The 144,179-nt window shown below is 41.3% G+C and overlaps 2 protein-coding genes and 1 pseudogene across 2 annotated transcripts; 1 reads left to right on the forward strand and 2 right to left on the reverse strand.

The window, feature by feature from the left end:
* Positions 1-4,514: 4,514 nt before the first annotated feature.
* HEPHL1 (hephaestin like 1) lies at positions 4,515-85,011 on the reverse strand. Its single transcript, XM_047072505.1, has 20 exons — positions 84,842-85,011; positions 70,081-70,325; positions 62,777-62,989; positions 61,922-62,101; positions 59,110-59,364; positions 55,594-55,762; positions 52,867-53,006; positions 52,582-52,713; positions 50,528-50,739; positions 44,239-44,389; positions 40,925-41,137; positions 35,630-35,843; positions 30,476-30,615; positions 27,149-27,289; positions 23,432-23,538; positions 11,670-11,892; positions 9,987-10,126; positions 5,560-5,722; positions 4,814-4,876; positions 4,515-4,717 (listed from the first exon to the last, which is right to left on the reverse strand). Exons 1-20 carry the CDS (start codon positions 85,009-85,011, stop codon positions 4,515-4,517), a joined length of 3,474 nt encoding a protein of 1,157 aa, XP_046928461.1.
* Positions 85,012-117,667: 32,656 nt separating this feature from the next.
* LOC124504665 (cardiolipin synthase (CMP-forming)-like) lies at positions 117,668-118,252 on the forward strand (annotated as a pseudogene).
* Positions 118,253-118,365: 113 nt separating this feature from the next.
* Positions 118,366-126,929, reverse strand: LOC124505903 (Y-box-binding protein 1-like). Its single transcript, XM_047071965.1, has 3 exons — positions 126,864-126,929; positions 123,997-124,833; positions 118,366-118,395 (listed from the first exon to the last, which is right to left on the reverse strand). The coding sequence occupies exons 1-3, from the start codon at positions 126,927-126,929 to the stop codon at positions 118,366-118,368; spliced, it is 933 nt and encodes a 310-aa protein (XP_046927921.1).
* Positions 126,930-144,179: the final 17,250 nt, after the last annotated feature.

Raw genomic sequence — 144,179 nt, forward strand, 5'->3', positions numbered from 1 at the left:
GCTAGCTGTGGGCCTTGGAAAGTTAGTCCATCCTCCTGTGCCTCCGTTTTCTCATCTGTAAAGTGTTACGCCTCTTTGGATTGTGCTAAGAATCAAATGCGTTAACACATGTAAAGTGCCAAGAACAGTGCCTGGCGATTGATGGATGCTATGGGAATATTGTTATTTGTGCCCTCTGTTTTTCCTTCTTTGTTTTAAATGTTTTGCTTATTTTTGAGAGAAAGAGCACGAGCAAGGGAGGGGCAGAGAGAGAGAGGGAGACACAGAATCCAAAGCAGGCTCCAGCCTCTGAGCAGTCAGCACACAGCCCAAGGCAGAGCTCAAACTCACGAACCATGAGATCATGACCTGAGCCGAAGTCGGACGCTTAACCGACTGAGCTACCGAGGCACCCCTATTTTTCCTTTCTAATGATAATCACAATTACAATTTAACAGTATTCGTTTAACCATTTATCAATTTACTGTTTAAGGTGTCACACAAGTGTAACACTGTTTTTCAATAAAAAAATAGACTTTAATTTGTAGCATAGCGCTAGATTTACAGAAAAATTGAACAGATGGTACAGGGAGTTCCCATCTACCCCCACTCCTTCCTGCATCCATCTCCCCCTCCCGTGAACATATTAGTATGATGTGTTAATATTAGTGAAAATCTAGTTTATTCGTATCTCCTTAATGTTTACCTAGGATCCTTTTTCTGTTGTAGGATCCCATCTAGGATACCACATTATGTTTCTTTGTCTCCTTAGCTCCTCTTAGCTATGACGGTTTCTTAGACTCTCCTTAGTTTTGATGACATTGCTTTGTTTCTAAGTGTAAGGTACATTTTGGGATTGAATGACACATCTTCTTCCCCACCTGCCCTGCCCCCACCCCTGCTCCAGTGGAAAACAGTGGAGATAGGAAATAACAAGGGGAGAGATCTGCTTTAGAGAGGGCAGTCAGGGGAGCTCACAGATGAGCTAGGAAAGAGAGGGAGGGGAATGGAAGAGTATTCCAGGCATAGAAAGCAACCTGTGCAAAGGTCCTGAGGCAGGAAAGAACTAGCAGGGCACAAGACCTGATAAAAGATCAGGGAAGAGTTAGAGATGAAGTTGGAGAGGTGGGCACGGGCCGAATCAGGCTGGGCCTTAGACCAAGGTAAGGAGTTTGGATATAATTAAAAGTGAAATGGAAAGACACCAAAGGGTATTCCCCAGGGAAATGACATGGTCAGATCTGGAAGAACACCACTGCAGCTGTTGGAGCGGTTGGAAGGGACAAGAGTGACAGTGGAGAGGCTGGTTAGGAGACTGCCACAGTGATCCTGCTTGAGCAGGATTTGTGGCCTGCAGCCCAAACACATTTTTAATTTTCTAGCATAAAGATGGTTCTCAGATTCATGAAGATACATAAAATAAGGTATGGAGAAGGCTATAACAAATTGCCACAAACTTGATGGCTCACATTTAGTCTCTAAGAGTTCTGGAGCTCTTAAATCCAGAATCATGCTCACTGGAACAAAAGGTGCCAGCAGGGCCAAGATCCCTCTGGAGGCTCTGGGGGAGAATGTGTTCCCTTGCCTTTCCCCGGTTTTAGAGCAGCATTCGTTGGTTTGTGGCCCCTTCCTCTGTCTCCAATGCCAGCAGCATAATGTCCTGCTCCAGTTGTCACATTGCCTTCTTCTATAGTCAAATCTCCCTCTGCTTCCCTTTTAGAAGGACACTGTGACTTTATTTATGGCCAATCTAGGTAGTCTGTCTCAGAATCCTTAACTTATTCATACCTGCAAAGTCCTTTTTGCCATAGAAGGCAACACAGGTTCAGGGATTAGGACACAAAATCTTTGAGGACATTATTCAGCCTACCCTAGAGGGCAAAAGAGAGAAGAGGGTCCAGTGTCCAGCCCCGAGGCATGCTAACACTTAAGTTATAAGGGAGAGAAGGAACTAGCAAGAGCCTGAGAAGGAAGAACAACTGAAGAAGGAAGGCTGGTGGGAGTTCATGTTGAAGAGCCAAGGGACCGGAGGGTGTTAAGAAGGAAGGAGCCGTCGACTGATTGTTGCGGAGAGGTGGAGGGCAATAAAGATGGGGAAGAAGCCACTGGAAATGGCATCATGGTTGTTGCTTTGACAACAGCATATTGGGATGTGGGAGCAAGGCACACTGGATTGGAAGCCCCTGGAATAAGTTGAGGAAAGCGGGAGGTGAGGTGGTTACAGGTAGCAAGTTCTGCTACGGAGGGAACAGAGAAACTAGGTTATGAAATTGAGGACAACAGCCCTCTGTTTTCTACTTTCAGTGGTGGGTACCGTTGACGACTTCCTCTCAGAGAGAAAACAAAATATTGAGGGAGTGAAGTCCTTGAGCAAGTAAGAATGGTGAGGTCCAGAGCCAAGTGAGAGAGGGGCCCTGCCAGGAGCAAGGACACGTCCTGCATTGTAACAGGAGATGTATCTAAATGTAACTGATTTTCTCAAAGGACCCCGGCAGAGAAAGAAGTATGGTACATTTCAGGTAACAATGTTTGGTCGGGGGGGGGGGGGGGGGGGGGTAGTCCTATTATTCCTGGAGATATATTGTTATTTTTGTTTCATTTCCTTTAGCATGTACAACTAAGATAATTGCTAAATCTAAGAGATAGTTCTCTTTTAACCAATCTCCTATGCCAAGTCCAGGGATTGGTAGTACTTAGTGAAAAAAAATGCAAATAGCCGTCTTATAATCTGGGAAACTTTATTAAAAAGAGAAATGGTATGTATGATCAAACTACTCTGTGGTTTCATTTTCATTTAAAAAAAATAGACTAAGAGAAAAGGAAAAAATAATTTGTTGTCTAGATGAGTTATAAATAAGGCATGTATCATAATTATTATTATGAAAGTAAACAGCCTACACACGGATGAAAACTGGAGAGCACGTACTACAAAATCACATTATCAGTGGTTAGCAGGCTGGAATTCAAAATCCTTTGGGTACGCTGTTCGATATGACATTCGAGCAAACAACTACTAGCATTCGCATCCTGTTTGATATAAGACTATAGCTTCTATCAAATTACCCGTTTCCCCTCACCAAGATGAAGATGAGAAAGTATGAAATATCCCGCCACCAGAGTATTTTTTTAGGTCCTGCTCGTTCACCTGGACATCCAAATGATCTGCTAAAGCAGATATACTGATATCACTCATCTGGCATCGACATTGGCATCGCAGGGCACCTCGAGCTAAGGGCAATGTCTCAGTCTAGTCATAAGCAAAGTTGCTTTTATCAATCTTAACCTAATGTTTAGGCATGCGTACAGAGAGTATGGATTGCCTTGTAATGGGTTGACTTTAGCTGCTGATATTTTAATTGTACATTTGAGCCTTTCTGAAAACTGTAATGCACATCTTCAAAGCTGATTTACTGATTAAAAACTTCCCACTGGTATTCTCTTTTTCTAGCCTTTTCTTTTCTTTTCTTTTCTTTTCTTTTGTTTTCTCCTCCCACAAAGGGCTATGTCTTTAAGAGGCATGGAATCAAGAATGTTTTAAGATCTCTTCTCGCAACCAGTCAGCTGCACTGATGAATTCTTTCTGGTGTTTGTCACATGATGAGGCTGTTTTTATTTCCTAGAAGATGCAGACATGGGAAGATCCTGCTAGGCGAATGAAAAATCAGACTCAGAGCTCAAGTCAAGACTCGCCTTCTGCAAAGTTTCCCTCCCTCGTAGAATCTCTCACTCACCTTTTAGGGAGTCTCTGTCTCATCACAGGAGAACCTAGCCTGTGATTTTACAGCTTCCAGCCCTCCACATTCTCAACTATAAGTACAAATTCTCTAGATGATTTTTGGAAAAAAAAAAAGTTACAATGGAAACATTGTAAAAACATGTAAGTGAGGTGTAAACTTTAAAGTATCTCTATAGGTTTGCATAAAAACAGCAGCAATTATTTTCTAAAATGCTGATAACTTTGCCTTCTGTGGCAAACTGCATAGGCTGTTTATATTCAAGTGGAAAAGGCCAGGAGAGCTGGCAAAAAGCCTCCCCAAAACTTCATCTGATCAAATTCTATCAGCAGATACTGAGTTAGACATTTTCGTGAACTCCTCAGAAAGTTATTTTCCCTGGAATGACTAAGAGAAGCGTCTTACATAACAGTGTTGAAAAATCAGTGCTACTCCCGTTAGATGTCTGAGGACTTATAACTCTTTTCCCAAGGTCGTCCTTCTGGAAACTTGGGATGGTTAGCTGAGGAAGCACTGTCTAATCTAAGAATTATGAGAAATGGAAAATAAAGATGCCTTTCAGAGGGTTTCCCCACTTCAGCAAATTCATTCAGAGAACAGGCCGAGTGTGTTTTCTCGGTCACACCTATTCTCCTTTCTGTTTTTCATACCTGAGGATTATTCACAGCCCATTAAAAAATAAATAAGTAAAAGCAAATTGCTTTGTGTTCCGGACGATCAGAGCCTGATCCAGGAATAATGTAAACCTTTCTCGATGAACGATATCTTGTCCAGTTTCCCTGCTGAGGAAGGCCAGCTGGGTCACAGAGCATCCGTGGGGAGTGCGCAGGACTGGACTTCCTGGTACACAACCCGCTTCCTTGCAGAGTGCAGGCTGAGGGAGAGAACCACTGTGGAGGCCAGGAGGAGGAGGCCGATGATGAAGAGGATGACCAAGGCTGCTTTGGCTCCCCTAGGACCCAGATTCTTGCCAAAGAAATAGAGCTGCTCCTTGCCAGGCTCTTCTGTGAACAAGAAGAGGTGAGGTGTCAGTCCTCTGCCTTTCCCCAGGGAGTGAACACTGACCACTCACATGCAGGATTCGGGGAGGGTATCATTACCGTTGGGGGGCACTGTGGACGCTGCTCCAGACGGAGACTTGGTGGAGTAAGGGATCCTGTTGTCTGCACAAAGAAGACAAGGTGATTGTTTTATAAACAACGGAAGTAGATTCTTTTCATGACGTGAGTTATTTCAAGAGTTACTTCATTGTACCAATGAGGATTTTATCCCATTTGTGTCCGCAAGTCTTTCTGAAATTCTCCCTTTTCTACTTCACACCAGTGCACATGCTGTTCTTACCCCATCTACCTTTCAAGCTTCTGCCCACCCATTAAGACCCAGCTGAAGCATTATAGCCTCTAGAATGTTTGCTCATCCCCCCCCAAACTATAAACCATTACCTCCTACTGCTGCCACTGAACCTGTCCTCTGTACTCTATTTTGGCATGTATCGCATTCTATTATAGTTACTATTTATGTATTTATTTATTTATGAGAGACAGACAGAGTGCAAACGGGGGAGGGGCAGAGAGAGAGGAGACACAGAATCCGAAGCAGGCTTCAGGCTCTGAACTGTCGGTGCAGAGCCCGAGGTGGGGCTGGAACTCACCATCTGTGAGATCATGACCTGAGCTGAAGTCAGATACTTAACCGACTGAACCACCCAGGCACTCCTTATAGTTTCTATTTATATGTCTGTTTCTCTTACTTGACTCTGAGCTCTTGGGGGGTCTGGTGCCCCCTATTTTCAGGGCGTACAGGAAGCCCGGTGCTATCGCCCATCATCACTGACAGAAAACAGTACCTATGTTCCGAAGGACCGTGTAAGTTGTTTCCATGCCAGCGTGGATGTGGTCAGACACATGACAGTGTAACAGCCATGTCCCTGGGTGATCTGCAAACAGCTCAATGGTTTGGAATGTCCCAGGAAAGAGATCATACACATCTTCTCGGTAAGATTTATCTATCTGTGGAAAGAAGGTAATAAAGATAAGAGCAGAGGGCAATAAAATTGAGAATAGAAAAATAATAGAGGTAAATCAAAGAAAGCAAAAGCTGGTTCTTTGAACAGGTCAGTAAGAGTGATAAACCTTGTGGTAACCATCCTCCACAATGGCCCCCAATGATCCCTGCGTCCTGATATTCATAACCTTTGTAGTCCCCTTCTACAGTGTGTGAGAGTCGGTCTCTGAGACCAGCTGTGTGCGCCAGAAGTGATGGCATTCTACTTCCAAAAGATTTAGACCCTCTCTCTTGCTTCCTTCTCTTGGATCACTCAGCCTGGGGGAAGTCAGCTCCTGTGCCATACCCATGTGGTGAGGAACTGAAACCTTCAGTCAACAGCCCTGTGAGTGAATTTGGAAGTGGGTTCTCCAGTCCCAGTCAAACCTGATGACTGCAACTCCAGCCGACATCTTGATTGCAGCCTCATGAGAAATGCTGAATCAGAACCAACTAGTTAAACTACTTCCAGATTTCCGACCCGAAAAATTGTGAGTTAGTGTTTGTTGTTTTAGGCCACTAAGTTTTGGAGTAATTTGTTACACAGGAATAAAAAACGAATACAAACTCATAGACAAACAGACCAAGAAAAAAAAGCCCACAGATTACAAATACTAGGAATGAAAGAGGGGGACATCACTAAGGCCTTTCAGACATTAAAAAGGATAATAAAGGAATATTATGAATAACTGTGATTCTACAACTTAGGTGGTATGAACAAATTCCTTAAGATGAAAACTGCCTCACGTCACTATTCAGATTATCTGTTAAAGAAACTGAAATTACATTAAGACTTTCCAACAAGTTAAAATTCTAGGTCCATATGGCTTCATTGGCAAATTCTGCCAAACATTTAAAGCAGAAATAATACCAATTCTAAACAAACTCTTCCAGAAAATAGAAGAGGAGAGATCACTTCTAACTAATTTTATGAGGCCAGCATTACCCTGATACCCAAATCATACAAATACTTTACTAGAAGAGAAAGCTACAACCAATATTCTTCATGAAAATAAATGTAAAATCCTTTAAAAAAAACACTAGCAACTTGAATCCAACAATATATAAAAAGGATAATGCATTATGACAATCCTGAGATTGAAAACTGTTTCAAAACTTGAAAATCAATCTATGTAAATCACCAATGCACTAAAGAAAATAATTCACAGACTAAAGAAGAAAAATGTGACCATCTCAATAGATGCAGAAAAAGCATTTGATAGAATTTACCATCTGTTCATGATAAAAACCATCAGCAAACTAAGATTAGAAGGAAACTTCTTCCACTTGTTAATAGGATCTATTGGAAGAAAAAAAAACCCTACAGATAACTTTATATTTAATGATGAATGACTGAATCCTTTCCCCCCATCACTAATCATATGCAACATTATCCTAGAGGTCCTAGCCAGTACAATAAGGGAAGAAAAGAAATAAAAAGTATACAAATGGAAAATAAAGAAATAAAACCATCTTTATTCACAGAAAAGAAGATTGTTTATGCAGGAAACCATCACCCCCAAATCTACAAAAAAGCTACTAGAACTATTTAGCAAAGTTGTAGGATACAAAGTCGATTATACAAAAATCAATTATATTTCTGTATATTGGCAATGAACAATTAAAAATTGAAATAAAGACAATACCACTTATACTATCACCAAAACCTATGATATTACTCAGGCAATAATCCAACAAAATATGTGCAAGATATGTATGCTGAAACTACAAAACACTGAAGAAAGAAATCAAAGAAGATCTAAATAAACGGAGAGGTATGCCACGTTCACGAATTGGAAGACTCAATATTGTTAAGATATCAATTCTCAAGCCAATGTACAGGTTCAATGCAATTCCAATCAAAATTGCAGTGGGATTTTTTAATAGGAATCAATAGGCCGTTTCTAAAATTTATATGGGAAGGCAAAGATCTAGAATAGCTAAAATAATCACCACCTGATTTCAAGACTGGCTATCATACTAACGTAATGAAGACAGGGTGGTATTCAAGAAAGGACAGAGACGTAGATCAATGTAACAGAATAGACAGTCCCCGAACACACCCACATATATACAATCGATACGAGTTTGACACAGTGGCCTTTTCAATGAATGGTGATGGAATGACTGGATATCCATATACAAAAATTAAACCTTGACCGTATATGAACGTTAAAATGGATCAGAGGTCTAAATATAAAGCCTAAAACTATAAAACTGCTAGAAGAAAATCCTCGTAACCTTGAGTTAAGCAAAGACTTCTCAGATATGACACCAAAAGCATGATGCATAAAAGAAAAAAAATAAATTGTACTTCATCAGAATTAAGAATTTATGTTCTTTGGGGCACCTGGGTGGCTCAGTCGGTTAAGCGTCCAACTTGGGCTCAGGTCATGATCTGTTGGTTTGTGAGTTCGAGCCCCGCATCGGGCTCTGTGCTGACAACTGAGAGCCTACTTCTAATTCTGTCTCCCTTTCTCTGCCCCTCCTCTGCTTACACTCTCTTTCTCTCTCTCTCAAAAATAAATAAACATTGAAAAATAATAATTTATGTTCTTTGAAAGATAACATTAAGGAAATGAAAAGATAAGCCACAAACTGGGAGCGAATATTTGCAATTGCATAGCAGGTAAAGTATGTGTACGTATAAATTCCTCAAACTCAACGATAAGGAAACAAACAATGAAATTAAAAAATGGGCATAAAATGTGGACACTTCACCAAAGAAGGTTTACGGATGGCAGATGGTAAATAAGCCCATGAAAAGGTGCTCAATATCATTAGCCATTAGGAAAATGTAAATAAAACACAATGAGATACCACTATTTACTTAATAGGATGGTGAAGAAAAAATGAATAAAAATGGAAGACCCCAAGTACAGACATGGATATGGCACGGGTGATGCTACCATACTTTTCTGGTGGGAATGCAAAGTGGCACTGCCTCTGTGGAAGTATTTTGGCAGTTTCTTATCAAGTTAAGTGTACACGTATCACATGGTCTAGCAATCCAACTCCAAGGTATTTTCTCACGGGAAATGAAACCTTAGGTTCACAGGAAGATACGTATACAAATATTTATAATGACTTTACTTGTAATGACCCCAACGCAGAAAAGACCCAAATGTCCCTAAATAGGGAAACGAATTAGCAAACCGCAGTATATTCATCCACTGGACTCCTACTCGACAATCAACTAGAACACAGTGTTGATGCACACGAGACGGATGCAGTTCAAATGCCTATGCCAAGTGCGACAGGCCAGATTCAAAGTGCTATGGGTGGTATTTATATGACATTTCCGTGAAGGCAAAACGAGAGAGATGGAAATAAATCAGTCAGAAGTAGCTGGCTCCAGAAAATGCAACACGAACATTTAGGGGGTGATGACACTATTTTAAGATGACACTACTGTATGTGCTTTCCAAAACAGGGACTTTTACTCAATGTAAATTACACTGAATTTTACAAGTTTACAGACATAATACAAAATAATTGCAATTTTATTGAATTCTATAATTTTTACATTTTTTACAATTTTTACAATTTTATTGTAAATTTTTACAATTTTTTCGAATTTTTACAATTTTTACAATTTTATTGAATTCTATAAATTTTCATACATTTTTTAACATGTGAGTTGAAAAGGCCAAATTCTGAAAAGCAGGATAGCCATTTAAGATGTAAAACTGTAGTCACTGTAGACTAATACTGGGTATCTTAAACTATGATAAATAAATATACAGAGGGGAAAAATAGATGTTTTATTAAATATACTATTTATTCCTTCTTGTATAACTAGAAAAGGACCAATGCAGTTACTTCCACAGATTAGATGTGATGATTCTTTTCTATTCTATTTCCTTATAGATTTCACTAAGCACTTGGGATAACTTACTTACTTATTTATTTGTTTGTTTATTTTTGAGAGAGAGTGGGGGGGCACAGGTGAGCAAGGGGCAGAGACACAGAGAGACTCCCACGAGGGGCAGAGAGAGAGAAATTGAGGGGAGGGGGGCTAGAGAGAGAAAGGGAAGTGAAGCTCAAGCTTACCCAAAGCAGGACTCCTGCTTACCTTGAGCTCACCCAATGACGGGCTCACATTATTCTGTTCCAATCTCTAATATGAACCTCACAAGCCTTAGTGCCAAATAACTCTCTTTGTTCACAGTGAAAAAGTGAATCTTTTAGTTCAAAAAATCTTCCCCAAAGCATATTCCTTATACTTACTTTGAAAAGAAAGCTCTCAGCATGATAATGGATGGTATGTATGTCCACTTCATTTCCTAGTCCCAACAGATACCAGTTTGTCATTGTATCTTCATTCATGATAAGACCATGGAGATTCCCAAAAATCTTTCCATTGATAGCTAGGAAGGTGAAAAACAAAATAGCCTTCAATTAGCGATCAGTACTTAATCTGGTTTTAGAAATGGTTCAAGATCTTTAGGTTACCGATATTTTCATCTACCTGATAAACATGTCCCCACCATTCTAGACCCAAAACTCAGATTACTAAGAAATCCTTATAGAAGAGAGACAGAAAAGGGAAGTAGTAGTTAATTTTTAAAAGCTACGTCTTGGGTAGCAATGTGTGCTGTTTGGTTGCTTGTTTGTTTGGCATATTCTCTTTATGGAGAGGGTTAGAGGCTCATTTGTGAGGCAGCCATTACTTATACCAGTCTATAGATGAGTGAACTAAAGCACAGAGAATCAAGTTTATATAAATCAAAATTGAATGAATTAAGAGCCATTTCTTTAATACTTCACTTTCTGAGAACGAGTTTAGGGCAAGTTCCTAAGAATACCTGAATTTCCAAAAGAAGGAAAGCTTCACATGGGCTGAGCCCATGACCTAACAATGACCAAAGCAAATTCAAGCTGGATTGACATGATGGAAACTCTCACTCTTTCTACTAACTTTTTATTCTGTGCACCATGGCACAACCAAATGAGTTACATTTATTAAAAATAGAGAGCATACTAAGAAATTTTGGGGAAAGGGAAGCAAAACTATAGGAGAAAGAGTAGCCGAATCAGAAATCAGCCTACTATATTCTAATCAATGTTATCAATGAACTGATTTTGTGATCTCAGGCCAGCCCTCTTTTTGTATACGTTTGGTCAGAGGTAGATCTTGGACAGAGAGTGTGGATGTGTCAACATATTACTCTCTTAAAAAACAAAAAAACAAACAAACAAAAAAAACAACGAAACTACTGGGGCACCTGGGTGGCTCAGTTGGTTAAGCATCTGACTTCAGCTCAGGTCATGATTTTGCAGTTCGTGAGTTCTGTGCTGACAGCTCAGAGCCTGGAACCTGCTTCAGATTGTCTCCCTCTCTCTCTGCCCCTCCTCCACTTGCGTTCTGTCTCTCTCCCTCTCCCTCTCCCTCTCCCTCTCCCTCTCCCTCTCCCTCCCTCTCTCTAAATAAATAAATAAATAAACAAGCAAACAAACATTAAAAAAAAACACCTTAAATTACATAGAATTAAATAAATAACATAGACACTTTAAAACAGAAACTTGATCATGGTGCTTCATGTCCCAGCAACAGTTAAACCACGCCCTTAAATTTGATTAGCTAGATGTCATTGTGTATTCTTATAGAAATACACCAATAAGTGATGATTCATTTTTTAAGAATTACTTTATAGGCTTATAGTTTAGGGAGTCCAGCCTTCAGAGACAGAGCTCCCTAAACAACTGGTCCAGAGTCTCACTGGACCTTGCTGGCAATCAACCAATGGCTTAGTTCATTCCCTCTGAAGGGAAGTTTTCGAGGACTTTCCTCAGTCTAGGTGCCCCTGGGAATGGGAAAGGTTCAGAGAAGGAGGCTGGGGACTTCCTACAGTTATAGGAATTTCTATGAGTTTATCTCAGCAAGGGTTTCTTTTTAAACCTCTGGTGTACCATGCATTTTGTTGCTCTCTTCAAAATCGTCAGTGTGCTTAAAATCTCGTGGATCTTTATTGAGATACTTCTTAATATTGTCATCCAGATACCAGGATTCGTTCTCATTAAATATCAAAAACAGGAGAGCAAATTCATAATCAACATCGCTTCTTCTTCCCTTTTCATTCAATACCCCTTCTCTGCAAATAATCAGAGGACCCATCAAACCGCTATACGTATCCTGAAAGAAAAATAAACTGAATTAGAAGAGCCTTTACATAGTTTAATAATACAGATTGCATGCTCGTACGAGAGTCATTGTGAAAAGACTATTGGCCACAAAATAAGTATTAAGAAGCCTTGAGTGTTCCTAAAGATGAACTACAGAGTGACCTCTTTGAGGGCTGAGGCTGTGTCCTTCCATCATCACTGAGTCTCCAGAGCATAGTCCAGTGTCTAGTACATAGAAGATACTCAAATATTTGTTGAATAAATTAATTCTTATTTTTATTTTCTTGTTTGCTTTTCAAGTGAGACTACATGCAGATGCTTATATTCCATTTTCTATGGGTAAAAGTGAACAGGATAATTAGAAAATTATATGGGACCATGGATGACCTCCACGTCAAATTGTTCAGCCCCTAAGCTTTCTTTTGAACGAAAACTCCCACATGTCCAACTGCCTATTTAGATATTCCATCTGGATGTACTTCCTGCAACAATTCAATCTGCTGAGCATTTTTATAGTGGATTTTATTATTTCCCTCAGACCATTTCCTTCTCTGGAACTCTCTATTTCTGTTGACAGCACTATGCTATTTCCTGTCATTTAAGTCAGAAAACTTCATTTCAGTGTTTAATTCTTACTTCTTTCTCACGTTGTCCCATCTCGCTTGCTGTCAAATCTTATGTTTCTTTTCCCTTCACAATGCTTCTCCTTTCTGTGACTTTCTTTCCATTCCATCTGCCATCCATCTAGTGTAGGATCTTAATGCGTCACCCTGGATTAGAAATCAGTTCCTCTGTGGTCTCTGGCTCACCTCACCTGCTGCCTATCTTTTTGAGCACCATCAGCTTACTCTCATCACCCCCATATCTACCAGTCATCAGTGATTTTCCCATGATATTCCTTCTGCATAAAATACAAATCCTTGACAGGGCTGTAAGCCCCTCATGTGCTCCACCAATGGATTTTTCTATCTTATAATCCCCAAACTGCTTTCCTTTCCTACCTTATATGATAGCCAATAGGATGCTCAACATTTTCCAAACATACCTTTTATTTTCCTATTTTCAACTTTGCTCATAATGTTCTCTCTTCTTAGACTCCCTTTCCAATGTCTCCTATATAGCTCTGTACTCTTACTGAACTCACCAGATTCCAAGTTGTATTATAATTATGGGTGTGCACATGTATTATTTTCCCCAAAGATGATAAATTCCTTCAAGATAAGACTTTGCATCCCTCACAGAACTTGGTAGGTCCATTTGCATATTGCAAGTGCTCAATAAATATTTATCAGGATGCACAAAGGAATAAACAAATGTGGGTTTCCCATAATTCCAATATATAACTTTATTTTTTCAAATGTCTTGTGTTTCTCTCCTGAACTCTTGCAGTGTCCAGTACAACTCAAGGATGCTAATGCAGCCATCTAATATTTTAGATGAAGGTTAGATAATCCTTCACCTTTTTTAAATAATGGGCAATGCTTCATTATATGTCAGATACGCCTTTAGTTAGGATTTTGACTTGCGACCTAAAGTTCGAGACTAGTTGTTTTATATATACATAGTTGACTTGAATTCAATATTGAATCTTCAGTTTATTTATTATTCAAATAGTTTATAGTTTTGGTTATTATGTTTGGAGCGTGCTTTCCTTCCTGAGTCCAGATAATAACATGGTTAATGCCTTAAAAATGGTAGATTTCACACATCAAAATCTGTGATATAAACTCCATTAATACATATTTTTATTTTATAGTTATCTATTTACATATTCTCTTTTGCTTCCAGCTACCTTGTAAGTTCTAAATTTGGCAACTGAAATGTTGGGATTTCGTGTGTGTGTGTGTGTGTGTGTGTGTGTGTGTGTGTGTAACCTATATTTTAGATAAGGGTTGGCAAACGTTTTTTGGTAAAGCACCAGATGGTAAATACTTTTTACTTGGTTGGCCATGCTGTTTCGGTCACAGCCACTGTTAACAGAGACAATGGGCTCCAAATGGAATCACTTGTGCTAAGCCCATACAATTTCAGCCTCTCCCAGGAGTGGAATCTTAATCTGGAATGACATGGTCATCACTAGGGAGGTAATCTGCCTCATAGACTTCTGCCATCCCCCCTAAATGAAGGTGACCTTGACACAAACAATCCACTCTTTACTAGAAACCTCTTTATCCCACCCCCCTCTGCCTATGAAAGTTATTTTGTGCAGCTCTTTGGCGCTCTTTTCTATCTGCCAGATGGGATGCTGCTTGATTCGTGAGACACTGAATAAAGCTAATAGGAACTCTAAAATGTAGTCAATTGAGTTTTGTTTTTTAAGAGCATTGGTAGCCATGATGGAATCCAAAGTACATTCCTGATGGCATCAGGGACAATGAGAAACACAGGCATGGTACCTGCAAACCCTTTGAATTCTGTCTTTATTGCCGTTTCTGAGGACTGTAGGAAAGTTTTTCGTGGTTCTGAGTTCCACTCTCTTTGTGTCAAGTTCCCAATCTAATTAGCTTTCTACAGTTCCCCATATGATTGGAATCTCCAGCCCTTGGTTCAGTCCCCAAATTCCACATTTGTAATTGCTGGTGGTTATTGGCTGGAATCAGACTGGATCCAACTTAAAAACCGCACAGTGTCCAAAATACGATTTTTTTTACTTGCTTTGTGTAGGTAAAGTCTGTTGCTAATGGAAAATTGGAAGCCAAAAGCTACAAAATTGGTGGGCACGGGTTGAGCACGTAAAAGCTGTTACAACATCTGTTACCTAACTCTAAGACTCCTGTGGTAGGATAAGTTGGTCATGCAATGGGTTAGATTGACACTAGGTCACTCACCAACTTAAGAAAATGTCTGTGCACAGAGGTACTCTGTAAAACACCACATAATCCCCAACCCAGTGGCACATCCCCCATAGGTATTAGTTTGGCTCCAAGAGACCCAAAAGCTTAGCTTAAAAAAAATGGGGTCCTCAAATTCCAAAGAGTTGAGCATGCCACCTTCTGGCACACCTGCTTATTTTATGTCTTAGAACTATTTCCCAGAAACTATAAATATTAACAAAATGGCAAAATCTAACTAAAGACAACCTAGAATTATAATGGCCATTATGGGGAACATTCCAATGAGACAAAATAATTTATTTAAGAAGTTCACTTAAAAACAAGGGTTTCCAAATCAAACAGAAAGGGATACTTATTTTATTTGGTGTGTAAAAGCTTCCAAAAGGCTTTAAGATTCCAAAATAGCTTCATTAAAATTTTCCTTGCAAGGGGCACCTGGGTGGCTCAATTGCTTAAGTGTCTGACTTCAGCTCAGATCATGATCTCATGGTTTGTGAGCTCAAGTCCTACACTGGGCTCTGTGCTGACAGCTCGGAGCCTGGAACCTGCTTTGGATTCTCTGTCTCTCTCTCTCTCAAAAATAAAGAAAACATTAAAAAAATTTTCCTTGCAAAAGGCCAATGAAAAAAACAAAGATGCAAAAGGTATCTAAAACAATACCTAGGCCTTCCTCATTATACCCTCCGAGGGGTCCATCACCAAAACACTGGCCCAGAAATTGAGGTTTATTAGTAAACAAGTTTTATGCCATGTTAACAAATTTACTATGTGGAAGAATATATTGCTACAAATTATGAAATGTATTTTATTTTATTATTTTTTTAATATGAAATTTATTGTCAAATTGGTTTCTGGGTGTCGTATGAAATGTATTTTAAATTTGCCAAACCACAAAATACCAACGTAAAAGCTAACAATTATTTACTTTTTTATTTTCACTAGAAATTAAGGTGTTTAATGTTTAAAAATTCAATATACGTAAGCTACTAGAAACAATAAAGGCAACAACTCTGTTCACAAGGAAACTAGGCTGTGTGCTTTTGGTAAAAGAAGATATGAGAAATGGAGATGCATTTTTGTTGAGGGAAAGGAAACTAATTTTGTCCTAAAGCGAGGCTGGTTATTTCAAACTAAGGAAGAGAAAAAACAAAGGACAAAATTTGGATTTGAAAAAGGAAATTGTAGAAGGTTTGTAAAAGGGAATCTTGGGAAGGAAATTTTATGTGAGTCAAGCTGGCTAAGACTAATAAACTTGGTAAAAAAAATTTTAATATCAAAAGTATACTGATATATGGATAATGCTGGCCTTGTAGAATGCATTTGGAAGTTTTCCTTCCTCTTCTATTTTTGGAATAGTTTAAGAAAAATACATATTAAATCTTTAAATGTATCATTTAACTCACCTGCGAAGCCATCTGGTCCTGGACTTTTGTTAGTTGGGAGTTTTTTGATTACCAATTAAATTTCATTACTAGTAATTGGTCTGTTAAATTTTTCCATTTTTTCCTGATTCAGTTTTGAAAGATTTTATCTTTCTAGGAATTTATCCATTTCTTCTAGGTTGTCCAATTTGTTGGCATATAATTTTTTATGGTATTCTCCCTATAATCCTTTGTATTTCTGTGGTGTTAGGTGTTATTTCCCTTTTCATTTCGGATTTTATTTGAGTCCTCTCTCTTTTTTTTCTTCTGAATGTGTCTGGCTAAAGTTTTATCAATCTTGTTGATCTTTTCAAAGAACTAGCTCCAGGTTTCATTGATCTTTTCTATTGTTTTGTGTGTGTGTGTGTGTGTGTGTGTGTGTGTGTGTGTATTTCACTTACTTCTGCTTTGATCTTTATTATTTTCTTTATTCTACTAGTGTTGGGCTTTGTTTGTTCTTCTTTTTCTAGCTCGTTTAGGTGTAAGGCTAGATTATTTCAGATATTTCTTATTTCTTGAGGTATTGCTATAAACTTCCTGTTAAAAACTGGTATGGCTACATTTCAAAGATTTGTTTAACCTTATAGGGCTTCCCAGGTATGTAACTGTTTTCTTTTATCTTGCTGCTTTTAAAATTCTCTCTCTATCATTACTTTTTGCCATTTTAATTATTATATGTCTTGGTGTGGACCTCCTTGGGTTAATCTTATCAGAGGCCCTCTGTGCTTCCTGGTTCAGGATGTCTGTTTCCTTTCCCAGATTAGGGAAGTTTTCAGCTATTATTTCTTCCAGTAAGTTTTCTCCTCCCCTTTTTCTTCTTTGGGATCCCTAAAATGTGAATGGTATTATGCTTGATGTTGTCGCTGAGGTCCCTTAACCTATCCTCATTTTTTATTATTCTTTCTATTTTATTTTTTTTTATTTTTCTGCTTGATTGCTTTCCATTACCCTGTCTTCCAGATCACTAATCCATTCTTCTGCATCTTGTAATCTGCTGTTGATTCTCTGTAGTGTATTTCTTTTTATTTAAGTTATTGAATTTTTCATGCCTGACCATGCCTGGTTCATTTTTGTATTTTCTATCTCTTTGTTGAAGTGTTCATTGAGTTCATCCACTCTTAAGCCCAGTATCTTTATGACCATTGGTTTGAATTCTTTATTAAGCATGTTGTTTATCTCCATTTCGTTTAGCTCTTTTGCTATGATTGTGTCTTATTCTTTCATTTGGGACCTATTCCTCTGTCCCTTCATGTTGTCTAACTCTCTGTGTTTCTATGTAATGGAGAGGTCAACCACATCTCCTGCTCTTGAAAATGGTGGCCTTTGTAAAAGATGTACTGTAATGCCCTGTAACACATTGTCCTCCCATCACCAGAACCATGTGATACAGGGATGTTTCGTATGTGAGTTGTGTGCTTCCTATTGTTGTGGCAGAGACATGTTTGCTTTCAGTGCAGTGAGCTGCAATGACCTGCTGTGGATGTACAGGGCAGGGTCTGGTCCCTAGGCTATTGAGGGGCCTGTCTGAGACTGCCATGGGCTTGCAGGTGGGCAAGGTCAATATGTCACCCTGATACCAAAACCACACAAAGACACTACCAAACCACACCAAAACAAAACAAAGTCCCAAAGCCACAGGCCAATATCTATGATGAACAAAGATACCAAAATCCTCAACAACATATTAGCAAACAGAATTCAACAGAACACTTAAAATCATTCCCCACAATCAAGCGGGATTTATTCCAGGGATACAAGGGTAATTCGATATTTGAAATCAATGTGATACATCATATTACAAGAGAAAGGATAAAAACCATACGATCATCTCAACAGATGGAGAAAAGCATTTGATAAGATACAACTTCATTTTTGATAAAAACTCTCAACAAAGCGATTTTACGTATCTCAACATAATAAAGGTGATATATGAAAAACCCACAGCTAACATTATCCCTAATAGTGAAAAATGGAGAGTTTTCACTTAAGATCAGGAACAAAACAAAAATATCCACTCTAACCACTTCTATTCAACATAGTACCAGATCCTAGCCATAGAAATAAGGTGAGTAATCTATATATAGGAAACCTTAAAGACTCCACCAAAGAACTATTAGAACTGATAAATGAATTCAGCAAAATTGCAGAATACGAAATTAACATACAGAAATCTGTTGCATTTCTACACTAATAATGAAGTAGCAGAAAGAGAAATTGAGAAAACAATTCCATCTGCAATTGCACCAAAAAGAGTAAAATACTTAAGAATAAACCTAACTAAGGAAGTTAAGATCTGTACTCTGAAAACTATAAAACATTGACAAAAGAAACTGAATATGACACAAACAAGGGGAAAGATATTCCATGTTTGTGGGTTGGAGGAACAAATATTGTTAAAATGTCCATATTACCCAAAGCAATCTACAGATTCAGTGCAATCACTATCAAAATACCAACAGCATTTTTTACAGAACTAGAATAAATAACACTAAAATTTGTATGTAACCATGAAAGACTGCAAACTGTCAAAGCAATGTTGAAAAAGAACAAAACAGTAGGTATCAACAATACCAGATTTCATGATATGCTACAAACCTGTAGTAATAAAAATAATATGGTAATGGCACACAAATAGACACAGAGATCAATAGAACAGAATAGAGATACTTGACATAAATCCGTGATTATATGGTCAGTTAATCTATATCAAAGGAGGCAAGAATATACAATGGGGAAAAGACAGTCTCTTCAATAACTGGTGCTGGGAAAACTGGACCGCCACATGCAAAGAATGAAACTGGGCCACTTTCTTACACCATACCCAAAAATTAACTGAAATGGATTCAAGACCTAAATGTGAGACTTGAAACCATAAAACCCCTAGAAGAAAACAGGGTAGGAATCTCTCTATCTCTCTCTCTCTCTCTCTCTCTCTCTCTCTCTCTCCCTCTCAGTAGGAAACTCTTTGACATCAGTCTTAGCAAGTTTTTTCTAGATATGTCTCCTCAGGCAAGGGGAACAAAGGCAAAAAAATAAACAACTGAGATCACACCAAAATAAAAAGCTTTTACACAATGAATGAAACCAGTCACAAAATGGAAAGGCAACCCACTAAATGGGAGAAGATACTTGCAAATGATTTTTGAATAAGGGGTTATATTACAAATATATAAAGAACTTATACACTCCAACACCAAAAAAACAAGTAACCAAATTTAAAAATGGGCAGAGGATTTGAGTACACATTTTTCCAAAAATATATACAGATGGCCTACAGACACATAAAAAAAATGCTCAAAATCACTAGTCATCAGGGAAATGCAAATCAAAACCACAATGAGGGGCACCTGGGTGGCTCAGTCAATTGAGACTTCTGCTCAGGTCATGATCTCATGGTTCATGGGTTCAAGCCCCAGGTCGGGCTCTGTGCTGACAACTTGGAGCCTCCTGCCTGCTTTGGATTCTGTATCTCCCTCTCTCTGCCCCTCCCCCACTTGCACACTGTCTCTCTCTCTCTCTCTCTCTCTCTCTCTCAAAAATAAAATAAACATTAAAAAAAAGCACACAATGAGATAACACCTTACAATAGTCAGAATGGCTAGAATCAAAAAGATAAAAAAGATAGCAATGTTGGTGAGGATGTGGAGAAAAAGGAACCCTCTTGCACTGATGGTGGGAATGTAAATTTCCATAGCCTCTGTGGAAAACAGTAAGGAAGTCCCTCAAAAACTTAAATATAGACAAACCATATGATCTAGTAATTCCACATCTAGGTAATACCCAAGGAAAATACAAACAAATTTGAAAAGATATCTGCATCCTTATATTTATTGCAGTGTATTCACAATAGTTAAGATATGGAAGCAAATGAAGAGGAATACAACGGAATATGACTCAGCCTATAAAAAGAATTTGTGAGACTGTGCCATTTGTGACAACGTGGATGGCCCTAGAGGGTATTACGCTGAGTGCAATCAACAAAAGAAATTAAAATTCCATATGATTTCATTTATATGTAGAATCTAAAAAGCAAAAAAAAGTGAATAAAGAAACAAAGAACAAACAAAACCAAGTTAACTCCAAACCAAGTTAAACTAGTGGTTTCCAGAGAGGCGGTGGATGGGTGGATGGGTGACATAGGTAAAGGGAATTATGGGGGCGCCTGGGTGGCGCAGTCGGTTAAGCGTCCGACTTCAGCCAGGTCACGATCTCGCGGTCCGTGAGTTCGAGCCCCGCTTCAGGCTCTGGGCTGATGGCTCGGAGCCTGGAGCCTGTTTCCGATTCTGTGTCTCCCTCTCTCTCTGCCCCTCCCCCGTTCATGCTCTGTCTCTCTCTGTCCCAAAAATAAATAAAAAACGTTGAAAAAAAATTTTTTTTAAATAAAAAAAAGGGAATTATGAAGTACAAACTCCCAGTTCTAACATAAATAAGTCTAGGCGATGAAAAGTACAGCATAGGAAATATTGTCAATAATATTGTAGTAATATTATATGGTGACGGATAGTGACTGACATTTATTGTGGTGAGCATTGAGTAATATACAGAAGTGTTGAATCAGTATGTTGTACCCCTGAAACTAATAGTATGTTCATTATCCTTTTAAAAAACAGTACACTGGTATAAAGTTAGAATTTAGTTTCCTCTCTGTTAAAGTGATAAAATTTTCTTGGATTATTGATATACTCTTGATAAGAGATAATAAAAGGTGTGTGTATAGTTTTCTTTTTTTACCCAGATTACATAATCTGCCTAGAAAACAGAGATTCTATTTTATCAAAATAATTTTCTGTATTTCATGTTGTCTTTATCAAGTCTTCAATTCCTTGAAAGAGCTGAGTCTTCTCTACTAGAAGAGCTAAGATATTTTTAGAACTATTCAACCTTCTGTATTTGTGTATTTAACCCTCACTATTTAACCTTGTGAAATCTTTGTCACTATGGTTAAGTGGATAACTATTTATTGTTTCACAGAGACCTATGATCCTCTTTAACCAAGTGTTTTTAAATCTTTTGATATTTTTCAGAAACCTCCCAAAAATCAAATCCTAAATTAAGCCTTTTTGACCTTGAACCAACTTTGGGGATATTTTAAGAGGGTCCTGGGACATCTCAAAAGATTTGTTCTCCCCCCTTATTGAAAGAGAGATGTTAAAGTAATTAAGTGTATTTGATAGGTTAAATTACATGGGAAACATTGTGAAATAAGAAGTAATATTAAGCCTTTCTTATATTATATTCATATGGATATATATTATAAATGTTCTAGAAATTGATTAAATTCCTAGAAATTTGATATACCCTAGTATAATTTTATCAGTCATAATTCCATGTATTATTTTAAAATGTATATTACAGAAATAACCAAACTTCCTTATGAATTCCATTATAATGAACTCTCATCAGATCTTTAACCATGGAAAACTTTGAAGACTTTTATCATTCACAGAGAGTTATTATTTACTCTGATATTTTTGTAGGAGTGAGACTCATAGAAAAGGCCTTATCAAGTGCTCCTGACCATTGACACTTTTGTAAAAAGACCTCAAATACACATCTCAAAGCTGAAAAAGGCTCCAACACCTGATATCTGTTCCTGTAGAAATGCTAGAGATTTCCAAATCAAAATGACTAGGAAAAGAAATAGCCTACATTGTGATAAACTGCTTCCATCCAAGATGCCACACCAAAGCTGCATGCTTTAACTAAACATGAAACCCTTCCTTCTTCTCTTTCCTTCCTATACTCTGGCATTGGCCTGGAAAGATAACACCATCATCTCTCAGGCCCTTGCTAAATGGCGGGGGGAGGGGAGACAGAAACCTTTCAGACTGCTAGATTTGTCCTCCAAATCCATGATGCTAAAGACCCTGTGATCCTCCCTCCAACCAATTTTTCTTCTATTCTCAATTGACACCCCCCCACCACCACCAGTTAGGAGTGCACTTACAAAGTCCAACTTTTATGGCCAGAATATCCAGTATCCCATTTTTACCTTTCTCCAGTTGTAACTGTACTTTGCTCAGTTAAACACAAATACCTATGCAAATCATAGTCCATTTTCACCCCTACATTCTTATGATTATGTAAATCAGATCTGCCCCAATCACAAAAAGATCTCACTAAAAGTATGCATCTTTGCAAGGCCAAAGTTGTACTTGATCATATGATAGCCTTTTATTATCTTTTAGCTGAACAATGAGGTGCCTTTGCTGTGGCCAACACCACTTGAACCTGGATAACATTTCTGGGAAGTTGAAACTCAGATACACGAAACCACTGAACAAGCCACTTGGCTTTAGAAAGTGACTCCTTCAACCTGGTCTTTCTTTGACTTATTTGGTTTTGATTGGTTTGGGCCTTGGAGACCATGGTTCCAAAGTGCACACCAGATATGGGGGATTATTCTGCTTACAATAATCACAGTCGTCTCCCTGGTGCACTGTATTCCTTCAAAAGCTTGAAATGCATTTTCATAGCTGCTAAACAAGCAAATGATCTCACTAAGACTAGAACGCAGAAAAAGAATGAAGAAAATGACCAATTTAAGAAATGTGAACCTAAAGTTGTGTCCTATAAATACCACAGAGATTCAACAAAAAGCATTATGACCTGTGAATACCACACAGAAGATGAACAAAAATTGTGGGAGCTTCAGAGCAGTAGCTGGGAGAGGTGCTAATGCCTTAAATTTTTATCACATCTCTCAATTAAGATGAGAGTCTGATCAAAACGGGGGAATTGTTAAAGAGAGAGGGAGAGAGAGAGAGACAACAGGTCCAAAATAGAGTCACTTGTGCTAAGCCCACATCACCAAACTAAGGCTTAATTCCTAGGTTAACTAAAGTTTCAGTCTCTCCCAGGAGCAGAATCTTAAACTAGTCAATCTGGAATTACCTGATTAGCAGTAGTGAGACCCCTGCTATCCCTCAAAGGAAGGTGACCTTGCCACAGACAATCTCCTTTTTGCCGGCAACTTCCTTGTTTTAGTTCCTTCTGCCTATAAAAGTCTCTCATTTTTGTACACTTCTTCAAACATCCTTTCTATCTGCTAGATGGGACGCTGCCCATGAATTGTTGAATAAAGCTAATTAGATCTTTAAAATTTATTCAGTTGAATTTTGTTTTCTTAATACTATTCAACTCAACCATAAACAATGTTCACAAATGTGCATGGCCATAGTTTGAGATCCCTGCTGTTGGCCATTACACATATACCCACCAGAGTTGTGATAACTTGAGTAATTGGTTTAAAGTCATATTACTTTAAGCATTTTGGTTGCCCCCTTCATCTTACCTTCACAAAGTTTGCTGTTGAATAGTAAACCCACGGAATACAATTTGGGTCATTTGGTCCTGGACCAGACCTTTTAGGGACATTCCACCTGTAAGTTTTTATTTCTCCTGAAACAAATGAGAAGTAATAGAAAGAATTTACTAGTGTTACTTCTATTCCAGATGTTTTACCTAAAGAAATAACAAACAGATCTTTATGTACTTTGGTTAATATTTATTACTGGGGAGAATTACTCATTCATTTAGAAATGCTCCAATTAAACTCACATCTCGAGTTTCTCTATTCTCAAAATGGCAGATTTTTCATTTCAGACTATAGCTTTCTTTCTAATTTGCCCTATATATTATCAACTGATGTTTATTCAAGGCATAAAGACTTATTTTATTTTTCATTGTTTTTTCTCCTCAAAGTCCATATCTCCCTCACAAGAGCTATGCTTGAGCACACTTGAGTTACTCAGCCTTGATTTCTGATTGAATCACCAGGGAGCTTTGTAAACTCTTAACTGCTGAGATCTCATTGCAAACCAATGAAATTAGAGTATCTGGGGCCTAGGACAAGGGCATCAGTATTTTTTTTAAAGAGTCTCAGGTGATTCTAATGTGCAGATAAGCAGGACCTATTTAGAACCAGAGAGAATCAGAGAGACTTAGTTCCAAGTCTCAACCCTATCACTTCCTATTTATCTAACCTTTGACAAGCTACTTGACTTCATTGACCTTTAGTCTCCTTATTGGTAAAGTGGGTTAGTCATCCATTTTTCAGATTGTTGTGAAGGTTAAATAAAATTAAATACCTAGGTTAGTGTCTCACATTGAAGGCAGTTAATAAATGTTTATTTGTATGTATACTAATAACAAACGTATGCCAGGGACTACATCTATGCATCCCCTGTGGCTGACCCAGAGCCTTGCAGAGAAGTAATAAATAAACTCACATAAATTAGCAAGATAATCACATTGTAAACGTCTCAAATAAAAACGACATTTAAATCATTATCTCCTTTTGAACTATCTAGGTCCCATCCCCACCCCATCAGTACATACAACCTATAGCTGACTGTGAGCCACAAGGTTAAACAAAAATTATGCTTACATGAAACTGCTCCATATTTGCAAATACACCAGTAGGTTAGCAATATAATTTTAGGTCTGGTTTCCATTACCTTTCATAATAGCCCCCCTGCCTTGTTAATTGTAAGATAAACAGCTGATATTTAGCTTCCTAAATGCAAATGGCTAAGGGGTGGTGTTATTAAAGTTGGAATGATTCATTGTTCGCCCCAGTGGGGGGGTGCAGCTCTAAACAAAAAGAGGATGTTCTGTGCATGTTTGTTGAGTGGCATCTTTAAGAAGAAGGAGGAGAAATCTGAGAGGGGGCTGCTTACTTAAGGCACTAGTTTGCTTTCCTTATCTCAGGCATGCCTAGAATAACCATTCTTCTCCAATTTGCCTGGATTTTGTGCACCAAATTAGTTTCTTGCTCCTACCCCTAATCTCTGGACTCTCCCAAGACTTTCAGGCTTGTCAGAGACCCTTACAGAATCAGAGAGGGATCCCTTATAGAGATTCTCCCCTCAGAGTTTCAGTGAGAAAAATGCTTCTCTGCCATGTTCTAATCATTCTTCTCTCTAACCCCATAACCCCATCAAGGATGCTTAGAAGTCTAGTCAGCACAGAAGAGCTATGTCCCTTACTAGTCCTCACCATTAGGGCACAGCAGCCTGTGAGGGCTCACCCAGCAGGCCCAACAGCCCTATCAGACTGCCTACCCATGCCTGATTGGCACTTTTCTTCCTCCCTCCTGAGTTGCTTTTAACCATCAAAAATGAGTAATTTTAACTGCTTTTTTGACCCATTTAAAACCATTTCCCTCAGGGGTGCTTGGGTGGGCTCAGTTGGCATTTGACTTTAGCTCAGGTCATGATCTCACAGTTCTTGGGTTCGAGCGCCACATCGGGCTCTGTGCTGAAAGCTCAGGGACTGCTTGGGATAATCGCTGTCTCCTCTCTCTCTGCCCTTCCCCCACTCGCACTTTCTCTCTCTCTCAAACTAAATAAACTTAACATAAATAAATAAATAAATAAATAAATAAATAAATAACTAAAACAATTGCCCTCTTCATAAAAGCAAGACATCCATTACAGAAAATGAAGAAAGTACAAACACTGTGAAGAAATAGAAAAGAGTATCACCCTAACTATTACTTAAAATACTACCCAAAATGTACAACCATTATTAACATTTTGGCTTATTTCCTTTTTAACCTTTTTTCCATACTTGTAGTTTGCTTAATATGATACCACAGGTTTTTCTCATGTCATTAAAACCTTCACATCCATTTAATGGCTGTGTAATAGTTCACTGTAAGGGGATTCCAAAATTTAAGTATCTCCCTATAGATAGACATTTAGAACATTCATGAGAGACTTCCTAAAGCAGTAAAACACAGGCTCCTGAATTGGGGAGTAGGGTGGGGTGCGGAGAGGCAGGAGAGTTTGGGATTGTGTCCAGTGAAGATTTCCTCCCCCAACCCCATCCATGTAAGAGTATCTTGTTAACGTCTTCTGGTGATGCATTAAGAGTGTTTTCTTTTCTTCCTTCTATGCATCTTTAATTTTTTCCAAGGCTTATATGACTTTTATTGTAATTACTATAGTATTTCGTATTATTCATATATATACATAAGTAAAGTGGCATATAATTCCCCTGTAATTACACCTATGATTGCTCTCAATTTCATAACTGAAGGTCACAGAGGCTCTTAACATTTACTACAACCACATTCCAACTGTGTAAATGTATGGTTCTTTTAATTATGAGATCTTCTCTCCCTTCAATGCATATTTTAAAACTCAACTGGAGTTCTACCTATTTTATAAGGCTTTCTCTAATTACTCCTTTCTTTATTTTCTCTGAATCAATCGATCGATCTTCATGGATTTTCCTTCTCTGAAATTTTTATAAACACTCCCAGATACATTCTTGAAATTCTCCACCAGTTAGAATTTCATTATGTATAGTCTGCATTACTACTGAAATAATTCGTCTTGCTTGTCTTGTTTTTCTTCCAAACTCATTTTAAGCATCGCAAAAGAAATATATGGTTAAGAGCATAGGTTCTGAAATCCAACAGATTGAGGTCCTGCCATTACTAATATATGACCTGGTCAAGCTCACCCCTCTGTGTTTTAGTCATCTGTTAAGTGGACGTGACAATAGCATATTTCCTCAGTTATAGAATGAGCATTTTTCACATTTTCACATAACTGAAATCAAGATGCATCTTCAAATCAGTGGCACGTTAAAGTTTAATTGGCAGTGTGTTTTTTCTTTTTTTTAGTAACAGATAAAATAATGATGGATATTACAACCAATGGTATCAGAGTCCATGACATATGTTAGTGTCTACCTTGCTAGAACACGAGATTATTAGTTTTTTTAAAAAATATATAAGGCACAGCACCTGGCCAAAGATGAACATTCAATACGTGTTAGCTATTATTATGTCTTACCACACTTTTAGGTCCCAAATAGAGCCCTAGAAACACCATAACCACTTGGTCATTAGATGAATGATGATCTTATATTGGGAGTGACTAGGTGATGGCTGGAACATATTGACACTAACATGAAATTTCCAAGACCCTTCAAAGATCAGAAGAGAGTTGAGTCCAGTGTCCTTATCAGCATGGAGCAGATGTGTGGTGTAACTTACCTGGCTTTGTGATGGGCACTTGGAGTTGCTTCCCACTATCCATGTCTTCAATACCATGGGCTGAGATGGAGTAGGGCCGCTTAGCTTTGTTCTTAAATATGACCAGGATGGAGTCACCCACCTCGGCGTGAACCATCGGGCCTAAAGGCAAAACACAGGCCTGTGTGCATTATCGTTGTTCTTTTCAACACTGATGTAATATAAATGTAGATGGTATTTGGCAAAATAAAACAAAGGTTACCTTCTTCATTAGTGCACTTCCTTTGGAGGGCAATATACGTAACATTAAATACTCAAGTAGTATTTGGCAATTGGACCAACCTGGGTTCAAATCCTGCTTCTTTCACTTATTAGAGAGGTCTTGGGAAAGTCAAGTAACCTGCCTGACTCTCAATTTCCTCACCAACGAAATGGGTTTAATAACACCTATCATAAGGATTAAATAAGATAATGTATGTAAAGCGCTTATCTCAGTGCACTGAAACACAGTAAGTACTCAATAAATAAATGCTGCCAATTTTACTACTGCTGAGACATAATCTCCAGGAAAAGCCATATCCACATGATATGGTGGCTTTCCAGTTGTGTGTAACCTTTGGTAAGTCTGAAATCGCTCATTTTCTGGTAAATGGATATATTAATAACCATCACCACCATGAGGATCCAAAGAAATATTGTGTATAAAAGGGATTTGAAAGACAAGAGCAAAACTAAAACATCCACGTGCTGATTTATGATCAATACAGTGATTTCATTAATGCACGTCCAGTGCTGTGTCCCAGTGTTTGGATACCTTGAGGAGATGTGTGCTCCTCAGCACTCGTGCACACACATTTCTGTGAGAAGCAACCCTCCTGTGTGCCACTGGGAATCGGCCCACACCCTGCTGGACCAGCATGACCGTGGGATAGCCCTCGCCCATGCCGGGTGCCCCTCACCTCTCCGTGCCTCAACAGTGGCACAAATGCAGCTTGCTCAGTGCAGGCGCCCCCCTGACAGAGCACCAGACACACCGGGGTCATGTGACACTGCTTCGAGAAGGATGGAACAGACTCCCATTTGGGAGTCACCTTAGACCTGGTCCTATGGTCCTGAGGGATTTATTTGCATTCTTGGGTGCCCATGGCAGTCCACATCATAGAAAGACACATTCATGGTAGGGAGTCTGAATATACCCATCCAGTCTTTACTGATGGTCACAATTGCTTTTCTGACAAAGGCCACTGAAGTGTTAAATCAGCCTAAAATTTGTTGGACTGGGGTGCCTGGACGACTCAGTCAGTTAAGCCTCCAACTTCCACTCAGCTCATAATCTCGTGGTCTGTGGGTTCAAGCCGCACCTTGGGCTCTGCTGACAGCTCGGAGCCTGGAGCCTGTTTCAGATTCTGTGTCTCCCTCTCTCTCTGCCCCTCCCCCATTCATGCACTCTCCCTCGCTCTCTCTCTCTCTCTCAAAAATAAATAAACATTAAAAAAAAATTAAATCAAATTTGTTGGGCTATTATGATCTTTGGAGGGAAATACTGAGTATGAATCAGGAAGTGTATGAAAAAATGCTCTTTTGTTTTTATGATAGAGCTAGAAAAGAATGCATGTTTTTAAACAGCATACTTGGGCATAGTTACAGATAGGTGCACGTGCATGCATGTACTAAAATCCTTATTTGTGACTCATTGCCACTTCAATTGCACCTGCTTTGCTGTACTGGTAAGGGTGAATGTCTTCTGATTTGGGGCCTGATAGGTCCCAGGGAGTGGTAAGGAGCAAAGGTGTGCCTGTTGCCTGCCCTGTGCCCTTTGGAACTTCAGGAGCAGAGGCCTGTCCCTGAAAAATGCAGAAAATGAGTGGATGGGCCTTGTGCTCTCCTGAGGGGAAGTACAACTGGGCTTACCTCTGATGGAGTCCCTCCTTTGTGTCATTTTACTGAGTAGACCCAAACCGGGGCTTTTTGAGGGGCAAACCACCCCACCCTTGGCAGGACCAGCACCTTTTTTTCTGGAGTTCATATGACAAACACAGCTCAAAAGAAGGAATGTTCCCACTGGGTTGATTCTTTTAGTGTGATAAGCTTGCATGTCAATGCAGGGAGGGTGCAGGGAAGGTGGATGGGGCATCTAATAATTTATCAAGCTAGCTGTCCTGGTGCCTTTTCTAATACTAAGAAGCACTGTGTAAACTCATATTATTTATACAAGTCACCTTGTGCATTTAAATATGGGAACAGAGGGGCGCTTGGGTGGCTCAGTTGGTTAAGCATCCAACTTCAGCTCAGGTGGTGATCTCGAGGTGCCCTGTGTCGGGCCCTGTGCTGACAGCTCGGAGCCTGGAGCCTGCTTCAGATTCTGTGTCTCCCTCTCTTTCTGCCCCTCCCCCACTTGTGCTCTGTCTCTCTCTCTCTCTCTCTCTTGAAAATAAACATTAAAAAATTTTTTAAATAAAAAAATAAAAATGAGAACAGAAAAAAAAAAAAGGAACGGATTTCAGAAAGTCATCTAGATTAGCCTTCTGCCTAAAGATCTCATATTCATGATGGGGTCAGGTTTGGTGACTCCCAGGTGGAAGTGGGGAAGGAAAGCAGGAAGGAAGAGCTTATCTGATCCCCAGGTCAGGCAGCCCAGGGCATCAGACAGGCACAGTAGGTTCTGAGATGGCCACATTCAGGGCCTCCTAAGCTTAAACCAGGCCTTCTACCCTTAGCACTCCTCTTATGCAAGGAGTTTCTCATTGGCTTGAATTATTTTCTTAATGTTTATTTATTTATTTTGAGAAAGAGAGAGGGAGAGAGAGAATCCCAAGTAGGCTCCGTGCTGTCAGCACAGAGCCTGACGCAGGGTTTGATCCCACAAACCATGAGATCATGACCTGAGCTGAGATCAAGAGTCAGACATTCAAATGACTGAGCCACCCAGGCGCCCTTTGCTGGAGTTGTTTTTATGGTGTGTTCGTATGGCCCTGTGCATAGATGATCCAGGCCCTTGAAGAAGCTATGCAAATACTCTGCTTGCTCATCTGAGGCATCACATTATTCCAATTAAAATGTCCTGGCTCAGCAGAAGGATGGGAAAGGAATTTCAGGGCAACAGATGCTGGTTAGACTGTTGACGATAAGGACTCGTGTTTGTGTGTTATCTGGTTTTCTCTCCTTTGAATGAGCTGAGTACAGAGCATGCTCCCTGACAATGGGAGGGCAGGAAGATGTCACACTTGGGTGAATGCACTCAGGCCACTCTGTCCCTGCTGTCCCTTCTCAGGTCTAAGTGTGACAGTGTATGTGTACATGTTCACGTGCCTTGGGGCTGGCAGCGTATGGCTGCGATCTGTGTCATACCCAGCAGTTCCAAATGCTTCTCTCGTGGCGGCCGGGCCTTGATCTCCACAAATTCCCCATCGGTGTATTCTCTGTAAACCACTTTCTTGTACTGAGAGCCAATCCAGTTTTCAGTGTGGTTCATAAATATATCTCCATGTCTATAAATCAGAAGCAGCAGAAATTAAAGTTGTCAGAAGGTAGAAAAACCTTGGGTGCTCCTGAGTGATTCAGGGGTACTCAGGAGCACAGTTTCCCATACCTGGCTGCCATCAGAATCTCCCAGTGGAGCTCAACTTTTGCACCAGACTCTCTGGGAGTGGAGCCAGGAATCTGCATTTGAAAGCACCGCAGGGGGTTCTGACTGGGGCAGGCCAACACTGGCCCAGGTCTTACTTCTTTGGAATGATTGTTCCAAAGCTTTGCTGGGTGCTGAATGTGGCCAGCCTTAGTTGGAGACTCCTAAGGGCCCCTTGAGGTGGTACTCCTCTTCCTGGGACTAACTAAGCTCACACACATGCATGTGCATGCACACATGCACATGCTCACACTCTGCTACCCTGAATTCCTTCAGATTCCATTTATATCATTCCATACCTTGTTCTACTTTTCCACCTTAAAGATCTCAAGAAAGACTCTAGGTTGTATATTGTGCACATACTCATATACAAATATAGGCATAGTTGATTCTTGGTATTCACAGGAGTCATGTTCTAGAAAGCCACCTTGAATACTGAAATAATGAACACTAAACCATTGTCCCTAGGGGAAACATAAGATTACGTTTTACAGGTGTTCAGAACGAATTGCCCCAAGAGGTGTGACTTTGGCATGTGGATTATGTTGAGTTGAAAGCAATCAAGACCCAAAAGATGCAGGAAAAAGCTCTGACTTTCCCTCTAACTGCCCAGAAGAATTTAGGTAGAGGACCCACTCCCGGAAGGGGCTATTACAGAAGGTAACTATCTCATAATATGAACTAGGGGTGGGAGACAGAGAGGAATTTAGCAAAGTCTGTTAAAATTCTTCTCTCTGTCCCATTGTTTCTGAGTGGCCCAATCAACATTTGTTTACCTAACATGTACTCTTTTTCATCTTCCTATGAATTGCTTTCCTTCTCTTTGAAGTCCCAGACCCCTACTTCCTTCTCCTTCCTTCAGAATGACATATATATCTCCTTTGGCCTCACTGTCTTTGGAATCTCTCATGTCTATGTGGATTCTCCCTATGTAAGTAAATTTGATTTTCTCCTGTTCATCTGTCTCATGTCAATTTAATTTTTAGGCCAGCCAGAAGAATTTGAACGGTAGAGGAAAATCCACCTCTCCGGCAAAAAAGTTTCTTCAGACCTCTGGTCCCAATACTCTCATCGACAGATTGATAAATACCCTTGTTCTATGTGTGCTTCTGTTTCAAGACATCTTATTTAATATATACTGCTGATTCATTAACTTTGAACTCATGGCCACTAGCACTATAAGTCACACCTGAAGGCAGCTTATCTAACACATGTATTTCCTCTGTAAGACACATCGCAGCCTTCTTGCACTTACCCTGGGGGCCATTTTAAACAGCTAAGTCACCAACGAAAAAGCACACACACACACACACACACACACACACACACACACACAGGCACTAAATAGACCACAAAGAGGATGCTTGTTTACAGTGTGAAAGCTGAAACAAGACAGTGAAGACAGAGGGATGTTTTGTTTGTTTGACCTCAGCTGGAAATGTGCGCATTGGGAGACACAAACTCTTTGCTGCTTTATGCATACCTATGAAGGACCACAACAGCACCACAAAAATTGGTTTGGGTGTTACAAATAAATTTCAGTGACTAGGCAAATTTACAAATATGGAATCTGCAAACAATGAGGATCAACCATATATTTAATCCATCGCCAAGATACATCATCACAAAAAGACAGAAAAAAAATCTATCAGTTTTAGCTACAAAATAGAGTATGTCTCCCATCCTTCCATTTCCCTCTATTAAACTACCTTCACTCCAACCTAAGCCCGCTAGGTCACTTACCCGTATTAACTGGACTTGTTCTTAATCACTCTCCCTGCCACCCACGCTTCCCCCTTCCCTCCATCCTCTACTCTACACGCAGAGTGACCCTAACCTATAAATTCCACCAAGTGAGTCCTTGTGGAAAACGTGATGATGGCTTCCCACTGCCAAATTCCTCAAATTAGCTCTCACACCCCTTTGCTGTCTGCCTCTGCCAACCTCTCAGGCCTCGTTTCTCGTCACTGGCACCCACGCACTCTACGCTCTGGTCACCCTAAACATTCTCTCTTGAGCTCCACATGCCCTCCCCACCTCTGGGCCTTCCACGGGTTATTCCCTGTGCCAAGAACACTCTTGCCACCTCTTTGACTGGCCTGTTCCTCAAGTCCCAGGACAAAGACTACTCCCTCCTTGACCACCTCTCTCCCTCTCTCCCCCAGGTGGGGCCGTGTGCACCTGCCGTGAGCTCCCCCTGTGCCCTGCACTTCTCCTCTCACAGTGATTGCCTCACTCAGGATGCTTGTTCTAATGTCTGCCCCACGAACCATGAAGTCTGTATGGGGAAGGACCTGGCCTGCCCTTATCAGCACTGTTTCACTCGTACTTTGTACAATGCCTATAACACAGCAGGTACTTAACAAAGGCACCTATATCTTTGACCTAGACCATATGCTTTCCGAGGCAAGAGAATTTTTCTCCTACTTTTATTTTCCAGAAGTCCTAATAACATACGTGGTAGTGACAGAAATGCCTCTGGAGCCATAGCTTTACTGTTTCTCGGCTTTCCTCTTCTGCGGAGTGGGATGATAATAAGGCATTCGTCTCCCAGATTGCTGTGAGGATTATATGGGTTAGGATCTGTAAAGCGCCATGCCAGACACATACTGAGCACCGGGGAAGCACATGCTCTATCACCATCTTGCTGGGAAGTCATGTGACATGCTGGGCCAAAGCTGAGCAAATGGGTCAAGTATACCCTAAGGGTCTTTATCAGATAGGGTCTGTAAAAACCCTAGCAAATGCCTGGCACATGGCGGGTGCTCAAGAAATGGCAGTCACTATCTCAAGTCCCAGGGTGGTTAAATTAAATGCGTATCAGTCCACAAGCTCACGAGTACTGGGAATACAAGGTTTTTTCTCTATAACAACTTAATCTCTGTTTTCGAATTCTCTCCCACTGCACAAACCCTGGCATTGTACTGACGGTCGCATTGGTTGCTTTTCTGGGATCCCGAGGGCTTCTCAGTGCGTTCTTAGGAAGCTCTGGGAAAGATACCTGGGGCAGAGGGTCTGGGCTAACCCGGACAATAAACGTCTCGGGGATAACCCATACTGAGAGGTGGTTTGAAAGCTGGGTGTCTCCATGCCATGGCTTTGGCTCAACGAGCAGAGGCATAACAACTGGGGGGCAGAAAGGACATTTGTCCCTGGGCTTCGATCCGCAGGGGTGCCACACATGTGCCACGACAGGAACCGGTCATTTCAATGTCTACAGAATTTTTATCTACAGATCTGTTGTACTTTGAATATGTGAACATGCTCTCAATCGGCTTTGTTTTTAGTGATTTATGGGCAATATCCAGAGTGGCAGGGCAGGGTACAGACACACCCGACACGCTTTATCTCTCTACGTCACCTGGAGACAATCCTGGAAGACTGAGACTAGAGCTTCCTGCCAGCCCAGAGAGATGGGGTCTGAAGACACAAATTACACGGGGTCTCAAGAAAGTCATGGAAGACGAGGAGTATAAGGGCTAAGAATATACATGCAATATACATACAACAGAGTTATCATACAACTATTTCTTCAGTGATAGCAGCCTTTTAGTAAAAATAATCACTTTAGAAAAGGCTGAATTACGATTCATTTCATTTTCCAGTGCACCAGTATTAGTCTTTAGCTTGTATTGGCGGCACTGGCTTTGCAGGAGAGGAGTGTCTGGTTTAATAAGTGGGTTGGTGAGTCATGGAATACATTTTAAACCGCCCTGTCCCTGAGGCAAATCTTTTTTAAGTGGAAGAGGCATTTTGTTTCTTCATTTATCCATGAGGTGATGCTGTTATACTCTCTTTTCCGGGTGTCTAAACCCTCAAAACAGGCCAACAAGTAAGACGAGAAAAAAGACATGTTAAGATTAGGAACATTTGGGCATAGAGGAGTCCGTGTGTGACACGACTAAAGAGAATTAGTATGGGGGAGGGGGTCTGATAATAAACAACAAAGAGGAACAAAGACATGGAAATTAACATGCTTGGCGGTGAGAACACAGATTTGTCTTTGTTCAATTCCAGTGTCAATGACTAGGGGTTAGTCTTACCTCTGTGCCCTGAGTCTCCTGGTCTGTATATGGGGACAGGGAATAAATAACCTAAGCAGCAAGTTGTTTAGTGGAGGGTATGAACTTTGGGGTGGAGTCTGCAGGTCAGTGCCCAGCAGATGACTCTACACCTTGCATGACTCTATCCCAGTACATCCCAGTGGGAAGTGAAGGATACTTAGGGTGGGTGGGGGGCCAGGGCTCACAGCCTTGCGGACTCTTTGGTGTTCAGCTTCGGCAGACAGTGCTCTCACGGGAGGGTCAGTCTTGGGGACCTTCTGGGTACAGGGCCTAGTAGAGAGACCAGCTCCTCCCTCCCCCAGTTCCAGGATCTCTGCCAAGGCAATGCCTCCGACCCACTCCCTATCCAGATGGATGCTCTTTCCCCACGCTCCTCAATCTAGAGCAGCCCATCTGCTCACCCCACTGCGCACCCGCCTCTGCCTCCCTCCCTCCCTCCCATTTCGTCTTCACAGTCCCAGGTCACTGGGATCTGCCTCTTTCCCTAAGGCCTTCTTTCACGCTAGGCGCTCTCTCAAAGGCACATGCATTCTTGGGACAGCCACGCTTGCAACCGGCACCGGCACCGCACCGTGGGTGGGGATGCGCGGAGCCTGCGGGGGTGGGGATGCGGGTGCAAATGACTTCCTTCAGACTCCCCTCCCGGGATGAGGCCCTGGCAGCTTCCCTCCTCTTTTGTGCCCCTAGTAAAAGCCGCTGTCTGCCAAAATAGTGCAGACAGAAGCAGGGCGTGTTCAGGTTTTCACATTTGCTAAACGTCTACAGAGTGTGTGCAATCCCACCCAAGAGACTTGACGGCTTCGCCCGTGGTACCTTTCCCCTCCTGCGTCCAAGTGCTGCTTTTCGAACTCCCAGTTTTTGTTAGGGGCATAATCCCATTCTACCTCTTCAGCGGCGATGTAAAAGGTTCTTATCATCCCGTACGGCTGCTCAGAAGGGTCCTTGTTGCCACAGCTGTTGACCTCATATATCTGATTCATGCCTCTCACGAAGTGGTGCAAGGTGGAGCAAAACACCCTGAAAATACCTGAAACAGAAATCGCTTGGCGTTGTGTGCGGCGCTCCATGCTTTCGATTTCGGTTCGCTCACAAGCTACAGCATTTTATTCCCAAATAAATAAATGGTAAGGTGGATTCTTAAAATATCAATTTTATATGGTATTTAAACATTTTTTTTCAACGTTTATTTATTTTTGGGACAGAGAGAGACAGAGCATGAACGGGGGAGGGGCAGAGAGAGAGAGGGAGACACAGAATCGGAAACAGGCTCCAGGCTCCGAGCCATCAGCCCAGAGCCTGACGCGGGGCTCGAACTCACGGACCGCGAGATCGTGACCTGGCTGAAGTCGGACGCTTAACCGACTGCGCCACCCAGGCGCCCCTTTATATGGTATTTTAAAGCCAGACTCCAAGGGGGAATAAAGTACGTTGAATATATTTACTTACCAGGGGAAAGATACCATCTGAAATTCATTGGTAATGGAAAATTAAAACTTGCAAAGTTGCTACCGAGAAATGATTTCTCTGGGTCTTCCCTATTGTATACACCTGTTAGAAGATAGTTGCCCCTGGAAAATCACTGATGGGTACGATTATCTTAGCCTGGTCCAGTTTAAAAATTTTTTTTTTCAACGTTTATTTATTTTTGGGACAGAGAGAGACAGAGCATGAACGGGGGAGGGGCAGAGAGAGAGGGAGACACAGAATTGGAAACAGGCTCCAGGCTCTGAGCCATCAGCCCAGAGCCCGACGCGGGGCTCGAACTCGCGGACCGCGAGATCGTGACCTGGCTGAAGTCGGACGCTTAACCGACTGCGCCACCCAGGCGCCCCAGCCTGGTCCAGTTTAAAATGAACTAATAACCTGTATCATTAATATTCTAAACAAAGTTCAAATAGGGGCACATTTCTGAAATTTAGGGTATTATGCCCTAAAATATTTCATAAACTATATACAGTGCAATATACAGGTAAGGTACTATTATTAAAGCCAGGTGTATTATTACTTCCTTAGGCCTTTGAGCAAGGGAGGTTCTCATTACCAATGGCAGGTCTACATTATGCCAGATGAAAAGAAAAAAAAAAATCAGCCAGATTGCTCTACAGAATGCCAACAAGCATGTCTGAGAATTATGTAACTTTATAAACTGAATTTTCTAGATTGGCATCAGGTAGATACATCTTAATTGAACTCACCATAAAATTATATGAGACAAAAATATTGGAAGATACTAACTGTCAGTGGAATTGCTGCATCAATAAACCTTCCCTTCCTTTGGTAGACACTGTTCTTAGAGGCGAGTGATCAGGGATTAGTTTCATTAATTACCCCTTGAGGATGAGCAAAACCCATTGGTTCAGTGGGTACTCAAGCCCCCCAGCACTGACGAGGACCTCATGAGGAAGGGTCTTTGGGAAACCACACAGAAGACGCTCTGAAGGTAGACATGGGAAGAGCTCCCTCTGCACGTGTTGCTTGGCAGGCAGCCTGCTATTCATGTGTTCATTATGTTCTTCACTAGCCGAGGAATTATCTTCTCTAAGAACAAAGAGGAATTCAAGGCCTTGGTTGTGACGATAGTTTCACAGATGTATATATACTTACCTCCCGCCCCATTAATCTGTTTTTTTATGCATAAATATATGTTTCTTTTATTTTTTATCATTTTACTTATTTTTCATCCCCTCTCGTAACCATCAGTTTGCTCTCTGTAGTTAAGAATCTGTTTCTTGGTTTGTCCCTCTCTCTCTCTTTTCCTTTTCTTTATTTCCTTTGCTCATTTGTTTTCTTTTTTTATTATTATTATTTTTTACATTTATTCATTTTTGAGAGATAGCGAGAGACAGAGCACAAGCGGGGGAGGGGCAGAGAGAGAGGGAGACACAGAATCCAAAGCAGGTTCCAGGCTCTGAGCTGTCAGCACAGAGCCTGACATGGGGCTCGAACTCACAATCCGTGAGATCATGACCTGAGCCGAAGTCAGACGTTTAACCGAACCACCCAGGAACCCCTTTATTTGTTCTGTTTTTTAAGTTCCACATATGAGTGAAATCAGATGGTATTTGTCTTTCTCTGACTTATTTCTCTTAGCCTTATATTGTCTAGTTCCATCCTTGTTGTTACAGATGATAAGATTTCATTCTTTTTATGGCTGACTAATATTCCATTGTACATATATACCACATCTTCTTTATATATTCATCTTTTCATAAACACCTGGGCTGCTTCCATAGTTTGGCTGTTGTAAATAATGCTGCAATAAACATCAGGGTGCATGTATCCCGTTGAATTGTGTGTTTTGGGGGGCGGGGGCGGTAAACACCCAGTAGTGCAATTCCTGGATCATAGAGCAGTTCTAGCTTTAATTTTTTGAGGAACCTCCAGACTGTCTTCCACAGTGTCTACACCAGTTTGCATCCCACCATCAGTGCACAAGAGTTCCTTTTTCTCCATACATTCACCAACACTTATTGTTTCTTATGTTTTTGATTTTAGCCATTCTGACAGGTGTGAAGTGACATCTCATGGTGGTTTTTTAATTTGCAAACTGTAAAGACTCCCCTCCAAAAACTACTAGAACTGATAAATGAATTCAGTAAAGTCACAGGATACAAAATCAATGTGAAGAAATCTGTTGCATTTCTACACACTGATATTGAAGCAGCAGAAAGGGAAATGAAGAAAACAATCCCATTTACGATTGCACCCAAAACAGTAACTATCTAGAACTAAACTTAACTAACAAGGTGAAAGACATGTACTTGAAAACTATAAAACAGTGATGAAAGAAATTCAAGATGATGCAAAGAGATGAAAAGACATTCCATGCTCATGGGTTGGAAGAACAAATATTGTTAAAATGTCTGTACTACCCAAAGCAATCTACACATTTAATGTAATCTCCATCAAAATACCAATAGCATTTTTCACAAAACAAGAACAAACGATCCTAAAATTTGTATGAAACCGCAAAAGACCTCAAAAAGCCAAAGCAATCATGGAAAAGAAAAAACTGGAGGGATCTCAATTCCAGATTTCAAGTTGTATTACAAACCAGTAGTAATTACAACAGTATGGTACTGGCATAAAAATAGACACATAGATCATGGAATTGAATGAAAACCCCAGAAATAAACCCACAATTATATTAATTGTATCAATTATATCAATTACCCTCAACAATTAATCATGTCAATTAATCCTCAACAAAGGAGGAATTAATATACAATGGGAAAAAGTCTCTTCAACAAATGGTGTTGGGAAAACTGGTACAGCTACATGCAAAAGAATGAAACTGGGCCACTGTCTTCCACCATACACAAAAATAAATTCAAAATGGATTAAAGGCTTAAATGTGAGACCTGAACCCATTAAAATTCTTGGAGAGAGAGCACAGGCAGTAATCTTTCTGACATCGGCCATAGCAACATTTTTCTAGATATGTCTCCTGAGGGAAGGGAAATAAAAGCAAAAATAAACTATTGGGACTACATTACAATAAAAAGCTTCTGCACAGTGAAAGACGCAATCAACAAAACTAAAAGGCAACCTATTGAATGAGAGAAATATTTGCAAATGACATATCCAATAAAGGGTTAGTATCCAGAAAATATGAACTGATACAACTCAATACTCAAAAAACAAATGATCCAATTAAAAAATGTCCATGAATAGACATTTCTCCAAAGAAGACATATAGATGGCCAACAGACACATGACAAGACGCCTAACGAACTCATTGATTTGTATGTATTAAATATCAACAACTTTTTATCTATCAGTCATATCTCAATAATGTGGTTTTTAGAAAAAAGAACAAAGACAAAAAAATGTGAGTCGAAGCCTAGGGTCTACTCATATTTGGGCCAAATGACCAAGCTGTTAAGCAGTCACAGATTTATACTCACCACAAAACATAAACTGGAAAACATTGTCATAAGCAGTTTGGAAGCTCGTAGGGCACATGTGTAATACCCAAAGCATTAGAATAATTAACCAAGTCTCTAAAATTATTGCAGCCAACTGCAGCTTTGAATGCCAGTTTCTATTTCTGTGGATTAAATCTGGCTGTTTCCCTCCTCTCCCATCTTCAGTGTCGAAGAGCATATTTAAAAAACAAAAACAAAAATCGTTGTGCTCAAGGCATTCCTTGGTTTGGGTGATTCATAACTGATCAATTATACTAATGTAGAAAGGTAGAATACTCAAAGTCTATAATGCACGGGTTATGGAACTCCTAATTTCAGGCAGTACTTGGGCAAAAGTTTTGAAGCACAGGCCCTAAGTGTTTAACCAATGACACTGAGAGGCATCTAAACTGTACTTCTAGTGCGAAGCAAAGTAGACACTAATTCATAAAGAAGACAGAGCCAACAAGTACTCATCTTGGGTAGTATATTGGTTTCGTTTTAAGACTAATGAAAAAGTTGGGTTGGAGAAACATTTTGAATGTCCATGGCACTGGCTATCTTATTTTTCAAACGAGCCATGTGTTGCTCTGAATCTTTTATAAAAATGCCCCAATTATCCAATTAGCTTGGAAATGTCTAAGAGAAGGGATGAGTACTGGCCCTTCAATGGGCCCTCGGTGGACTTCTGACCCAGTGCAGCTTACCCTCCAGGGAAACTAATGGTGCCCAACAGAATGAAAATGGAGAAGTCTCCAAGTAACTTATCAGTCTCTAAAGAAGGTCATGTCTATCACCTGGAAGCATCCACTGGGCTGTCTATACCTGGTAGATGCTTCAGAGCAGCAACTAAAATGTCTGTGCTTCAGGAGAACAAGAAATACCCTCTTTCTTGGGGCTGAATCATTCCTAGGAATGAATCAAGGGCATTCTCCCAAGATTTGTGTGGCAAGGTCATTTAGGGGACTTCTTCTTTGTGTCATTTTAGATGCTTTATGTCGTTTTAGATGCTTCTCCTCTGTCCCTTGTACTGTGTGTTTGGAATAAAATAGTTAGGATTATCTGATTGTAACCAAGACTGTACGTCTTGCTACATCCTCTGAAGTGCCCAAATTCAACCAGTTTATTCCAGGGGAGGACGCTAAGGGTATATGCCTGAAGACAGTAATTTGGTCACCTGCGGTGGCCCTGCCGAGTTTACCTGCATGGTCTGGCTGCATGAACACCGTTGTGGAGGTATGGGGAAACAGGGCCAGGGTGTCACGATGAGTTCCTCGTAGGTGGATGGTGTTCCCTTGAAAATAAACTCCGTGCATATCAGTGTCAGTGCCCATTCCAATCATATGCCAGGAAACTCTATCCTTTTTGCACATGCTTAGGCCTGGCTGGTTGCCATACATATAGCCATTAATAGCTAAATGAAAGGAAAAAGAAGATAGTCAGAGCCCAGTACGATTTTATAGATACAGAAAACACACCATTTTAGTACAAGATTATCAATGTGTGGGGGCAGTCTGTTCAATTGCTCAAGTTCAAACTATTTACAGAAGATCCTTACTACCAGAGAGTAAACACACTAGAGAAAAGTCACACAGTGACTCAATCCAAAATGGAGACTAAGAGGAACAATGAATAATGAAAATATACTAAAATTGTGAAAATATTATGTATAACAATGTACACACAAGGGCACAAACCCTAAGAATCAATAAGGAACAAATCAGGTTGTTTTCTGGCATAAGTTTTTCTGACAAAATTGTTTGACAGTGTAATACAATATCCTTCATTTCACATTTTAGTTTTGCAGATTATAAAGAGCATCGTCCTTGTGAAAACATTTATGGACTTCGCCATTCTCCCCAAAGCTCGTGATTTGAAAATCACTTTCTTTTGAGGTTCTTATTCTGTTATCTCCCTTAAGTGTCTCTTCTTCGGTCATTAATTCACTTAATTTCATCAGATCTTCATTTACCAATGGATTCACATTTGATTCCAGAAGTTATCAGACATCTCATTACTGATTTCATGGAACTGGCGTCATTTGAAAGATTTGCAATTGATTGACATTGTATTTGCACGTCTGGTCAGTGAAGAGGGATTGTTTTGAGGCGGGGGGGGGGGGGGAGGGAGAAGGACGCTAAGTCTATAAGAGGCTAGCCTTTGATTAAATAATTTTGCCTTTTGGTAAGTTTTATTTCCCTGCCTCAGTAAAATAACTGAAGGAACTTTGAATAATGGTTACTTAGATATGAAGACCTTCTGAATCTCCAGAAATGAAAAGTGTTTTTCTCTTTTATATCAACCTCGATCCATTGATAGTGGCTCCCTGGAGCAGTGTCTTGAAAAGAATTTAGAAACCACATCTGTGTGGGATGAACCCCACTCTGTGTGGGATGAATGCATTAACTGAATAGCACTGTTTGAGGGGTGACCACACATGTCTTATGCGTGATGCCCCGTAGAGAGATAAAGATTCTATCCTCTCCCACTTCTTACTAATGCCCATAGTAGGAAAGAACAACTATCACACACATAAGTGACCTTCTGTTATAATCCCATTGCCAGATAAAATTGCTTTTTATTTCTGTGTCTGCAGAACCAATGGTGCTTGGTAATTTTACTCAAATATCTGAGATTATTAGCAGAAAATCTAAGAAGGATGCTTTGAGAACATTGCATTTTCTGAAAAAAAATCTTTGATAATACCTTTGCAAATAAATTATGTAAATCCTGCCCATTGAATGTTAAAGTGATATTGTAAATTGGGGTACTAATGATTTAGTCCTTGACTGGCCCATAGAGAATCTTCTCTTGCCTTGGAACTCTAGTTTAAATTCTCTCTTTCTGGAACATTCATTCATGCATTCAACAAACACCTTTGTTTGTTTGCTTGTTTAACAGTACTCTAAAAATTTATTGAAAGAATGATGTCATTGCTGGTTGTAGTGTCAGATAAAGGTAGTCAAAGCCCATGGTAAGGTCTGGTAAAGAAGTTATACTGTTCTGCCTTCTCGTGTAGACTTGTCCCCTAACCCAGATGATATTTGTTGACTAACCCAAGAACTACTGTAGGTATGCCTCTTTTTCATCAGAAAAGACCCCCAAGGATAGCTCACAAGCTGTTGAGGATGCCCTCTAGGAAAGGAGGTCCACATCTTTTCATATAGACCACATAATAGGTGTAATGCAAGGCACTGGGTAACACGAGAGGCACTTTTTCTTTGGTATTGTTGCCGTCATTTTCTCTCATACTCCATGCAAGCAAGACTGGAGATAGAATTTAATTCATAATTAATGTAAAATTTAAATTAAAATGCATTGTTTTCCTTGCATTTTGTTTTAAAGATGACGTACTCTCCATGTCGAAAATATGAAAGTGTATATTACATTGCCAAATCAGGATGGAGCTGGATGTGATGTGGTCTGTTGGGTTGTTTTATCTTTTCTCTTTATCCTTTATCCTAAGGGTCTCTCTTAGGATAAGTTTCTTTTGCGACTTAGCTTCTCCACTAAGGAATTGCTATGTTTCCTCATTCTACTTTCTTCTTCTTTTTTCTTTTTTCTTTTTTTGGCTGCTAGGAGGGTGGGAAACAAATTTCATGATTCAGTTATAACAAACATTTTGTAGAAAATGGTATTGAAAATGCGTTACTCTATGCTTTCCATTGGTCCAAGAGGAGACTGTTGGCATGGAGTACCCAGGACCATAGGAGTCCGTGAGCTGGTTGCTGTGGGTCACTTGGAACCTTGGACTTTCTTGACCTCCTTGTGGGGAAAGGAGATTAGGGTCTATTTTGTTATTCTCCTATAATGTTTTGAAAACAATAAATAGATGTTGGCCTTGGTCCTAAAACAAGCAATTTAGCACATGTTATCTTAACAATGCTTGCTTTCAGCTCCTTTTTGACTGCACGCTCTCATAGTTATTTGGGATTGGGCTCTCGCTCACTATTCTGCCATCTAGGGTAGTGTGCCTAAGTCTAACGAGACTCCTGTGTTAAGTCACGCCAATTATGAGGTGGTTTGCCACTGTTACAACTGATATAAGAAAGAGAAGGAGAATTAAGTAATTCCTTTTAAATAAGATCTGGGATGGGAATTCGCTAGTATTTTACACATTATCACGTTAGACAGTTCTTCATGCAACTTGATAAGAGACACTTTGTTGTTTAATGATTATCTCCAATTATCACTTGGATTATTAGCCTCAATGATGTTATTACGAACCCAAGGGAGGGCATTTTGTCAGTCATTTTCTACATTTATAAAGTACTGCAGTCTTTGCTGGTTCATATGTTGTGTTGCTTCATCTAAAGCTGATGAAGTATTTCAGAAGTATTAAGTTGCACAACGTCCCTGGGAGGTAGGAGGTTTCACCAGACCTTGTGAGATGAAGTCATGAAACAATTTACTCTTGACCAAGAACAACGTCCAAGAAACCAAAATCAAGATAGTTAAAACATTCCAAATATTTTCACTTCAAATCCTTACAGAAGAGAAAGACACTTTTCATACCATGCATTCGGTTGGACTTCACAAAATCTTTGTCTTCTTTGTCAACACTGAAGGGACGCCATGTAAACCTCTGAATGTTTTCATCAAGATACCTGCTCAGATTCTCATCAAAGACTGTAAATAGTAGATAAAATTCCTTGTCGATTCCTCTCTAAAGAGAAGAAGAACATAACTGTATAAAAAGTACAGCTTGGAGGAATTCTAATCTCTACTTCACTTTCAACGTGAACACAAATAAATTAGGACCAACGTGAGTTGGGTCATTTTGTAAATCAGGATTCTGAGCATGATTCTGATCAATTCATTTTACACCCTAACGTTTCATCTTTCTGTTTATATCCTTATCCCTCCCCATGAGATCTGCTCAGAGGAAATAGGTCCTTGCTCAGAAGCTTCCCTACACTGTGGGACTCCTATTTTCAGTCTGGTCATCACTATCTTATTCTCCTTCCCAGGGCCTCCATGCCCTGGGCTGTCTCTCTCTCTGACTTCATCTCCTTGTACTCACCCCTCATTTACTCCAGCCACCCCGGCCTTTTGCTCTTCTGTGAACACACCAACTTCACTCCTGCCTCAGGGACTTTTCATGTGCTGTTCCCATTGCCTAGAAGGTTCTCCCGGGTCTTTCCTGGCTCACTCCCTTACTCCATTCAGTTCTCTGCACGAATGTCACCTCCTCAAGTACCCTTTCCTGACCACCCTGTCTAAAACAGTCACCTAGCATCCACCCTGCCTGCAAACTCACCTCACTTACCCCCAACTCACTCTTCTTTATAGTACTTAACTCTATCTGCAATTATATTTCATTTGTGAACTTACATTTTTTTAGTGTTGTCCCATTGCATTGTAGCTTTGTGAGAGTAGGGAAGTTTTGGGTTCCTCTCTGTGTCCCCAGCTTTTAAAAAAATGCCTAGAGAGAAGCCTGGATGGCTCAGCTGGTTAAGCATTCCACTCTTGGTCTTGGCTTGGGGCATGATCTCGTGGTTCATGAGTTCAAGCCCTGTGTTGGGCTCTGTGCTGACAGCATGCAGCCTGCTTGGGATTCTCTGTTTCCCTTTCTCTCTGCCCCCCCCCCCGCATCATCTGTCTCTCAAAATAAATGAACTTAATAAAATAAAATAAAATAAAATAAAATAAAATAAAATAATGTCTGGAAAAGCAGGCACTCTACATGTTTTTGAGTGAAATAATGAATTCACATAACCCATCAGACTTTGCTAAATTACGTTAATGTAAGTTGAAATGGAGGGCACCATGGATTACTTCCCACTGTGTATATTCCTAATCTGTCTGTCCGAGCATGTCACGCAACACACAACATCCTACATTGCCGAAATATGCTTTTCTTTAAAGCTGAACCAGAGAGGTGACTGTATTTTATGTCCCTCAACCATCTTCCTATGTCTAATGTACTCCCCTCCAACTCACCCTTTAACCCGCTGCCTGCTCTGGAGGAATCCCCAGAACTGCCACAGATCACATCTCTCTCCTTCTGAAACTGGACAATACAGTCTAAACTCACAGTGATCTCGTTGTTGCTTACCTGCTCTTAGCCCTTCCCTCTTGGCACTTTGACCAAAGTGAGGCCAAGCCCCTTGCAGCGATCTGAACTTGCTGTGTTCCGTAGGCCTTCGTGCATCCATCCCTTCAACTTGAAGGTATGCCACCCCAATCCAACCTCAAGAGCCAGTTTAGCTGTCCCACCTCTGTGATGCTTTCCTAATGCATCATCAGAGATGTGGGTGCCCTTTGCTTTATTCTCACACCATATCTTATATGCACCTACTGCTTTTATCACATGGTGTTTTAGCAGGCAGTAGTTTAAGATCATGGGATATGAAAAGAAATGATGTAGGCTTGCAATATTTAAAGGAAAATATGAAGAATTGGAGAGAAGTAAGAGGTCAAAGATATTTTAAAAGATTATGGGCTATGGGTGCTAATGTTATTCTGCACATCCATTGTGAAAACTGGGGCAAGTGATTTATTCTCTCTAAGCTCTAATTCCTTCATTTGAAAAATGAGAATAAGAGTAGTCTCCACTTCCTGGGGTTGTGTATGTGTGTGTGTGTGTGTGTGTGTGTGTGTGTGTGTGTGTGAAGGTTAAAATAGATAATATAGGTAAAGCACTCAAGACATCTGGCAGATACTAAGTGTTCAATGTTAATTGTGACTATTAGCTGCAATTGCAACTGTCCATAAGACAAGAAGGAATGACTGAAAGGCATTGAGTTGAAGAACCTCATCACCTGAGAGTCAGTTGGAAGGTAACTAGGTCTATGAGGGTGGGAAATTAACCCAGGAAAAGGTTAGAAAGTAGGTGATACCACATGGTGATAATCCACGTGAAGGTTCATTTTATGTGTCAACCTGACTGGGCCATAGGTGCCCAAATATTAGGTCAAGCATTATTCTGGGTGTTTCTATGAAGGTGTATTTGGATGAGATTAACATTTAAATGGTAGACGAGCAAACACTTAAATGGTAGACGAGCAAAGCACATCACCCTCTCCAATGTGGGTGGGCCACATCCAATCAGTTGAAAGACTCAATACAACAAAAAAATCTGACCCTCCCACAAGTAAAAGAGAATTCTTCCTGTCTTCGAAGTGGAACATTGACTTTTTTCTGCCTTCAGACTCAAACAGAGGCTCTTCCAAGGCTTTGAGCCCTCTGGACTTTTGTGTCTCCTGGATCTCTTGCTTGCCGACTCTCCCTGCAGGTCCTGGAACTTGTCAACCCCCATAATCATGTGAGCAAACTCCTTATAATAAGTCTGCTTCTGTCTGCATACACATCCTTATGGTTCTGTTTCTTTGGAGAACTTGGATTAATCCAACCTGCACTCGTGCATGGAATGTACCTGAGCGACGTCTAGCGTCTGCAGCACAAAGCTATTTTGTGAAGAGCACTTAACATCAATATGTTTTAGGTTCCCACAGCAGTAAGGAAGCTGGGATGTCTGAACCATGGTCCTTCACACAACTCTGAGTGTTTAAAATGTGGATGTGGGGAGTTTGGCAAATAAGCTTGTCCCGGAATTTTCAGTGTCTATTTGCAGGCCACACATGGAGTGTTTGAGTGTGTGTGTAATGTGGCCCTTTCTGTTAACTAAACTTCTTAATAATGACTTTGAAGATAGGAATGCTTACCCTGTATTTCATTCATCAACCATAATATTGGTCGAGCGTCAACAATGCACCAGGCATTGTTCTGGGAAAGGAAGACAAGACGGGCAAGTCTCCTGCTCCATGGTACTCACATTCTTGTGAGGAGAAACGTTCTATAACACATCAAAAGTAAACAAAGAAAATGTCCCCTGGTGGTAAGTGATATTAAAATCGGGTCATGTAATAGCATATGACTTTAGCTTGGTGATCAGGGAAGACTTTTCTAAGGAGGTGACAGGAAGAGCCAGCCACGCAAAGGTCAGAAGAAGGCATGTCAGGCAGAGGGAGCCTAGTAAGCAGGCCCTAAGCCAAGGATAAGCTTGGCCTGTTCAAGGAACAGGAAGGCTTATGTGGATGGAGTATAAGTAGGCATGAGGGTGTGTGTGAGACACATCAAAGGAGTTGGAGGCCGGGGGACATAGGTCTAGGCTAAGAAATGTAGATTTTTATTCCAAGCGTGATAGGAAGTCACTGGAGGGTGTTTAACATGGATATTACGTGATCTTGTTTGCATTTTAGAAAAGTCACACTTGTGGGGCGCCTGGGTGGCTCAGTCGGTTGGGCGACCGACTTTGGCTCCGGTCATGATTGCACGGTCCGTGAGTCTGTGAGTTCGAGCCCCATGTCAGGCTCTGTGCTGACAGTTTGGAGCCTGGGGCCTGCTTTGAGTTCTGTGTCTCCCTCTCTCTCTGTACCTCCCCAACTCACACACTCTCTCTCTCTCAAAAATAAACATTAAAAAAAAATTTTTTTAAAGAAAAAAAAAGTCACACTTGCTTCCCTATGATGAAACCGATCACAGGAGAAAGAGGGGCTTGAAGCGATGATGCATGATGTAGACCAGAGCCTGGTCGAGGAAAAACATGTTTTCCTTTTATTATAAAGGATAAAGACAGAAAAATTTTAAAGGGTACTCAGCTTTGATAATAGTACAGTATCAAGGTTAATTTCCTGACTTGGATAATTACATTGTGTTTATGTCCGAAAGTGACCTTGCTTTTAGGAAACACATTGAAGAGACGTCATATCTATAACCTACCTCAAATAGTTTAGGGGAACAAAACCCAGAAAAATAAAGAGAAGGCTAAGAAAGCAAATGAGATAAAATGTTTACATTTGGGCAATCTGAGCAAAGGATATATGGGAATTCTTTGTGGGTTTTTTTTCTTTGCAACTTTTACGTAAATCTGAAACTGAATTATTCAAAATAAAAAAATATAAGGGTGGTATAAACGGCTGGATAGACAAGCAGGGAGTTTAAGTGGCTGTTGCAGAAGGTCATAAATGTTAGAAAGGGCCCTATAGCACCTGGTTAGATTCTGTGACAACCATTCACCTCTGGGAGAATTTACTGGAAAGAGATGAAAACACCTCTTTTATCTCCTCTACCTACCTACCTAGGAGAGACGTAAGCTTTTACCTATAGAGGGCCTGGTTCAGTATGTGTTTCCTAAGTATTTTTTGCGTTGAAAATAACTTTCTGTCTGGCCAAATGGATTCCTCGCTCGGCCAAATCCCAAGTAGGGAGTATTTCGGGTTACGGTTAATTTTTTCATGAACTTGGTGGAAATGGATTGGCCGCAAATGGTGTTTGGCTCAGGCAACACCCCCCCACATACCATAAGGTGCTTCTAGCAAGCGTTCAAGCCACCATTAAATAGATGCAGTTGGGGGAAAATCAGGGCCTCCTTACACAAGTTTTTTGGCACTCAATTTCCTGGGCTCAGGTATTGAGCTAGAGGAAGCAGGGTGGTGTCTTGGAAAAAAAAACAAAAACAAAACCACAAAGTTGGAAGCTCAAAGTCCCGCGTTCTACTGCCAAGTTTCACTACTTATTAGGGGTGTCTCTTGGGATGTCACTCACGGTCTCTGAGCCTCAGTTTCTTCGGCTTTACAATAGGGATCGTTAGGGCACTGGGTGGCTTAGTCGGTTAACCTGCCAACTCTTGATTTCGGCTCAGGTCATGATCTCATGGTTGTGAGAGCGAGCCCTGTTTTGGGCTCCGTGCTGAACGCGGAGCCTGCTTGAGATTCGCTCTCTCCCTCTCTCTCTGCCCCTCCCCCGCTTGTGCACGCATGCATGCTCTCTCTCTGTCTCTCCAAATAAATAAATAAACATCTTAGTTAAAAAATAGGGGTAGTCATTCTGCTTTGCCCTGTATGATTCTTGTTGTACAGTGCAACTGTATTCAGTCTTATTGCACGTGCGTTACTGAGGGCCAATTCCGAGGGCCAGGGACACAGCCTCTAATAGACATTTCTAGGGTTGGAACTTTGTGCAGGGAAGTACAAGTCTGAGGCGGACTGAGACACTTTGTGTCCTCTACCTAGAAATCCCGTTGAGTCCAGAAGTGGGTGCTTACAATGCCAAACATCATATAATATACCATTTAAATAAATAGTCTTGCTATTTCTGATTGGTGAAGTAAACCACAATGGTTACATGATTAGATTTGCCTCTTCTCATCAGTGTGTTTAATATCATGTGGACATAGCTTGAAGTGCTGTGCTGTGCCACACTAGTCAGTGCAACCAGGGGAGCCTCAAAGGTGGGACTTGTAAGAATTTATCTACATGCTTTCTTGTGCCTTCGACCCTAACGATTAACTTTCGGCTTACAGCGATGAGTTACAGTGGTTCTCAGCCTTGGTTGCACATCGGAGAGCCCCTGCAGATTCTGATTTAATTGGTCTGGAGTGCCTGAATAAAAGATGTTTAAAAGGTTCCCCACGTGGCCAAGTCTGAGAAGCCTTGTCCAAGAAGAAAGGGCCCCAATTCACATTCCATGTGGACTCCAAAGATTCTAGAATCAAAACAATGCACAGGGAAAGGGACCCACTGAATCCCATCCGCAACGAGCAGAAATCCTGGGTTTCTGGGTGGGCATCTGTAAGTTTTAGATCTTAACTTTACATTAAGATTACATTAAATTTAAATTCAGATCTTAAATTTACAAAAAAATAAAATAAATTACTCATTATGTAGAAATCAACATTAAGAGGGTGGAGGAAGCACTGCTTTTCGTACCTGACCCTTTATTACTATTTAATCCCTAGCCATATTCCTGGTGTCTCCCACATGCAACCCTGAGAAGAACTTGGTGATCTTTGATGGCCTACCTGTGTCCCATCAGCATTGAGAACGCCCTTTTTGCAGACTAGCAAGGGCCCCACAAGGCCAGAGCTGGTGTCCTGGATTGGCTTAACCGCTGAGAAGTAAAGGTAGGTCAGACAGGGGGGATCACTGGCTGTCGGGCTTACACTTTCAGGCACCGTCCATTTGTATGTGAAGGTTTCACCCGGCTTAACATGTGCCCCTGGTTTCAGAAATCCTGAGGAGGTAAATGAAAGTTACTCAAAGCCAGAGCCAATGACATTAAACTTGTTGGACTGGGTCTTCCAGCCCTGGGTCTCTCTCTGATGATGTATTTTGTAGAAGGACAGTTGTTCCCATGTGTGTATGCTACCGGGGAGACCACTGCCACGGTCCGATGTTTTATGAGAGAGAAGTTTGGATCAAAGGGTGATCTTCTTCAGAGATTACATTTAGTACCTTCATAGATGTTATTTCTTACTCAAATACTAGGTTTAGCAAATATTAAAAGAGTGACAGTTGCCTATTTCACAATTAAATGTAAATCTATAAAATATCATTGAGCGCCTTTGTATGTGGAGTATATTAAAGTTGGCACTACGAGGATATCCCAGAAAGTTAAGCAAGAGACTTCACTTTAAAGAGTTGGAAATCTTGAGGTGCCTGGGTGGCTCAGTAGGTTAAGCGTCTGACTCTTGATTTCGGCTCAGGTCATTATCTCACAGCTTTGTGAGCTGGAGCTGCACCTAGGGCTCTGTGCTGACAGCAGGGAGCCTGCTTGGGATTCTGTCTCCCTCTCTCTCTCTGCCCCCCTGCCTCTCTCTCTCAAAAATAAATAAACACTAAAAAAAGGAAATGCAAAGAAAAATCTTTAAAAAAATAGAATTTGAAATCTAGAAGGTTGAACTAGAAAATAACCCCACATAATCATAAGATAGAGAAGGTAGGTGAATACTCAAGGTGATAAGGCTGATGAGTGACAGATCTGGGATTCAAACTCAGCACTGTCTGGTTCCCAAGACTTTGCACTCACCCTGAATACTATATTGCTAAATGAACACGTTGAGTCTCTCCAGCTAGACTGAGGTCAGAAACTCTCTGCATATTGTTCAGAGTTTTGCAAAAAGGTGCCCAATAAGTTTGCTAAGTTAAACAATAGAAAATATAGACATTTGGGCTATCACCGGTGTTCTTTCTGGGTACACACACACACACACACACACACACACACACAGTGTTTGTGACCATTTGACCAAGGAAGTGCAGGTACAAGAGATGATGCTCCAGGTGGGGAGAGTGATGATGGGTCTGAGGAGGGGGAATTCTCCCTCCATTCCTTCCTTCTCTGTTCCCTCCCCATCACCTCACACCTGCTCTGGACTGGGCCTAGCCCCATCATTGGGCACAAAGAAGTATCCCAGAACTCATGATGTCTGTTGCCAGAATGGGGAAGGCTTCCAAAGATATCAGGAGTTTCCCAAGAGCAATATCATGAGTGGAAGATAGTTCCTGCAACCACTGGGCAGAAACTGCCTTTCTTATATGTAGAGTCTCTATTACCTCCTCTGTAATGAGGAGAGGCCATATATGATGGTAGGCATAAAAGAGACTGGTTTTAATAAATATTTGTCAACAGAGACAGAACAAAGACCATGTGTAAGATTTTGAAGACAACCAAACATTGGAAATCAGATTTTCTCCTCAGCCTTCACCCACAGAATCCCCCACAACCCGTGGCTAAAAATCTCTCCATCTCAGGGTAGTGGGGGTGACTGTGAACGTAGCCCACGTTGAGATTTATTACATTGCTGAAGGAGAAGGAAAGGCATCAACATCTCCTAAGTGCCTACTGCGGGGCAGACCCTGCCCTGAATTCTCTCCAGCTCGTCCTGAAGCCCTGTGAGGTGAGTGTCACTACCTGCCTCAGTAGGGGAGAAGAATAAAGTTCAGAAAGTTTAAATGATGGCACAAGCTCACAGGGCCGGTAAGGAAAGGGACCAGGACTTGAACCAAATCTACCCACTTCTAAGTCCTCTGTTTACTCATCTTCTTTCCTCCCAGAGGCCAGGCTGAGACTCACCATCTACGTTTGGGGCTGCATCAGAGGCCTTGTCATAGATGACGCCATGAGGCAAAATACTGTAGACTTTGTCGGCTTTGTTGGCAAAGGTCACTAACAGGGTATCACCCACCTCAGCCCTGATGACGGGGCCTGAAAAATATCAAGAGGAGGAGGGAGAAGAGGATGAAAAGAGGCAGAGAGAAGTGAATATAGGCAGGAGAGGAAGAGTCATTCCACGTAGACATATATGCCCCACTAAAGCATCTCCCCCCATTCAAAACATGACAGATGGTTTTATTCTACCAAGAATTCCAAGATGGGCTTCTGCCTCAGAGAGTCTCTTTCTTCGAGTAAAAGTTGCATCAACATACTCCATATACTGAGCCTTCCAATATTTTCCTCCAATTCTGTTGTCCCCTTGTGTGAAGTAGAGCTCGGAGTCACTGTGTAAAGAATAGGAACCTGGCTGAGAGCACATCTCTACATATGCACCAGATGCCTTAATTATGGAGCTCCCTTTGATTGTCCTTAGCTCGTCCACCCACCCAGATATCTCCCCAGGAAAGACGGAACCGTCTTCAACTAAGTTCCCAGGAATAATTAGCCAGCTTTGAAAGTCTCTGGGGGGCTGGATGGTGGTCAAGCTCATTCCTCTCTCAGCCACTGTACTTTCTTCCCCGGAGGTCCAGCAACCGAAGAAAGCACAGGTGAACTCCTTACTTACCGGCGTCAGAGTCCCAGAATGGTGTCCTACAAAGTAAAGAGCTAACTGGTTTCTTTGCAGAGTAAGTATCCCTCTATATCTCTTGCTGACGTCAGTATGAATAGTCTTGCATATAGTAAGCTTTTTCATATCTGGCATGATCAAGGAATGAAGTGTCTAGTTCATCAAATAGCTTCGTTGGTGGAGTTATCGCACGAACGACATACATGAAAAGCCAAATTCCAAATGTGAAATACAGTAACGTACATTCTGACTAGCACTGTCCTAGACACCTTATTTCTGCCAATGGTGCCTTCACTCGTGGAGTCACACAGGCTGACTTTGTCCTCTTTCTCTGCCTCATCCCCTTATCTTGTTCACCCTCATTTTGTAGCCTTTTGCTGCTTCCTTCCTTTCTGTGCCCTTTTGGCATCTTTTCCTTTCCTTTCTTCCCACTGCTGCAACCCCAGTACCTGCCCTCGTCGCCTTGTGTTGGCCACATTACACGGAGCTCCGACTGTGCTCTTGGCACCCTCCCTCTTCCATTGGCTCACTCGGAGTTTCCCTTCAACATACACACTACTATAATATTAATCCCCAAGATGGTAATATTCACAGTCATTTACCTGCTCCAGCATCTTCACTCACATGCAAATGCCAATCAAATCAAGTTCAAAAGGATGATAGGCCCTATGCAGTTGAGATCCAGTTTACCCAGTTCTCTTCCTATGGCTCTATGCAAATATTCGCTCCAGTCACTTTGATCTAACTAACCCCTACATCTAAAATATCTCTCTTTCGGGGCGCCTGGGTGGCTCAGCCAGTTAAGCTTCTGACTTCGGCTCAGGTCATGATCTCACAGTTTGTGGGTTCGGGTCCCATGTCAGCCTCTGTGCTGACAGCTCAGAGCCTGCTTTGGATTCTGTGTCTCCCTCTCTCTCTCTGCCCCTCCCTTGCTCTCTCTCTCTCTCTCTCTATCAAAAATAAACATTAAAAATAAAATAAAATTTCTCTCTTTACTATTCACTTTCATGAATTCTGTTATTCTTTAGGACCCTGCTTAAGTTCCATTGACTCTGTGAAGGGTTCCCTGGCTATCTTAGTGCTCTCTGAATGCCCAGAGAACTCACTTGTCTGGACAACTCATCTTAATCTTATTTGTAACTTGCAAAGTTACTTCTCTTCTCCTGTGCATGCAGTTTCTCTCCGACCTGAGGGTGGGAACACTGTCTTAGGCACCTCCCTGCAACTCTCCCATAGCTTTTTATGTTGTGCTTTCATATATCACATTAAATATCAGTTAAATATAATTCAATATTTTATATTTTGTAAGGTGCTTCAGAATTCTGGAAGCCTTCTAAGACAGAATTCTTAGTGCTAATTCTCATTCTGTTTATGGAGAAATACTGGTCAAAAGAGAGTTTTGATATCGAACACGTTCATAAATGATTCACACAAATTCTTTAGGCTGGGGTCAGGTGCGTTGGTTTGGTGGAAGAATGAATGAATGAGTGAGTGAAATTTACAATGAAAGAAACCAAGGGTGTCTTATCAATCAGAAAGAAAATTTTAAAAACATTCCCTCGAACATAAAAGAGATCATAGGGTAATAAAAACCATTCTTGTATCATACCATATATTTTAAATGCTTTCACAGACATCATTACACAGAATTCTATAATAACAAGTCACAGGAGTCCACAACCACTTAATGAATTGTTAGATTCAATGTGAAAAATACTACATGCTCTGGGAGCGAAAATGATTACTAATGACTCAGGAGTCAGGGGAGGCTTCACTTAGGAAGTGACATTAGAATTTGAAGAAAAAGTAACATTTTGCTGGATAGGTAGGACAAGCACATTCTGGGTAGAGAAGTCATAACCTATCAGGCTGTCCTTGAACCAAAAAAGATAACTTTCCTTGGCCAGTTCACCTCCAGTGAGAGAGGGTCCTGTCTTCTTCTCTCTTCAAAACTCTCTCTTCCATATGTGCAGAGGCCTTATTCTATTCTCTGTCAGCTTAGTACTTCTTATGGCACTTAGCATTGCAGTTTGCACACAGTAGGTGCTCAAGAAATGCTTCATGAATGAATGAATGAACCTAGTGCTTTGATTTAGCCAGCAAATCATGAAACAATAGATACTCTGCCAATTCTCAGCAATATGTACATTACGAGGCTCAGAACTCCTTACGTGGTGTCATGACGCCATCCATGCCTATGTGCTCATAGGAGAAGGGCTGTGTATATAAATGAGGTCACAGGGAAAAGTCTAACAGGTGCCTCTCTTATGAGAGTCTTAGAAATGCCAGCAAAGAGAGCTTACCTGCCGGAGGCATTTAGGGGAAGACCACTGAATTTGTTATAGCCTTGAGGAGCATAATCCCAAAGAATTTTTTCAGCTGCTATATAGTAGCGCCTCTGTTGACCCGTCATCCTGGGATGAGAAACACCACCTTTGCAGTTACCAACATTGTACTGCCCCAGCATGCCAGCTGCAGAACAGAGGAAAACCACAAGCCGGGGTATAAATGCTCACATAAGAAATCAGACAGGAAAAGACTGATAGCTTTGACTTCATAAACATTTAAAACTGTTGTACAGAAAATAGGACCTTAACAAAGTTAAAAGTAAAGGGTAAATGGTGGGTTGGGAGATATTTTAATGCATAGGATGACAGATCAATATGTAAATATATTTGACAAATGAGAAAGAAAAAAGTAAATATCCTAATGGAAAGTGGGCCAGGGACATCAACATATTATTCACAAAATCTCTGTAAATACTATCTAACTATAAGCACATGAAAAAAAAGTTCAACCTTAATAGTAATCAAGCGTCACTCTTGCTCATTTATGAGATTGGTAAAGATTAGAAAAACTAATAATTCTCAGTGTTGGCAGATGAATGGGGGGAGGGGAATCTTCACACACTAAGGGTGAAGAATAAAAGAGAATTTGGCAATGTATGTCCGTCCATAGCTTTAAGAGAGAAATCACTTTTACCCAAGAATTCTAAGTCTAAGAGTTTTCCTAAAGATATGTCAGACAAAGGTGTAATATATCTATAAATTCCTGGTTTTTAGTATAGTTTATAAAAACAAAAAAGGGGGGACTCAAATGTTAAGCATTGGGGTATTGGTTAGGTAAATTGTAATCTCCCTTGAAAGGACACAGGGAGGATAGACAATGATGAAGTAGGTCTCTATTGACTGACATGGAAATATATTTCTGTTACATTAATAAGTGGGAAAAGTAAGATAAAAGACAGTGTTAATAGATTAATTTCATTTTATAAATAACAGGCATTTATGTATAAAAGTCTAGAAAATAGGGAGAATATTCCTCAAAATGTGATACCGTTATCCTAAGACAGGATTACTGTTATTAAAAATTGAATGTATTTTCTGGAGCACCTGGGTGGCTCAGTCGGTTGAATGCTTGACTCTTGATTTCAGCTCAGGTCATGATCTCCTGGTTTGTGAGATGGAGCCTTGCCTCGGGCTCTGTGCAGACAGCACGGAGTCTCCTGCTTAGGATTTTCTCTCTCCTCTCTCTCTGCCCCTCCCCCACTATTTTCTCTCTCCCTTTCTCTTTCTCTCTTTCTCCCTCTATCAAAATAAGTAAATAAACTTTTAAAAAATTAAATGTAGGGGCGCCTGGGTGGCTCAGTCGGTTGACCGTCCGACTTCAGCTCGTGTCATGATCTCACAGTCTGTGAGTTCAAGCCCCGTGTTGGGCTCTGTGCTGACAGCTCGATGCCCGGAGCCTGTTTCAGATTCTGTGTCTCCCTCTCTCTGATCCTCCCCCGTTCATGCTCTGTCTCTCTCTGTCTCAAAAATAAATAAACATTAAAAAAAATTTTTTTAATAAATAAATAAAAAATAAAATAAAAAATTAAATGTATTTTCTAATTTTTTACAATAACTTTTTTTGAGGGTTTGGACAATTTAGAAAATATCATATTTCAGTAATGTACAAACACCAGCTTATGTCCACAACCACTGGCCAAGCTTAGTCTCAAATGGCTGCTAATTAGTCTCAAATGGCTGCTGATACCTTGATTTTAAAATTATTTTCTCCCCAGATATAACATTTAAGAATAGGCATCTTGTGGTAAGAACTCTTAATATCTACCTTCTTAGGAAATTTCGAGTACAGTATTGACCATAGTCACCATGCTGTACATTAGGTCTCCAGAACTCATTCATCTTGCATAACTGAAACTTTGTACTCTTTGAGATCTTAAGTATTCCTAACACACACACACACACACACACACACACACACACACACACACACAAACACACACACAGCTAACTATGCGTGGTCATGGACGTATTAACTAGCTTGAGTATGGTGATCAGTTCACAATGTATGCATATATCAAAACATCAAGTTGCACATCTTAAATATATACCATTCCTATGTGTCAACTATACCTCAATGAAACTGAGAGAATATAAGAAGAGCAATCTTGTCTTCATAATCTGTGTCTTCCCAGAACAGTATCTGGCACATACTAACTGATTAATTCTGTATTTGTTGAATTGAATTGAATTGGAATAATCCAGCTGACTAATGCTAAGATTAGCTGCTTGAGGCTGACAGCAGCAAGATAAGGTGGACGGGAACAAGAATATGTCATGAAAGCCTGCCCTGGAGAGTCTCATCCCTGTACCTGCTGGTGACTGTGTATAGTTCGTCAATAATTACACATTATTTCTTCTGTGTCTCTTCCATTGACACTTTTTTTTTTCTATTCTGTTTTCACTATCTTAGGCCAGACCTTTTCTATGTCATAACTCTATTGTTACCGTGCTTGTTAACTAACATCCAGGGGCCAGAATCTCTCCACCAAATCCTTTCTGTGCACAGGTACCATATTTATCTTCCTAAATTGCTGCACTGATTATGTCACTGATGTGCCAAAGATCTGGAAGCACTCACTGTGGCCTTCCAGACACAGCCCTGCTTCCTTCAGTTTGCCATTCAAAGCTCCTCCCACTGGGCTCTGCCTCCGTGGGCTTCTCTCCTATCACTCCTCTGGCATAAGCCTGTGGTCCGGCTGAATAGAGACCGACTCTGTGTGGTCCCAAGAGACCAAGACTAAGTCATTATCCAGGCATTAAAGTCAAAAAAACATTCTATCATGTACCTATGCTAGGATTTAGCAAGTATCATTGGATCTTGTCTCAGTATAAGGAAGAACATTCTAACAGAGTGGCCCAGAGGTGAAATGGGCTGCTACAATTACTTGAAAGAGAAGTCCCAAAAGAAATTCAAGAATTGGATGGTGGATGGGTCCAGATTATCTATACACTTCTTTCCGATGGTAAAATGTTATCATTTTATGTAGAGTTGCTCATATAGAACATGTATTTTCCTGGTTCGTGTTGCTTCCTCTACTTGGAAAGCCTTCCTCCTCTTCTTCATCTGTTCAATTCCTGCCCATATTTCAAGACTCAGACTAGAAGCCAACTCCTCAGGAAGTCTCTCTGATTGTTCCAGAGAATTGACTGTTGTGCACAAAGAACCTTTATTTTTCTCCCTCAAAAATTTTTTCATTTTGTAAATGTCTAAGTCTAGCTACTAGACTGTAGGCTCCTTGAAAGTCTTACCATTTCTTGCATTCACCTCCCACCTGTCTCACAGAGAGGTGATCACTAAATACCTGGTGACAGGATGGCAAATAAATGAGCACGTGCATTCCTATGTATTCAATATTGAATTAAATGTAATACAAGAATCTGTCTAGCAGCAGGCACTGAGTGAACACCATTGACTGTGTGGTGCAGTTGTACAACTCTCAGCATCTACACGCTGGTCCTTGTCCTTTTTACCTTGCAGGTGATCACTAACTTGGCAGGTTATCATCCACTTCCCAGGATTCTCGACTATCATTTCCGTTGTCAGGAAAGTGGCTGGGAACAGGTTGACGACATCAGTCCGATGCCCTCTGCTGACGAAGGTGTTACCATAAAAATAGATGGAATGGATGTCGATCTCATTCCCCATCCCGAATAGGTGCCAGGACACCGATTCACCAACACACATATCAGGCTCCGGGAAGTTTCCAAAGAGGTATCCATTGAGGGCTGAAACACAGAAGCACACTGGTGGGAGAGACTCCCCTGTAGAGGCGAGCAGGGCCAGAAACAATGGTAACACATACGCCGGCACAGCTGAAGAGTTAGCACTGGTCATCGGTTGCAAGGTTTTTGTGCAGAAAAGCACGGCTCCTTTCACATAGTCCCAGAAAGGAATGAAAGGTATTAGGTTTTTCAAGAGAAAAGCACTCAGCAAAAGTGGAGATGAGCACACGTGGAAACAGCCTTGGAGCTGCTATGTGAACACAGCACCCAGGTCAGGAGTAAACGGAGCGCTGCTCAGACTTTCAGGATGGCTCCGCCATCTCCTGCCGAGATCCTTCCTTTTCATACCTGACTTCCCTACAGGGCTCTGTTTCCTGAAACTCTGCCTTACTCATTTCACAGCTGTCAGGACCTGGCAGAAAAGCTGGCACCTAGTAGCTACTTAACTTGAGTAACCAAAGCTTGCAACAAGAAGGAAAAGAAAAGGAGCTGACTAGAAGGGACCTATAAGACATGTTACTTTAAAATTTTGTTACTTTAAAATGAGGGAGAAAAGCCAGTGTTTTTACTAGGTCTTGCTGGGGCAGAATCTTACTGGTTGAGCTGACACTGGAAGTCCAAGATCCACTCTTTCAAATCACCTGAATGGCAGCAAGGACTTGACCAAGAGCGGAAGAAAACTTGATTCAGGGTTTTAAAGAGTCATAACATCACTTCTTCTTCTTCTTCTTCTTTTTTTTTTTTTTTAGGAATTTTTTATTTTTTAAGGGTTTATTCATTTATTCTGAGAGAAAGAGAGTGAGGGAGAGAGAGAGCGAGCAAGCAGGGGAGGGGCAGAGAGAGAGAACCCCATGAACTGTGAGATCATGACCTGAGTCACAATCAAGAGTCAGACGCTTAACCGACTGAGCCACCCAGGCGTCGCTCACAACATCACTTCCTAAATTCAAACTGAGTTAAGAAGCAGCTGTTACTAAGATAATGATGATTAAGGCAGCACAATTGATTCTGAATAATTTTAGTAAATTTAAATAAATGTTTCAATAAATCTTATATTGGTTAAGCATTTTTTTGTTGTTTTTTTTTTAATTTTTCTGTTTTCTATCATTGGGTCTCCTTTACCAGCTCGAAGAAGGATTGCTTGTTTACAAACACCTACTTCTGCACACAGGATGGATTTTATTTTAAATATAGTCTCTATTTGCTTATGTGGTTCATTCTCTTTTGTTGGACATTTTCATTTGAAAGAGTAAGAATTATGTGGACAGCTGAGTCGTAAACCATCACGGTAAGTAGCTTTCAGCAAGATTTGAGATCATCGCTACCATTTTGTAAGGAATAGGGGTACAAGTTGACTGGACACAGCAATGATTTGAATTTAAGTCTTTGTTAATTCCATCCTTCGTTTCTTTCGCTGCCTCCCTCCCTTCTCTCCATTACTTCTTCCTTCCTAAAATATTTGCCCAACATCCACATCACGCAAGCAAGGTGGCTGAAATACCACTAGGAAGAAAAGAGAGGGTGTGTGATGCAGTGGAAACAGTCAGAACAGGGACACTCACACTTCTGCACACTTTGGAATCAAACACAACCAAACTAAAATTTATTTGCTATGGGACTTCTCTCTCAGGTTCTGTCAGGCAACTCTGGCACTAATCACCACTTTGACCTCAGGCAAGTCATTGATGGTCCCTTGACCTCAGTTTCTTCATCTGTAAAATGGGGGAGGTCAGATGGTCTTCAGCTCCTTCCCTCTCTCCTATGATTTTATGACTACATTGATGCTGCCTTGGTTAGGATGACTCTGAGAGACAGACAAGCAAATATGGATGAAATTTATCAACGAATGACATGGAGAGTTTGTTTACATTGAAGATGTTCTTTCCGTTCACTAGAACTCTGGGAAAACAGTGGATTGAGACTACTTAATAATCCCCAAGTCCTAAAATTCTGTATTAAGCCACTGCTCTGCAAAACAGAAATGGGTACGTGTTCTGTCTCAATGGACAGGGTAACTATAGAAATTCATTATTTTCAACAAATACAGGGTCTGGCACATCGTGAATGCTCAATAGATGTTGACTGAAAGGATGTCTGGGAAACATAACAGATTCAGCAGTGTGTATTTAAACACAGCATATAGCATAGTTCTTGAACTTGGCAGCCACTCAGAAAATGGTTACTGGATAAATGCAAAAGGTTGCAAACCACAGGATTGTTATATGATGATGATTCATTCTCCTTTCTCCCATCAGTATAAACCCATCCATCCTCTCTAGGCTCACCTCCTGATTCTTTCCTAATTAGAACATTAATCCTTCCATTTTCTATATCATAGCTTTGTCATACCCAATTTAGCTTATAACTATCGCTTTCTCCCTTCTCAGATTGTTTTAGGATCTGACATGTATTGTGTTTCATATCACTTTCTAATCACTCTTATCCCTGAGCTATAAATCCTAGAAAACCAGGTTAGACACTTCTGTGTTTTTGCATCCCTCATAGTATCAGATACACAAAAGGCATTTGGTACATATGTGACAACACGGGAAATACTCACCATGCATTTTGTTACTTCTTTGGAAAACAGCATCTTTTTTGTCAACTGAATCGGGGTCAGTGCAGAAATGTCTGATATTTTCATCAAGGTACCAGCTTTGGTTCTCATCCACCAGAGTAAACATTATAATGAACTCTCGGTCCACGTCTGTCCTTGTTCCTGAATATTTATTCAGGATACCTATCGGGGACATTTAAAAGAGTAGAGAAAAAAGTTCAAAGTGGATTAGATCAAGTTGAGTTTTGTTTCTTGCCAATGGTACCAGGTAAGTGTAAAGGTTCATCAAGATTTACATGTACAGGAGTAACCACAACATGAAAGCAGCAAAGGATTTTAATAGAAATGACAGAGCTGAAGAGAAAAGTCATAAAACAGAAGTCTTCACAACCAGAGACTTGAAAATCTTGCTCCTAAAGGGAGTCAGCTTTACTGACAGCAATAGGGAACAAAATCACAAAATGATCAAGCAGTTGAAATAACAAAACAAAAGCCCCCATGGTCACTGGGCTACATTTTTCACTTGCCTATGTGTGGGGTCAGGGTGGCCTGAATGGCTCTCAATAGGGAATGTCCCTGTTGTTTGAAAAAGAAAAGCATGCAAGTTTCAGAATGCTATGATGCTTGAAGTCTGCATTATTGCCCCTGCTGTGGCATCAGATTGACCTTCTATGTTAGAAGAATTTCCCGAATCCTACAGAAAGCTTGGAAGAAAAGGCACATTCCATACGCAGCAAGGCACGTGGGCAAAACAAGACCTGAAATTTAGATACACTTTTCAACACCTCTGGGAATAGGCTTCTGTGTGTGTGTGTGTGTGTGTGTGTGTGTGTGTGTGTTGGAGGGGGCTCTCTTTACCTTCCTTGCACACTAGCAGTGGGCCAATTAACCCAGAGCAGATGTCCTTAGGAGCGTCGATGTGCGAATGGTACACCCAGGTCAGGCAGTTGGCATCCGCTGGAGCAGGGGCATATTCTTCTCTCACTGGCCAGACATAGGTGTAGTTTTTGCCAGGAGGAACCATATCATCATCCTTATTCCTTCCAGATGTTCCATCTGGGTATAGAGCTCCTTCCAAGAAAAGATAAAACGTACTTAAAATACAGAGACCACATGCTATAGTGGACGGGGCCGGAGCTTTGGAATCAAACACATATGAACTAAAATGTATTTCCCGTGGGATTGAGGCAAGTTACTTAAATTCTCAGTGCCTTCGTTTCCTATCAGGAGAACTAGAATGGGGATATCGACCCCATAGGAATGTGAAAACTAGATGACACGATGTATACAAAGCAACAAAACAAAACCAGACGCTCAATAAATGTTCATAAGGACCCCTTCTGATGGTCCTCTTGTACCAATCAGGAGGATTTGAATCCACTCCATTTAACATCACCACAAGAAGGAAAGGAGAAAGGGCAGAAGAAATAATGAAATTCTTGGGCACTTATTACTGATTCAGCACTTGTTTGGGGTCTCATAAAAGATAGGAAGAGTAAGACATTCATCTTTCCTCCAGAGAGCCTACGGTTCTGTTTAGCAGACCAGAATAGGGATCGTTATCATATAGGGCAACTGGAGAGTAAAATAGAGTGATGTGTTGAATGAAATTTTGGGCTCGGCTAGGTGGGGGTGGGGGTCTACCACAGAGCGGGTAGGGGCAAATGGGCATGGCGTTCCCTTCCTCTGTTATATAAACTAAGATGTCACAAGATTTTTCAATGAAGGCAAGTCCACTGCTAAAACTAGTTTGATAACCACCTGGATAGCAGGTAGGGGCCCGGAAGGACGGGGAGGAACTGGACGGCACTGAGAAGAAGGCTGGAAGGTGAAGGGCCCAGAAGGACATGGGTGTGGACACACTCCAAGTTCATTCTTCATTCTTTCATTTGTTCACCAATTCATTCAACAAACTTGCAATCCTGAACTCGCTGGACTAGGTCAGTTTTCTGAAATGCATTCACATAAAGAGAAGGGCGGAATAGCCAGTGATTAAGTTCACAGCCATTGAAGCTAGACTGCCTGAAAACAAATCTTATCTCTCTCACTTCTTAGCTGTGATTTAGGCAATTTCCTTCTCTTCTATGAATCTTAGCTTCTTATTCGTAAGAGGATGATAATTCTCCTTATGGCATAGAGTTGTTGAGGCTTACGTGACATATGATCTACAAAACATTTATCACAGCCCTTCATATATAGTAAGCATTCAGTAAATAGCAGCTATTATTTATTCATAGCACTTGCCCATGTTTTTAATTATACATGGATAATATTGTGCCTGTAATGTTTGATAGATACTTGTCTCTCATGTTAGACTGTAATTTCCATGCAAACCAAGTTTATTTATGCTCATAATTTTATATGCAAGATGTACCTCAGTGCTTGTTATAGTGGGTGCTCAGTATCAAACATCTGTTGAATGAAATAATGAATGAGTGGCATGAGTATACACCATACACCAAAACCCTGTGAACAAAATGCATGGCTTGGAAGCTTCTGAATTTACTGAGGGTCAGTAGCTGGGGGAGGATGGGAGGGTTGTGGACTTGTCTAGAAACTTCAACTGAGAGCACCCATTTTGCTTTGATTATATGATACAAATCAATATCAGTAGAAATTTTTCCAGAGATTCGTATATTCACAATTTATTTAACGTGCTTTCTTTTTGCTTATTATCATTGGGAGGTGTTGATGGCTATTATTGAAAGGAGGGGCTAGAGTCCCCAAGCAAATCCTTGGTGTCAGCACTCAAGATGAGGAAGATCATTTGGGATGCAAAATAAACCATGAATATAAAGTAAAAAGTGATTTGGGAGGGGGTAGCTTATTAAGTTGTTCTGAAGGTTATCCCCAGGAAGGGATTTTGATTTGGCAAAGGTTTTGAGCAGTGGTAACATTAACAATATAAGAGTATTTTTAAAACATTCATTTGGTTTTATGCATTTGAGACTGTGTGAGTTTTTAGAAATTATTATATACAAGTTTTCACCCATCAGATTTGAGAATATTGAGGACTGGTGAAGTTGTAGGAGTTAACAGGCCAGCTCATAAACAAATGGTGGGAGTGTAAATGTGCAATTTTTTGGAGGACAACTTGCCAGTTCCCATAGAAAGAAAGAAAGAAGGAGAGAAAGAGAGACAGAGAGCAAGAGGAAGAAAGAAGAAAGAAAGAAAGAAAGAAAGAAAGAAAGAAAGAAAGAAAGAAAGAGGAAGGAAGGAAGAAAGAAAAAGGAAGGAAGGAAGAAAGAAAAAGGAAGGAAGGAAGGAAGGAAGGAAGGAAGGAAGGAAGGAAGGAAAGCAGAAAGGAAGGAAAGAAGGAATATGAGTATAACCAGCAATTTACTTTTAGGAATTTACCCCTGAAATATCCTTGAAAACGTTTTTGAAAATACACTGGAATAGGGGTGCCTGGGTGGCTCAATTCGTTAAGCATCTGACTTCGGCTCAGGTCATGATCTCTTGGTTTGTGAGCTCAAGCCCTACGTTGGGCTCTGTGCTGACAGCTCAGAGCCTGGAGCCTGCTTTGGATTCTGTGTCTCCCTCTCTGTCTGCCCCTCCCTTGCTCACGCTCTGTCTCTCTCTTAAAAATAAATGAACATTAAAAAACAAATAAAACTCACTGGAATATATTGTACACTGGAACTGGAATATTCATTGGGGAATGTGCAGGTATCAACCCCAAACGGAAAGCAACCTAAGTAATCGTCAATACCAAACTGGTCCATTCACACAATGGAATATTGCACAAGTGCTAAAAGGAGGTCTTTCTATGTGTGATGATATGAGAAACTCTCCACGATGAAGTGAAAAATGAAAAACAGGAAATACATAGCAGCCTGATAGTATAATCTCTTTTGTACAAATAAACACATAACCACACACACACACACAAATATATATATATAGAAAATTTTCTAAGATAAATTTATAAGACATTTTAATTTTTTTAATTAAAAAAATTTTTTTACATTTATTTATTTTTGAGAGACAGAGGGAGACAGAGAGAGACAGAGCACAAGCTGGGGCGGGTCGGGGGGGGCGGGTGGGCAGAGAGAGAATGAGACATGGAATCTAAAGCAGGCTCCAGGCTCTGAGCTGTCAGCACAGAGCCCGATGCCGGCCTCAAACTCACAAACCGTGAGATCATGACCTGAGCCCAAGTCAGACACTTAACCAACTGAGCCACCCAGGTGCCCTGTAAGACATTTTTAAAAGCGATCATTTTTCAGGTAAGAGACAAGTAGGAGGAATTTTTACTTTTCATACTTCTCTGCACTCTTAAAATTTTCTAACCATGTTCACATACTACTTTTTGTTTAATTTTTTATTTTGAACTCATTTTAGTGGATATGTAGGAAATCAGAATGTAAGATATTTTCCCCTTCTTTATTCTTCTCTGAATTAAAAAGATAAAAATAAAATTTGTTTGTAAATAGTCCTGATACTTCACTATATTCGTATGGAGATCAAGAAAGCACTAGTTAATTCTATTATTAAGTGAGATAATGCATGTAAGAGCTCTAGCATAGGCATTGGCATATTAGTAATTGCTTAATCAGTGTTAGTCCCACCTACCTACTTCTGAGTTCATCCTCTACCTCTCCCCAGATGAATATCTTGGAAGCAACAAGTGTGTATTTACTCATTTTTACAGCCCCAGTATCTAGCACTGGGTCTAGTTCACAGTAAACACTAAGTTGAACTGAGCAGGGACTTCAAGACTACCAGGCTTGCAGGGCGCCTGGGTGGCTCAATCAGTTAAATGTCTGACTCTTGATTTTGGCTCAGGTTATGATTTCACAGTTCATGAGTTGGAGCTCCACATCAAGTTCCATGATGACAACAAAAAAGTCTGCTTGGGATCCTCTCTTTACCTCTCTCTCTCTGCTCTTCCGTCTTTCTCTCTCTCTCAAAAAAAATAATAAATAAACTTAAAGAAAAAAAAAAAGACTAGCAGGCGTGCAACTATAGCCAAGAGAAAAATTCATTAGAAGAGAGTGAGATAGCTGATCCTCTCCCCCAAAAGTAATCATAAAGTTGAAAGAAATGGAGAAAAATGACCATTTCAGTGCTCTGGAAATCAAATCAAGGTACCCAGCAATGTTTGCACTTGAAAAATTGTTGCACATGTTTATACACATACTCCTGGCTGACTCTAATGCTATGTGCTCGTAAAGAGGAGAAGCAAAGAGCCCAGCAAAAACTAAAATCCAAGGCAGACAAAAACCATCACAACTTCGAATGGGTTTTCTATCCACCCACAATTTCAACGGAAGAGAACTGAAGATTTACTGATGCTTAACCACAACCTCTGTCCAATAACTTTCTGACTTCAAAGCTAAGCAGATGTAGAGGTGACCCTTAGCAACCAGCCTTAAAAATAAATACAAGAAAAAAGAAAGAGCAGAAACCTTGGTGGCCTCACGCTATAGGGAAGACAGATATCACAGATTCAGTCCAGATAAGTTACTCAATAATAAAGCAAACAAACACGAAAAACAACCTTGGATGAGGGAGGGATCCCAATCCAGAGTTGCTTCAATATATTCTCAAAAAATTCCAGTTTTCAACAGCAACAACAAAATAAAAGAAACAAGAAAGTGTGACCCATTCTCAGGGGAAAAAAGCAGCCAATAGAAACTATCTCTAAGTGCCTCTAGATGTTAAATTTAGCAGATAAGGACTTTAAAGCAGCTATTATAAAAATGTTCAAGCAATTAAAAGAAACTATATTTAAATAATTAAATAGAAGTAGGACAAAACGATTCAACAAATGGAAAACGTCCTCAAGGAGATAGAAAATTGAAAAGTACAATAAATGATAGAAAACATTTACTAGAGGGGCTCAACAACAGATTCAAGATGGCAAAAGAATCAATGAACTGGAAGATAGATCAACAGAATTATCCTGTCTGAAAAAGAGGAGGAGGGAAAGATTGAAGAAAATAAACAGAACCTCAGAGGCCTGTGGATCAACACCAAGTGTATTAACATATGCACAGTAGTAGTCCACCAAAGGAGAAAAGACAGAAAAGAGAACAGGAAAAAAACGAAACAGAACAAAAATAAAACAAAACAACCAAAAACAAACAAACAAACAAAAACCCGTTCTTAAGAAATAATGGCCTGAAGTTTTTCAAATTTGATGAAAAACATTCATCTACACATCAAAGAAGCATAATGAACCACAAGTAGAATAAATACAAAGAATCCATACACAGACACATTGTTGTCAAATTGTTAGGGAAAAAAAGGCAAAGATGAAACGTTAAAAACAAGAGAAAAATGACTCATCACATACAGGGGAGCATCAACATGATTAACAGTTGACTTCCCATCTGAATATTGGGAGATGAGAAGACAATGGGAAGACAAACTCAAAGTGTTGGGGTGAGGGGGTGGGAAATGCCAGCTGAGAATACCCTATCCAGAAAACTATCCCTTTAAAAAAAGGAAGGGAAAGTAAAGACGTTCTAGATAAACAAAGACTGAGTTTGTTGCTAGAAGACCTGTCTATCATTTGCTAGAATCTTCAGGACAATATTTAATAATGGTGGTAAGAGCAGACATTCTCCCCTTGTTCACAATCTTATGAAGAAAGCATTCAGTATCCCTTCCATTAACCATGATGTTACCTGTGGGTTTTTCTTAGATAACCTTTAACAGGATGAGGAAGTTCCTATCTGTTTCTAGTTGGAAGTTTTTAATTGATAAGTACTAGATTTTTGTTAAATGCCTTTCTGCACCTTTTGAGATGATCATATGGTTTTTGCCCTTTATTCTATTAATATGTTGTATTACACTCATTTATTTTTTAGTATTAAACCAACCTTGCAATCACAGGATAAATTCCATTTGGCCACGGTGTATAATTCTCTTTATATGTTGTTGATGTCAGTTTGCTAAAATTTTTTAAAGAATTTTTGTGCCTACATTCATGAGGAATATTGGTCTGTAGTTTTCTTGTGATGTATGTATCTGGCTTTAGCATCAAGATAATGTTTGCCTCATAGGATGAATTTGGAAGTATTCTTCTGTTTCCTGAAAGATTTTGTAAAGGATTCTCATTATTACTATTATTACAGTATTTGATGGAATTTAGAAATGAAACCATCTGAGCCTGGGTTTTTCTTTGAGGGAAGATTTTTAATTGCTAATTCCATTTCTTTACATCTTGTAGGTCTGTTCAAATTTTTAATTTATTCTTAAGTCAGTTTGGGTAAATTTTGTCTTTCTAGGAAGTTGTCAATTTTATCTAAGTTGTCTAATATTTTGCCATTAGATTGTTTATAATCCTCCTTTACAATCCTTTTAATTTTTGTAAGGTCACAGTGATGTCCTATCTTTCATTCCTGATTTTGGTAATTTGTGCTCTCTTCATCAGGCTAGATAAGGTTTTCTCAATTGTATTAATCTTTTTCAAGGAACCAACTTCTGGCTTAATGTATTTTATATTATTTTTCTGTTTTTTTTCTTCCATGAATTTCTGCTCCAATCCTTATTATTCCCTTCTTTCTGCTGGCTTTAGGTTTTGTTTCCTCTTCCTTTTCTAGCTTCTTAAGGTGGAAGCTTGTGTTATTGGTTTGAGACTTTTCTTTTCTCTTGACATAAGTGATAAAATCTCTAAATTTCCTTTTCAATACTTCTTTAGCTGTATACCATAAATTTTGGTAGGGTTTATCTCCATTTTTATTCACTTCAAAATATTTTACAATCCATCTTGTGATTTATTCTTTGACCTATGGGTTATTTAGAAGTATACTGTTTATTTCCAAATATTTGTAAGAATTTGCAAAATTTCTTTTATTGATTGTATCAAATTTAATTCCATCGGAGAATATACTTTGCATTCTATCAGTTCTTTAAAACTTATTTAGATTTCTTTTAAGTCTATCGTCTACCCTGAGGAGTGTGCCATATGCTCTTGTGAAGATGCATTCTTTAGTCAGTGGATGAGATGTTCTATAGATGTCCTTTAGGTCAAGGTGGTTGACAGTGTTGCTGAAGTCTTCTATATCAGGGGGAACAGATAGAGATGGGGAGAGAGGAGATGGGAAAAGACAAATGAACACGTGTGATCATTGTCTCTTAGATCCCTTTAACTGAAATGGACAGTTCCCTTATTTATGGAATACAGACAAGACACCAATGATTGGACTTACCTTCTGAATCTTTGTTGTAGAAAACGCCGTGCGGATGCAAAGAGTATGGTCGGGAAGCAAAGTTCTTTAAATGAATGACAATCACATCACCCACTTCAGCCCTCAAGATAGGGCCCAGGAATCCAAGCCAGGGAGGTTTCGGGATCTCCGTGGAATAGGTCTCATCTGTGTAATGTCTATAGACAGCCTTTTTGTAAAGACTACCTATCCTGTTGGGCCCTCTTTCGAGAAATAAGGTTGCAAGTCTAAAAATAAGAAAGAAAATATTTTATAATTAACATTAAAAGAGAAATCCTAATAGCTTATTTTAACAGTTCATAAAGTACTTGAGTGTATGATTTCTTATATGGTGTTGGACACAACCCTCTAAACTCTGTAGAGATGGTGAGATTATCTTTCAGTTACTTTTGAGGAAACTGAGGCTAAGAGAGTAAGTGACAAGCCAAAAGACACAAATAATATTCACAACCAAACTAAACCAAAATGCTCTAAAATCACACTGTCCGTTTGCCCCTTTGGGCTCAACACGTTCCCCTTCACTTTTTCTTTTAACAAACACTAAGTATGTATTGACCATGTTCCCAGCACCTTGCTATGTGCCATGGAGGGATACAGAAGAGTGTATGACCTAATGGAAAAATTAGGTAGCGACATACAGCAGTATGTGATTAAGTACCAATTGAGTTGATGGAGTCACACCGGGTCTGAGAGTCTCAGTACTGACTAATGGATTTGTTTGCTTCATTAAGGCTGGGGAAAGCACTATAGATCAAAAAGCCAAAGACACAAGATATTTTCAGGGTTCCGTCCTCATTTCCTCAAAGAGATTACCCAGTGTTTGTAACCAGTGACTCAGATACGAAGCTCCCAAGCAGCTCCTACCACAAAGCTGTCCGGCAGTCTCAAGTATGAATGGCAGCTTTGCCCACCCCGCAGGCTCTTCAGGATGATGGGGCCAGATATCAGCGTGTCAAGCAGCCAGGCATCCAGCCCACCATGGCGCAGCAGATGGGGGTGTAGGTAGATGGAGGAGAGGGTGTCTGGGTCAAGCAGGGGACAGGGATCCAGTGGCTCAAGTCAAAGCAGGAGCAGAGTTCTTTGGTACATCCAGCCCAGCTCTCTTCCCCGGCCTCATTTCCTCATTTCCTGCCTCCCCTGACCTCACACTTCTGCCAGGCCTCACGTTCAGCCTCCTCAAAATGCACCGTATCCTTTCCAGCATTCCAAGACTTGCACACATTCTTTCCCCGCGTCTGGATGTTATTCCCTACTCTCTACCTGTCAAGCACCCTTCCAAATCAGTTGCAACTCTTCCTCCTTTCCCCTTCTGGACACGCACAGTGCTCTGTTCATGCACGAATCACACACTTGCCAAAAACGTGTCACGGTAAGATACGTACATCTATGGTTCGTGAGCTAATTGAAGACAAAAATCCATCAGATACCTTTTTTTATCGTAATGCTTAGTAATTGCCTAAGAAGCGTTGGTGCTTAGTGGCTTTGGAATAAAGAAAAAGAAAAGTCTTGAATTTGCCCCCACATTGGCAGATTAAAACTGGGATAATTTTGCAAACTACATTTGCAGAAAAGGGTATGTGGCCATACTTGACTTTGAGTATTCTCCAGGCCAGGGATGGCAGATAGGTTTTAACTTGTGCGCCAAATCTGATTGATTGGTAGTGACTGCTTAGGGGAAAAAGTCAAGGTTGAGTTCAAGCAGGCGGAAGAATGAACCCCTCGGGATGTGTACCGTGGATGTGGGGTTGGAGGCATGCTTGGATGCTCTCTTTGCTCTACACAGACTGCCAGGTAACGGGATACTTTGGGGTCTTCGGGTGTGGCCTTCTCTACAACTGGATGACAGAATTCTGTCACTACTGGCAGAACACACACCGAGTTGTTCTCTCGTAGTAGCAATAGTGAGGGAATGAGCTCCTCATTGTTTGTTTCTCAGGTCCCTTTGCAGCCAAAATACATAATACATTCTATCCAATAATGGCTGGGTCCAGGGCAGAGTTTGTGGACACCAGAAAATATCCAGTGAATATCTCTGAAATCCAACCTGTGACCTTATGAGATTTGGTTTGCTGACCTGTCCTCCAAAGACTGTTTTCTTTCTCCTAAGGACCTACTGACAAACAGCCATCTTACTTTTTTGTAATGTATAAGCAGACCCTTACAGCACAACAAAATTTAAAACAAAAGCATTTAAACAGAACATAGCATGGTTTTCCAGTCAGATTAAAAGCAATTTCTTGGGGCGTCTGGGTGGCTCAGTCAGTTGAGCATCTGACCCTTGATTTCAGTTCAGATCATGATCTTAGGGTCATGGGACTGAGCCCCATGGGATTGTCTCTCTCTCTCTCTCTCTCTCTGCCCATCTCCTCCCCCGCCCCCACCCCACTGACTCAAATAAGTAAATAAATAAATAAATAGCATTTTCTTCACAGCGTCATTACTTCCTTGTTCTAACCAGCTAGGACATCCAGTTTACTCCAGATCACAGACCATGGTCACACCTGTCAGCAATAAAGCCCTCCTTTTTCTTTTTTTTTATAAAATTTTTCAAAATCTTTATTTACTTTTGAGGGAGAGAGAAAGACAGAGACAGAGACAGAGTGTGAGCAGGGGAAGGACAGAGAATGAGGGAGGCGTAGAATCTGAAGCAGGCTCCAGGCTCTGAGCTGTCAGCATAGAGTCTGGCAAGGGGCTTGAACTCACGAAACATGAGTTCATGACCTGAGCTGAAGTCAGACGATTAACCGACTGAACCACCCAGGCACCCCAATAAAGCCCCTTTTAAAGAGACTGGTCTTGGCCTTGGAAGAAGGGAACTTCCCAGAGTTCTCAGCCAAGCCAAATTAAGGGGTGGAGCAGCTAGGCCTCAGCTCTAAAGGGCATTGCCACATCACTGTAGAGCTGAAGGCATTGCCAGAGGGATAAAATTAACTGGAAATGACATTGGAAGTGGAGAGAATTGCAACTTCTAGAACTTCTCTGGGTGGTGATGGGGTTTGTGAGGTGGAAGGAAGGAGCCCCCCGGGGATGTGTGCACGTAGTAGTGGGTGGTCACCGAAATCCCTTCCGAGAAGGATTGCTCCAGTGACCTGGAGAGTGGGTTCCTTCTTCTGGTGACCAAGGGGATGGTATGAACTGCCACCACCAGGCCACCTTCCTCTCTCCTCGGCACTCAGCCTTGCCTCCAAATAAGAGTTGAGCAAGTATCTGTTGAAGGAGCCCCAATATTATTTATGTTCCCAGAGCACCAGATTACTAGCCTGGCCAGGCACCCACATGTGTCAACCCTGCCCTGCCCTTAGTGTGGAGTCAGTAGGTGGGAAGTCCCTAGGACAGAGGGGAAACCCATGGATTTAGGCTCCCCTTCGAGGACCCAGGGACCAGGGGACTAGTCTTCCCAGAGACAGCAAAGGCTCTTTGTCCCCAACCTGCCAGGTTCAGCACCTAAATAATGGGACTAACAAGGTAGGAATCCTGACAAAAGGATTGGAGTATTACCACAGTGATTTTGGTAGCAAAAGCCTGGAAAGACCAAAATGTTCTTCAACTGGTGACTGGTTAAATACACTATGGCATATTCAGACCACATGGCCAGACAGCAGAATGAGGAGGTTCTACAGGGGGCAATACGGCACAGTCTCCAAGATACCACATGAAAAAAGCAAATTGCAGATCAGCACGTAAAGTATGATCCCATTTCTGTGTTTTTTTTAAACACTATACACATTTACACATATGCACAGAAAACATTTGGAAAGTGGCCACGGAAACCATAAAAATGTAACCGCTGGGCCACGGGCTGAGGCCACAGGCAGGAGTGGGAAGGAATGAGTTTACTCACCCTCTTTGGTACTTGGGCGTGTTTGACTCTATACCTTTTATTTACTTTCATAATAAAAACAAGCTCACATCGGAGCATCTGGGTGGCTCAGTCGGTTGAGCGTCCGACTTCGGCTCAGGTCATGATCTCACAGTTCGTGGGTTCGAGCCCCACGTTGGGCTCTGTGCTGACAGCTCAGAGCCTGGAGCCTGTTTCAGATTCTGTGTCTCCCTCTCTCTCTGCCCCTCCCCTGTTCGCGTTCTGTCTCTGTCTCAAGAATAAATAAACATTAGAAAAATTAAAAAGAAAAACTTTAATAAAAAAAACAAGCTCACATCTTATTTAGAAGAGAGGGTCCAGGCTGTTAGGCAACTGAGGGGCCAAACTTCTCTTCTCATGTGGCTTCTCCCTCTGAAAACATAGCTGCCACCACAAGGGGTGTTGTTCGAGTGAGTTCTCCTCCACTGGGGGGGGGGGGGGGGGGGGAGGGGACTGGCGCCCTGAGCAGGGAGCACAGCGCCTGCAGCCTGAGTTGGAGGGAAGGCAGTCACTACCCAACCTCTCTGGCTTGACAAGTCCTCGCTCAGGCATCGAGACCGAGAACTTGGGCACAGACCCCGTGTGTAGACACTTGGTCTTCTGTGTATCTACCGAGCCTGTGTGTGTCTGCCCCTAAGCAGGCGTTCAACCCTCTTCTGTTCCGTGAGGCAGAAGCCTATTTCCCTGTGCAGGGGAATAGGATAAAAAGTCTGGGCGCCTGACACTGGGGCTTTGGGGATAGGAGCCCTTAGATTTCCCAGCCTCACTTGCGGCTTGGATGGTCATGTGACACAGTTCTAGCCAATGAGATGTACGCATGTGTCATTCTATGAGACTTCTTCTGGACTCCTCTGGCGCAGACCCTCGCAGTTGTTTGCCCTTCCCCTTTCTCATGCCTGAAATGAAGATACGATGACGAGCTTCGGCAGCCATCTTGACAGAATGGGGAAGAAGGTCACGCCCTACAGAAAGGCAAGTGAAAAGCCAAAGGCATCTGGGACCCTGAAGATTGCCAACCTCTGGCTTTCTCTTGAGTAAACCAAAAAATACATTTGAGCGTTTTTCGGGCTTCTGTTAACCAGCAGCTGAATACAAGTCCTAACTGAATAGGCTGTTCAGGAGGGGGAGGAGGAGGAGGAGGAGGAGGAGGAGGGGGAGGAGGAGGAGGAGGAGGAGGAGGAAGCAGGGGAGAACGGAGTCATCCTCAGGCTGGCTAATTGGCCCCAGAGTAGGAGAGTTACCTGGCTTTATAGCTGACACTGGACCACCCAGGAAGGCAACGACAGAGGAAGAATTAGATATGGAATCACTGGCGTCCTCTGTAGGCTCAGCCTGTTGGGGAAAAGGCTATAAAAAGGTCGTTCATAGGGAGGGCCCTGTCTCTCCAGCAGGGTCTGCAGGGAAAGAAGGACGTCTGATTCTCCCCGCTTCTCTACTCTTGGCTCCCAGCCTGCGCGGGCACGCATGCGCGCTCTCACACACGCAAATGCGTGCTGAGCAAGAGTTCCTGAGCAGGCGCGAGTTGTCCGGGGGAGCCACCCAAACAAGAGGCAAGCGTATCGGAAGGAGGGCGAATGTTTGTTGACTTCCCACAGTACCTATTACATATGCTGCATATTTTAGCACTGACTTGTATGTATTGACTTGCTTTGCACATTCCTGGACGTGTCAGTCTTCCCACATAGGGAGCCGATAGTCACCCTGAGACAGGATCAGGTTTTCTAAAGCAGTAGTTCCCCGATGTCCAGCCATGTATCAGCTGTCTCAGAATTATCTGGGACGTTTGCCAAAAACTCGGGCCCCCAGGCCCCACTTCAGGGCAACTGAATCACACTTTCTGGCGTGGCATCTTTATTTTTCCTAAGTTCACCGAACGATTCTTACGGCGGAACTTTCCAGTGCTTACCCATTCTGATTCTTCTTTCCTCCCAGCAGAAGGGGAGAGCAAAGAGCCTTTGCGGATAGGTGGGGCCACGCGATTTTGGCAAATGGCTGTGAGTGGAAGTGACATGTGTCATTTCTGGGCCGGGGCATTTAATTGCCATTGCAATACCCCCTCACTTCCTCTGCTGTAGGAAAAGCTTACAGTGAAGATAATGAAGCCTCGAGATCCATGCAGCCCCGCTTATTACTTGTCCCAGGAGGACAGTTGTCCTGGGGCCATATGGCCCTGTATGAAGCCGAGTGGGTGAGAAATGTGCCTCTGTGGGGTTAAGCCCCTGAGATCTGGGGGCTGTTTGTTGCTATGGCACAACCTGTCCTATTCTAACCCATGCAGTTCTGAATGTGCAGACAAGTTGGGAAATCACGTCTCTGTAGTACCCAGTACAAAACAAAAACCATAGCAGCTATTTGAAACTAGAACATAAGAACTGTTTGAAACCATAGGAACCAGCCAAAGAGGAGAAAATAGGGAGAGATGAAAGTCAGTGAAATCAGTCTTTTTAATGGCCCCGCAGCAAGTTGCTGCTAAGAACGCATTATACATTCGTAACAGTGGGACAGAAGCTCCATCACGCATGAGTCTGGGAAGGTGCAACCCTTGCCCGAGAAACAAAAGAAGGTGACCTCAAGGAAGCCGTCCACAGAAAGCGGCCTCTGACACAGCTAGAGAGCACTAGTTGGAACGTCTGTGCTCGTGGACTTTATATGATTTACAGTGGAGCCGCAGGATGGCCCTACTGTGAGGGACTGAGCAATCACTACCGCTCAGGCTCATCCCTAACCAACATTCTGACGTTTTGACTCAAACTGAGGAGGTATGTATTTTATGCTGTGGAAAAATCCAGTCGGGCTGGAAAATTTCTCATGAGCAACTGCTTGAAAGACAAAATGAGCATATAGAACATTGACATTGCCAAGGCCACAGGTAATACCGTGAAGGGAGACGCCTTCCAGGAGCAGGTGAGATTAACCACTGTGAGAAGGAACCTGACTTCGAGAACCATCTAACCGGTGCAGAGATGGGCTTCCAGGTTAGATTCTGAGGAGTTGGTAGCTCACAGCATATGTGTACCTCACCAGCACCTCTGTCCCTGACAACCTGGATCTTTCAGTCAGATTTTTTCCCCCATCCATTCAACTACTGAGCAATTGTTAAACCTCCATTTTATTTTTTTTAATTTTTTTTAACGTTTTTTGTTTATTTTTGAGACAGAGAGAGACAGAGCATGAATGGGGGAGGGGCAGAGAGAGAGGGAGACACAGAATCGGAAGCAGGCTCCAGGCTCTGAGCCATCAGCCCAGAGCCCGACGCGGGGCTCGAACTCATGGACCGCGAGATCGTGACCCGAGCTGAAGTCGGACGCTCAACCAACTGAGCCACCCAGGCGCCCCATAAACCTCCGTTTTAAATGGGACACTACACTAGAAACTGGGGCAAAGATGTGTGAATGTCAGTCTCTGCATTCAAGAGATTTACCATCTGGCTGGGAAGCCAAAACGTAGACAGGAGAGTAAATAGCAACACCCAGTTTTCTATATTGACAGCTGCACCACATAGACCCTGCAGGTGTGAGTGTGTGGAGGGGAGATGGGGTGAAGGGGGGGTGTGGTCAGAGCAGCAGCAGGGGGTGTGGTCAGAGCAAACACGCAAGAGACCATGATGGTCCCAAGAAGGACGAGCAACGTTGTTGCCTGAGCTTGAGAAGGGACATTGAGAAAACAGGACCAGATTGGGGCAAGTGCTACTTGGCAAAGGAAGGGTGATGATGGTGACTATGTGCATTCACACTTGGGTGCAGCCACGCCCTCCCTAATTAATGTATTTTAAGCCATCCAATCAATGCGTTCCTCTACACAGTCTCTCACCCTGGTTCCCCTGGCACCACTCAAGTCCTGAGTTCTTCCTTCTCCCACTTCATGTCCCCAGAAGCCCCTCAGAACACACACAGGTGGGCTAAAAACAGATTTCTGCAGTAAAGGGAAAAGAGAGGAGACTTGAATCCCAGCGTCCCTAATTGATGCTGTGAGATCTTGGGGAAGCAACTTCTCTGAACCCCGGTTTCCTTGGCTGAAAACTGGTGACCATGACAGAGCCATCATGAGGAGAAAAGGAGGCGATATGGAGCCCCCTGCAGAGGATCTGGGAGAGGGGGGTGCTCAGTCGGTGGGAGTTATGGCAGAGCTCTAATTAGAAAGAGGGAAACGTGACCGTTTTCAGTCTCTTTCCCACAAAACTCCTGCTCTCCAGAGACCCCTCAAGATAGGAGAGCTACCATGATGGCTAGCATTTCTTGCACGCAAACCCGCAGTGCCGGGCACCGCTTCTGAGCACATTCACGGATCCCATGTCATCTGAGCCTCCTCCCCAGAGTGGGCTGATAATGGCTCCCAGAGACAAGTCCCAGCCCTGATTCCCTTATTCGGAAAAAGAGTCTTTGCAGATGTGATCAAGTTAAGGATTTTGAGATGAGGAGAAAGATGAGACACACATAGAGAAAGTGATAGGAAAAGGGAGGCAGAAGCCGGAGCCATGGCACCTTGGCACAACCAAGGATCGCCAGCAGCTCCTACCAGAAGCCGGAAAAGTCAGTAAATGGATTCTCTTTTAAGCCTCCAGAGGGAGTGTGTCCCTGCCAACATCTTTATTTCAGACTTCTGCCTCCAGAAGTAGGATAGAATACGTTTCTGTTGTTTTAAGCCACCTAGTTTGTGATAATTTGTTACGGCAGCCACAGGGAACTCGTATGCCCCCAAAGCAAGTGCTATCATTATCCCCATTTTACTGATGAGCATGTTGAGGCAACGAGAGATTCAGATACTTACTCTGAAACAAGAACTGTAAGCTTGTCAGGTGATGCCGGAGCACACTTCCCCAGCCAGCCAGGCTGCCTTGGCATCTCTGTTAGACCACTGCTGGACTACACTTGGCTAGAGAAACCCACCCTGGGACTCCTGGTCCCCCTGACCTGAGACAGGACATCTGTCACCCCACTGCATGGCATAAAAACCTATTATGATAATGCCTGGAACCTAGTGAGGGTGCAGTGACGGTTAGCAACTATATTGTCTGTGAGTTCTCTTAAATCCCACTAACCAGGCCTTGGAACCCCCCCTATCTGGAGGCGGGAAAAGGCAGAGGGGGACCAAGAGGGTGTTTGTGATGGATGGGAAGGAAACAGGGAGAAATGGGGTAAGGGAAGGTTGGCAGGGACTGCCTGCTGCCTTGCAATGTTTATGCTCCCCTCCTTCTGAGTAACAGAATCAAAGTCTGCTTTCACTCAGAAAGAAAAACACAAAACTAAAAGCCTGTATTTATGAGCCCCCTTTGTGGCTTTGGGTATCCAGTGAGATGTACATAGAACTGACTGTCTGGAGTTTCCATGAGAGCCCTTTAAAGGGCTAATAGGATAATGCAGCAGGAATTGTGCCCTCTTTACCTTTTCCCTTCCTCTCTTCCTTCCTGGAACATAGACATGAGGGCTGGAGTTCCAGCAGCCATACTGTGACCATGAACTACCTTAAGGAATCAAGTCACATGCTAAGGATCGTGGGTTATCCAGACGGCTAACAGGCGCATGAAAAAATGTTCGACATCACTCATCATCAGAGAAATACAAATCAAAACCGCAATGAGATACCACCTCACACCTGTCAGGATGACCAACATTAATAACTCAGGCAACAACAGATGCTGGCGAGGATGTGGAGAAAGAGGATCTCTTTTGCACTGCTGGTGGGAATGCAAACTGGTGCAGCCACTCTGGAAAACAGCATGGAGGTTCCTCAGAAAGTTGAAAATGGAACTACCCTATGATGCAGCAATTACACTACTAGGTATTTATCCAAGGGATACGGGCGTGCTGTTTCGAAGGGGCACATGCATTCTCATGTTTATAGCAGCACTATCAACAATAGGCAAAGTATGGAAGGAGCGCAAATGTCCATCGACAGATGAATGGATAAAGAAGATGTGGTATCTATATACAATGGAGTACTGGTCGGCAATCAAAAAGAATGAAATCTTGCCATTTACAACAACGTGGATGGAACTAAAGTGTATTATGCTAAGCGAAATCGGTCAATCAGAGAGAGACAAGTATCATATGGCTTCACTCACATGGAATTTAAGGTACAAAACAGATGAACACAAGGGAAGCAAAAATAATATAAAAACAGGCAGGGGGCAAAACATAAGAGACTCTTCAATATACAGAACCAACTGAGGGTTGCTGGAGGGGTTGTGGGTGGAGGGATGGGCTAAATGGGTGAGGGGCATTAAGGAGGACACTTGTTGGGATGAGCCCTGGGTGTTATATGTAGAGGATGAATCACTGAAATCTGCTCCTGAAATCATTATTGCACTATATGCTAACTAACTTGGATGGGGTTTGAGCAGTGGTCAGCCTCATTCATGGCCAAGGATGGGTTCTGCCTGTGAGTTAGCACCCATGAAAACCCCCACGTTACTGGGAAGAAAAATCCTGCATGTGTGTTGGTTGCCTAATGAGGTCTTTGGTGAGAATTGCAGCTTTAAATAAGGTGACCCCACTCTGGTTCCATTAAAGACAAGGCTTTACCACCGAAGCACAGGTACACCTTAATTAAGCGCTTTATGAGCCCGAACAGGACGGGCACGAATGGATCAAATGCTGACACCATCCCCAGGCAAATCAAAGGAGCCCGGTGTCCCCATTAGGCCCAAAGGGGAACAGGGGAAATATATTCATCTGGATAAAATATTTCTAAATAGAATATAACTCCTAAATTTTGTGCTTTCTAGGAAATATTAGTGCCTACAGTCTCTGTTGTATTTCTGAACTCTATGATTAAGGAGAGGTATCAAGAAGGGAAGTGAAATTGTACCATCTGACTTCTATGGAGTCTTGGAAAAAATGATGTCAGTGTATTCCCTATTTTATCCTTATGAATCAGGATTTATTAGGCTCTTGGCGCTGCCTAATTTTGGTTTCCAAGCTTTTTTCACATCACTGAAACTTTGGCACTCACCATTCTATCCCCCTAATTTTCCCCATCCTCGTAATCAAAGATCAAGCAACCCAATAACTAAATTGACAAAGGGGTTAGTTTTTGCTTTAATGATTCCAAAGGAATAGCCTTGTGTTCAGTCCTCCATAAACCACTGTCACCAGCGAAGCTCTGTGTGGGTGAGGGGCATTATTACATATACTCTAGGCCTTCCTCTCTGCCATCGTGGCACTTTTCTTTCAGCTGCAGAGGGGACCAGTGTACCTCAAACACCCACACAGCAATGCAGGGAGAAGAAAACGCTGTGTCCCAGGCTTAAGAAAGACGCCAAGCTCCGTGAACGGTGAGGAAGGAAACAGATCAGAATAAGCCAGGGTTGCAGGGAAATATTTTTGCATAAAAAAGTGGAGATAGTTCTTAAAGAACAGGGGGAAAATAGATAGAGAAAGAAAAATATAGAATATTTCAAAATTTGTCACACATCCGCACTCTCAGACCTTCTCCAACTCTGATTCCTAGACTGAATGTATGCAAATCTTCTCTCTTTCACCATTGGGAAAATCTTTCTAGAACCAGTGAGCCAAGTAAGACGTTTCTCATTCGGTTTCAAAAATTATTTTTGATTCCTTACAATTACGCTTCTCAAGTGATTTTGGGGATTATAGTTCAACTACCTGGTTATACAAATTAGGGAAATTGATGTTCAGAGAGATGATGTGAGATGTTCAAGGTTTCACAGCAAGTTGGGGGCAGAGCAAGGACTGGAAGTGAGGTCTCCTGATTCCTATGTCAGAATCCTTCCACTCAAAGTGGGACCTAGACCCCTGGCTCTCCTGGACTCCTAAATATCAGGCATTTGTCTGGATCTGAATATCTTCAACAGCAGACTGTCCTCAGAAGTGCAGGAGGCTGAGTGAGAGGCATGGTCACAGTATCCAAGATGACTCCTTGCTTCTGGGGAAATGGCACAAAATAGAATACGCGTACTGAACTCCCTATGTCCCACAATTGTGGCATCTTCACACGTGACACCTGTGGCAGCTGTGACACAGGTGAATCATGACATGTGTCCTGTGTTCTTCAAGCAAGAGTCAGCAGGCCACTCCAAGTGTTCCCTCTCAGGGGCTTGCCCTGGGCCACCTGTCACACCGGTGGCCTCTGGACACGATTGCTAATAAAAGCCGGTATACACTGTGTAACCCAGGCTCCCCCTTAAGCATCAGGAAGCCGCCCTGCACAAACACCACCCCTTTACCCATGAGAAGGAAATATCTGGGGACTTCGGCATGACGTCTAGAAAGCCAGCTGTGCCTGAAGGGCAAGAGTCCTCTCCTGGGGGGCCACAGCATTTGTTAAACCACCCCACTCTAAACTGATACCGAACCATGACTTAGCCATGCCTTATCTTTTTTCTTTTTCACCGTAATTATTTTCAAACACTTTATGGTATGTTCTTCAAAGCACCATCTTCTGGCTGAAATGATCAACAGAGTCCCTAACGTCTTCCCGCACTCCGCTTTTGTGGAAATAGCATTGCAGTATTTGGGTATTTAAAGTACTTTGGGTTTTTGAATGAACCCAGGTAACCGGTTTGGCCACAATATCTCTCTGGGAAGAGTAACCCATGGGACTAAACCTACCTTTGGTAAGAATTGGGACTTTCTAGAAAGTTCCTTCTGCTGGAATCCCCGGCTGCCATCAAAGCTGAGTTTAATTCAGTGGGAGAGGATTACCTTTACCAAGAAGCAGGTTGTATGGTAAAAAAAAAAAAAAAAAAAAAAAAAAAAATACGAGCTCTGGAGCAATGTTGAGTTTGGTGCTGCCTTCACTCTGTAAACTCCAACAATACTTAACCTCGGAACCTCAGTTCTCAGTTTGTAAAAATGGGAATAATAACATTTGCAAGCAATAATGAATTGAAAGTCTCTGGTGAGGGGCACCTGGGTGTTGGTTAAGCGTCCGTCTTCGTTTCAGGTCATGATCTCACAGTTTGTGAGTTCGAGCTCCGCATTGGGCTCTATGCTGCCAGCCCAGAGCCTGATTCCGATTCTGTGTCTCCCTCTCTCTCTGCCCCTCCCCCACTAGTACTCTGTTTCTCTCTCTCTCTCAAAAATAAATTAGAAGAAAGAAAGAAAGAAAGAAAGTCAGTCTCTGGTGAAATTCCTCGGTCAGAATAAATGCTCACAAACAGTTCTGCTGACATTTTAGGAGAAAGATAGACTTCTAAGCTTTTTACTCAACCATGTGGAAAGGCAATCCAATATCACGTCGTGCTTAAAGACTATATTCACTACTCTCCGTGCACACGTTTTGAACAGTCTCATGTTCAGTAGCCGCTCACAATGACGATTTCCTATTGAGTTCTTTTTGAGGACAGCAGAGCTCTATTTTGGGAAAGGTTACTGGCAGTTAGGGTAACCTCTCGCTCCCACATCCATTTGTCACAGTAAACACTACCACAACAAATGGTCAGCAGATATGAGATTGAAGGAAGTCAAGAGCTCTCTGTGGAAACAGCCCCCTGGACATTAAGTTTCCTGGTTCAAGGCTTTAGGAAGATCCTTTCTCGGCAGCCTGGCTGGCATGAGTTTTACCCTTCTCTAACCAAACATGACTAGGCCATCTTTGTGTTGTTAGAAAACCCGGAAGATGTGTGTCTAAGCCAACTGGCTCTTTGGTCTTTCCTCAAGGCAGGGGGACTTCTTGGGAGCCTTGTTGGGAGGTCTTTCCTCAACCCTTAAAGACTTGTGGGAGACCCCATGGTATTCCTGAATGTTAGCGACTAACTTCATCCTTAGAAAGTAGAACTTGGATGTTGAGCGTACTGAGCTCTGCCTATCAGAAAGAAGCCAGTATGTCTGTATATCCAACAGTGGTTGCCAGAACATCTCATAAGATGTTCTAAGAACCACGAAGTTGAAAGTATGAATTACAGCTTCTAAAGCCGGGAGCTAATTTCAGAGGGAGCTCCGGGGAACAAATAAGAGATACAAGACACTGGACCCCGAGGGAGAGAGGAAGGGCGAGGGCTATTTTCTGCAAAAAAATTAAAAAGCAGAGAAATACAACACTCTGATACCATCTTACCCAGCTATGCCACAGGCCTGGGGACTAGAATATTTCTCTGAGGTGGCTGTAACAAACCTTTCACCAGTGAAAAAGCCATTTCTAAAAGCCTCAGGGAAACTCTTAAAATACCAGCCAAATCTATTGTAACTGCCCCTCTTTAAAAAAAAATTTTTTTTAAGTTTATTTATTTTTGGGACAGAGAGAGACAGAGCATGAACGAGGGAGGGGCAGAGAGAGAGGGAGACACAGAATCGGAAACAGGCTCCAGGCTCCGAGCCATCAGCCCAGAGCCTGACGCGGGGCTGGAACTCACGGACCGCGAGATCGTGACCTGGCTGAAGTCGGACGCTCAACCGACTGAGCCACCCAGGCGGCCCAGCCCCTCTTTTAAATGTTGCAAAAGAAAAACAAAACAGAACTACCTATGGCATAGTTTACTTATCTCCAGTCCTCATTCCAAAAATAAAAACTTAGAAAACACTGTGTTTTAACGGTAAAGAGTTCGTAAAAGTTCTCAAATGCTCATCCCAAGGGTCGCTGTTAATTTTTTTTTTTAACATACTGAGCCCAGAACCCCCTGGAAGTCCCTAGTAGTGCTCAGCGAAAATGGTCCTTTTATAGAGTGAGCCATTATTGAAAACACCTGGTTGTGTAGCGAGTGCTTCACAGAGAAGGCTGTGAATAGACAGCTCACCAAATAGGTAGGGCTAAGAATGTCGACATTACATACCCTCCCTTGTGAGGGCCCTCCAGACCAACACAAAACCCCTTCACTTGGTTTAGATCAACCCCTCCCCATTATAACCACCCAAGGACTATAACCTCCATGCAGAGGCAAGAAAAAAGCCAAACCTAGGAGTCTACGGGAACCCCAACTTTACTCACTTGTCTTCTGAAAAGCTTTCCCCAGTAATAACGTTCTTTCCTTGGGGCACATAGTTCCAGTATTCTTCCACAATCCCAATGTGGTATGTTCTGGTAACTGCACCAACCAGCCCAGACAGACCCAGGAATGTGAAGAGAAAGACGCAGTCAGCCTGCTGCTTCCGAGGCATTTGTGGATGTAACTCAGGCAAGCAGCCTGCACAGGAGGCAGCCCTGCCTGTCCCTCCCCCTCACTTGAAGCTAATTATAAATAAGGAATGAGCGAGGCCCAGCTCCTCCCCCTTAGGTGGCTTGGGGTTGGGACAGAGACTGACAACTTGTGTAAGTAGCGCGAACAATGAGGGGAGTTCGATGATGACAAAACGTTTGCCTGTCATCCAAGAAATGTGTAGCTGGCTTATTTATTTAGCACCCAAGCCAAACAGGCCTGTTTCTGTAAGTTTTGGTGCACGGCTGTGACATTAGTCATTCATCTTTGCCAGGAATGGGAATGCAACAAGTTGGGCTAGTGGGTTTCCTCCCTTCTTCGTCGTTTTTTCTCCACACCTATTATAGGAACATATTAAAATCTGGAAACTGGGCTGGCCTGAGTGGACCATCAGGAAAGTTCCTGAGCACTAAAGAAAGCTTCATCTCTGATGGGAGGGCAGAGGGAGTGATGTAATCCCCCTCCGCCATCTCCAACTTGTTTTATGAGGCTACATGAAACAATCAACTCACATCATAAAGTTTATAACAACATTGTAAAACCTCACTAATTCTCCATTTGGTCATGCACCATCTCCCCCAAATTCTCTCAAATCTTACCAGCAAAAACGAGGAGCTCAATTACTCCGTTCAGCCAAAATTTTAGAGGTCATCACCCTCAGTGAGCTGCCTTTGTAAGGATGAATGAAAATGCTGCAGGAGGAGTACCGTTCAGGCACATGAAGATAAAATTCTGTAGCAGGTGTTTGAGTCAAAAAGGCGAAGGGAGTACTTGCTTTCTGTGTGCTCTAATCTGTGACCTAGAATCTTGACAGAGACCTTGTCCAACCCTGGAGGAGCGCCAATCTGATCGCCATGAAGAGTTGCTCTGGAGGCAGCAGCCATGGAATAAGAAGACAGCCTTCTGGCTTGGCTTTGAGATTGGCAGATCTGTGTTTGAATCCAGTCCCACCACATAGTGGCATTGAAGAATCACTCGCCCTCTCTAAGCCTGGATCTGTAAAACAGGGATGGAGGGACTGTTAAGGAGATTTAAAGGATGACAGAGCAGCAAATCTAGATGATCTTGGGTTTGATGATGAGCTTTTCAATACAACACCAGAGGCATAGTGCATGAAAGAAACAACTGCTGAGCTAGACTCAAAAAGTAAAAATTCCTGCTCCGTGAAAGTTGCTGCCAAGTGGATGAGAACAGAAACTCCAGACTAGGAAATATTTTGCCAAAAGACATCTGATAAAGGACTGTTATCCAACATATACAAAAACTTTTAAAAACTCAGCAACAAGAAAACAAACAACCTGATTTAAAAAATGGGTAAAAGGTCTCAAGAGACACCCCATCAGAGAAGATATACAGATGGAAAATAAGCATAGGAAAAGATGCTCCACATCACATGCTATCAGGGAAATGCAAATTAAAGCAACAATGAGATACCACTACGCAACTATTAGAATGGCCAAAATCTGGAACACTGACGACACCAAATGCTGCGTGTGAAGCAACAGGAACACTCATTCATTGCTGGTGGGAAGGCGGAATGATACGGCCACTTGGGAAGACATTTTGGCACTTTCTTACAGAACTAAACATACGAATGGAACATTCTCCAGAATTGAGTACATGAATAGGCCACAAAACGAATCTCAAGAAACTCAAAAAGGTTTTTTTAAAAAACCTAAATATACAGCACACATTAAATATCTTACAGGTTTATTTGTCAGTTATACCTCAATAAAACAAACAAACAAAACCTCTTCCCATATGGCACAGCAGTTATGCTCTTGGATATTTACCCAAAGGACTTGAAAACTTATGTCCATACAAAAACCTTCACATGAATGGTTACAACAGCTTTATTCATAATCGTCCAACCTCGGAAGCAACCAAGATGTCCTTCAGTAGGTTAGTAAGTAAATAAACTATGGCACATCCCAACACTGGAATATTATGCAGCATTAAAAGGAAACAAGCTAGGGGCGCCTGGGTGGCGCAGTCGGTTAAGCGTCCGACTTCAGCCAGGTCACGATCTCGCGGTCCGTGAGTTCGAGCCCCGCGTCGGGCTCTGGGCTGATGGCTCGGAGCCTGGAGCCTGTTTCCGATTCTGTGTCTCCCTCTCTCTCTGCCCCTCCCCCATTCATGCTCTGTCTCTCTCTGTCCCAAAAATAAAAATAAAAACGTTAAAAGGAAACAAGCTAATATTCTATAAGAATATTATAAAATATAAGAATTATTATATTATATACTATATTATATATAATATTATAGAATATAAGACAATATTCTATAAGATATTATAATGATAGATCCATGTCATTATACATTTGTCTAAACCCATAGAAAGCACAACACCCAGCGTGAACCCTAATGTAAACTATGGACTTTGGGTGATGTGTCAATGTGATTCATCAGTTATAACAACTGAACCATGATGGTGGGGGATGTGGATAATAGGGAAAGCTAAGCATGTGTGGGAAAGCTCTGTACCTTCTGCTCAACATTTCTGTGAACCTACAACCACTCTAAAAAAGACAATCTATGTTAAAAATATATATATTTAAAAAGATGTCTGCAAAGTTCCTATCATGGCTCCAGCATAGAGTAGGTGTGCAATAAATGTTCAATTCGTTCTTCCCCATCCACACCCCCTTAAGAGAGACTCCCTCAGCCTCTGTGATGACAGAATGCCATCTCCAGTCTTCTGCTTTCTTCCCAGGAGTCCCATCCACCATATCTCCCACAAGCCTCAAGTAAGAGAGTCCCTTTTCTTTAAATTATAGATACCTCAGAGATGTGCTGCAGCATGAGTTTTGAATTAACATCCATATTAGCTGATAAAATACATGCTGAGTATTCTGTTTCATGACCAGACTCTTAACATCTTGGCCATATTGATTTGTTTTTACGTCAAGACACTTACAGAGTAATTGCCATAGCACATTTTCCTTTAACTGAAATCTACTCGTCAGTATGCATTTGGAAGCTTTGTGTGAGTTTGTCACTAATAGCTACTACAGAGGAAGGACTCACAGGGTGAATCGGAGCATGGCCTCAAGAGAAATAGGGCTTCAGGAGTTTTTGGAATCTGGATATGTCTTGGGCCAAATAGCTTTGTGTTTATACCCTAGAGAAGCAGATTTTCTTTCTTTCTTTCTTTCTTTCTTTCTTTCTTTCTTTCTTTCTTTCTTTCTTCCTCTTTCTTTCTCTTTCTTTCTTTCTTTCTTTCTTTCTTTCTTTCTTTCTTTCTTTCACGTAAGTGGTAGAGGGAGAGAGAGAACCCCAAGCAGGCTCCATGCCCAGCACAGAGCCCAATGCAGGACTCGCTCTCACAACCCTGAGATCATAACCCAAGCCGAAATCAAGAGTCAGATGCTCAACCAACCGAGCCACTCAGGCACCCCAGAAGCAGATTATTTTAGGTCAAACAGGCTTGATGTGGCATCAAAAAATTCATTAGGATATAGTCCACCCCAATTTGGGGGGGGTGGGGTGGGCAGAAGAAACAGAGGTATAAGTGGCACAGATCAAAAACAGAAAAGAGTTAACTTTCCTACCTGGGACTCTGAATGCATGCGATTGAGTCCCTGAGGAAGGCATCACCTAACTTCTGATTCACACCAAGGCTTGACAGAGGATACAAGAGACCCGAAGCCCCAGAGTTCCGGCAGCGGACCGGGGCATTCAATCTGTCTGAAGCTAAGAGTGTGGTTCCCGAGGGGCAAAAGAGACAGGGAAACAGTTTACTGAAAGCAGTGAAATCGCATCTGGAAAACACTCTGAAATTCTTCTTTACCCTGGGACAACGAAGATGCTCAGCAAGGAACTAAATTGCATAAGAGCTAGAAGAAAGGGAAGTAACTGGTGTAAGTGAATGCAGTGTTCCTATAACACTCATTTCTGAGAACCCGAAGTTAAATACAAGACGTGGTGGGCAGTGTCTGGCGTTTGATTAGGAAATCTGTGAGCGATAACACTGACATGTATTTTCAACTCCCTTGGACACAAATCATACATAAATAAAGCAGAGAAACCCAGTGTCTAGAGAGCATTGACTGTGTGAGATGACAGTCCATTATTTCCTCAATACACTCACCAGGTTTGAGATACGGCCAATTTGATGGCATGCATTGATAGAAGAGAAAGATAGTCTTGCATCAAATCAGATTTCTCTGAAACAGAGTACGGGATATTCCAACAACAAAACCGTTCATGGGAGAAACCAATTCAGAGAAATAGTATTCTAGCTAGCCTTAGCTGAGGTGTCATTTTAAATAATAAAGGGTCAAAGACGAAGTTGGCTATCCCACTCTTTATTTTTTTTCTATAAATATTTTTTCTATAAATTTCTATAAATAAACCAGTTACAATATGACAATGGAAAATGTATTTTTTATGAATATAATTTATTGTCAAATTGGCTTACATACAACACCCAGTGCTCATTCCAACAAGTGCTCTCCTCAATGCCCATTCCCCCTCTCCCCCACCCTCCCATCCACCCTCAGTTTGTTTTCTGTATTTAAGAGTCTCATGGTTTGCCTCCCTCCCTCCCTCTCTGTTTGTAACTAGTTTTCCCCCTCCCCTTCCCCCATGGTCTTCTGTTAAGTTTCTCAAGATCCACATATGAGTGAAAACATATGATATCTGTCCTTCTCTGGCTTTGTGTGTGTTTTGGGAACTGCATTAAATATTCCTTAAGTGATTCTTGATATCCTAAACTCGGATTGAAAATTCCCATCAGTCTTACTCCCCTGCCAGGTTGTGGCTCTCGGGCCTCATCAAGACCCTCAGTTCCTGGACGGCACCTCATTATTTCTCACCTGGAATTCTATAGCTTCCTAACCATTCTCCCTGAGGCCAGAGTGACCTTCCTGAATGCAGATAGCAGCACATCCCCCCACCGCTTCAGATTTTTCAGTGGCTCCTGTGGCCTTCAGGATAAGGCTCACAGCTTTGACTTGACTTTCAAGGCTGGTCCTGATCTGACTCCTGGGGACTGGGACCTCTCCTCAACACTTCATCCATGCTCTGATGATGATCGTGATCATGGCAACGAGTGCGCCCTTCATTTGTGCTTCTGTCAAGACTCTGTGGGTGCCTCTGCCATTGCACTTATCACACACATGGTAATCACCTGTTTGTTCGTCTGCCTTCCCACACAAATACTCAGCACGGGCTCCTTATGGGCAGGGACTGGGCCTTGTTCGTATTTGTGTTCCCTGTGTCTGCTGTTAAATGGTGAACCAATGCATGGGTGAATGAATGATTGGATGCTTACCGATATGTACCCCAGGTGTATTGTGCAGTGGTTTCCATACAAAGCCTTCTCCATGCACCATCTCATTTAATTATTAAAACAACCCTATTAAGGGTGCACCATTTTCATCCCTGTTTTCCAAATGAGGAAACTCTAAGGTTAGAAAGGTGAGGTGATTTGCTCAGTGCCCCACAGCTGGTGAACAGCAGAGTTCTGTGAGACTCCGAAGGCAGTATTCCTACCCAGTTCACTCAGACTGAGAACAGGAGGGGGGTGCCCCAGCGATCATGGTGGCCTGCTTCATACCGAGTGGGGCCCGTTCTCTGTAAGGAAACATGAGCCCGACCTGTCCATTGGAAAAGGATCCCAAGATGCGCCTCCAGCCCCATCCATGCACCCCCGACAGCCCAGGTAAAGTCCTAATTTGTTACAGAACATTGAAAACACCCAGACATATACCATTCTGCTTCATTCCCCCATCTTAGATCCCGACCCTCCAGCAACTCCATTTCTCACCCCCACTGAATTCTTTCTCATCCTCCAAACCCTCCTAAGCTCTTTGTCTCTGAAGCCTTCCTTGGTTGCTGCCACAAGCACCACGCCTTCCCTCCCAGGCCACAGCATAAGCCACTCCCTCCGATGTGCTTCCTCTGGACACGGCGCGCATACAATATTCTAATAACACTGTTTATAATATTGTTTGCTTACGTGTCGGTCTTCCTTACTAGTCTCTAAACTCCTAGACAGCAATGTCCAACCAGCCCTTAATACCTCTCTCACACTACACATGAGGTATCAAGGAAAGAACCTGCAGCTCAGGGACTAGCTCCAGCCTCCACCTGCCCCCCTCCCCCCCGCCCAGGGTGCCCAGCCTCTGCACTCACTCTTCCAACAGTCTCACCCCGCCCATCCTTTCTGGACCATTGACTCACCTAGGCTGGGGTTTTGGCCTTCCCCCTCTCTTTGCTGCCTCCCTCCCACAGTGCTATCTTTCACTCATGCCTCTGCTCCAAGTTCTGAGGCCCGAAAGCCAGTCCTGCCTCAGCCTCATGCCCCGGTCTGCTGCTCAGGCCTCTTATCTGGATTGGGAGCTTGAAAAGGCATCTTGTTCATCTCTGCATCCTCAGTGGTTAGCACAGGCCAGTGGTTAGCAGTAGGCACTGAGGAGAAAACAGTATTAACAGCTGTAGTATTTCCAATATGGCAGGCAGTGTGCTCACTTACTGAGCAGTAAGATGTATCATACCATGATACTCCCTGAGGTAGATATTTTTGTCCTTGTATTTCAGATGGAGAAACCAAGGTTTGGTAAGGCGAATAACCTGGCCGAGGTCACATAAGGAGAAAATAGCAGACCCAGGATTCAAACCCTCCTCAGTCCACCTGTTTCAGAAGCTTCCATTCCAGACAGCCAAACTCAATAGATGTTAGTGGGACTGCACTGGGCTGAAAGTTAAGGCAAGGTCAGCAGACCATTTCAAGGAAAGAAACATTAGCAATATATGAGAAGTTCCTTCATATATAGACACCACCTAAGAATTTAAACAGAATAGGGTATAGAATGTACATGGACAATTAGTCCACAAAAGTCCAGTGATAACATCATTCATTCAACCATTTGAAAATATTTACTGAGCATCTACCTTGTTAACTGTTCTAGTCAACTAGAAATGAGACATGCAAGGTTGCTGCCCTCAACCAGTTTATACTCTAGTGAGGGAGACAGAATATAAAAAAGAAGTAAGTTTTAAAATACTAGTTCAAAATATTAACTAAATATTGTGTTCAGTTCAGTGAGGTTCAAGTTCAATTCAGTACAAATAGCGTGGGGAGCATATCAGGACCGCACCCAGGAGGTGTGTGAGGTGCTTGGGGAGGTGGCCTAGTAGCTTGTTCTTGAAGCATGCTTATATTTTATAGGGTGGAATAGAGCATATCGAAGTCCCATCCCTAGAAGCTGCACCCACTGCCATCATAAAAAACAAAACAACAACAACAATAAAAAACCCAACGTCAGATCTAAGAGACCCTTTGGTTGAGTTCTGGGAGGAAAGTTAATGGGCCACATACCTGCCCAGTGGGAACTTCCACTTTCAGGGCCTCATTTGTTCCTCCACTAGGGAAGTACCAGATGATACCTCACTTCCCACAGGCCTGAGGCAAACCCCTGCTGTCAGAGAGTCAAGAAAGCCAGCCTTCAATCACAGATACAGTCAAAGGAAGAGCAGAGGAAATGGACTTCCCTTTGCTCTCTCCTCAGACTCCACTGTCTTCCCCTTTTTTCACACAAACCAACACAGATGGAGGAGATGATTCAATCCCCTAGTGCCTCTTTGATGTATGGATGGGTTCACACAGGGCTGCCCCTCGGGTGTGTGTGGCAGGGTAGGGAGGAAGTCAATATGAAGAACTGGAGTGTTAGCACCCTTCTGGAAGCCAATCTTACACAATCCCACAAAAGAAATGTCACATCTGCCAACAGGAGCAATCTGCCCACCAGGCCACATGGGATAACTGTGTAAAAGCAAATCCTAGAGCCCGTGGTGGCATCTGGTCAACCCCATGCACAAGCTAGAGGGTCAGAGACACCCAAAGGGGTGATATGGGACCACAGACCAAAGTCTATGTAGGTTCCTGTCTGGGCTCAAGGTGCCCTGTCCAGATGGCACTGCTAGGCCCAGACAGTCTCAGACACCAGAGGGAAACCACCTTGGAGGAAGTCTCTCTAAAACAAGGAACTTCCTAAGGGCCAGGGCTCAGAGCAGGGATTCTGTTGCCAGGTCTAAGGAAATACTGGGTTCAGTTCTCCCTCAGCTCCAGGTGTGTGGGTGTGTGTGTGTGTGTGTGTGTGTGTGTGTGTGTGTCGGGGAGTGGAGTGGAACAATCTGGCCGTTGTGGTCTAGACTTAGGGTTTTTTCATAACATCTCAGTGACACTTCTAGGCCCTTTAAGGTAATTCATTCAAAGAGAAAACCAAGAGCAAAGAGCTGGTAGAGACCCACTCCCTGTCTCTTTCCATGTCAGGGATTATCCTTCACCATCTCTGTGACATCAGGACTGTGCCCTGCTGTCCTCCATGCTCAGATCTCATGGCCAGCTCTGTTGTAAGGTAATCTCTAAATGTTCTTGAGACTGCCTGTGTGTGCACAATTCATAAACTAAGAAGACAATGGTCTGACAATTAGCTGAGTGGTCGGTAACAGATTCCATTGCAACAAAAGTCTCAGGATTCTTTTGAGGGACCTAGAATTTTTGTGTGTATCCAATACTCTCTTAAAATAGGTGGGTCCTCCCTGAGCCTTGAGGCTCGTTTTATAATAATCTTGGTTGTGATAGTCTTGATTTATACCAGTGGAGAAAACACCAACTCCCTTAATCATTAGCGACCAAAGAAGTCTTAGAGACTTAGAATTCTCTTGTCTGAGGCCCGAGGGTTTCAGAGTGATATCTGTGTGAAGGCATTTGGCAAATCAAGCTGCTATGTAGGATTGATCGGTTGAAAGTCAATCCAGACTCTAGATTCCCCCATTTTTAGGAGATGGAAAAGCCCCTTTACCTTCACCTACCCTTCTATTGTTCTTCCAGTAATCGTTCAGTAGGGCTGTCCTTAGTATACCCCTGGTGACCTGGCTCCATGGAATGCAGAGGAGCAGGGAAGGGCACTCAGAAAGGGGTTTATCGACTTTCCAACATGTTTTCTGAGAAGGTAGCAGACTGCTCATCTCAACACTTCTGAAAAACCCCACCTGAAGATTCCTCTTCAGGAAGTCCCAGTATATGGCATCAAAGATGCTGGTTAACTGTAGCAAATGTCTGGGTGTGGGTGGCTTCAGGAAGTGAATTCCTACTAGAAAGGAGGGCCCTGGCTCCAGGTGGGGCGTACCTCACCTGAGACCTCCCTGGGACATAGATTCCCAGGAGAAATGTCTCTGACGATCAAAGCACCTAGTGATTCTGTAGAGAAGATCTTTATAGGTAATGCTTCAGCTCCCAAGTTGGGGCATGTAGGCACATGCAGCACGGATTCTGGACCATGGCCAAGACTCCCTGCTCTGGTCTCATCATTGATGCTCCAACTCCACCATCAGAGCTTCCCGATTTTGGCTTAAGACTAACACTGTAAACATGTAAATATATCTCATGGTATTGGTCTCACTGGTTGAGGTTGCCTTCGATGAATGAGTTTATTAGATCCTTTCCCATGAATAGGTTTAGATTGGGAGGAAAAAGGGAGGGGGCACAAGGCACCTGGTCTTCCAGGAAGAGGTCCAGTAAATCAGAAGGAATCCAAGTGACCATCTGGTTCAGAAGTTGTAACCCACAGCCCACAGGCCACACCCAGCCTGTGTAGCTGGTCTAGAATAGTGCCTATTACAAATTCTGAACTTTATTTCATCTAAGTGGGATACGAGCCCTCCAGTTAATCATAGATCTAACCATTCCTCACTGTCTTGCATCTGTTTACTTCATCTGTTCAGGACACTTGGCCGGAAAATGTGTGTGTGTTTGTGACCCTTGAATTCTGGTACAAGTTTCCACCCAATGCAAAGTCTTTTCAACAACATCATGCAGTCTTTCTTTATTCAACTTTTCACATATTTATTCAAAATATGTGTACTGAGCACCTACTACAGGCAGCCCTATAAATGTATAGAATTTTAGAGCATGAAGAGTCTTTGGAGATGTTCTAGTCTTACCACTTCATCTCACAGGTGGTGCAAGCCAGGCACAGAGAGCTGCATGACTCATGCAATGCCCCAAAGCTGCTCCAAGGCAGAGCTAAATTTAGTGAGAAGCTGAGTGGTCGGAAGGTAGATGTCTCTCTTGAGACCGCCAGGCACCTCACTGAAACCCAACTACACTTCAGCTGTGATGCCTCCCTTAATGTGCTTAGGTCAGTGATTCTCAAAGTGTAGTCCAGGGGCCTCTGGGGTCCCTGAGATCCTTTCAGGGCATCTGTGAGGTTGAGACTATGTTTTTGTCACTCTCATCCTGTCACGTACGTATGGAAGTTCTATGGAGGTGCATGATGTGTGATATAGCAACAGATTGAAGGCAGAAGCATATATGAGAATATCAATCTGTCTCTGAACAAGTTAGCCTAACTGTATAGCTATGCTTCTGTTCTCGCTAAGTATTTTGGGGCGAAATATATTTTTATTTAAAAACATGTTATTTAGGAGCACCTGGCTGGCTCAGTCAGTTAAGCCTCCAACTCTTGATTTCAGCTCTGGTCATGATCTCATGATTCATGAGATTGAGCCCTGCATCAGGCTCTGTGTTCTTAGCACAAAGCCTGCTTGAGATTCTCTCTCCCCGTCTCTCCGCCCCGCCCCTGCTTATGTGCATGTGCTCTTTCGCTCTCAAAATAAATAAACATTTAAAAAATATGTTATTTATGTTAACATTTATTATTATTCATTTAAAATAAATTAACCGTTTTTAAATTTCTGTTTTAATTTCTAATGTGTAAATATCAATAGATATAATCCACATAATGATAGCTTTTTTGGGTCTTTAACAATTTTTGAGAGTATAAAGAAGTCCTGAATTCAAAAGTTTGAGGACTGCTGACTTATTCTGATAAACCTAGCAAAGGAAAATTACAAAACTTGAATTTTTCCAACAGGCCTATGGTCACATAGAAGTTGTATAATTATTTTTTAAAAAGGAAAAAAAGTGAGTGGGATCCATTTTTGCTTCTTAGAAATGGAAAATGGTGTCTTGCCATGTGGTAGGCCCACGACTCCTTCAGTTCTGTCAAGGACTGATCTGACTTGAGCTGTTCCATCACCAGGGACTGGGAGGAATAACCTGTCCCTGTAGTTATTAAAGTATGAAATTAGGACTAGTGTTACCAGGATTTACATCTCAACCCCCAATCCTGCCCCTCCTGCTTCCATATTAGCTACAAGTCCCACCATCACTTAGGGACCTAGGCCAGAAACCTGGATTCCTCTTACACCCTCCTCTCACTTTCTGCCACACTCACCACTACCGTCTCCCTAAACAACTGTTACCTTTCCTCTTCACTTCAACAGCCACAGTTGAGACAGCTGTGATCTCATACTTGGAGATGGCTCATGTCTTCACTGGTCTCGGGGCTTTTCTTGTCCCCTCCATGGTGGCTCCACTCTGCCTCTGCAGTTGTCTTTCGATTACATGAATCTGATCCTGATCCATCCTGTTCAACCTTCTTCAAGGCCCTTGGTAATCTGGTCCCTGAGGACAAACCAGCCTCACCACCTCATACACCTCCTGCTAACTTTACCCTCCACTGTGGAGAACTCTTTATATGTCTGCAAACCCACCATGTGCATTGGGGCTTCAGGGCCCCCAAACTGGAATACACTTCCTTCCTGTTTGTCTACCTGACAAACTCCATATCTCATATCTCAGCTCAAGAACTCCCTTGTTCTGGAGAAAACTCCAGCTCCTGGAAAGGCCCCATACAAAAATTATTCTATACTGTCTGTTAAATTCCCCTGCTTTATTAAGTATAGCACAATGAACTGAATTGATAATTGCCATCCTGCAGGGTCAGTGGTCTTTGCTCTGGACACCAGGCCTCGTTGTACACACTGCAGGGTAGAGACAGTGAGTCGGAATGAATGTTCGTTGACCTTAGGACTTGACTCAGAAGTTGGTTTTTCTCTTAATATGTCTAAGGCAACTTTTTTTTTTTTGTCTTTTGCTTATTTCTCCTTAAAGTGGAATCACAGAGGGGAGAACCAAGATGGCGGAGAAGTCGGGGAACCAGAATTAACATGGTCCCTGGAACACAGCAGTATTGAGATCAGAACCCTTGGAACTCCAGGAATCCAGGCTACAGAGTGACAGAAACATCTCCACGAGTGTACGGAGACAGCTTGGTGGGACCTATGGCTTCCTTGATTCTCTGCCTGGTCTTTTTTCTCTGCCCCTGTCATTTCTGTCTTTCTATGGGGTAAGCCTTCTTCCACCCTCCCCCTTTTTCATTTTTTCCAGGGTTACTTCAATGAACAAATTAAAACCCACCTGGTGGAAGGTCCAAACTGGAATCACAGGGTGAGATCAAGATGATTTATGTTTCTAAAGACGTGATGGGGATTCAAGAGTACACTTATCATGATGAGCACTGAGTAATGTATAGATTATTGAATCATCATATAATCTATACCTGAAACTAATATAACACTATTTGTTAACTATGCTAGAATTAAAAACTTAATTAAAAAATAGAAAAGGTACCTTTCAAAAAGATGAGTTGTGGGGCTTCTGGGTGGCTCAGTTGGTTGAGCACCCAACTCTTGATTTTGGCTCAGGTCATGATCTCACAGTCATGGGTTCCAGCCTCTCAGTGAGGCTGACAGCATGGAACCTGCTTGGTATTCTCTCCCTCCCTCTCTCTCTGCCTCTCCCCTGCTTGCTCTCTCTCTCTCTCTCAAAACAAATTAACTTTTTTCTAAAAAAAAAAAGATGATTTGTAGTTCTGATACGTTGGTTTCTGGTTAATTGTTCCTGTCACTTTAAGGTTAATAATATAATATTTATGAAGCTTTTATCTAGTATAAATAACACATGGACATTATTCTTATCACTTTCCCATGTTACTTTGTAACATTAATTCTGGCAGTATCTTTCTTATGGTGCCAACATGAAATGGGATAGGTTGTCACAGAGCCTTTGGGCTGATGAAAATAACCTGTGCTCTCTGTTTCTTATTAATACAGAAAGTTTTGTAGAAAGAATGTGATCTGTTGAAATAACCCTTGTCAAACACATAAAAGAGGGTTTGTCACATGGTAGTAAGCAATAAATGCTAGTACTTCTCTCTTCCATCATTGAAGTCAAATTCGACAGAATTAAGTCCAAAGTTTTCATCACAACATATAAAGCCCTACTGATTTGATGCATGCCCACATCTGATACCTGCCCCTCTTCCCATGAAACCTTGTGTTCCAGGAATACGCCTTGCCAGCAGTCCATGGATGCACCATGCCACACCGCCTCTCCTCTCTGCCTTGATTCACTCAGTTTCTCTGCTGGCAATGCCCTTGCCCCATCTGTCTTCCTGTCCTGCTGGACTCAGAGCACGTATCACCTTCTCTGGAAGCACTTCTGGTCTTCCCCAGCTTGGATTAGCCATTCCACCTTGAAGCTCTGGCAAAATCTTAGGCTGACCTCTCTCAGAGCTATACAACCTTGGGCACAGGACCTGACCTCTCTTATCTTTGCTTCCTCCTCTGTAAAAGAAGAAGAAGAATGGTTTCCACCTCAAGGGTTATCAGGATAATTACTTGAGGTTTATGTAAAGTGCTTAGAATTATACCTGGGATGTATTAACTATGCCCTAAATGCTAGTTGTTACATTTATTTTGGTATCGCTTACTACAATGAAAATATCTGCACACTTACCTGGGTATCTATGCCTGTCTTTTTCCTCTGTCTCTGAGAGCCTAGCATACCTCCTAGCAAGTACTCTGTAAACTGAACTAACTCTTGATATCTATCAATGTCCATACATAGCTTTATATGATAGTAGCCAGCAGAGAACAATCGTGCACGTTCTCATCTTTCACTTTACATCATCTAGGCTTTTGCCATTTTTAACAGCTATAGACATGCCTATTCATTATCCTTTATGTTTTTATAATCGATTTTCTTATGAGCATCTTTGGCCTTAAACAATAAGTGCTTCCCTGTGGCAACAAGCAATTATCTGGTCAAAACTTATAAACATCTTTACAACCTTTTAGGGGCATCACCACACTGATCTCCAAAGAGACCGGGCTAATATACAATTTCTCATGAAACTATTTCTTTCCAACCTTGTCATCATTGGATTTTATCACTAGTTTTGTTACTTTAATGGGGATATAATAGTATCTCTGAGTTGTTTTTATTTGTCTGTTTTTAATCACTAGCATGGATGGACATTTTATCACATGATAAGATACAACATCTTTTCCATCAGCAACAAAACATCTATTCATTTTTTACTACATTCAAAGTAGTATCCAAATGGGAACATTATACATTTCTATAAAATTTTTACACTTATTCAGATATAAAATTTCCCCAACCTGTGTCTTTTCTTTTCAATATGTACTTACAACATCTTCTGCTATCACAGAAATTTGTACATGAATGGTGCCCCTGTAGTCAGACAACATAGTGATACTGACCTTCAAGCTGTCCCATGACAGTCTTCCATAGTACTCAGTTACGTGAATTTTTTACTTCAAGCTCCTTTTTTGACAGGTTGTTGTTAAATAGTTTGTTCTTTGACTTATTGAGTGTCTATTCTATGGTATAGCTCTGAGTTTATTCTCTTCCTTACTGAGATCCAGTTTCTACAAAGCATATTGAATAATGATCCTTTTCCCTGCTGTCATACTGTTTCTACTATGTTATAAAGTTCTATACAGTTTTGAATTTCTGAATTTTCTATTCTATTGCACTGATGAATCTCTTAAATTGCAAGCTATATGGTTTCAATCACTGTTACTTTTTTATTAAGTTTTTAATTTTAATTCCAGTATATTAACATACAGTGTTATATTAGTTGCAGGTGTATAATACCGTGATTCAACAATTCTAGACATTGCTTAGTGCCCATCATGGTAAGTGCACTCCTTAATCCCCATCACCTATTTTGCCTATCCCCACCACCACCTCCCCTCTGGTAACCACCAGTTTGTTCTCCATAGTTAAGAGTTTGTTTCTTGGTTTGTCTTTTTCTCATTTGTTGTTTCTTAAACTCCACATATGAGTCCATCTCTGACTGACTTATTTCACTTAGCATCATACTCTTTACCTCCAACCCTGTCATTGCAAATAACAAGATTTCAGTCTTTTTATGGCTGAATAATATTCCATTGAATATATATATACCACATCCTCTTTATCCATTCATCAATTGATGAACACTTTGGCTGCTTCCATATCTTGACAGTTGTAAATAATATTGCAGTAAACATAAGGGTGCATGAATCCCTTTGAATTAGTGTTTCGTTTTGTTTTGTTTTATTCTTCAGGTAAATACCCAGTAGTGTGATTACTGGATCATAGTATAGTCCTCATTTTTAAATTTTTGAGGAAGTTCCATACTATTTTCCACAGGAGCTGCACAAGTTTACATTCTCACCAACAGTGTATGAGGGTTCCTATTTCTCCACATCCTCTCTAACCGCTGTGGTTTCTTGTGTTGTTGATGTTAGTCATTCTGACAGGTGTGAAGTGATATCTCATTGTGGTTTTGATTTGCATTTCCCTGATGATGAGTGATATTAAGCATCTTTTCAAGAGTCTGTTGGCCGTCTGTATGTCTTCTTTGAAGAAATGTCTATTCACGTCTTCTGCCCATATGTTAATTAGGTTATTTGGTTTTTTTGGTGTTGAGTTGTATCAGTTCTTTATATATTTCGGATGCTAATCCTTTATCAGAGATGTCATTTGCAAATATCTTCTCCCATTCAGTGGGCTATCTTTTGGTTTTCTTGGTTGTTTGCTTCACTGTGAAGAAGTTTTTTATTTTGATATAGTCCCAATAGCTTATTTTTGCTTTTATTTCCTTTGCCTCAGGATATATATCTAGAAAAATGTTGCTACAGCCAATGTCAAAGAAATTACTGCCTATGCTCCCTTCTAGGATTCTATGGTTTCAGGACTCATATTTAGGTCTTTAACCATTTTGAGTTTCTTTTTGTGTATGGTGTAAGAAATTGGTCCAGTTTTACTCTTTTGCATGTTGCTGTCCAGTTCTCTCAACACCATTTATTGAAGAGACTGTCTTTTTCCCATTGCATACTCTTTCCTGCTTTGTTGAAGATTACTTGACCACATAGTTGTGGGTTCATTTCTGGGTTTTCTATTCTGTCCCATTGATCTATGTGCCTATTTTTGTGTCAGGACCATGTTAGTTTTGATTACTACCTCTTTGTAGTATAACTTGAAATCTAGAATTGTGATACCTCCAGCTTTATTTTTCTTTTTCAAGATTGTTTTTGGCTATTTGGGGTCTTTTGTGGTTCCCTACAGATTTTAGAATCATTTGTTCTAGTTCTGTGAAAAATGTTTTGGTAATTTGAGAGAGATTGCATTGAATCTGTAGATTGCTTTGGATAGTACAGATATTTTAACAATATTTATTCTCATCCGTGATCATGGAATATCTTTCCACTTGTTTGCATCATTGTCAATATCTTTCATCAATGTTTTACAATTTTCAGGTACAGGTCTTTCACTTCCTTGGTTATGTTTATTCCTAGGTAGTTTAGTATCTTTGGTGCAATTGTAAACAAGACTGATTCCTTAATTTCTCTTTCTCTTGCTTCATTATAAGTACATAAAAATTCCACAGATTTCTGGTATGTAATTGGACTGGAGTCAACATGGGGGAGAAGTAGGGGAATCCGTACTTCCCGTGTCTCTCAAACAAAGAAGGACTGAAGCTAAAGGACTTTGAACCCCAAGAGTCTGGGAGGAAAAGAGACTAGTCTACCGGGGAGAAACTGGGACAATCTGAGGGGCCATAGGTGGGTGATTGTGAACTGGGGGAGATAAAACAGTCCTCGTAGGCACAAAGGGGAGGGATCCCCTTCTGCAGAGAGACAAAGGGAAGACAAAGAGTGGCTGGGGAAGTGTTGGACTGTATCTGGACAAGAGAAAAAACCTTGGACCAGGACACAGAGGGATCTCATCTCTAAGTGCAGGTTGGAGGATCTCTAACTGCAGATCCCATCTTCGGACCGGGGCCGGCTGCTCTGTTCGCACACCTGGGGAGGAGGGGAGCCACCTCCAGGTTCAGTGGCAGATCAAAGGCACAGTCCACAGCAGGAGAAACCGGTCCCCTCCCCTGAAGTGCTGCAACACAGGACAAAACCAGCTGGGACCACATATCGGGAGGTGCTTCCCCAGTACTGGGGCATATGGAGTGGGAGTTTAATTCCCAGCCAAGCACTGGGGCAAGGGAGTCAGTGGAGTGAGACAGACAGCCTCGTCTGTGCCTGCAGCACAGTGAGGACAGCTCCAAAGGAGTGATTCGGGACACTGGGTCGTGGAGATGAGACTGGGGGGTTGCCATTTTTCTCCCCACCACCACCAAGGCAGGGCCTCAGGGATTGGTCAGTGGAGGCGGGACCAGCCTACACCAAACCACCCCCCTCCCCATGGGTAACTGCATATCTACTGGAGTGGGATAGACACTGTGGAACCAGATGGACCCCTTCTCCATTCCAGCACTGTTGCATTGCCTGGATTAACTGTAGGACAATTCTTATTTGGATATATTCTCCCTTCCATTTCTCCTTCTTATCTCTTCCCTCCTCTAGGCTATTTACTCTGGTTATTGGTTTGTTTAAACAGACATATTTAATCCATTCTCTTGATACATGTTCTACACCTCCTTCTTTACATTCCCTTCTCTCTCTGGAATAACCAAGCCATATAATTTCTCTGTCTGGGTAACTTTATCTTCATTTCTTTTTCCTCCCCCCTTCCTTATTTTCCTTTCTCTCTCTTTGGGTTAGGTCTTTAGTCTCTCTTCCTGGTCAGTGTTTATTTTTTACTTTTTCCCACCCCTGTCATTTTTCTCTTTGTATGCACTCTTCCATCAGCACCGCCTCTACCCTGTTCTTTGCTTGTAGCTAGTGTTTCTGGTTTTTGCTTTTGGATTGTTTTTAGTTTTTTGGTTTTTTATTTTTCTTTGTTTGTTTTCTTGGTTTGTGTGTTTGCATGTTTTGGTTTCCTGTTTGTCTGTTTGTTTTCCTTTCCAGGGCTACTTCAAGGAACAAATCAAAGCACACCTGGTTGAGGGTCCAAAACATCACTACGAGTAGGGAGATACAGTAACTGAAGTCAAAACAACAGACAAGGGGCGCCTGGGTGGCGTAGTCAGTTAAGCGTCCGACTTTAGCCAGGTCACGATCTCGCGGTCCGTGAGTTCGAGCCCCGCGTCAGGCTCTGGGCTGATGGCTCGGAGCCTGGAGCCTGTTTCCGATTCTGTGTCTGCCTCTCTCTCTGCCCCTCCCCCGTTCATGCTCTGTCTCTCTCTGTCCCAAAAATAAATAATAAACGTTGAAAAAAAAATTTTTAAAAAAAAACAACAGACAACAAGTAACACTGTCCAAAAAAAAACACCTCCTGAAGGGCCAGGCCCTGGATAGTGTATGACCCCCTGCTTTCATATAGCAGTGTTCTCAGACGCAGAGCACATAACAAGCTTTTAGAACTCATAAGGGACAGAAAACTAGGCAAAATGATGAAATGGAAGAATTCTCCTCAAAAGAAATTCCAGGAAGCAGTGACAGCTAAAGAATTGATCAAACCAGATATAAGCAACATAACTAAACAAGAATTTAGAATAATGGTCATAAGATTAATCACTGGGCTTGAAAAAAGCATAGAAGACAGGAGAGAATCTACTGCTGCAGAGATCAAGGGACTAAAAAATAGTCATGATGAATTAAAATATTTTATAAATGAGGTGCAAAATAAAATGGAGGTGACCACAGTGCAGATTGAAGAGGCACAGGGAGAATAGGTGAATTAGAAGCTAAAATTATGGGAAAAGAGGAAGCTGAAAAAAAGAGAGAAAAAAAAATCCAGGATCATGAGGGGAGAATTAGAGACCTAAGTGATTCCATCAAACAGAACAATATCCATACCATAGGAATTGCAGAAGAAGAAGAGAGAGAGAAAGGGGCTGAAGGTATACTTGAACAAATCGTAGCTGAGAACTTCCCCAATCTGGGGAAGGAAACAGGCATTGAAATTCAAGAGGCACAGAGAACTCCCTTCAAACGTAACTTGAATTGATCTTCTGCATGATATATCATAAACTGGCAAAATACAAAGATAAAGAGAAAATTCTGAAAGTAGCTAGGGATAAACAGGCTCTAACTTACAAAGGTAGACACATAAGAATAGTAGCAGACCTATCTACTGAAACTTGGCAGGTCAGAAAGGAATGGCAGGAAATCTTTCAATGTGATGAACGGGAAAAATATGCAGCCAAGAATCCTTTATCCAGCAAGCCTATCATTCAGAAAAGAAGGAGAGATAGAGGTTATCCCAAACAAAACCTGAAAGGAATTCATCACAACTAAACCAGTCCTAGAAGAGATCCTAAAGGGAACTCTGTGAGTGAAATGTTGCAAGGACCACAAAGTACCAGAGACATCACTACAAGCATGAAAACTACAGATGTCACAGTGACTGTAAACCCACATCTTTCAATAATAACACTGAATATAAATGGACTAAATGCTCCAACCAAAAGACATAGTGTATCAGAATGGATAAAAAAACAAGACCCATCTATTTTCTCTCTACAAAAGACCCACTTTAGACCTGAGGACACCTTCAGATTGAAAGTGGGATGAGGAAATATCCATCATGCTACTGAAAGTCAAAAGAAAGCTGAAGTAGCCATACTGATATCAGACAAACTAGACTTTAAATTAAAGGCTGTAACAGGAGATGAAGAAGGGCATTATATAATAATTTCAGGGTCTATCCATCAGGAAGAGCTAACAATTACAAATGTCTATGCGCCGAATATGAGAGCCTCCAAATATATAAAACAATGAATGACAAACATAAGCAACCTTATTGATAAGAATGTGGTAATTGCAGGGGACTTTAATACTCCACTTACAACAATGGACAGATCATCTAGACAGAGAATCAGTAAAGAAACAATGGCCCTGAATGATACATTGGACCAGATGGACTTGACACATATATTTAGAACTCTACATCCCAAAGCAGCAGAATATACTTTCTTCTTGAGTGCACATGGAACATTCTCCAAGATAGATCACATACTGGGTCACAAAACATCCCTCAATAAGTATAAAAGAATTGAGATCAGACCATGTACATTTTCAGATCACAATGCTATGAAACTTGAAATAAACCACAATAAAAAGTCTGGAAAGTCTCCAAAAGCATGGAGGTTAAAGAACATCTTACTAAAGAATGAATGGGTCAACCAGGCAATTAGAGAAGAAATTTAAAAATATACGGAAACAAATGAAAATGAAAATACAACAATCCAAAACCTTTGGGATGCAGCAAAGGCAGTCTTAAGAGGAAAATACATTGTAATCCAGGCCTATTTCAAGAAACAAGAAAAATCCCAAGTATGAAATCTAACAGCACACCTAAAGGAACTAGAAGCAGAACAGCAAACACACCCCAAACCTAGCCAAAGAAGATAAACAATAAGGATCAGAGCAGAAATAAAAAATATAGAATCCAAAAACAACAGTAGAACAGATCAATGAAATCAAGAGTTGGTTCTTTGAAAAAATAAACAAAATTAATAAACCTCTAGCCAAGCCCCTCAAAAAGAAGAGAGAGGATCCAAATAGATAAAATAAGGAATGAGAATTGATTTATTATGACAAACCCCTCAGAAATACAAGGGAATTATGTTCCCCAGAATTATCTGGGAATACTATGAAAAATTATATGCCAACAAACTGGACAACCTGGAAGAAATGGACAAATTCCTAAATACCCATACACTACCAAAACTCAAACGAGAAGAAATAGAAAATTTGAACAGACCCATAACTAGTGAAGAAATTCAATCCATTATCAAAAATCTCCCAACAAATAAGAGTCCTGGACCAGATGGCTTCTCTGGGGAATTCTACCAGACATTTAAAGCAGAGATAATACCTATCCTTGCAAGCTGTTCCAAAAAATAGAAATGAAAGGAAAACTTCCAGACTAATTCTATGAAGCCAAAATTACTTTGATTCCCAAACCAGACAGAGACCCAGCAAAAAAAGAGAACTACAGGCCAATATCCCTGATGAATATGGATGCGAAAATTCTCAACAAGATACTAGCAAATCAAATTCCAAAACATATAAAAGGAATTATTCACCATGATCAAGTGGGATTCATTCCTGGGCTATAGGCAGGTTCAATATTCGCAAATCAATCAATGTGATACATCACATTAATAAAAGAAAAGATAAGAACCATATGATCCTGTCAATCGATGCAGAAAAAGCATTTGACAAAATTCAGCATCCTTTCTTAATTAAAACCCTCAAGAAAGTCGGGATAAAAGGAACATACTTAAACATCATAAAAGTCATTTATGAAAAGCCCACATCTAATATCATCCTCAATGGGGAAAAAGTGAGAGTTTCCCCCTGAGATCAGGAACATGACAGGGATGTCCACTCTCACCGCTGTTGTTTAACATAGTGTTGGAAGTCCTAGCATCAGCAATCAAACAACAAAATGAAATAAAAGGCATCAGAATTATCAAAGATCAAGTCAAACTTTCACTTTTCGCAGATGACATGATACTCTACATGGAAAACCCGACAGACTCCACCAGAAGCCTGCTAGAACTGACACATGAATTCAGCAAAGTCGCAGGGTACAAAATCAATGTACAGAAATAGGTTGGATTTTTATACACCAATAATAAAGCAACAGAAAGAGAAATAAAGAAACTGATGCCATTCACAATGGCACCAAGAATCATAAAATACCTAGGAATAAACCTAACCAAAGATGTAAAAGATCTGTATGCTGAAAACTATAGAAAGCTTATGAAGGAAATTGAAGAAGATACAAAGAAATGGAAAAACATTCCATGCTCATGGATTGGAAGAATAAATACTGTTAAATGTCAATACTACCCAAAGCTATCTACACATTCAGTGAAATATCAGCCAAAATTGCACCAGCATTCTTCTCAAAGCTAGAACAATCCTAAAATTTGTATGGAACCACAAAAGACCCCAAGTAGCCAAAGCAATATTGAAGAAAACCAAAGCAGGAGCCATCACTATCCTAGACTTTAGCCTCTACTACAAAGCTGTAATCATCAAGACAGTATGGTATGGGCACAAAAACGGACACAGACCAATGGAATAGAATAGAGACCCCAGAATTGGACCCACAAATGTATGGCCAACTAATCTTTGACAAAGCAGGAAAGAACATCCAATGGAAAAAAAGACAGTCTCTTTAACAAATGGTGCTAGGAGAACCGGACAGCAACGTGCAGAAGAATGAAACTAGACCACTTTCTTACACCATACACAAAAATAAACTCAAAATGGATAAAGGACCTGAATGTGAGACAGGAAACCATCCAAACCCTAGAGGAGAAAGCCAATATCCCTGATGAATATGGATGCAAAAATTCTCAATAAGATACTAGCAAATCGAATTCAACAGCTTATAAAAAGAATTATTCACCATGATCAAGTGGGATTCATTCCTGGGATGCAGGGCTGGTTCAACATTCGCAAATCAATCAACGTGATACATCACATTAATGAAAGAAAAGATAAGAACCATATGATCCTGTCAATTGATGCAGAAAAGTCCTTTGACAAAATTCAGCATCCTTTCTTAATAAAAACCCTCGAGAAAGTCGGGATCGAAGGAACATACTTAAACATCCTAAAAGCCATTTATGAAAAGCCCACAACTAATATCATCCTCAATCGGGAAAAAATGACACCCTTCCCCCTGAGATGAGGAACATGACAGGGATGCCCACTCTCACCGCTGTTGTTTAACATAGTGTTGGAAGTGCGAGCGTCAGCAGACAAGAAAAGGAAATCAAAGGCATCAAAATTGGCAAAGATGAAGTAATCTTTCACTTTTTGCAGATGACATGATATTATACATGGAAAATCCGATAGACTCCACCAAAAGTCTGCTAGAACTGATACATGAATTCAGCAAAGTTGCAGGATACAAAATCAATGTACACAAATCAGTTGCATTCTTATACACTAACAATGAAGCAACAGAAAGACAAATAAAGAAACTGATCCCATTCACAATTGCACCAAGAAGCATAAAATACCTAGGAATAAATCTAACCAAAGATGTAAAAGATCTGTATGCTGAAAACTATACAAAGCTTATGAAGGAAATTGAAGAAGATAGAAAGAAATGGAAAAACATTCCGTGCTCATGGTTTGGAAGAATATATATTGTTAAAATGTCAATACTACCCAAAGCTATGTACACATTCAAAGCAATTCCAATCAAAATTGCACCAGCATTCTTCTCGAAGCTAGAACAAGCAATCCTAAATTCATATGGAACCATAAAAGGCCCCGAATAGCCAAAGGAATTTTGAAGAAGAGGACCAAAGCAGGAGGCGTCACAATCTCAGACTTTAGCCTCTACTACAAAGCTGTAATCATCAAGACAGCATGGTACTGGCACAAAAACAGACACAGAGACCAAAGGAATAAACAGAAACCCCAGAACTAGATCCACAAAAGTATGACCAACTCATCTTTGACAAAGCAGGGTAGAATATCCAATGGAATAGACAGTCTCTTTAACAAATGGTGCTGGGAGAACTGGACAGCAACATGCAGAAGAATGAAACTAGACTACTTTCTTACACCATTCACAAAAATAAACTCAAAATGGATAAAGGACCTGAATGTGAGACAGGAAACCATCAAAACCCTAGAGGAGAAAGCAGGAAAAGACCTCTCTGACCTCAGCTGCATCAATTTCTTACTTGACACATCCCCAAAGGCAAGGGAATTAAAAGCAAAAATGAACTATTGGGCCCTCATGAACATAAAAAGCTTCTACACAGCAAAGGAAGCAATCAACAAAACTAAAAGGCAACCAATGGAATGGCAAAAGATATTTGCAAATGACATATCGGACAAAGGGCTAGTATCCAAAATCTATATAGAGGTCACCAACCTCCACACCCAAAAAACAAATAATCCAGTGAAGAAATGGGCAGAAAACATGAATAGACACTTCTCTAAAGAAGACATCCAGATGGCCAACAGGCACATGAAAAGATGCTCAATGTCGCTCCTCATCAGGGCAATACAAATCAAAACCACCCTCAGATATCACCTCACGCCAGTCAGAGTGGCCAAAATGAACAAATCAGCAGACTGTAGATGCTGGAGATGATGTGGAGAAACGGGAACCCTCTTGCACTGTTGGTGGGAATGCAAACTGATGCAGCCACTCTGGAAAACAGTGTGGAGGTTCCTCAGAAAATTAAAAATAGACCTACCCTATGACCCAGCAGTAGCACTGCTAGGAATTTACCCAATGGATACAGGAGTACTGATGCAAAGGGGCACTTGTACCCCAATGTTTATAGCAGCACTCTCAACAAATTATCGAAAGCCAAAATATGGAAAGAGCCTAAATGTCCATCAACTGATGAATGGATAAAGAAATTGTGGTTTATATACACAATGGAGTACTACGTGGCAATGAGAAAGAATGAAATATGGCCCTTTGTAGCAACGTGGATGGAACTGGAGAGTGTGATGCTAAGTGAAATAAACCATACAGAGAAAGACAGATATCATATGGTTTCACTCTTATGTGGATCCTGAGAAACTTAACAGAACCCATGGGGGCGGGGAAGGAAAAAATGTGAGGTTAGAGTGGGAGAGAGCCAAAGCATAAGAGACTGTTAAAAACTGAGAACAAACTGAGGGTTAATGGAGGGTGAGAGGGAGGGGAGTGTGGGTGATGGGTATTGAATAGGGCATCTTTTGGGATGAGCACTGGGTGTTGTATGGAAACCAATTTGACAATAAATTTCATATATTTAAAAAAAAACTCAGCAGAAACAAAATACCTATAAATAAAACTTAATAAAAAATAATTATATTCTTCAAAAGACAGCATTAAGGAAATTAAAAGGCAAACCACAGCTGGAGAAAAATGTGTATATATATATATATATATATATATACACATATATGTGTATATATATATATATATCGATATATGTATATATATACACATATATGTATATATGTATATGTACACATGTATGTATATATGTATGTATATACATATATGTATACATATACACATATATATATCTGAGAATAATATTCTTGTTTTCAGAATATGTGAAGAACTCTTACAAGTTCATAATAGACAATCAAATAAAAGGGGAGTAAAAATTATTGAAGAGACATTATTCAAAATACGCTATAAGATTGCCAAAATGTATATGAAAAGATCATTAACACAGTTTCATAAATTCTATTTAATACAAAGTCAAACTCACTAGATTGGCTAAAATTAAAAATATGGTAATGCATTATGTTAGTGAGGGTATGGAACAGCTTGAACTATCATAAATTGCTGTCGGGAATATAAAATAATAAAACCACATTGGAAAAGAATTGTGCAGTTTCTTGTAATAATTATCATACACTCATTATATTACCCACCAATCCCACTACTAAAATTTTACATATGTGTGTGTATAAAGCATTACATATATATTTATAAAATGTTTTACATATATAACATATATAATTAACATATACATATAATAAACATATACATATATACATATATATGTAATAATCTGATATCTGAAATGTTGTAGCCAAAAACTAGAAATAACTCATATTCACCAACAAGAGAGTGAATAGAAAAATAATGGTATACTCATATAGTGAAATTCTACTCAGCAATCAAAAATAAATAATTTCTGAGTCACACATCAACATTGGTGAAACCCTAAAACATTTTACTGAGACAAGAAGCCAGAATAAAAGTATATGTGCTGCATGGTTTTATTTCTGTGAAATTCTGGGACAAGCAAATAATATGGTAACAGAAAGCAGATCAAGATCAATGGTTGCCTGAGGTGTTAGTAACTAATATAACATTCATGTTAACTCTACTTCAAAAAGGAAAAAAAAAAACGAATGAAAAGAAATTCAATGATGTTTTACAGAATAAAAATATTGTATACTTTTATTGAGATAATGGTTATATGGGTATATTTATTGCCTGTTCTCTTATATTGTATGATTTGTTTCAATAAGTTTGATTCAGAAAAAAATTTTGAATTACTCATTACAAGTTCATACCTTGTATTCACTGGTTCAACATCAAGAATTGGCGACATCATCTAAAGCTTAAACTGAAAGTATAAAACATCTTTAAAAGTCTTTTTATTTTTTGACATCACTATCAAACAAGTATTTGTACATGTAAACAATGTGTTCAATATTATTTGTACTTGTAGATTTTCTTCTTTTTGTATCTCTTTTTTTATAGGCCTCAATTTCATTTCCTCTATTTTTTTGAAATATATTCTTAATTTTCTGTCTTTTTGGATTACCTGAATGGCTCAGTTAGATAAGCATCTAACTCTTGATTTCAGCTCAGGAGAAATTAATTTTGGCTCACTGTCATGAGATGGAGACCTGTGTTGGGCTCAGTGCAGAGCCCACTTGGGATATTCTCTCTCCCTCTCTCTCTGCCTCACTCCCACTTGTGCTGTCTCTCTCAAAATAAATAAATAAACATAAAAAATTCTTTTCTTTCTCTCCTTTTGCTCCAATTTCTCCATTTACCAATCTTAATATAAAAATGCAGAATATTTGTATTATCTGAATAAATTCATACTATATTGATTGAGTCTAGAAAAATAGTACACGCTATTTAGGTACATGCATGAACTTTTAGAATTATTTTAAAATTTTCCTTCGGACAACAATCCCTCAGCTAACATATCTTATTATATGGCCTTTTGTAATTTCTATATGTAGTAGTAGCTCTTAATAGGAATATGGATAGAGAACTACTGATTTAACCAGTATTTTATTAATTTTCTGTATGTTGAGATCTATTGAAAGATTTTAAAATGCATACATTCACTTTCTATTTTCATAAAAACTAAGTTAACCCCTTTTTAAACTATCAGTTTAAATATGTTATTATATCTTCATGGAAAGTAACAAATCAATTTATTCAATTTATTAAAGTAAGACACTAAATTTCAGGTAATATTTCATTGAGCCAATATTAAATAATATCTTCTACCTTTCCCTTAGTGCATAATATGTAAATTCTTCATCAGTCTTCTGCAAGAGAAAATGTCATGACAGTCAATGTTCTTAATTGTGGTAAAGTAAAGCAGAAAAATCCAGTGCATGCCAAAATTTTATTGGTTTTATTTAAACAAATTTACACAGGGAAAATTAGTTCTTATAAGGAAAAATCACCCTGGTTAGTCTCTTATACTGTCGATGACTTTAGGAGAACAAACTAATACAAAGAGCATATTGCTTCTGCATATTTCTCTAAATATCTTTGCTCTGGCAGTTAGCTTCAGAGATTATGCAAGGAGTAAGTTTCCTAAATTACAATTGTTAGAAAAAAGTTTCATTATGTGATATTAGAAAAACAATTTGATGCATATATCTTTATCGTTAGCTTATCTTTTCTAATATTGCATATGTTAGAAACATCTGGGAATATCTTGAAGATTTTTTGGGTATCCATATTTATTTTCTTATTGCTGATCATAATGAATATGTCAGCACTGTGCTAGAGCCTTATGGAATGTACAAGCACATGTGTGGTGTAATAATGTTGCAAAGTTAAAAAAAGGAGAGAAAGACAAACTAATGAATTTACAGATTTTTGAAGAGCATAAATCACAAACTACAGCAATCAAAATGTCAACAGAATCAGAGTAAAGAAGGCTATTTCTTGGATTTGAATTCAAAGCTTGAATATATTTTATGAAATGAGGAATATGGAAAATGGTATAGGAATGTTTAAATTTTAAAAAGAAATAGGACAACAAAGCAGAAAAGGTCATACGTTGGAAACACTACAGACATTTTCAGTTCCTTGCACATATTTCCTGGTACTAGTTTTTTTTTCAGTATGCATGGTGAGAATGCAAACTCGTGCAGCCGCTCTGGAAAACAGTGTGGAGGTTCCTCAAAAAATTAAAACTAGAATTACCTTATGACCCAGAAATAGCACTGCTAGGAATCTACCCAAGGGATACAGGAGTACTGATGCATAGGGGCACTTGTACCCCAATGTTTATAGCAGCACTCTCAACAATAGCCAAATTATGGAAAGAGCCTAAATGTCCATCAACTGATGAATGTATAAAGAGATGTGGTTTATATATACGATGGAAAACTACTCGGCAATGAGAAAGAATGAAATCTGGCCATTTGAAGCAATGTGGATAGAAGTGGAGACTGTTATGCTAAGTGAAATAAGTCAGGCAGAGAAAGACAGATACCATATGTTTTCACTCATATGTGGATCTTGAGAAACTTAACAGAAGACCATGGGGGAGGGGAAGGGGGAAAAATTTACAGAGACGGAAGAAGGCAAACCATAAGAGACTCTTGGATACTGAGAACAAATTGAGGGTTGATGGGGGGGTAGGAGAAAGTGGGTGATGGGCATTGAGGAGGGCACTTGTTTGGATGACCACTGAGTGTTGTATGGAAAGCAATTTGACAATAAATTATATTTTAAAAGATTCCATGGATTTCTGTACATTGGTTTTGTTTCCTGCAACTTACTGAATTCATTTATCAGGTCTAGTAGTTTTTTTGGTGGTCTTTAAGGTTTTCCATATATTGTATCATACCATCTGCAAATAGTGAATGTTTTACTTCTTCTTTACTGATTTGGATGCCTTTTATTCCTTCCTCTTGTTCGATTGCTGTGGCTAGGACTTCCAGTGTTACATTAAATAATAGTAGTGAGAGTGGACATCCATATCTTGTTCCTGACCCTGGGTAAATGCCCTCAGGTTTCCCCCATTCAGTATGATGTTAGCTGTGGTTTTCCCATATAAGACCTTTATTATGTTGAGGTATGTTCCCTCTAAACCTACTCTTTTGAGGGTTTTCATCATGAATAGATGTTGTACTTTGTCAAATGCTTTGTCTGCATCTATTGAAATGATCATATGGTTTTTATCCCTTCTTTTGTCGATGTGATATATCATTATTAATTGACTTGCAAATATGGAACAACCCTTGCATCCCAGGGATAAATCCCAGTTGACTATGGTGAATGATTTTTTCTAATGTATCATTGGATTTTCTTTGCTAATATTTTGTTGAGGATTTTTGCATATATTCATCAGAGATATTGACCTGTAGTTCTCCTTTTTTGTAGTTCTCTTTTACCTGGTTTTAGTGTTGGGAGAATGCTAGCTTCACAGAATGAATTAGGAAGTTTTCCTTCCTTTTCTACTTTGTGGAACAGTTTGAGAAGAATAGGTATTAACTCTTCTTTAAATGTTTGGTAGAATTCACTTGTGAAGCCATCCGGTCCTGGACTTTTATTTGCTTGGAGTTTTTTTGACTACTGATTCAATTTCACTGCTGAAAATTGGTCTGTTCAAAATTTCTATTTCTTCCTGATTCAGTTTTGAGAGGTTATATGTTTCTAGGACTTTATCTGTTTCTTCTAGGTTGTCCAATTTGTTGGCATATCATTTTTCATAATATTCTCTTATAATGTTTTATATTTCTGTGGTGTTGGTTGTTACTTCTCCTCTTTCTTTTTTTTAAAAAAAAGTTTTATTTATTTATTTATTTTTTTTTTTTTTTGAGAGAGAGAGAGAGAGAGAGAGAGAGAAACAGAGTGTGAATAGGGGAGGGATAGAGAGAGAAGGAGTTACAGAATCCCAACCAGGCTCCAGGATCTGAGCTGTCACCACAGAGCCCGACGCAAGGCTCAACTCAGGAACTGGGAGATCATCACCCGAGCCACATTAGATGCTTAACCGACAGAGCCACAGGGTGCCCCGATTTCTCCTCTTTCATTTCTGATTTTATAATTTGTGTCCTCTCGCTCTCTCCCTGTCTCCTTTTTTTTTTTTTTTTTAGAAGTCTGACTAAAGGTTTAATTATTTGGTTGATCGTTTCAAAGGACCAGATCTTGGTTTCATTGATGTGTTTTTTTGTTGTTTTAGTTTCTATTGTGTTTATTTCCAATCACTGTTACTTTTGTAACATGCTGTACAGTCTATCAGGACAATAGGAACCTTATTATCAATCTAAAATGGTTTTGCCCTCATTTCTTCCTTCGGGAGTGGAGAAGTAAGAACAATGAGAGCTAGAACGGTCAGGGAACCTTAACTTTCTTTCCTATCTGCAGACTTTGGATGGCCGTAATGGTAGAGAGCAGACCTCAGAAACCAGCTACCCCATCTGACCTACAGTTTTACTTTGAATGGAGGACAAGGGTGTTACAGAGTTTCCGTTTGGGATGATGAAAAGGTTCTGGAAATGGACAGTGGTGATGTTTGTACAACAATATGGGTACACCTAATGCTACTTAATTGTACACTTAAAAATGGAAAGTTTTATGTTATGTATATTTTATCACAACAAAAAGAATTATTTAAGGAATTACAAACATAAGGAGCAAGCAATGACATAAAAAATATTTCTGATAGAAAAAGCATAATGTAAAATTATATCTATACTATAATTAAAAGAATCTGGGGCGCCTGGGTGGCGCAGTCGGTTAAGCGTCCGACTTCAGCCAGGTCACGATCTCACGGTCCGTGAGTTCGAGCCCAGCGTCAGGCTCTGGGCTGATGGCTCGGAGCCTGGAGCCTGTTTCCGTTTCTGTGTCTCCCTCTCTCTCTGCCCCTCCCCCGTTCATGCTCTGTCTCTCTCTGTCCCAAAAATAAAAAATAAAAAACGTTGAAAAAAAAAAAAAGAATCTAAAATCTACACAAATGAAAAAGGATTAGAAAGGATCATGGAAAATTAAAAGTACATTTTAGGACCATGGGATTATGTATGAATATCTTCTTTCTTTTATTTATAATTTTAATAATGTTGGCACAATGTTTTTGATGTCAATTAACATAATTAGGCAATAATTGCCTACCCTCTTCCTCCCCTCCCCTAAATGCTGAATTTGAATAAAGGAATGTATATAGACAAGATCAAGAGTACCCAGAAACACCTCTTTCTGCCTTGAGGGCTCAAGGAACAAATCAGCCTGGAAATGCTTGAAGAGGAACAGAAAAAAATTCTCCCTTGGATGTAGTCCCTGGTCTATTCTCACCACTGAGCTCTGCCTAATAGAATGGCTTTCTAGAACTCTTCTGATTTGTTACTTGCCAGAATGGACTAAAAATACATCTTTTCAAAATACTTCCTGTATCAGCAGCAGAATCAATATAAATCCTCCAGAGGTCTTGGTATTTAGGACCCTAGATCTTTCCTTGGGTTACTTGTGCAGAGTCGCCATAGTGTGTTAGGGTTCAAGGAAGCAAAGGAACCTTACTTGACCATTTTGTACTTCTCACGTGCCAGAATCTAGATGAGGCATTCAGGTGAGTGTTTTAGCTCCCTCTCAGAGCAAGGTGCTGAGATAGGTATCTTTATCTCCATTTCAAAGGCAAGAGACTTGAGGTTCAAAGGATTAAGGAGCTTGCTAGTGGCTTACAAGTCTGGCAATATGAAGAAAGAGGTAAGCTACCTGAAAACCCTCCACTCTTCTACCCTGGAAACTGTGAATGCATTTATGACCAAAAATATAACATTTTAAATGCATAGATGAATTCACAAGAAAAAGGAAGAAATATATAGATGTCAGTAACAAGAGAAAGGTATAAAGGAGAGTAGTGAGAATAGTAAGTAGTGAGAACAAAGCCTGTGGCTTCCTGAGGAAGATGCTAGAACTCAGTAACTTGGGCACTTAGATTTTGCCACCTGGTGAGCCTTGAAAATGAGCTATTGGTCCTGCAAAGAATAGAAGTTAGCACTGAGGCCTGTACACAGCCAGAATCGTCTACAAGTAAAAGGCTCAGTAAAAAGGTGAACTAGAAAAACAAAATCCATCCGCCAGCACTGAATGATAGCAAAGAATATCTCTGTTTTCACCTAGAATCTAAGTGAGGAAAAAATAAAATAAAATAGTTTCAGTCAAGAATATGCAAACCTGGAGCTTTATTTCATGAGGATTTGTATTTGATTTTCTCTTGGGTATTTCTTTTTGGTTATTCTCACGGTCCCAGAAACTGCAGGCCAAGGAATTCTAATAATTGATCCCAAGCCAGTGATGGCTCACTTAATTCTGAGAAAATTAAGTGGAAAATTCTGGAGGGAGGCCAAGCCAGGCCACAAGAATTTCTCTTAGGAAAAACAAGCAAGGCTCATCAGTGATGAGTTCAGAATCAACATTTTCAAAACACATGAGGAGAACATCACCACGTGCACAAGTCAGCAGACAGTAAATAGCAGGATTTGAGCCCTAAAAACATGAGATAACGGATTGAAATCTAAGAGATAGGACATAAGTGTATTTAAATTAATTAATGAAGAAATAAACCCTAATAAAAAGGTGTCACTGTGAAAACCAATGGGTATATTTTTTTTAAATAGAATTTCTAAAAATTAAAAAAAAAAGTCATTGAAGCTGTAAACAGTGGATGAGGCAGACACCTGACACCTGGTGTTAGACACCCGAAGAGAAAACAAGTCAACTAGATGAGAGATATTAATCCCCTGGGAGGGGCCTTTGCTTGGGCACAAGAAAGGTGGTCCTCATAACTGCCACTGAGGCTCCAGGCAGACGATGGGGCCTGGCAAGCACCACCAAGCCTGTAAGGAAACCCACAGACAATTCCATGTATGTTGTCAATGACGAGAATCAACCTGGCCCCAGTTTGGGGCTCTTGGATTACTGGAGAAGATTTTGGTGTTGCCCGAGGAGTTTTTGCGTTAGTTGGGTTCACTGATCTGTTGGGTGGATTTATTGCTTGAAATTGGGACAATTGTGAGTCAATTTGGGAAACGTTCTTGGTCCACTTGCTGGTAAAATCCCAATGGCACCCTATATATTAGCTTGATCTATGCAAGTCTTACTCCAGTTTCACTTGCTTATATGATAACGTCACAGATGTAATATTGGTGGCTACCAATATTTTTATGTCCGCTGTTGAATTCTTCCAATGCTGAGAACAGTTGCTAAGTTTTTCAATCCTTGCTGTGTCACTGCTAAATTAAAGCCAACGTTCGTCAGCAAAGTAAACATCGCAGCCCGGTTGATTTCGACAGTTTCTTTGGCACCTCTGCTGTTCAGTTATGCTGACAGGATTCATCTTCAGACGTGGTGTTTGATATTTTGCAGCACAGCTGCCTCAGCTTAGTTACTAGCATTATGCTCCGAATGCTGATCAGGTGAAAAAATGTCGAGGAAAGTTATCCATCATCATTAGGAGGGAAGCAATATGCATCACTGGCACCAAGGCCACTTGGAAGTCTACAGGAATTTCCCATTTGAGTGCTCAGCCTGAAAAAAGACGTGTCATAAAAAACCATGTCATCAAAATTGAAGTACTGTGCATTGAAAATAAGCTTTATCATGAGGATATGCAGAACTTCCAATGTATTTTTAAATACAAGTAGAACTGAGCATAGCATTTTTTTTTATTTGGGGGTTCTTGTTTAATTTACAAAACAACAAGTATTCCAATTATTATCAATCATTTCAAAATACATTAAAAAGAACACAGAAACGGAAATCATCACCTGTTTTAAGGTAGAATTTAGAGGGGCGCCTGGGTGGTTCAGGCGGTTGAGCATACAACTCAAGATTTTGGCTTAGGTCACGATCCCAGGGTCGTGGGATTGAGCCCCGTGTCAGGTTCCACGCTGAGCGTGTCAGGCTCTGTGCTGACAGTGTGGAGTCTGTTTGGGATTCTCTCTCTCTCCCTTTCCGCATTGATACGGGGCTCAGTCCCACGATCCTGGGATCATGACTTAAGCCAAAATCAAGAGTTGTATGCTCAACCGACTGAACCAACCAGGCGCCCCTCTAAATTCTGTCTTAAAACAGGTGATGATTTCAGTTTCTGTGTTCTTTTTAATGTATTTTAAAATGATTGATAATAATTGGAATACTTGTTGTTTTGTAAATTAAACAAGAACCCCAAAATAAAAAAAATGCTATGCTAAGTTCTACTTGTATTTAAAAATACATTGGAAGTTCTGCATATCCTCATGATAAAGCTTATTTTCCCCCTCACTTGCACTCTCCCTCTTTCTAAAATAAAAATTAAATTAAATTAAATTAGTCGCAAGCACTAGGGAATTTTATGTGTTTAAATATATATCTCATGCAACCTGGCTGAAGAGTTCTGTGTTTGATTTTTCGATTTGTGGACATTGATAGTTCAATTATCTAATTGCTTAGGATAAGGAGAGAAAAAAGGAAGTTTAGCTATGGATAAAGAAAAGTTGTAAAGAGATTTAAAATGCAGGAAACTTTGAAAACAATAAATAAGATGAAACATAAAATAGAAGCTGTTGAAGTTTACACTCAGAAAAGTCCTCCAACTCTAGGGTGCCTACCAGTGTATGTACTGGGATAACAATTAGCACAGGTATTGGAATTTGAGAGCGTGTCCATTACCCTTTGCTGTTTGGGAGACAATGATGTACGCCACGCCTTTATACTGTGTCTCTTGCAGAGTCAGTTGACATTACACTGGAGCTTCTACTCAAGTGATATAAAAACAATATGAAGTTATATGTTTTTAAAAGGTTTTAAACTTCGGAGAGTCTTTTTGACAATATTTTACAGGAATAAGAGAGTTGGAAGTAAAAATTATTTACAAGATTCAGGACAAAATGATAACGAAATGAACAATATGAAAGAGTGGTTGGGATAGAAAGATAGGGTCTAATATACATCTAGTAGATGTTCTAGAAGGAAAGAAATAAAAACGTTTGACTTATAATAGCTGAAGTTTTCCTCAATTAATGAAAGACATAAATCCAGAAAAAGAGCATTACATTTCCAAACAGAATTTTAGAAGTCCATATCCTGGCCAATTGTATTGAAACTAATAGAGTAGGCAGACAAGAGCTGGGGACAAGGGTGGGGATAAATGGGTTATACATTAGAACCCCCAGGGCACATCCTGATTTTGTGGCTCTCATCATCCTGGCCTTGTGGCTTCCAGTATCCCGGGGCTGACAGATCAAGAACCACAGGTGCAAAACAAGCACCCTCCTCTTATACCTCTGCCCCAGGGTAACCCCTAGGCTCATTATAATGCTTTTGAATTATAGTTCCCTCTCTGCACTGGGAAAAGCTGCCATAATGTTCTGGTACAAACCTTGTAGGGTCAAAAACTCCTCCCCAGGAGGAGCCCCCCCCCTCCAAATGATTGGAGGCAACCTCCACTAGCCTCTACCACCCTGTCCACGACCCCTGTAGCCTCAGGGAAGTTGCCACCTCTTTTCCTGCCCACTCTCCCATCTTGAGAGTATACTGTCCCAAAGAAACTGCTTCGGGCTTGCTGCTTTCCTTCTGGATGCCTTTATTCTAGCATAGGGCATCCAAGAACCAAGACCTCTATTCACACAACACAGAATCTCCCATTGGTAACAAAATCATAAAACATCAAAGACATAAAGGAGATTCTAAAAGTAGCCTGGGAGAACAGACAGGTCACCACAAATGGTAATTAGACTAACAACATACTTCCTAATAACATCAACAGAGGCTAGAAAAATGTCTCCAAAATACTGAGACAAAAATACCTGTTAACCTAGACTACTAGCCCCAGCTAACCTATCACATAAGGATAAAGACATTTTCAAACAAGGGGCACCTACCTGGGTGGCTCAGTTGGTTAAGTATCCAACTCTTGATTTCTGCTCAGGTAATGATGTGAGCAGGTCGTGAGATCAAGCCCTGCATCAGGCTCTGTGCTGACAGTGTGGAGTCTGTTTGGGATTCTCCCTCTCTCTCTCTCTCCCTTTCCCCGTGCTCTCTCTTTCTCTTTCTCAAATAAATAAAAAAACATTAAAAAAAGACATTTTCAGGCAAATAAGAACTACTAACATATGCACTTCAGCAGTAGAAAAACTGAATCCAGGTAGAAAGAATGAGATGTAAGAAGCAAAATTAAGAGGAAAAAGGATCAATTTGAACATGCATTGTTTGAATGAAATAATAATAAAACAACAATAATACTAATTAAAGTAATTTGGAGGTATTTTTTTAATATAGCAGTAAAATACTAGCAAACAATAAAATGGGAGGGAGGAATCAGTTAAAGCCACTTACTGTCCTTGTGTTATTCGAGACAAAAGAAGAGATACTGAACAATTGTAGAATTTATGTTTAGCATTCATATTAAAAATTTAAGGGTAATTGCTAAAATAAAAGAAATAGAAGGAGCAATAGAGGAGGGAGCGGAAATAAAGAAAATTTTATCTAATAGGAGACAAGAAAGGGGCAGAAAAGAAACTCAAAATAAAGAGAAATTAGAAAGAACAAAACAGGATAGTAGAAATCTACATATATCAATAATAATAATAAACACACGAGAAGGTTAAACTTAGCAGTTACAAGGAAATCCCAGAATATTTTAAAATTTAATTAAATATTGTTTAATATAATACAGCAGTTAAAATTAATGCACCAAATGTGTCAAAAAGGATAAAGCCCCAAACGCAATGTTGAGTAGGGGGAAAAAGATGTAAAACAATATTGCAACATTATAACATTTATGCATATTTTTAAATACCTCAAATTATAACATATATTGTTTTCTATATTTATATACCTACACACAAAAATTTATATATTCAAATTGTTTCAAAAGTGCATGGGAAGAATACACAGAAACTTTGAGACAGTGGTTAGAGAAGTGGTAATGTTAGGGAAAAGGAATGAATGAGGGGGTAGGGCTTTTGCTATTTCGGTAATGTTTTGACTCTTTAAAAAAATATTTAAACCAAACATGGTAGACTATTAATATCTATTTTATCTTCATAGGGTGTTGGTAATCCCTATCATTTCTCTACTTTTCTCAATGTTTGCAGTGTTTCCCAATTTAAAATAAAAGTGTTTCACTAAAATCTTGTTTTAGTCTCCATTCCTGGGTTTGTATCCAAAGGAATTGAAAGCAGACTCAAACAGATACTTGTACACCAATGTTCATTGCAGCTTTACTCACAATAGCCAAGAGGTATAAACGACCCAAGTGTCCACCAACAAATAAATGAATAAGCAAAAGGTAGTGCGGACAACGAAATATTTAAAAGAAATGAAGTCTTGATACATACTGTAACACGGATAAACCTCGAAACTATTACGCTAAGTGAAATAAGCCAGTTACAAAAGGACAAATACTGTATGATCCATTTATATGAAATATCTAGAATAGGAAAACTCATAGAAACAAAAATTAGACTAAAGGTTATCAAAGCTTGAGGGAGGGGGAACAGGAAGTTATCGTTTAATGGTTACAAGTTTCTGTTTGGGGTAACGCAAACGCTTTGGAAAGAGTGGTTATGGTTGCATACGTTGTAAATATAATTAATGCCACTGAACTCTACGCTTTAAAATGGTTCAAATACGGGTATCTGCCTGGCTCCGTCAGTTAAGCGTGGGACTCTTGATTTCAGCTCAGGTCATGATCAGCTGGTGAGATCAAGCACTGGGGGTCAAGCTCCCGGCTCCACACAGGGATGGAGCCTGCTTGGGATTCTCTCTCTCCCTCTTCCTCTGCCCCTCCACCACTCACACTCTCACTTTTTCTCAAAAAAAAAATGTTTTTTGAATGGTTAAAATAGTAAATTTTGTTACATCTATTTACTACCACTTTTTAAAAAATAATAAAGTAATATGTCAAAAACCATTGAATAGTTTTGGGCTTTTTGTTTATTATTTAAGACCTGTATTAACAGGTGCTTGCTGTTTGCTGACTTTTTTGAAAAAAAAAAAAAATCAAGTTGTAAGCTTTTATCACAAAATTTAAAAATGAGGGTTCTTAAAATCTCAACTCGACCAGACATGAAACAATACTAAAACCTTTAAAGGTGTATTGAGAAAAACCAGACTTTAAACTGGTTTAAAGCCCAAAACTGGGGCTCCTGGGTGGCTCCCACTTCGGCTCAGGCTCAGGTCATGATCTTAAGGTTTGTGGCTCAGGTCATGATCTGACAGTTTGTGAGTTCCAGCCCCGCTTCGGGCTCTGTGCTGACAGCTCAGAGCCTGGAGCCTGCTTCGGATTCTGTCTCCCTCTCTCTCTGCCCCTCCCCCATTCACACTCTGTCTCTCTCTGTCTCTCAAAAATAAACATTACAAAAAATAAAATTAAGGGGCACCTGGGTGGCTCAGTCGGTTGAGCATCCGACTTCAGCTCAGGTCATGATCTCACAGCTCGTGAGTTCGAGCCCCGCGTCAGGCTCTGTGCTGACAGCTCGGAGCCTGGAGCCTGCTTCAGATTCTGTGTCTCCCTCTCTCTCTCCCCCAACCTACTCGCATTCTGTCGCTGTCTCTCTCAAAAATAAATAAACATTAAAAATTTTTTTAATAAATTAAATTAAATTAAAATTAAAACAAAATGAAACAAATACAAAAAAAAAAACCCACACATTTGTCATTAGCAAAAAGATACATCTTGAGGTAAAAAAAAAAAAAAAAAAAGCCCATGTTGCATAAATAATGCAGACTGTTCTAGCTACCTGGTCAACAGGTAAAAAGCAAACATTTAAGGTCTTCCGCTCCAATCTTTCGTTCATTTCTTTCTTTTTCTTTTTCTTTTAATTTTTAAATGTTTATTTATTCTTGAGAGAGAGAGAGAGAGAGAGAGAGAGAGAGAGGCAGAGCATGAGCTGGGGAGGGGCAGAGGGAGAGGGAGACAGAATCCAAGCAGGCTCCAGGCTCTGAGCTGTCAGCACAGAGCCCAACTTGGGGCTGAACCCACGAGTAGCCACATCACGACCCGAGCCGAAGTCAGACACTCAACCGACTGAGCCACCCAGGCACCCCTCCTTCATTTATTATTGCTGGGATTTCATATTCATTTCTTCTTGCTGGGTGGTTAAACTTGACAGTAGAAAGGGTAAGCTGGCATTTATTCAGTCTCGCCCTCTGGAGAGGCCGCATTCTCAGCTGGTGGATGGACGGCTTTGGTCTCTTTGCCATCTTGTGGTTTCGGGTGTCCTGGGTGTCTGTGTTGGTATTCGAAGGCGCAGTACTATCAGCGTTAGGTGTCTGTTGACCTTGGGTCTCAGGTCCTTGATTTTCCATAACCTTCTTCATTGCCCTCCTCTCTAGGCCGTCCTTGCCGCGGGGGACTCCTACGGAATCACGGTCTCCACCCCCGTCCATACTCTGTCTTACGCGTCTACCTTGCTCTCCTGCACCCCCCAGGTCAGCATCCCCCATCCCTTCTCCCTGCACGGGAGGAGTGAGGACAGTGGTTGACGCCCGCCCATAGGGTCTCCTTGAGGTCAGGCGGGCACCGTGGCCCAGGTAAGGGCGGGTGCTGAGGGATCCGGCCTTCGGGAGCACTCTCCCATCTCGCCTTCTTTCCCTCTCTCTCTCTCTCTCTCTGTTCTGGCACTTACGCAGGCAATTGTAGGGAGGACCCCGCGCGCGGTGGCAAGCGGCCCGCCCCTGGCATATTTCCTCCCTGGCCCTGGGGCTCCGCCAGGACCTGGAGCGTTTACTCCCTCTGCACCCTTCTTCAACAACATCGAACTCCACAGTCCGTGCAATTGCTGCACTGCGAAGGTCCTTCCTGGAGTCATTCTTCTTTGTGGCCGTCTGGGGTGCAAATCCATCTTCCTCGGTGTCGTTCCTGCCGATGAAACCTTGTCTGTTTCTTACATGGAACCATTTTACTGTTTCCAAAACCTTCCTTGCAATGACCTTCTTGTCCCGGTAGGGGCCTCGGGGTGAGCCCTTCTGGGCCGCTGCTCCCTGGGCGGCGACAGGCGGTTGGGGCGGGCCCGCAGGCAGGTGGCTGTGAGCTGACTGGCTGCCTTTGGCCCCTGTGGCTCACCCCGGGCGGGGGCGTGAGTGTAACTAGGCCGGCACTGGTTGTGTGTCTGCCCAGGACTCTCCAGGGTCCGCTCTCTGCTCGCGCTGTGGATCCAACCCCAGCAGTACACTTTGAGTGAACCCCCGGGTGTGTGAATTATTTTCTGCGTAAGGCTGTTTTGGGAAATCATGATCGTAAGTGGTAGCCTGAAAATAAAACTGATTCGAGCCGGATATCCCAGGACCAAGTGCCAGTTTGGTCATCTGAGCCTCTGTTTTTATGTTTATAAGATGTACTAGATGACCCGTAGGATTCTTTCCATCAGCAAGAATACAAGATTCCACACAAGACAGAGTTGAAGCGCATCAACACAGGTTTCTCCGGGCTGCTTGAAGGTGAAGCTCAGGTTTATGAAAAGTCGAGGGTTGGTTGCTTCATGTTTGTGGCAGGTGGTGGGGAAATCCCCTTGAGAGATCCCCGTGAACTGCTTTGTTAGACAGAGACACCTGAATCAAATGGAAGAGAAGACAGAAAAGGCTTTGAAGCCAGTAATTTAATCCTGGCCGAGCTGTTGGAGCCTTGATCTGAGCCTAGGCAGTCCTGAGGGGATTGGGCCATTTTCCAAATCGCTCACGATGAGCTGCAGCTGAGGCTGTCGCTGTCCACCCTACCCCCATTGTTCTAATGCCAGATTTGTATTTCATAAATGATACCTATCTTCATCTGGATAGAGAAAATTTTAGTGTATTAATCCTCATTCTGTTTAGCTCCAGGATACAGAAGCAGGCAATGTGTAGGAACCGCTGCAGACTTGGGCTCAAAATAAAAGGAAATTTTCTAGCAATTAAAATGACATGAGGGGCGCCTGGGTGGCGCAGTCGGTTAAGCGTCCGACTTCAGCCAGGTCACGATCTCGCGGTCCGTGAGTTCGAGCCCCGCGTCGGGCTCCGGGTTGATGGCTCAGAGCCTGGAGCCTGTTTCCGATTCTGTGTCTCCCTCTCTCTCTGCCCCTCCCCCGTTCATGCTCTGTCTCTCTCTGTCCCAAAAATAAATAAAAAAAACGTTGAAAATAAAAATTAAAAAAAAAATAAATAAAATGACATGAAAATGGAATGACAATCTGATAATACGGTGAAACTCATTAGTGGGCGTGTCCAAGAAAGAGACCACACCACCAAGATTGCAATGGAGCAGTTCTCAAAGCTCCTCTGCCTCAGAAACACCTGGAAAGCTTCTTAAGCCACAAGACTGCTCAGCTCCACCCCAGAGCTTCTGATTCAGCAGGCTTAGGGCAGAACCAGAAAATTTGCTTTTCTAACAAATTCCCAGGTGCTGCTGGTGTTGCTAATCCAGGGGCCACACTTTGAGAACCACTGCTAAAGAGGATCTCCTACCATCGGGCTGGCTGCTGTAATGACTTCCAAGGTATCCTCCAGCTCTGGGATTCTGTGAATCCATGGAAAGCCCATAGAACAAGACAAACATTCAGGTTCCAAAGAGATGAATTTGCGCCCCAAATGAACTCAGTCCATTTTAGTTCAAAGAACCAAGTATTTATACACCCATGATATTCTTACTAGCACACGAAGCAGTCAAGGAACTAGTTTTAAAATTATAGCAAATGATCCCAGCTCACGAAGAGCCTACACTTGAACTGGGAAGGCAAAGCCTTGTTCCTCCATGTAACTTTCACCTATTCGACAAATGTTCATTATGTTTCTACTATTCTCCAATCTAGAAGCTATGCACGGGGGTACAAAGGTGGGAAAAAATGCACTCCGATCTAAGTACATAAAGTTATAACCTTCCTAAAAATTTATTCACATGTAAAAGGGAAGAGATATCTACTTCCCAAGATCATTGTGAGAATTAAATTAGATAATTGTTTATGAAAGTCACCAGGACAGTACCTGATGCAGAGAATAGGTGCTCAATAAATACAGTAGTAGTAATCTATGGTTTTACTTACCCGCAGTCGTTCGTGGTCTGGAAGGAGATGATCCATCCGTCTTCTGACTATTGTCGGAAGGCCCATAGTAGCCTAACACTAGGTCACCAGGTGTTAGGTCACCTAACCCCACATTCACCTTGCTCTGTCTCATCACATAGGCATGTGATCACCTCACATCATCACAAGAAGGGTGAGTATGGGACAATAAGATATTTCGAGAGAGAGGGAGAGATCACATTCACATAACTTTTATTCCAGCGTATTGTTATTATAATTGTTCTATTTTATTATTAGCTATTGTTAACCTCTTACTGTGCCTAATTTATAAATTAAACTTTATCATATCTATATCTATCTATATAAAAACAGAATAGGTAGCGTTCAGTACTATTTGTGATTTCAGGCATCCACCGGGGGTCTTGGAACATATCCCCCATGTGTTAGGGGGAAGCACTGTACTTCTTTTGTCTGGGATGCTTCCTATCAGAAATAAAACTTGATCTGGTCCTTGAGAGTCAAGGAAGTAAGTTTCACAGCCATCATATCTCCATGGAACAAGTGAGCAGGGTATTTTTCTAAACACTCCTCATGGTGATCTGGTTCCTTCTGCTGTCCCAATTTCTCCTTCCCTACCCACAGCAGCAGAACTAAGTTTCAAAGGACCCTGAGAAAAGCAGCGAGAGCAGTATCATCACTGACGCTGCCACTCCAAGTATCCCGGACGGTGATGAGCTGATAAGCAGAAGCGTACAGAGTTTCTCAGCTTCGGCACCATGACATTGTGGATTGGATAGTTTTTTTGTTACTGGGGACTGTCTGCGCATGGTGAGATGCTTAGCAGCGTCCCTGGCCCCTATCCACTAGCAGCCAGAGGCACTTCTTCCCCCACTGCAACACCCAAAAATATCTCCAGACACTTCCAATTGTCTCTGAGGCTAAAATCACCCCCAGGAGAGAAACGCTGGGGTAGATGGACTCACACACACAGAGTTGCCAGATTTAGCAAATAAAAATACAGGAGCCCTGAAAAGGCAACCCATAAAGTGGGAGAAAGTATTTGCAGATCATATATCTGATATACGGTACCAAGGATTAATTTCCAAAGTATACAGAGAATTCCTACAACTCAACAACAACAACAACAACAAATTCAAAAATGGGCAAAGGACTTAAAGTTCCCCACAAAAGGCATATAGATGGCCAAAAATTTATTTATTGTTTTTCTAACATTCAAAGCACGTAAAAAGCTGCTCAACATCCCTAGCTATTTGGAAAATGCAAATCAAAATGACAATGAAGCATGGGATGAAATGATGGAAGAAAATATTTACAAGCCACATATCTGATAAGGGATTAATATCCAAAGTACATAAGGCAACCCTAAAATTCAAGAGCAAAGAAATAACACAATAGAAAAAATGGACAAAGAGGGGCGCCTGGGTGGCTCAATCAGTTAAGTGTCTGACTTCAGCTCAGGTCATGATCTCACAGTCCGTGAGTTCGAGCCCCGCATCAGGCTCTGTGCTGACAGCTCAGAGCCTGGAGCCTGCTTCAGATTCTGTGTCTCCCTCTCTCTCTGCCCCTCCCCTGCTCATGCTCTGTCTCTCTCTGTCTCAAAAATAAATAAAAAACATTAAAAAAAAATTTTTAAATGGACAAAGAACTTGAACAGACATTTCTCCAAGGAAGACACACAAAGAGCCAACAGACACAGGAAAAGATACTCAAAACCATTCATCATCAGGGAAATATAAATAAGAACTACAATGAGATATCACCCCACACCTGTTAGGATGGCCATTATTTAAAAGAAAAGAAAAGAAAAGAAAAGAAAAGAAAAGAAAAGAAAAGAAAAGAAAAGAAAGAAAAGAAAAGAAAAGAAAAGAAAAGAAAAGAAAAGAAAAGAAAAGAAAAAGATGCGTATTGGCAAAGATATAAGAATGGAACCCTCGGGGCGCCTGGGTGGCACAGTCGGTTAAGCGTCCGACTTCAGCCAGGTCACAATCTCGCAGTCCGTGAGTTCGAGCCCCGCGTCAGGCTCTGGGCTGATGGTTCGGAGCCTGGAGCCTGTTTCCGATTTTGTGTCTCCCTCTCTCTCTGCCCCTCCCCCGTTCATGCTCTGTCTCGCTCTGTCCCAAAAATAAAATAAAAAACGTTAAAAAAAAAAATTAAAAAAAAGAATGGAACCCTTGCACACTGTTAGTGGGAAAATAAAATGGTGCCACTGCTATGAAAAACAGCATGGGGATTCTGAAAGAAAGAAAAAAAGAAAGAAAGAAAGAAAGAAAGAAAGAAAGAAAGAAGGGAGGGATGGAAGGAAGGAAGGACTACCATATGATCCAGCAATCCCACTTCTAGATATTTATCCAGAAGAATTGAAATTAGAATCTTGAGGAGATATTGGCACTCCCATGTTCATTGCAGCATTATTCACAATAGACAAGACAACCTAAAAGTCCGTGATGGAAAAAGAAAATATGGCAATGTACATACAATGGAATGTTATTCCGTCTTTTGAAAAGAAGGAAATTCTGTGAAATGTGACAATATGGATGAACCTTGAGGACACCATGTAAGGTGAAATAAGTCACAGAAGGACCAATACCTCATGATTCCATTTAGATGAGTTATCTAAAATTAAACTCACAGAAGCAGAGAGTAGAATGGTTGTTGCCAGGGGCGGGAGGGGGAAATGGGGAGATGGTATTCAACAGATATCAAGTTTCAGTTATGCAAGATGAATATGTTCTAGAGATCCACTGTACAACATTGTGTCTATTGGGTTTTTTTTTTTTAAGTTTATTTGTTTATTTTTGAGAGAGAGAGTACAAGTGAGGAAGAGGTAGAGAGAAAATCCCAAGCAGGCTCCATGCTGTCAGCACAGAGCCTGATGCGGGGCTCAATTTCATGAAGCGTGAGATCATGACCTGAGCCAAAATCAAGAGTCGGACACTTAACCGACTGAGCCACCCAGGCGCCCCCGTTGTGCCTATTGTTAACAATACTGACCTATGCACTTATAGAATGTTGAGAATAGATCTCATGTTAAATATTCTTACTACAATTTAAACAATAATAATAAAATAAAATGGAAAAAAACACAACAGGGTATTTCTTCACACTCATTAGGATGGCTATTCTAAAAATAAATTTTTTCAAGCACAGAAAATAACAAGTGTTGGCAAGCATGTGGAGAAATCGGAATCCTTGTGTATTGCTGGTGGAAATATAAAATAATGTGGCTGCTGTGGAAACAGTTTGATGGCTCACCAAAAAGTTAAACATAGAATTACTGGGTAATTCCACTTCTAGTGAATTCCAAAAACAATTACAGCTGAGACTACTCCAGGAAGTTATGAACTGCAACGTTCGCAGCAGCCTTATTCACAATAGACAAGAAGGTGAAACACGCCAGATGTCCATCAGCAGGTGAGTGGATAAACAAAATGTGGTACATAAAATCGAATTACTCAGCCTTGAAAAGGAATGAAATTCTGACACATGCCACGACATGGCTGATTTTGAAAAACATTATGTTGGGGCGCCTGGGTGGCGCAGTCGGTTAAGCGTCCGACTTCAGCCAGGTCACGATCTCGCGGTGCGTGAGTTTGAGCCCCGCGTCAGGCTCTGGGCTAATGGCTCCAAGCCTGGAGCCTGTTTCCGATTCTGTGTCTCCCTCTCTCTCTGCCCCTCCCCCGTTCATGCTCTGTCTCTCTCTGTCCCAAAAATAAATAAACGTTGAAAAAAAAAATTAAAAAAAAAAAAAAAGAAAAACATTATGCTAAGTGAAGTAAGACAGACACAAAAGGACAAATATCGTATGGCTCCACTGATATAAGGCACCTAGAATAGGCAGATTCATAAGAGACAGAAAATACGGTAGATGTTACTAGAGCATATGGGAGGGGGTGAGGAGTTCTTTTACAGTGGGTACAGTTTCTGTCTGGGATGATGCAAACGTTCTGGAAATGCATAGTGGTGATGGCTGCACGACATTGTGGATACACTTCATGTCACTGAATTGTATACTTGAAAATTGCTAAAAAGGCTAAATTTGATGGGTATTTCGTCACAACAAAAAAGGGTTTAATACAGGACTACCCAATTACATTTGAGATGTATATGAACAATGAATTTGTTAACATAAGTATGTCATATGCAATTTTTAGGACATACTTACACTAAAAAAAAATTATGGTTTCTTTAACATTCAAATGCAGCTGGGCATTCTGCATTTTATCTGGCAACCTTGACAAGAGATGCTGAGTCTTAACTTCAGTAGAAACAAAGACAGAGGATTCCAGAGATGTTTCAGGATTGACACTGATAGGACTTGGTGACCAAATGGAACGAGCACATGATGGAAAGGGAAGAAGTTCAAACAGCACTGGGGCTTCTGTTTTACAGCACAGAGGTGCCATTAATGGAGAGCCACCACGACCATTCAGTTCATTCATTGGTACCAGTAACCTGTGTACTTTGCTGACATTGTTGTGCGGCCAGTCCGGAACTCGGTGGGTAAAAAGGGAGCATACGGTCTAGTGGGACCTATGGACAAGTAAGGAGACAGGGACAAGGGGTTATGAAGAGTTCCGTGATGGCGGGACCACCGGCTGTAAGGAGTGACAGGTTGCCAGACAGGATCAGATGGCAGTTCACTGCAATCTGGAATAGAGAAGCATCGTCAGGAGCCCTTGGGAGAGAACTGGGGACAGTCCTGGCCTCCTGGAAACCCCACTTATCACTTATCATTCCTCCATGAGGAATGTCACTTTATCATTGTTTTCCAAAGACCAGTGTCCTAAGGAGGAACTTCACAGTTCCCAACCTTACTGAACCTGTTGCCCCCAGATTCAGATATAATCTTGCAAACTGGAATGACCACCGTCTGCCCTGCAGCCTTCCTGGAGCAATGATTCTAAAAATAAAGGATAAAATACATTGTCAGGGTCGTTCCCAGCCACAGGCTTCCCAGCACCCAACATGCGGCAAAGCCAGTGGGACCTGGGACATGGGCAGCTTCTCAGCGGGGCTGATTCCTTGGCTTCCCTTCTGCACTGCCTAAACTGCCCCCCCCCCCCACTGCTGCCTCGTATACTCTGCGCATCCATAAATTATCACTTCATTAGACACGTTGTAGCGCCACTAAAATTACATCTGCAAAATGCACCATTAAAGGACTGGGGCTGGCTCCGGAGGAATGAGTCATCCAGATTAAAGAAAAGCCATTTCTAAAATCCTGGCATTTCTTGGGAAATTCCCTGAGGCTGCTCAGCAGGAAATTAAATTGTCTTGTTAGCTGACTGGATTCTTTGTAACTTTCTGTGCCTAGAGACACGGCCTCCTCCTATCTCCTTTAGGATCTTTCCACTGGGTAGGCAGGGTGGAAAGGCAGAGATCTGGGTAGGACACATCTTTCCTGTCAAGTTTGGGGAAGATTTAGTGGTGTCTGGCTGGTAAATCAGGGGCGGGACAAGGTAACCTGAATATATTCTGCACCTTGATTACGATCCAAGTGAGTCTAATCTTACCTTATCATTGCGTGGGCAGGGGAGGCATGGAGGCAGACTGGAGAAAAACAGGATGGGTGAGCAAAGGGGCTGCAGATGGGATTTTTAGAGTAGTGAATCTATTCTATATGATACTGTAATGGGGAACACATGTCATCATACATTCGTCCAAACCCATAGGATGCGCGCCAGGAATGAACCCTAATGCAAACTGGATTTTAGGTAATAATGTTTCAATGTTGGCTCATCCCTTGCAACAAATGCACACAAGATGTTAATGATAGGAACGGCTGGGTGGGGAGTGAGGGAGCCTCTCTATACTTTGTGCTCAACTGTTTGCAAACTTAAAACTGCTAAAAAAATAAGATAAAGTCTACGAACTTAAAAACAAGAGAAGGGGACCGCGGAGTCTTCCCAGGGCAGGACTGCGATGGAGGCAGGACAGACAAGAATTGAATTCATTCATAAATGGGTGAGGTCCAAGCAAGCAGGACTGTAAGCACTCAGAAGACAGGGACTGTTTTATTAACCTCTGTATGTGTGCATCATAATATGTTTGCTGTATGAATGAACGAATCACGCAATGAATGAGAGAAACTGATTGGTTTAGGTGGTTATCATTGGGTAAATGACTGGGAAACACCCAGGAAACTTTCCCCAAATATACAAGCCCATTTGTCCTTCCGTGCATCCGGTAAGGTTTGAAATACACACCCACATGTGTGCACAGCCCCCCTCTGCAACACCCAACCCACCCCTGGCTTGAAAGCTATAGTTTTTAGGGATCTCTTCACCCTTCATGCACATAGCTATGGGCTAAATGAATTATTGCCCCGTGTTGCCTGGCAGAGATCCAGGCTAAGAAACAACCCATCTTTGCCAAATTAATTTTGCCTGTAACAAAGCCCTGCATGCAGGCAACATGGCTGTCCAGAAGCATACACAGGAAGTTCTCTGCTTCTCTTTTTACTGCTTCTCTCTACCTGGACAGAAGCCTTCCTCCAAGTAGTTAGTAGACTTCATTAAGGACTCGAGGAGGCCTCTGTATAAACACCTGAACCACCCTTAATTCTCTCCCACAGCATCGAAGCATGACCCATTTATCTGATGATCTAGTTGGCACCTTACTCCTTGGGAAGAGCAGCGAGGATAAGAGGCTAGCCTGAGTTATAAGAGGGAGCAGAGGAGGCTGGCAAGGGAAGAGTTACCATAGCTTCATGCCCTGGAAGGTCAGTCTAGAAGGGTACTGAAGGCCTCGGGTAAGCTTTATATTCAGGGAATCACAGAAGAGTTGGCACTTAAGCTCAGTTTTAGGAATAAATAGTAATTTCCATGCCGTCAGAGAAGGCAAGAAGGAATTAAAATCAGAGTTTGACTGTTTCAAAGATTGTTAAGAGTTGACCCATTGCCCACTGCCCAAATCTGACAGCAAGAGAGAGGCAGTTTTAAGTTGCTTATACATAGGATCCTGGGCCCACATTAGCTTTAGAGGAAAGGCTGGTGTCAGAACTGTGCAGCTACCCAGTAAGATTCACCCCTGGACAGTGTGGGCATTTCTGGCTTAGAGCCCTCTCTTCCTAGGTAAACGTGGCCCTTCTTTCTCCCTCCCTCCCTCCATCTTCCTCCTCCTCTTCTTCCTCTCCTTCCTCTTCCTCCTCCTGCTTCTCTCTCTCCCTTTCTTTCTTTTCTTTCTTCTTCCCTTTCCCTCTTTCTTTCTTTCTTCCTTTCATTCTCTTTCTTTTTCTTTCTTTCTCTTTCCATTGTTGTTAGAAGTACCAGGAACATGTACCAGCTGTCCAATTTCTTAGCTTGTCTGAGAGGTAAAGCAGGATGAGCTCACTCCATGGGAACTCAGAAAGATTTCTCCACGCCAGAAAACGGCCCATTGTGCCTCACGATCAGAAATCCCACATAGAAGCCTGTGATACCAGCTGAGCAAAGTCTTAACTTCATGAATTACACTAGTGCTTCCCAAACTTTAATGTGCATACAAATCACCCGGGGATCTTGTTAAATTGTAGGTTCTGATTCAGTAAAGCCAGGCTGGAGCCTGAAATTCTGCATTTCTAACCAACTCCCAGAGCTTGCTGATGGTTCTGATTGGTGGGATCGTTGAGCAGCAAAGGGTACACCACACCAACGTGTAGGGGGGCAAATTCTTAGCCTCATCTGTGGAGTCTATGAAAGAATGTTCAGTTACTACCTGTCTGCCCATGGCTACTTCCAGGCACCAATTTCTGGGACGTGAGGGCCATTTTGTGGTCTGACTGGTTGGTTCAGAACGTATTCATATGCCCTCCTCCCTACGCCCAGAGAGTAGGCATCACCTTGTGCTGGGTGTCAATAAGTCTTTCAACTGAACGATGTGTGAACAAGGCGAGATGAGAAGAGCGAATCTAAATTCATTTTCTTTTTCGAGTGAAAGAAAAAGGTATTGACATTCACTAAAATGTAAGCTCCAAGAGGACACGAATCTTGTCTTTTGGTTATCACTTTATTCACAGCATCTACCCTAGAATAGACTTTGGCACATGATAGGCACTAAGTGTGTGTGTGTAAATAAATGAATGATAATAGTTACCATACCCTGCACATAGAGCACGTATCAGACTCTACACAGATTATCTCATTGCTTTCCTGCAAGCAGACGAGAGTGTTTATTCATTTTTATCCTCCTGATAGATCAACTGCTTAAATAACTTGCTGAGCGAATAGACTTAGGGGTAAAACTTGGGCTAAAGCTTTCTTCATACCTTCTGTGGCCAGTTGTCATTCCAGCCTGTACTCTGGAGACTTTAGAGTGTGCGGGCATTCCACAGGCTTGTCTCTCTTGGCACAGGAGGGTGACTGGATAAGGACGGGCAAAAGTACCTTGAGGAAATACGCAAGCAAATGTGGAACAAGCTTTGTGGCACCACTGAGCCCAGGGGCACTCCCTCGGCACCATTTGTAAGCATGCAACATGCAGGAGGAATGCTAAGGGAGCTGGCCAGTTCCCGATTTGCTCTCAGACCTGTTCTCTGCATTTCACAAACTCCCTTGTCTCCTGGCTTCTGGGTGGTGAGGCCAGTTGGATTCCCTGGCAGAGGAGAGCAGAAACCAAGATAATGGTGTCTTTTCCAGTCTACATTGGGTGGCATTTCTGGCAGTGGTCGTCCCCTCTGAGCCCCAGCTTCTGTGACTTCTTGCGGTCCTACCTCTGAATGGCTTCTGACTCTGGCCACACAGTTCCAGCATCGCACTCTGACATGGCTACCTTGTTCTGTTGTCGAGCTCGGCCTAGGGATGGAGCTAAACATCCTACTGTTACTAATCATGGGATTGTCTCATCTCATGTTTGGCTTCTAAGCTCTTTCGTCTTTTCCATAACCAATTCCTTATATTAAATTCCGTCTGTTGAAAAACATATCTGTCGGATGCTCTATCTGTTGGATAGAGCATATCCAAATAATCCAATTAAAAATGGACAGAAGACATGAACAGACATCTCTCCAAAGAAGACAACCAGACAGCTAACAGACACACGAAAAGATGCTCGACATCACTCATTATCGGGGAAATACAAATCAAGACCATAATGAGATACCACCTCACACTTGTCAGAATGGCGAAAATCAACATAAGAAACAACAGGTGTTAGCAAGTATATGAAGAAAAAAGAACACTCCTGCACTGTTGGTGAGAACACAAATTGGTGCAGCCACTCTGGAAAACAGCATGGAGTTTCCTCAAAAAGTTAAAAATAGAACTACTTTTTGACCCAGCAATTGTACTACTATTTACCCAAAGAGTACAAAACACTAATCCAAAGGGATATATGCACCCCGATGTTTACAACAGCATTATTTACAATAGCCAAGATATGGAAGCAGTGTAAGTGTCCATCGACAGAAGAATGGATGAAGAAAATGTAATACACACACACACACACAGACACACAAAATGGAATATTACTCTCCATGAAAAGAATGAAATCTTGCTATTTGCAACGACATGGATGGAGCTAGAAGGACAAATGCTAAGTGAAATAAGTCAGTCAGAGAAAGACAAATACCATGATTTCAGTCATATGTGGATTTGAAGAAACAAAACAAACAAAGGAAAAAAAGGGAGACACACATATGCATACCAAGAAACAGTCTTTTTCTAAAATTTTTAATGTTTATTTGTTTTTGAAAGAGAGAGACAGAGACAGAGCCCAAGTGGGGGAGGTGCAGAGAGAGAGGAAGACACAGAATCTGAAGCAAGTTCCGAGCTATGAACTGTCAGCACAGAGCCCTATGCAGGGCTTGAACCCACAAACCGTGAGATCATGACCTGAACCGAAGTCAGAAGCTTAACCAACTGAGCCACCCAGTCTTTTTTTTAATGTTTATTTTGAGAGAGATGGGGGGGGGGCGTGCACAAGTGGGGAAGGGGCAGAAAGAGAGAGAGAGAGAATTCCAAACTGTCTCCCTACTGTCAGCGCAGAGCCCTCCCTGGAGCTCAAACTCATGAGCCGTGAGATCATGATCTGAGCCAAAATCAGTAGCCAGACTCTTAACCGACTGAGCCACCCAAGTGCTCTGAAATACTCTTAACTAACTATAGAGAACAAGCTGATGGTTACCAGAGGGGAGGGGAGTGGGGGATGGGCGAAACAGGTGAAGGGATTAAAGGGTACACTTATCATGATGAAAAAATAAAATAATATTTTAAAAAGAACAGATTTTTTCAGCAGGTGCTTTTGAGCCCTGAAACATACAATTTCTACCGAGGCACAGTTTCACTCAAATAAAGCATGATGACCAACATTTATAATTGTCTAACATCAGACATAAATTAGTCCATGAGTTTCCTATCACTGGAATAGACCACATTAATGTCCGTGACACTTGCCAAGATAGCTATGGCGAGGATTCTTTCATCAGATAAGAGGGTTGCATCACATGGCCTCAAAAATCCCTCCTATATTTATGATAAATATAAGGTAGACTAAGAGCTCTTTAAGATGTCTTGCCCCCATAATATTCCCAACACCTAGCACAGTACTTGGTATTTAACAGGTACCTGGTAAACATTTGTTAAATAAATGATTGGTGGTTCTTTGATTCTTGGGCCTATGATTCTGTTATTGGTGTCTGAAGCTTATTACAGCACTTACCACACTGTGTTGGAGTTATTTTATCTGTTATCCGGAGTCATTTCTGACCTCCCTAAGGACTGGGGCTCCTTTTTTTTTAACCTTTACGAAGCAGGACTGCACACAACAGAAAGCAAATACTAAGTGAATGTTTGTTGGGAGGAGGGAGGACACCACAGGAGCAAATGAATAAATTCTTTGATCCACAATTTTATGACTTACGAACATATCAACTGCACACCTCTTGTCAGAGATTCACCTTTTAAAAAAAAAAAAATCTAGACGTAAGTGATAAAGACCCATAACAAAATGGCAGAAGGGATTCTAGGGAGAAAATGGACTGTGGTAAGAATTGCTAACATTCCAGACGGGACATTTTTGTCTTAAAAAAGTCAGGTTAGAGCAGAAAGCTACTAGGTTCACATCCACTTGCTAAGTGCTGAGAGGTGACGATTCAAACTTTCCAGAACTTATCGTCTAGATTAGTGGTCAGCAGACTTTTTTTGTAAAGGGCCAGATAGTAAATATTTTCAGCTTTGCAGGCCACGCGCCCCCCCCCCATAACTACTCCACTCTGCTGTAGAGCCAATGCGGCCATAGATCATATGTAAGCAAATGGGTGTGCCTGCTTCCCAATAAAACTTTGCTCATGAACATTGCAATTTGAGTTTCACGCAGTTTTCATATGTAGTGAAATATTATTGTCTTTTTTATTTCTTTTTTTTATTTTTTTTTAACATTTATTTATTTTTGAGACAGGGAGAGACAGAGCATGAACAGGGGAGGGGCAGAGAGAGGGAGACACAGAATCTGAAGCAGGCTCCAGGCTCTGAGCTGTCAGCACAGAGCCCGACGCGGGGCTCGAACTCACGGACCGCGAGATCATGACCTGAGCCGAAGTCGGACGCCCAACCGACTGAGCCACCCAGGCGCCCCTTTGATTTCTTAAATAAGTGAAGCACAGGGAACTTTTAGGGCAGGGAAACTATTCTGTACGATACCGTAATGGTGGCTACGCGTCATTACGTATTTGTCAAAGCTCATAGCGTGTCCACCACCATGAGGACCCTAATGTGAACTATGGACTTCCGTGAAGAAAAATGTATTAATATTGGTTTATTAATTTTAACAAACTTGCCACACTGACGCAAGATGTGAACAGGGGAAACTACGCTGGGGCGTGGCGGGGTGAGGGAGGTGGATGCATGGAACTCTATGTACTACCTGTTCGATTATTCTTTGTAAATCCAAAACTATACTTTAGTGTGTGTGTGTTTATTTATTTTTGAGAGAGAAAGAGTGTGAGTGGAGTAGGGGCAGAGAGAGAGAGAGAGAGAGACAAAGGACTGGAAGCAGGCTCCAGGCTCTGAGCTGTCAGCACAGAGCCCAGCGTGGGGCTTGAACTCACAAACTGTGAGAATGTGACCTGAGCCAAAGTCAGTTGCTTAACCAACTGAGCCACCCGGGATCCCCCAAAACTGTACTTTAAAAAAGATCTTTAAAGAGGTGTAAAAAATGTATCTCACACGTGAAGCCTGTTTGGAAACCAGTTAGGGAAGCTCCAGGTGGCACAGTGATTTAATTGGGCCCACCAGTGATGGGAATGGCCTTGCAGGTGGTGTCAAGGCCACCCCTCACTCCTGTCTTCACCGAGATGAGAGTCAGGGGCACCTTCTGTGGGGTCTTGATCTGACCATGGCCCTCTCACAGAGCAGTGACCAAAGCTCTCCGCAGAAATCATAGCACAAGGTCAGAAATCTCGACTTTTATAATACTGTGGGACAACTTTCTGTGCCTACTTCAGAGATTAATCCTTATATAAGGGAAGAAAAAAAACAGGGGTAGGAAGGGAAGAAGAACTAGAAAAGAAGAAAAGGGAGAGAGTTCTCAGATCAAGTTCTGTTGAGCTCACTTTTCTGAATCTCTGTTCAACGTTCTCTATTTCAGAGCCCCTGAGAGGCAGGCAGGAATGTGCTTCTGTGTCCTCTCTCAGTGATCAGGCCTCTGATCTGTCCACCTCGGCTGTCCAGTAGGGTAGCCACAAGCCACATAAGGCTATTGAGCACTTAAAATAAGGCTGGTACAGGGGTGCCTGGGTGGCTCAGTCAGTTAAGCGTCTGACTCTTGATTTCTGCTCAGGTCATAGTCTCATGGTTCATGGGTTCGAGCCGGCCTCAGTCTCCATGCTGGCAGTGCAGAGCCTGCTTGGGATTCTCCCTCCCTCCCTCTCTCTCTCTCTGTCTCTGCCCCTCCCCCACTCATGCTTTCTTTCTCTCTCAAAATAAATCTTGAAAAAAATATGGCTGGTGCAGAACTGAATTTTTTTGTACTTTTATTTACTTTTAACTCATTTTAATTTCATAACTGATACTCAATTCAGTTACTGGGAAACGCTTAAATGTGTTTGGAACAACTTGAGTATGCCCATCAACTTTTCAGCTGTAACTTTTATAAAATCTAAATACGGATCAAACACTTCCCGTGAAAATTTAAGATCTAAATTGAGATGTGCCATAAACCTAAATGCACGCCGGAATTCAAAGGCTGGGGATGCAAAAGCTGTCCCGTAGTTTATTGATAATCTGTATATTGGTTACGTGTTGAAGCGTCACATTTTCAATCCATCAGGATAAAGCATATTATTTGCACCAACTTGACTTTTTCTTTTCCACTCTTTCGACGTGACTGTCGGAAATTTACAATTCCGTATGTGGCCTGCATTCTGTTTCTACTGGATGGCACAGCTCTAAAATGATTCCAGTGTCCTAGTCAGTCTCCAACGCCCCCGTGGTTCCGAGTTTTGCTCCATCATCTCTCTGTGCTGGAAAGTCCCTTCTCAAACTCTGTTTTTCACATGGCAGTTTTCCACTGAGTGCCTCCGGTTACCTGTCACATCAGATTGTAACCTCTCGGTTTGTAGCCACTGCTCCCAGCCACAGGTCAGTCCCATGCAGCCCACGCCTCCCGACAGCCTGTACCTCTGCAATCTCGTACCCATTCCCTGCTGTGCCGTCTGTGCTTGAGCCAAACAAATGTTTCTCCAAGTTCATATCAGGGTTGTTATGCTTTTGTTCCTTTTCGAGCACTCCTTCCTTAAATCTCCTCACTCCTCTGGCCTTACAGCGTCTACCCCTTGGAGATGGGTCTCAAAATCCAGCTCTCCCGGAAAGATTTCCCATAGCAATGTCAGTCCTGCCCACTTTCCCTCACTTGCCTAATTCCTTGGACGCTTAAGTCCTGTCTAGCTGCCGCTCTCGTCGATGCCACCGACTTCTGCACCATAGTTCTTGTGCAAGCAGCCCCAGGCCCGGGCCTTGTGTCCCCAGCTGCTAGTACGTGCCACAGAACAGCTGTGTGCCTGCGCCCAGCACCACTTTCCGCTGCGGCTGGTAAATGCTTAGGACTGAACAGCCCGGGCTCTAATGAGCCCTAATGAAAGAGGTGTATAGACAGAGAATAGGGTTTTCATGTATTGATACTTCTTCCTACAGACTTGTTTTACGTGTGATGTGGTGTGAGACCACATCTGGCATGCCATCTTTCATGTCATTTGTAGAAGGAACACACCTTCATCAAAGCCTTCCTTTGCCCAAAGCATTTTACAATAAAGGCCCCTTGGTTTTAAAGCAGACATCTGTCCAGGCAGAGCTGTTAGCGTTCTATCTAAAAGATTACTTAGCATTTCTCCGTGTCAGAAGCAGTCTTTACAAGTGCTCTCACAAACTCATCGGTTCTCATTGTTGGGACTTTTTGTAATTTGCTTTTTATTGGAAGTACACCGGGGAGCTAATACAGCCTCAGAAGAAAAGCTGCTCATAAATTCCGGTCCAGAAACATTCTTCCCAACCTCTGAAGCACACACGGTGAAAATCACCTTCACAAATGAGGATAAAATAAAGACATTTTTAGATGAAAGCTAGCTGAGGGAATTTCCCATACCACAGTTTACCCTTTCAATGTGACTGTCTGACGAATGCTAAAGCTTGTTGCTCAGATTGGGGGAAATACTACCAGATAAAAACTCGATTCTACAGAAAGAAAAGAAGAATGCCAGAAACTGTGGGTAAATGTAAAATACTGTGGTTTTTTCCTCGTCTTGAACGTTCCTTAAAAACTATTTAAAAGTGACAATTACTAACATTGTAAGGAGAGATTTATAATATATACAACCAAAAGTCACGGCAACAATAAAATGGAGGGTAGGGAGAGTAGGTAAAAGCAATATAGTCATAAAAATTATTCTACTTGTGGGGCACCTGGGTGGCTCAGCCCGTTGAGCGTCCGACTTCGGCTCAGGTCATGAGCTGGCGGTCTGTGAGTTCGAACCCTGCGTCGGCTGTGGGCTGACAGCTCGGAGCCTGGAGCCTGCTTCGGATTCTGTGTCTCCTTCTCTCTCTGCCCCTCCCCCACTTGTGCTCTGTCTCTCTCTATCAAAAATAAATAAATGTAAAAAAAAATTTTTTTTAATTATTATACTTGTGAAGTAGAAAGTGTCGGGTATGAAATGGAAAACTGGAACGTGAAGGGTAAGGCATAAAGAGAGGAAACAGAAAGAGTGCAGGGGCGCAATGGGGACTTGAACAGCCTTCGATAAGTTAAGGACCCCATATTGCTATGACTAGAGCCACCACAAAAGGTGGCTTGTCTCAGCTAAAGTACAGTACAACCTTGGACTGCGAGTAACTTGCTCTGCGAGTGTTCTGTAAGACAAGCAAACATGTCTGATGAATTTTAACTTGATAAATGAGCCATATCTTGCAATACGAGCAATACCTGACCCCAAACGTCACATGATCACAACTGAGCCGATGATTCTTGAAATTCACCTTGATATACAAATGCTTTGGATTACAAGCGTGTTTCCGGAATGAATTACACTCACAAAGCAAAGTTTTACACACTTTACATCATTCACAGATTATTGTTCCTGTTTGCTAAATTCGCATTTTTACTCTCACTACGGTATTATATTATGCTTCCAATTCAGAAATTGGATCACGTCCTCAGATATGATTCCCTGCGGTATCAAAAGTCAGGATTAAAATAAGAACAGCAACAATGCATTTCAGAATAAAATCGTAAATATAAAGAGTGAAAACGATGCTAGTATACATACAAATTGTGATTCTGTACTGGGATAAGTGACTCTCTGAATGTGACAATTTTCCACAGCAGCTGAACAAGGAAGTTACCTATGTTGAAATACCACCATTACTTTCAGAAAAGTTGATTTAATGATGGGGAAATCCACTCATCTCTGGTGCCCAGTGTCCTGTCTGTTATGGAACTTCGCAAATACAAAGCCATTAGATGCTCTTGTTTCATGTTTAAACAAAACCCGGTGGGCTTATTTTTAAATAAATTGGGCATTTGAGTCATTGGGGAAGAGACAAAACCTACAGAAGCCTGGCTCAAATTTGTGCTCCTCACGACAGGAGTAAATCGTATATTTCCAAAATTTTTCCAAAACCAGCCCCAAAGTTCGGAGAAACAATGTGATACTTAAAGAGGAAACAGGAGCTCATGATAAAATTCCTGTACCAGGTGACATCGACAGCATCCCCTGTGGGACAACAGTGACAAGCCCACATGCATACTCACAAACATTTTGCTTAAGAGTTGGATGAATATACTGATGTGAAGAATATGATTCAGTTCTTGAATTGGAAAGTATCCATATCAGAAGGACGAGCTTGCAACTTTTCTATTTATCACTGAAAACCAATGTTACAGGAGCAGAATATTTTGTTAATTCACAGTTAACATGTAAGTTCTTTTAATTTCATTTAAATTCTAATTAGGTAACATACAGTGCAATATTGGTTTGAGGAGTAGAATTCAGTGATTCATCACTTACATACAACACCCAGTGCTCACCCTAACAAGTGCCCTCCTTAATACCCATCACCCATCTAGCCCACCTCCCACCCACCTCCCTCCATCAACCCTCAGTTTGTCCTCTATCTTTAAGAGTCTCTTATGGTTTGTTTCTCTCTGTCTGCTTTTATCTTATTTATCCTTCCCTTCCCCTATGTTCATCTGTTTTGTGTCTTAAATTCCACATATGAATGAAATAATATGGTACTTGTCTTTCTCTGAGTGACTTATTTCGCTTAGCATAAAACACTCTAGCTATACCCACATCGTTGCAAATGGCAAGATTTCATTCTTTTTGAAGACCGAGTAAAATTCCATCATATATATACCACATCTTCTTTATCCATTCATCACTCGATGGACACTTGGGCTCTATCCATAGTTTGGCTATTGTTGATATTAATAGTTGATAATAATTTAATCTTTTTGTATCCTTGGGGTAAATACCTAGTAATACAATTGATGGGTCATAAGATAGTTCTATTTTTAACTCTTTGAGGAACCTCCATACTGTTTTCCAGAGTGGCTGCACCAGTTTGCATCCCCACCAACAGTGCATGAATGTTTCCCTTTCTCCACATCCTCACCAACACCTGTTGTTTCTTATGTTGTTAATTCTAGCCATTCTCACAGGTGTGAAGTGCTATCTCATTGTAGTTTTGATTTGTATTTCCCTGATGATGAGTGATGTTGAGCATCTTTTCTTGTGTCTGTTAGCCATCCGGATATCGTCTTTGGAAAAGTGTCTATTCATGTCTTCTGCCCATTTCGTAACTGGGTTATTTGTTTTTTGGGGTGTTGAGTTTGATAAGTTCTTTATAGATT

The sequence above is a fragment of the Lynx rufus genome, unplaced genomic scaffold (genome assembly GCF_022079265.1).
Source record: "Lynx rufus isolate CCGP_SWC_20201006 ecotype Redwood Valley unplaced genomic scaffold, mLynRuf1.p SCAF_9, whole genome shotgun sequence".
Classification (NCBI taxonomy): Eukaryota; Metazoa; Chordata; class Mammalia; order Carnivora; family Felidae; genus Lynx; species Lynx rufus.

What these genes read in the sequence shown, in the direction of transcription:
- HEPHL1 (XM_047072505.1), bottom strand. Translation starts at nt 85,011, where the DNA reads ATGCCTCGGAAGCAGCAGGCTGACTGCGTCTTTCTCTTCACATTCCTG. An exon ending in CCCCTAAATGCCTCCGGCAG is followed by an intron (nt 53,007 to 55,593) that starts GTAAGCTCTCTT and finishes TTCTTTACACAG; the next exon opens with TGACTCCGAGCTCTACTTCA. An exon ending in CACGGTCCTTCGGAACATAG is followed by an intron (nt 4,877 to 5,559) that starts GTACTGTTTTCT and finishes TTCTTTGTGCAG; the next exon opens with ACAACAGGATCCCTTACTCC.
- LOC124505903 (XM_047071965.1), bottom strand. Translation starts at nt 126,929, where the DNA reads ATGGGCCTTCCGACAATAGTCAGAAGACGGATGGATCATCTCCTTCCA. An exon ending in CAGACCACGAACGACTGCGG is followed by an intron (nt 124,834 to 126,863) that starts GTAAGTAAAACC and finishes GTCGCCGCCCAG; the next exon opens with GGAGCAGCGGCCCAGAAGGG. An exon ending in GAATGCGGCCTCTCCAGAGG is followed by an intron (nt 118,396 to 123,996) that starts GCGAGACTGAAT and finishes GTCTTTTTTCAG; the next exon opens with GCTGAGCACTCAAATGGGAA.